The sequence below is a fragment of the Hyaena hyaena genome, unplaced genomic scaffold (assembly GCF_003009895.1).
Source record: "Hyaena hyaena isolate Hyena2069 unplaced genomic scaffold, ASM300989v1 scaffold_358, whole genome shotgun sequence".
In the NCBI taxonomy this organism is placed as follows: Eukaryota; Metazoa; Chordata; class Mammalia; order Carnivora; family Hyaenidae; genus Hyaena; species Hyaena hyaena.
The window spans coordinates 803,669-947,847 of NW_024080992.1; the positions used below are offsets into that span (position 1 = coordinate 803,669).

The window sequence follows — 144,179 nt, forward strand, 5'->3', positions numbered from 1 at the left end:
AGTTCTTAACTAACATATTCTTTCTTTGTTAGAGTATAATATAACTGATTAGGTAACAGCTTTCAACTCCTCTATCCTGCTTGCCCCTTGATAAAAATCTGGCTGTTCTTTAACGCTTTCAACTTTATATTCACTGATCATCATCTAAATTGGGTTAATTCTATCATCCACTCTATAGATTTGCTGCTTGCAGTTTAGTTCTCTGAGGGCCATCTTGTTTTCAGGTTACAGGGTCATCTACTGTCCCCATGCATTTAGTCTTAAAACTCTAAACACAATTTGAAATTAAAAATGGTTAAATAATTTAAAAATTGGGAAAATCCTGTAGAAAGTAGACATGTAAGAGGTTTCTCCCTTTATTAAAAGTTTTACTGGGGAAAGCTTCTGGAAGGTCTCAAATATAGAAGAGGCACCTACATTATACCATACAGACTGCAAAAGCAGCATATCCACAAATAAGCAGAAGGTACACTTTGCACTTTCTTTAGGTGAAACTTCAAGTGTTGTGGATTAATTCCAACAGACAACCACTGCTTTAGATACATGGTGCACATAGCAGTATACATAAAACAGTAACAGTAGAAGACCTCTTTCCAAAGAGCTTGAATCTAACTCAAGAGTTAAAACATACAAATGCAACGTGATTCTGCAGTTTTTTCAGATTATCAGTAATTGTAAAGAATTATTGGAGATAAGTCACAGAGGTGAAGCCTGAAAGAAATTAATAACAACAATGATGGCTGTCGTTTACTGAAGTCCTACTATGAGAGAGTACCACCGTAGGTAGTAGTCTTAATATCCACATTTTAGAGATGAAGAAATTGAGGTTCAGGAGGTCTGTCCAAGATCACACGGCCACTGAAAAGGAGAATTATCATTCAAATCATTACTCCACATGGGCTAGTCAAAGGTTTCAGGGAAAAGCAATCCAGAGAAAATGAGGTGAACAAAGGCACCCAAGGACTACCAGGCTGATTTAGTCAGAGGGCAGATCTAAACTGAAGGTAGGAGGCAGTACAAGGGAAAGGGATGGGATCAGCTGGAAGCTAAGAAGAGAAGGGAACTGAGAAGTTCTCAAACATTTAGCCCTTAGGAGCTGATGTGGTAAGCATGCAAGAATCAACCAAGGGGAGTGGTCCCTTTCTCATACATTTTGCAGACTTCGTATCTAAAGATCTGGTGACAAATGGAAGAGTCTTTGCAACCAGTAGTGCCACTAAAAAAGAATCCACACTGAAGAATATTTACCCATCATCTAGGAGACGCCTAAATAAACAGTAAACAAAGATATGAGCAAAACAGTAACAGTGTCGTGTAAATGCTATAAATACAACAAACCGAGTGACAACAGGGTAACTGGGGTAGGGGAACCAACTTTAGATAGGGAGATATTGGCCAGTGTACCTTCTAACCACCCCCTATTCGCACAAATAGCAAATATGAATGAATCTCAGTAACTCTGCAACCAGAATACATAAGAGTTGAAATATACATAAGAAATGTACCTTATATATATATTAGCTAAAGATACATATATTTAATTACATGAAACTATAAAGGTATCTCATATTTTTAGAAGAAGTGATCCCTATTGTAAAACTAGCTATTAGGAATGTGCCCTTGAAAACCATCAAAAAAGAATTCAAAGCCTATGATCTCATAGGGAAGTTTTCAATTAGAAGGAAATATTTGGAACACATTTTGAAAGACTTAGAGAATAGTGGCATTATAAGGCAATGTTTCCATTTCAAAACACAAACAGTTTGAAAACTGCTGGCCTCACTAGAACACTTTTTAAAAAATGTTTATTTACTGGAAGAGAGACAGTGTGAGGAGGGGAGCGGAGGGGCAGAGAGAATACCAAGCAGGGCGCGGGCTGTCAGCAATGAGCCTAAAGGTCAGGGGGTGGGGAGGGCTCCATCTCACAACTGTGAGCTCATGACCTGAGAGGAAATCAAGACCCAAATGCTCAGCTGACTGAGCCACCCAGGTGCCCCTTCACTAGAACATTTGTTAGTGAAAGTTGCACTGTTAAAGAATAATCCCAGGGGTATCTGAAATTCCTACAAACTCCAGGAAATGCAAGTGCCCTTGGAGCATGCAGCCTAAAAGAAGCTGGTTTCCTAAAAGCACAACAGCCTCAGATGTACCCCAAGTGTCCCATGCTCAGAGAGGACAACATGAAAGGTCACACATGCGAAAACTGCAAATGAATCAACAAGATTCACTCAAACTTGATAGCAGACACCCCAGACTCCAAGAAGGTGTCACCTGTACCAGTGAAAGAGAGGAAGCTCATAGATGTCAAACTAGGAGAGCTGCCAAGCTGGGTAATGTGGGGTTTCACCCCAAAGAATGCTGCTGGAGTGTTTCAAAGAGGTTACTACTGGTATTACATCAAGTATGTCAATGTGAAGAAAGAGGTATTGCTGGGATTTCTAGGGTGCTGGCAGCTTATGTGCTTTTCAACTACTGTCACTGCAACAAGGAATTCAAACAGGAGTGACTAGGCAAGTACCCAGTGTGATGACATATTCTGCATTCCTGACCATGATCTTTGCCTGGCACCCTTGAATCCTTTCATATTCTGATTTAGACTTAATATCCAGTAAAAGATGACTTTTATATGGGAAAAATCCATTCAATCTTTATGTCATTAAAATAATACTAACCCAATCACAGAAAAAAATTATGGAGCAGAGGTGGCTATACCATAGGTCTACAGCACTTTAAGCTTCAGGACCTCCCCCCACCCATATTTGTATGGCCCCCTTCCAAGATCCTATAAGGGTCTAGCAATGTATTTCTCAAGATCATTTGTTTTTGAAAATTTAGAGAAAATTTTTAATTCAATTTCTTTTTTTTTTTTGAATTTTGAATTTTTTAATTTTTTAAATGTTTATTTTTGAGAGAGAGAAAGTAGCGGAGGGACAGAGAGATGGAGACACAAAATGTGAAGCAGGATCCAGGCTCCAAGCTGTCAGCACGGAGCCCAACACAGGGCTCAAACTCATGAACCTGAACTGAAGTCAGACGCTCAACCAACTGAGCCACCCAGGCGCACCCTAAGTTTAAATTTTTAATGTACAGACTAATAACAACAACAAAAGAGCATCCCTTGAGCTTCTGTTCCCATTGTACAGTCCACAGCCAAGCAGGTGTCCCATTGCAATTATTTTTCTTGTTTCTGTTTTATACCAAGCTTCTCCCCAGGAAGGAGTATGCCTTGTTCATCTTTGTATCTCCAGCATTGAATGCAGTGTGTAGTACAAGGCAGGCATTAGGAGGATCCAGGGCGTAGAGCCTGAAGTTTATACAATATAGGGTAAGAAACAGAATTGAGGGGTGCTCAATGGGTTTGAGTCCTGCATCAGGCTCTGTGCTGACAGCTCAGAGCCTGGAGCCTGCTTCAGATTCTGTTCTCCTTCTTTCTCTGCCCCTCCCCTGCCCATGCTCTGTCTGTCTCTCTCTCTCTCTGAAATAAACATTAAAAAATTTTTCTTTTAACTTGGATATCTTTTTTTAAATGGTGACTGTCCATTAAATAAGTCCAATACAGAAATGTAGAAAGACATAGTAACTAATCTCTGTGGAAATCCTTATTACCTTCCAGGCCCAATGAAATGGCACTTGTGTCATGAAGCTGTTTACTCCAGGCTCTTTTAGATGTTTCTGACACTCATATGTCATATGATGCAGTGTTCATATGACACTTAAAGTAGCACAGGAACTTTATACAGGAAGTATTCTGGTAATCCATAAGGTTCGCACACAAGAACATACATAAGGAGGTACGAATGGAAAGGGAGGGGCAGGAGTGTGGGGCTTTGAGTTCCAGGTAAGGGGCTCTAGCTCCTGATCCAGATGGATTTTCAGCAGAATATTGGTATAAATAAGCAGTGCTTTCGAATGGCAGCCATGCACGGAGCTGAGCTAGTTGAAAGGAGATGTGAAGAGCTGGCAGAGCCTAGTTCAAGACGTCTGGTCCAGATCGTAGCAGTAGAATGAAAAGTAAGGGATGGGCTTAATAGACATGTGAGAAGAATCAGAACTTCAAAACTGATTTGGATATGATGGCAGGAGGCCTAAGAAGGAGCCTCACATTACTCTGAAGTTTGGTGGAAAACTAATAATGGTAAAAATTAATGAGAACTCAAGGGGAAGACTGTCTGATTTGGGGAGGAAGGTGGTAAGTTTGAGCTCAATTTCATTACTTCTGAGATACTGGAAGGACAACAAAGTGGAAATGTTTAGTTCTTTGCTACTCAAAGTGTGGTCTTTTGGGCAGCAGCACCAGGACCCCTTGTGAATTTATTAAATATGCAGTGCTTCAGCCACAGACCTGCTGAATTTACTCCAGATTGTAAATCTGACTTGGATTCCAGCTGCCAAGGAAATCACCAAATTTCCTCTGCTCTGGGGGTTAAAACTTCTAGGATTTAGGACCTGTTCTGTAGATGTGATTGGTACAAAGGAACTGTAGAAAAAAACAGATTTGTAAAGTTGTGTGGGACCCTTTAAAAACTCCTGCCTATGCAGTACACAAAAGCCAAACAAACACCTGTGAACCATGTGTACAGCCGTCACGGCCAGCTGACTCATCTACCCATCTGCCTGTTGCATCACACATTTTCCTCTGGATTTCAGGCCAGTGATAGTAACATCAAAGAGAAAGTAGCTTACAGGGATTTTAATGAACTTGTCAAATTGTAAGAATTTGGGTATAGACAATAAGTGAGAGTTTGAGTATAATGCCATAATTACAAAATCAGTATCTTACTCTTCAAAACTCTCCATGTTTATAATTACTGATGTTTCCTTGTTAATCACGTAAGTTAATTCCTCAAGTTCACCACAAGACAGACATCTGTGTGTAAGAAATCACCTCCTAATCTCACCAGAAAAAATAAACATAACTATGACATTTTCTAATATCCAGCTTTTACAAATGCATAAAAAAATCCTTTTCTTTTCAACTTCTGCTGTTTGAAGAGTATTCATACAATAGTGCAATACTATCTTTTAAACTTCGAATATGATTTGGCATGCTAGCTGATGTGTTGGGAATGGGTTTTTAAGGAAAGTTCACTCTAAGTAAAATAATGTGTATAACAGCATGTAGCCAGTAAAGACCATATCACAATATGTTACTATATTATGATTAGATATACTCAGACTAGTGACCTAATGACTCAATTATTCTGAGCACCTACCATGTACCAGGAATTTGGCTAGACATTTTACACATACTTTAATATCTCAATTGCACAGATTTCTTAGATGTTCATAATTGTCCGAAATCCTCAACAAAAGGGAAAACAATTAGAAGTGACTCTCATTTATAGAATGTGCAAAGGCAGTATCTTTACCAACAGTATTAGTTTTATTTTATTATTATTATTATTTTTTTTTTTTATAATTTTAGAGGGAGAGAGTGAGTGAGCAAGGAAGAGGGGCAGAAGGAGGGAGAGGAAGAATCTCAATCAGGCTCCATGCTCAGCTCAGAGCCCAATGTGGGGCTTGATCCCACAACCCTGGGGTCATGACCTAAGCTGAAATCAAGAGTCAGACGCTCAACTGAATCAGCCACCCAGGCACTCCATGCCAACTGTGTGAATTTTAAAAGAGGCCAGAAATGAAACCTCACTGTTTCATGGGCATAGACTGCTTCAGTCAGTATCAGAACTGTTAGGACAAATCATATGACTTTGCTACCCAATGTCAAACAAGCATTTAGCAACCAACTATTGGCTTAATATTGGAATTTCACATGGTTCAGCTTATACTGCGATTAGGTAATTTCTTTTGGGCCAACTCATGGTGTAAGTAGACAACAAAATCAAAAGTGAAGCACAGGGTGAACATCTAAGACTGTTTTCTTTTCTGTGGTTGATTTTCAAAGTAGAGCCATCTCTCTAGCGCTATTGCTACACAGACTCTTAATGTCAGCTCTAAAACCTGACTGCCAAGAGAGAACCTAAATTTCATGATGAGCCACTGGTTAGAGTGCCCTTGTCTGATAATTGCTCCAATCATCATAGAAAAGTTGACAGATGATGTGATAGTGTGGAAGACAACCCCACAGAAAAAAACATTTTTTGTTCCTTTAGCTGACTGAAAAGGAATTTCAGCTTTGTGTGATTTTTCAGCCTTTTTGAACTAAAGATCTTAAAATTTAGAAGGCAGGGGAGGCTGGGTGGCTCAGTCAGTTAAGTATCCCACTTCAGCTCTGGTCATGATCTCATGGTTCATGGGTTCGAGCCCCATATCGGGTTCTCTGCCATCAGCACAGAGCCCACTTTGGATCCTCTGTCTCCCTCTCTCTCTGCCTCTCTTCCATTCACACACACACACACACACACACACACTCTCTCTCTCTCTCTCTCTCTCTCTCTCTCTCAAAAATAAATACAAAAAAAATAATAACAGGGGCACCTGGGGGGCATTGGGCTTGCTGTTGTCAGCACAGAGCCAGCTTTGGATCCTCTGTCCCACTCCCTCTGTCCTCCCTTGCCTTACGCTCTCTCTCTCAAAAATGACTAAACATTAAAAATAATAATAATAAAAACCCTAAGATGCAAAGACCTAAGGGTAAATGGTTATCTCCTTGTTTAAAATCTGTTGCCAAAAAGCTGATCTGACACAACTAAGAAGCTAACTATGTTTACTTTCAATGGCTTATTTCATGTAATCAAAAATATTGAATACATGGCCAACTCACGCCTGAGTATAGGGCTAATTTTGTATCATGTTAGGATAATGGGATGAACACATTCTCTAACAGTTACAGGGGAAGATATGTTGTTACCTAGGAGGTCTTTTTTTTTTTTTTTTTTTTTAGGAGATACTATATATATATGTATATGTCACATTTTAAATAATTGTATTAACGCCTTAAATGGTCAGACAAGGGTCAGCAGAGTTAGGTAAAATTTATTTAACTTGCTAATTACAAAATCTTCCAAACATATTATTTCCAAGTTAAAAAAAAAACTGAAAGAAAAACAGGAAATCAAAACTGGATGACACTGGGGTGGGATGGAGGAATGGGTAAAAGGGAGTGAGAGATACTGGCTTCCAGTTATGGGACGAGTAAGTCATAAGTATAAAAGGCACAGCCTAGGCATATAGTCAGTGGTGCTGTAATCGTGTTGTATGGTGACAGATGGTAGCTACACTTATGGAGAGCAAAGCATAGTGTACAGACGTGTCGAATCACTATGTTGTACGCCTGAAACTAATGGAACATTGTGCGTCAACTACACTCAAATAAAAAAAAAAAGTGGCATAGATTAGTGGTTATATTAGCACAAGACATGAAAATCAGCATTGTACTAGACATAAAAAATAAACATTCAACCATTTTAACAAACTATTACTATTACCACTATCACTACAATTATTATTATTAAATGTGCAGAATTTTCTTTGAAATAATAGTGCATTTTATTCTATTTTTATATATGTTCATAAGGTGTTAGTTTGGCTTAAGATTTCATTAATCAGGTCCAGAGAGTAAAGATGCTTTCTTCTGCAAGAAATTATAAAATTAATTTTGCATGCAACACATTACTTATAACTTATGTGTTGCAATAGTCAATTTTCATAGCAGAATTTGTACAAAACTGGAATCTGAAAACCTGGATTTGAGTGTGGACTCTGTTAGTAGTGCTAACCAAGGAGAAGTTGCTTGAAGTTCAGGAGCTTTAATTTCCTTATCCACAAAACAAGGCCAGCCTGTAGCAGCAATAAGTGCTAACTTTGAAAGTGTGATGCTTCATTGCCAGGGACTTTTCTAAGAATTTTACATACATTAACTCAGTTACTAATATTTCATCTAACATCTAGCATTAACTTAGTAAAAAGGGGGACTGTGCTGGTCAGTCTCAATTTGCCCTCCACCACCTGCCTCTTGCCCTGTCCTGCCAGAAAGCTGACTCCTGCAAATCAGTCACTGGGGCTCCACTGCCACCAGACTTTCAGTTCAGACAGGGGAGGCACCAGGAAGTCCCCAGAAGCTTGGAGGAGAGAGACACTGGGGTATTTCTTCTCTACTTCCTTCTTGATTTAGCAACCCTATTCTAATTTGTGTATGTTGTGGGGGGTGGGAGGGGTGGGAGGGGAGGAGGGGAGGGTTTTCCCTAAAACTAAATCTCCTCTCTGACAGCCTCTCTTCCATGGCTCCCCTTCTCCCTCGGTTCAGTAAACATTTTCTTCTTCAGCCTCTTAGTCCCCTGGTGATGACTTTCTACTGTGGCCAGTCTTCTGGTACCCCAACATCCCTCTTTTATTTCCTTAACTCCCTTCCCACATCACCGTAAGGAGTTGTTTCAATAATATATATTGATTTGAACACGATAAGTAAATGTTCTTTCTCTCTGGGACCCAGAGTCTTACAGAATTTACTATTTCAGCATTTTAGTCAACTACATTACTTAGTATAAGGGTATGTTAAACAGAGCTTTGTTTTATTTCATTTTGTTTTTAATGAATTGGTATATTAGGAAATATGACCTTGCATTACAGTTGTTTTAAAAATTAAAAGATTTGTTTCTCGGGCACCCTCCTACACTGTTGGTGGGAATGTAAACTGGTACAGCCCCTCTGGAAAACACTGTGGAGATTCCTCAAAAAATTAACAATAGAACTCCCCTATGACCCAGCAATAGCACTGCTAGGAATTTACCCAAGGGATATAGAAATGCTGATGCATAGGGGCACATGTACCCCAATGTTCATAGCAGCACTCTCAACAATAGCCCAAACATGGAAAGAGCTTAAGTGCCCATCAACGGACGAATGGATCAAGAAGATGTGGTTTATCTATACCATGGAATACTACATAGCAATGAGAAACAATGAAATCTGGCCATGTGTAGCAACATGGATGGACCTGGAGGGTGTTATGCTGAGTGAAATAAGTCAGGCAGAGAAGGACAAATATCATATATTTGCACATATAGGAGGATTAGGAGGAACTTAACGGAGGACCATGGGGGAGAAGAAGGGGGGAAATGGTGGGGGAAAGGGAGGGAGGCAAACCATGAGAGACTCTTGAATGCTGAGAACAAACTGAGGACTGATGGATGTGGGGGGGGAGGGGGGAGATGGGCACAGAGGGGGGCACTTGTGGGGATGAGCACTGGGTGTTATATGGAAACCAACTTGACAATAAACTATTTGTAAAAAAACAAAAACAAAAACAAACAAAAAAGATTTGCTTCTAATCTAAGCTAGTTCACTTGTTTTTTTCTTTTAACAAACAATCTCTCTTTTGGTTCACACTTGAAGGAAAGGGTATTTGGGATTTAATTTAGTTCTGGAGTTCAACAAATTAGCCTGATATATCCCAGTTAATGATTCATGGTTTGATATGGTTCAAGTTCGAGCATAAAACCCTGAAATCCCTGGAAAAGGCAAGTTGAAGTAAATTGGTTTCTCTGAATGGGGCTAATGCATACTCTGTAAAGATGAGGCTACAGTCCTACAATGATAGGAATTCAAGGTAATCCTGGTAATAAAACAAAGTTAGTGATTTTCACTTAAATGAATGGTTCATCAGTCCCTGGGTTTCTAAGGATATATAGCTGAGCTTCCTAAACAAAATTATGACAAACTGTGTGCTCTTGTTTTCTAAGTGCTGTTATGTCTCTCCTGTTTTTTTCTAAATGAACTTCCCTCTCAAGTAAATCAGTATTTCCGAAGTATGGACCCCAGATATCACCTGGAATTTGCTAGAAATGCAAATATTTGATTCCCACCCCAGATCTATTATATTAGAAAATTAGTGGTGGGCCTAGCAGTCTGTGTCCTCACAAGCCCTCCAGGTGATTCTAGTGCCCAATGAAGCTTGAGAAATACTGAATTAGATCATATGTTTGTTTCTTGAAGTCAAATCCTTTCTAGTATTTTTCTATGTTAGATTTGGGCCCTACTCAAAGATCATGTTGATATTATCCGTTTCATTTGTGTGTGACAAGGTAATAGGGGCTTGGAGTGCCCCTGATGGAGTGCCCAAAGACGTAAGTGAGAGAGCCAGCATTTGAACTTGGGCAATCTAACTCCAGAGCTTAGTTTACTGACCACAACGATGCTAGAATCCCTCCCTAACGGCCACACAGGAGGTGAGACATGAAGCACTGGGACACAGAGCAAAATTTCAGGAACAATACTCATACACTTTTTAACCCTCAAATATCCTTTATATGAGAATGCGATAGATACATATTTATAATAACATATATTTGTTCCATTATTTTTATCCAGTAGAAAAAGTCAAGATGTAATTTTGTTAATATACATCTAAATTTTCAAGCACAAGTGCCTGGATATTCTGAAACCTAATGAGTTTTCACATTTTTGCTATTGAAAGCCAGTTTCTTTGCTTAATGAAAACCAGGTAGAGCTGAACACACAGAGTATAGCTACAGTCTGTGATAAAGCCATGGACACCTAGTCCTAAGCATTCCAAATGGGTTTAACTGTATCTTCTGGCTTTTGGAACACATTTCTTTCCTTAGGACAATACGTACGTTTTAATTACACATGGTTTTGTTTGTTTGTTTTTGTTGTTTGTTTGTTTTGTTTTTTGGGGTTTTTTTCACCTGGAGCCAGATCTCATAGCTTCCTGAGAAAAGCATAAAATGGACAGGAAAAGCATGGACGGGAGTAGGCGGGGTTGATTTCTAATCTAGGGATTCCCTTAGTTGAAACAAATGATGTTTCACTACGCAGGCACATCTTCAATCTCACAATGAATAATGTATAATGGTTTAGAGAAAGATATAATAAAAGATCCCTATGTTCCAAAGCCAGTAATTTGGGCATTATGCTAGTTCCTTCTTCTCTCGCCCCCAAACACAATCTGTCACAAAGCCCTACTGATTCTAGCTGCCAAACCATTCTCAAACCTGCCTTTTCTTTTTCAGTCTTATTACAACTGCCTTAATTCAGGACCTACACTCTTCCTCCTCGTAGATCTTCCTCTCTCCTGCTCACCTTTGCCTCATTGTCATGACGATTATACTTTTCTTAATGTCATGCTGTTTCTCTGTTGTCAATGTCACCAACAACCCCTCCCACATCCACTAGATTAAGCCATTAGCAGGCTACCTCCTATTTATCTCTTCTCTTTGCCTGACAGTATTCTGATAATGTGTTGTACAAACTCATCTGTTTCATACTTTCCAGGCTTTGCTTCCCAGCCTTTCCTCTACCTGGAATTCCCTTTCTCCTCCTAGGCCAAAAGAGCAATACACTGCATATCTTTCAAAAACTAGCTCAAAAGGAGCGTTCATCACCCCAGGAGCAGGAATTTCTCTGTCTCTTGCCATCACTATGTCTTGTACATGATCTCACAATTCATCGTTGATTATTTTAGTTATTTATTTGTATGCCTTGTTCAGTTTGGATTTCCAGACATTGCACACAATGCCTAACATGAAATAGGACACATAATTTAAGGAATGACCATATTTGTCAATACTGGATGATAGTCTTTAGCTATGTTTAATGATATTGGGCATGCACACAACTTTAAAAATCTTTAACTCTCATGCAAATACTTTTAAAAGTCAGATGCTTGGAGCTGAAATAGCTTTACTGCCTCGCTCATCAACAGCGTTTGCTCACTCTTTATCTTCTGTCATGAAGTAAGTGCAAAAAATGGTTTTATCTCCCACAAAAATATTCTTCCTATTGTTGGAGTTATAACACTATGGCATAAAGGAATCATAGAGGAAAGCTAGCTGACCAACGTATTTGCCTTATTCGGCTCTGATCATGTATTTTGGGTTTTAGTCCAGATATATCTAGATGTGTTCAAGAAATGAACACATCTTTGAAAATGAACTTGAAGTGACGAAATTATTTGGTGTAGCTATTAATCTCAGTAGTCATATTATAAAAACTTGAGATATAAACCAAAATGCAAATGTATTAATTAACAATAAAAGATATATATGTATTTAGAGACTTTACTATTCCTATCCACTCCTGCCTTAAACAGGAGGTAAAATTAGAAATCAGAGGGCCACTTGTTGAGCGTGGAGTCGGAGGAAAGAGAAACTGCTGGTCTGATGAGACATTTCTTCCAGACTAGAAAAAAAGCCAAATGAGCCATCCCTGACTTCGCTGTAACAAAATATACTTCTCTGGGACCTGGACGTACTGTGTCTGGTAGAATAATTGACTTTCTTTTGACCAACGTAGGAGAAACACTACCGACTCCCTGTTTGGGAGGATGGGTTTGGTCTTTCCTGTTGCTGAGATTCTTGCTTTTTGCTAACAATTTTGACTTGTTTTTGTTTTGTTTTGACAGGGCATAATAAAGTGACCTCAGAAGTCACCCCTCTCCCTCTTGACGTTCACTCCTTGGCCTTTTGTCCTGGCCTCGCCTTGTTATCCTAGTTCTGATTTTCACTTCCTTCAATCACATTACAGGTAGACCAGGGAATAAGGCAATCACTCTGATAAGATTCAGTTGCAGTTTTCTCAGGCATTTAATTATGATTTGTCTCATCTATAGAAGACAGGTCTTATCTACCATACTTTTATACTTTTGGATTTTTGTTCTCAGACAACAGCATTCTGGAAAAACCTAACAGTAGTTCCCTAGATCTGACTATACTTGACACATGATGGTCCTGACAGCCACAGTCCCAAGATAATGTTTTGAAAAGGAAGACATAAAGTTAAATAGGAAGAGCTGAATCTTTCTCATACTGACCCTTCAAAACATTTCTCTTTCTGCCTCTACTCAAAAGCAGAAGATGGTAGGTGACCTTCATAAAGTTATATTGGGTAGAAAAATTACTCACTGCCAGAGGCTAGAAAGAGAGGCTCTCTGTTCACATCATCTCCCCCGTGGGTTTCTGTGGTTGCAGAAGCTCAGAAGAGTGTGTGTACAGGTATTCTCTGACTGGCTCAGGAGTTGACTTCATTTTTTTTTTTTAATTCTACTCTTGGGATGCCTGACTTCCTTTCCAAGACTGGCCACAGTCATTCACTGCCTTGAAGGGCATAACTTGTGCATTATCTGCATTATGTTTCATATTTGTATAACAGAGATAAAAGATACCTGGGTTTGATCTACTATATAGATTTAAACCAGTGTCCGTTTCTAAGAAAAAAGAAATTATTCAATGTATTTTTTAAAGATTTTAATCCTAGTTGCTCTATTTTGGGCACTTTTCTGAAATGTGATTCCAATTATTTATATAATAGAAAAAAAAAGCTAAGCTTCTTTCAGTATGTGACTCACAACTCACTACCCACACACAACTTTTAAAATTATCTTTACACAATATTAGCATATTTTGGTGCTTAACTATACTATAGCTGGCCACTTAGATGTATTAAAACTCTCAGCTGTTTCTGTGAGGATCACTTGTTTTGTAGACCCTTTTCAATAGGTTTATTCACCCTACCCTGATCTAGATTCTTGATTCTTCTTTCTCATCATAAAATACTCAAAAAGATTGCTTATACATCTGCGTTAGGAGCTATAAAAAGAAAATGAAAGAAAATGGGCCTTAAAGAAGTTTATAATTTTACAGAGTACAATGACATGTAATACACAAACAGGAAAATAAGTAGAGTGAGTCACTATAAAACTAGTAAATTGGATTTAGAATGTATGTTTTGGGGATAAGTGTGTTTAGGGTTCATAAAAGGAGATGAGGCAGATAATACTGACTTACATGTGTAGAATGGGTGGCAAGGTAATCCAGTGGTGAAGAGAAAGGCACTGGAGCCAGACAGGCCTGGGCTATCAGTCCCGCTCTACCACTTACTTGCCCTGTGACTAGTGGTGTGACCATATCTTTTGGACCTTTGGCATTTAACTGATCTAGGTCTCCATTTCCTCCTCTGTAAAAATAGGGTTTCTAATACCTTCTTATTTGATTAAATGATATAAAGTATAGGAAAGTACTGAGCACAGTGCCTGGACATAGCGAGAGTTCAACAAATAGTTGTGTTTTACACATATGTGAAACTTGAGAAACTTAACAGAAGACCATGGGGAAAGGGGAGGGGAAAAAATAGTTTTAAACAGAGAGGGAAGCAAACCATAAGAGACTCTTAAATACAGAGAACAAACTGAGGGTTGATGGAGGGGGAGAGTGGGGTACAGGGGAAAATGGGTGATGGGCAATGAGGAGGGCACCTGTTGGGACGAGCACTGGTTGTTGTATGTGAGCAATGAATCACAGGAATCTACCCCCAAAACAAAGAGCACACTGTATACACTGTATGTTAGCCAGCTTGACAATAAATTATATTTTTTAAAAAAAGAGTTGTGTTTTAGAATCACAGTTTTCAAACACATCATCTCTTTTGATCTGGACATCAATTTGGTAGAGAAGATGAACAGTTATTATATACCCCTTACAATCTCTATACATACACAACAATCTTACAGTTAGATGAGGAAAGAGAGACACACAAAATGGAAATGACCTACTTAAGCTAGTGACAGAACCAGCACAAAAACTGGTCTAGAACTCTTTCTACTCTGTCTCACCAGATAGGAGGCATAGCCATAGGTGTTCTCAACTCCAGACAAAGTGACACCATATACACACTGTTCTCTGACCAGTCTAGGAAAACTTTGTAGAAAACATGAAAGATTTCAAGGACTATTTGAGCAGTGGGTACAAGGTGGCTTTTTAGATGAGATAAAGAATTGGTACTTAGCTCTGCTTGGGGGGAAAAGCTCACCAGGGATGTATTCTAAAGGGATGGATCCTTGATATATATCAAGAGAAAAACTGAGATACACTAATTTCTTCTGCAAATAGGACATTACTCACCCATAGAACTGTAATAAGCCAAGATTAACTTGGTTAAAATGCATGAAGGAATTTGTACATGGAGCTGTTACAGAAGCTGAGACTGGACATAAAGAAAGGAGGAAAAATTATGCAGCTCTCTTCTTTTTCCCTTTAGTATATGCTATCCCAGATTGTGTAAAATCCTTTTACTTGGTTAGATAGCCTAAATTTGTTAGGGACTCACTGAGGTTAATAGGCATCCCTTTCTAAGGTAGACATAGTTCTGAATTTTACTTACTGACCAGTCATTTATAAATGAATACATTGTTTAACCAGATTGCTTTCCTAATTTTTATTTATTTTTATTTATTTTTTTAACGTTCATTTATTTTGAGAGAGAGAGAGAGAGAGAGAGAGAGCATGAGTGCGGGAGGGGCAGAGGGAGAGGGACAGAAAGAATCCCAGGCAGGCTCCACGCTGTCAGCAGAGCCCAATATAGGGCTCGATCCCACAAATGAGATGTTGGACATTTAGCCAAGTGAGTGCCCTCCACTTTTCCTTTAAATGTTTATTTATTTTATTTTGAGAGAGAGAGAGACAGAGAGAGACAGAGAGAGAGAGAGAGAGAGAGAGAGATGCATTCCAAACTTTTAAATGACATTGAAGAAAAATAGAATAATTCTGGCAAGGAGAGGGGGCAGATAATTTTGAGGGTAAAGAGCAATTTGCATAGTATAGAATATTGGGTGCCCAAGTAGTATAAGTGTACAGGACTTAAAGGGCAGAGAGTTGCACAGAAGGAGATGGTAGAGTCTCAATATTATTATATGGCAAAATTTTCCAGAGTTGTGCCTATGACCAGAGAAAGCGTGGAAATATTTTTATTCTTCATATTCCTCTTACATAAGGGGGCCCTTATGCTTCCTGTAACCTTAACTTATGGTATTACTCACTAATATCTGACTATACAATAGTTAAATAGATGTTTTGGCCTGGCCTGGGAGGTTATATTATTTCTATGGGGAAATTATTCACAAGTTTTAAATAAGCAGCCTATAAATGACATTTTTTAAAACTAGGAAGTGTCTATGTTTATATTATACATATTGATTTAGCAAGCTAGTATCTTTAAATAAGAAACAGGCAATTATAACATCCTTTGTCTTTAGCTCTCTCCAAATTGAGTACATCTCTTGATTTTCTACTTACTGGCCAGTATATTTTTCTGTATTACTTTACAAATGTAACAAAACAGCAGTAGAAACTGACATGTATTATATTTTTTAATTAGTTTAGAGGAATTGTTCAAAGTAAGGAGATCATCCTCTGAAAATATTTACTATAACGCTTCACAAAATAAACTACTGAATAAACTCATATATTTAAAAGAATATAATTAGACAGCAGTAATTACTGTATTTCAATCCTTGCTAGCCATCAAACTATAGTAAAGATACATGATTTCTTTTTCTTTTTTTTTTTTTAAGATTGTAAGTTTACTTATTTATTTTGAGAGAGAGAAAGCATGAATGGAGGAGGGACAGATAAAGAGGAGAAAGCAAGAATCCCAAGCAGGCTCCACAGTGCCAGCACGGAGCCCAATGCAGGGCTCGAACTCCCAAACTGTGAGATTATGACCTGAGCCGGAGTTGGACAGTTAACTGAGTGAGCCACCCAGGTGCCCCTAATTTCTTTTTCCACATATACTATTTTTCTTTATTTGCAAACCTGAGTGAAAAGCCCCTAATATGAATGTCACAAAATTCAGTCCAGAAAATTTCAGAGCAAATGACATTTATTTGGCATTACTCTTATCCTAGATAACCTCCTTCATTTTTTATTGAATTTAAATCAAGGTTACAAAATTTATGAGTTAATCTGAGCCAGCTTCTAAAGTATCACATTAACACTGAAGACATTTAAATACAAGGATTTAGACCAATACATCACCATTCAACACGGTTCGGGTCTTTCCCTCTTCGCCTTAGTCCAAGTTAACCATTATCTCTCATGTGACATTTTACAACAGCCTCTGAAATTGGTTTCTTTGCTTTCACTCTGCCATCTGCATCAAGCCCCAACACTGTGGCCAAAGTGATATTTTTAAGTGAATTAGGTCATGTCACTTTCCAGCTTAAATTCCTTCAGGTGCTGTCCACTGCACTTAAAATAAAATTCAAACTTCCAATCCCAGCCTATCAGGATATTCATGACTTAGTTTACCTTTTTTCTTGTCCTTCCTTTACTTATTTCTATCTTCCAGCTCCACTGGCTTCTGTGGGTTTCTCAAGGAAGCCTAGTCTGTTCCCTACCCAGGTCTCTGGCACTGTAACTTCCATCAGGAATGTCCTGGTTCTTGGATTTCACAAATCTGGATTCTTTTCTTTCTTAGGTCTCAGCCATTCCCTGCTTGTCTGTCATGTTGCCCCAGACCACCCAGTGCCTCTTTAGAATATGATCCTGTCTTATTTTCTTCATAGTTTCTGCTACTGGCTACGATTATTTATTTATAGCTATCTTTGTTTGTCTTCTCTCCCACTATAGTTTAAGCTCTATGAGAACCAAGATCTTGCCTGATTCTTAGACACCATCACTGAGATCTGTTCCTAGTTCCTTAATAGTAGTTGAACGCATGGTTAAATTCTTATAAACTATATTTTACAACAGAAGGAGACCTTAAATAACTACAAAGGAGCATGTTTTCATGTTATGGGTAATAAAGCAGAGCACAGGGAGATTAAAAAACGTATTTGGTAAATTATGAGACCAGTACTAGAGTCCAGTCCTCCTAACTCCACAATGGCACATGGCCTCTCCACTGTAGCTAGTTATCCTCAATTTTCCTAGTTGCCTAATTCTTCAGCTAGCTTGATCATATTTATTTCTCTTCCATCCTTATACAATTTTTTTAAGTATTATTTTGTCTGTTCACCACTGCTAACATAATTCATTTATTTCTGAGGCTTACTAACTCCATGAAGTGCTTTGTGATGCTAGTTATGAGAAATATCTTATGAAAATAAACTGTAATGTGAAAAAAGCCACTGTCTACAGCAGTACTGTACATAGTTCGTATAACAAAGGCTCAGTTGTGTTGTTGCAGGGAAGAGTCAATAATTAGTAACACATTTCTAAAGGTCTCTCTTGCATAATTTTTGTGTCCAGATGTCTATGACATTTGGGTTCTAAAATAGAGTTCCAAATACCACACATTCATGCACATTTTCCAAGAATAATTGGATGATTTTTGAATCTTTCTATTTAATAAACATCAGGACTAAAGATGGACTACTTCACAATATCAAATTTATTCATTTTAAACATCCGTTTTGATGTGGAAAGTGTTTGGAATAAACACAATTAAGAGTGCCCAATTGTAAATCTTTTGAAGTTTTTGTTCATGATATGTCTCTTCCAACTGCTAGTAGTGTAAAAATGGAAAGTAATTTACATAAAATTTTTCAATTCACATGTTCTTGGAGATTAACTATTTTTCCCCCAGTCTTATTGAGAAATAATTGATATACATCACTATATAAATTTAAGGCATACAGTGTGATGGTTTACGTATATTGATTTACATATATTGTGAAATGATTACCACAGCAGGTTCGGATAACAACCATCCTCTCATACAGAAGCAGTAAAAAGAAAGAAAAAAAGACAAAGTCTTAACAACTTCCCTATCTGTCACACAGCAGTGTTTGCTGTAGTCATCATGTTGTACATTACATCCCCGGTACTTATTTATCTTATAACTGCAAGTTTGTACCTTTGACCACCTTCCTTCAATTTCCTCTCCCACCTCCTATCTTTCACCTCTGGTAACCACAAGTCTGATCTCTTTCTATGAGATTTGTTTTGTTTTTAGATTTTCAGTGTAAGTGAGCATACAGTATTTGTCTTTCTCTGTCTTATTTTACTTAGAATAGTGCCTTCAGAAAAGAAAAGAAAAAAAAGAATAGTGTCTTCAAGGTCCATCCATGTTGTCACAAGTGGTAAGATTTTCTCATTTTGTTTTGTTTTGTTTTATGGCGGAGTACCATTCCATTTTGTGTGTGTGTGTGTATTTGTGTGTGTGTGTATCAATATGTAAATATATACACATGACAATGTCTGTATCCATCTGACTATTGATAGACACTTGGGTTCTTTCTATGTCTTGGCTACCTTAAATAATGCTGCTGTGGGGCACCTGGGTGGCTCAGTCAGTTAAGCATCCAACTTCAACTCAGGTCATGATCTCAGTTTGTGAGTTCCAGCCCCACCTCAGCTCTGTGCTGACAGCTTGGAACCTGGAGCCTGCTTCGGATTCTGTGTCTCTCTTTCTCTCCGTCCCTACCCTGCTCATGTGCGCTCGCTCTCTCTCTCGCTCTGTCTCTCAAAATTAAAATAAACATTAAAAAAATTTTTAATAATGCTGCTATGAACATGGGGGTACAGATATCTTTTCAAGTTAGTGTTTTCACTTCCTTTGGATATATTCCCAGAGAGATTAACTATTAACAATTCCCATGAAACTCTCTGGTGGATCCCAATGGCCTAGAGTATAAAGTCCAAGTGCCCTAATAAGATACAAGCGTTCTCTTCTGCATTTGACCCTGACTACCTCTCGACTACTTTCCTCCAAATTTATGCTCCAGGAACACTGAACTGTCTGTAGTGCCTGGAGCACAGCGATGTGCTTCTTGTTTCAACGCTTCTTGTCTTTGTGCACACTGGGCCCTTTCTTTCCACTTCTCCCACCTTAGTTCCACACACCCTTTCAGTTTTAGTTCACGTGCCAATTCCTGTAGGAAATTGTCTCTGATGCCCTCAAGTTGGTTGAGGTAGTTCTTGAAAGCCTAACTCCCTCACTGGACCACACTGAATTATAACTAACTGTTAATGCAGGTTTTCTGCTGGGCCATGCACTACTAACAGGAGCGCATCTTTGTCTCTACAGCATCTAGTAGGAGTTAAAGGAAATTAAATTAGGCTTTCACATAAGAAAATTAAAGTACAAAAAAACAAAGGTTAGACTTCAGTGAGAAACCTTAATTAATTAGAACAAACTACTTGAATTTACTGGACTTTTTGAAGAGAAGATTTATGCTGTCTATGTTTTTAAAAGTCTCAGGAAGAAGATGTTTTTACCAAGGATCTCTTAAAAATGAATGAAAGAATGAAAAGACAATTTTGAGGGTATGTCATAACATAAAGCAAGACATAGCACAATCTTTTAAACCTTCTACATCTATTCCAGTGGCCATTAATTCTTGGAAAACTGGGACTCCTCAAAGGGATTTAAAATAATCTTTAATCCACAACTGTAGTTTGAATATCTATGTACGTATAACTCAATAGCGATGCTGTATGAATATTTATTTATTTATTTTAATGTTATTTGTTTTTGAGAGACAGAATGCTAGCACGGGAGAGGCAGAGAGAGGAAGACACAGAATCCGAAGCAGGCTGCAGGCTCTGAGCTATCAGTACAGAGCCTGACATGGGGCTCAAACTCCTGAGCTGTGAGTTCATGACCTGAGCCCAAGTTGGATGCTTAACTGACTGGGCCACCCAAGCACCCCAATATAAATATTTCTAAATGTATGTTGATATTAATAAAATACAAATCCATTTAAATGAGGCTTAATTCACAGAACCAACATCAAATATATTTTTCCAATTCACATATTCATACATTTATTGAATAAATACATACTGGGAGCTTAGTATGTGCCAGTCCAGGTACTGGGGACTCATTAATGAACAAGTTAGATGTGGTCCCTGCCCTCAAGGTGTTTATAGTCTAGTTGGAAGGGAGCAACAAACAAACAAAAAATAACAAATTGGGCAAGCTTTATGAAAGAAAGAGCTAGGAGTTATGTTAGAGAAAAATAGGAGAGAAAGAGACAGATATTCAAAGAAGGCTCTTTCAGGAAAGTGACTTTTAGACTAAGATCTAAGGTCTATGAAGCAGCTAGCCAGGAAAGTGGTGAGAGAACAGCATTCCAAACAGATCAGCATGAGCAAAGGGCCAGCCAAGTAAGAATCTTAAATTTTAGGGACATGAAATGAGGTCAGTGTGGATACAGCAATAAGTGAGGTAGAGTTGGAGAAGTAGGCAAGAACAGATCACTCAATATGGGTCATCATGAGATTTCCTTCTAATCACAGTAGGAAAAGAGTGGACGGGAAAGGCTACTCACTGTCTATCTAAGTTATTAGATACTAAGTTATCTAATCTAAGTTATTAGACAGTGAGTGCTAACTCACGCTACATGTAAATAAGCATTTAATTTTGTTTCCCAGATACTCAAGTAATATTTCTAAAACTACTTCCTTCAAAATAAAGAAAGAACACTGGCATACTGAAGTTTCCTAAAATATGGACAATTTCTTCTAACAGATCTAGTCAATCATATATTGACAGAAGCTTGGACCATCACAGCACCCTCCTCAAGCAACCTCAAACAAATATCCACAGAAAAAAAGGAATTATTGAAATTAGGAGCCAAGGGGCAATTTTTTCCCCCTCTTTACCTCTGGGCACACTGGTTCTAAATGGCAACATTCTATCCAGTTCACTATAGTCCAGCCATGAGATTTCAAAAGGGCTATGACCTGAGATAATAGCTCCTAGAGGAAGCAAATGGGTTTAGCCAGAGCTGGATGTTGCTGCTTTCATATTTGAATTCCAGAAGATCACTATTCTGTTTGCTCTAAGCTCATTCTCACTGTTTATTTTCACATAGTTGAATTTTTGTGCTTCCAAGGTATTCTCCCAAATGAGGGGGAGGCTATGCTTCTATGTCCTTTTGTGTTTGAAGGACAGTCTTAAATTTGAAATAAGAATATGGTGATCATAAACATATCTTAATGAATCTCTAGATAGTATTTTATGATTCTTTAATGTTTATTTATCTATTTATTATGTATTTATTTATTTTTGAGGGAGAGACAGAGCATGAGCAGGGGAGGAGCAGAGAGAGAGGGAGATACAGAATCTGAAGCAGGCTCCAGGCTCTGAGCTGTCAGCACAGAGCCCAATGCAAGGCTCGAACTCATGAACCATGAAATCATGACCTGAGCTGAAGTCAGATGCTCAACTGACTAGGCCACCCAGGTGCCCCAGTATTTTATGATTTTTCAGTGCCTTCACCACTTGTGAATGCATGGATCTTGTAACTAGAGGTATTTGTTCTCTGCAGCACTTTGAGAAGAGACTGAGAAATCAGCTGTCAGTGACTTCCCTGGGGTCTCCAAAGTTTTGGTGATGTAAGCACTTTTCTTCATTGAGTTAAATTTAGGAGGAAAGAAAAATCCGCTGAGTTTGTGTTTTTTGTGGCAATAAGCCAGTTTGCTTTTCCAAATGTTGTTTGCCCTAGGGCACTCATAAGGTACCTCGCATTCTTTTCCACTGCAGGAGAAGCCTTAGAGCATGGGGGAGAACATGAATGAGACAAGATGGTATGATTAGCTATTTACAATGATCTGCAAAAATATATATAAAAATTAGGACTGAAGACTGGGGATTAGGAATGTGCACAAAGTAAGGCTGGCATTCACATAAGCAAGCAGATTTTCTTGATTTGTTGTGCAAAATGGGTTGCTGGAAGGTCAAGGCCAGGAAAGCCTGAAGTGCAGGCCCTTACAGAGATCGCAATCCAGTGGGATTTCAGACAAAGAAGTAACCTACCATTTGATTAAGGGCTCTGAAGAGAGAAGTAGAGGGGTGTCTGGATGGCTCACTTGGTAGAGTATGCAATTCTTGATCTCAGATTGGGAGTTTGAGCTGCACATTAGGTGTATGGCATATTTAAAAAAATTTTTTCTAATTAAAAAATGAAGAGAAAAGTAGAAATTATTGTGATGGTATAGCACATAGGAAGGACTTGGGACCTGTGGGAAGGTAAGCCGGCTAGAGGAAGTCCTTTCTAAGCTGAGATTTAAGTAATAAAGATGGCATTTCAGGCACAGGAATGGGATGGGTGGGCTCGAATGGAGGAGGAAGTGTTTATGCAAAATATTGTTAAATGGAAGGTACATTCCAGGAACTGAGTGTAATTCAATATGCTGAAGTACAGTGTGGAGCGGGTAGGGAGTAATTAAGAGTGGAGGCCAGAAATATGTACCCAATTATGAAGAGCCTTATAGGACAAGGTAAAGATTGATATGGGGATAATGAGCACCCAATAAGGATTTTAAGAAGGAGAATGATCAATTGAGAAAGATCAGTTAGGCATTAGTGTGAAGAATGCATTGAAGTGAAGATACTGAGATTTGATCATTGGTTAGAAGAAGGAGGTGAAGGAAAAGGAAGCCTACCTTTCTTTAGTTTCCTGGTTTAAAGAGCTGGTGGACCATGTGTCAATTCTCTAGTACGGAACTAGAGTCAGTTGGGCCAGTGTTCTTGGCACTAAGTCATACTATCTCCCCTCTATCACAGATCATGCTATCTTGAGAGGGAAATTTGGGCAGCCAAAATGCAGCTATATATGGGGACCCATACTTGTGATTTTCCAAGTTAGTCCTGTTTTATGCCTATTGTCCAGATAGGTCATCTGGTTTAGCATTTTTCTGGAGAAGAGTGTCCTGGTCTGGATCTTACTAATGGGTGACTTCCCTTAGAAAGAAAAATAAGTTAGCTCTTTTCTTGAACACACATTTTACTAGGGTTGCAGTCATAATAAGCTAGTATGTAAAAGGAATGAGTTGGCTGGAATAATTTAGTAATGAATAATTCATTATTCATATCACTTATCTGAGTAAAATTACTGTAGGAGAAATTCTAAGTTATAACTATCCTGATTGAAAAAAGTTCAAGTACTTGTTGAACTTTGGAAATTATTTCACCCCAACCTAACATTTTAATTTTTAAATTGTAAGTGTGATTCTAAATACTCCAGAGAGGGTTAATAAACCACAGCCACAACTACAATACTACACGTGTTTTACAGAGCTTTTTTTCATACAGATATGATTTATTATAGATGAGATTATTCTTAGGATATTATTTACGGATGCCCCATTATAACCTTAAAGTAAATAACTGCTTCCAGGGCTATGAAAAAAAAGAGATCTTCAGGATCTCTGAATTTGGTGAAACCATTCTACAGCTCTGTCTTAAAAATTATCTACCTAAATGTTTTTTATCTATATACCTCATTTATATATTTCAACCCCATCTCCTTCCAAAAAATATGTAAGATAGCTACAAAAGGTTCAGCCACCATTAGAAAACATTTTTGCACAGAAGCTGATATGTTTCTAACTGCAAACTCTTTCAGAAGATAACTTATACAGGCTGCCTGGTTATTTCACTTTCAAACAGATTGCATTCCAAAAATGCATTTGAGGGTTGGCTCTTTGGAAGTTGGAATACATTTTTCTTTCAGAAACACTGTGATGGTTGAGTTCCTAGGCAAGTGCACAAAAACCTGGTTAATCTTATATATATATCACTTGCTTGAATGCTGGGTCCTAGAAGCATAACTGAGGACAGTGGAATAAAGAGAGCTTTCCCCCATTTTCTATATAATGAGAAAATTCTAGAAAATGTGAAGTCTGTTTTGTCGTCTCCACATTTTTCTCCCCATTTCTCTCTCTTGCTGGTGATTCTTCAAGGTCCCATTGATGTCCCAAGTCCTCACTACTTCCCTCCATTTGGGCCTATTCCAATTCCTTGAAAATGTCTTATTTCCTAATGATTGCTTTGTTCTTCCTTAATATAACTCCCTTACTCTCAGTGTAGTTGTCTTAACTTCCCATCAAAACATCTAATTGTGGGGGCACCTGGGTGGCTTCATCGGTTAAGCGTCTGACTTTCGCTTAGGTCATGATCTCGCGGTTCATGGGTTCAGGCCCCACGTCGGGCTCTGTGCTGACTGCCAGCTCAGAGCCTGGAGCCTGTTTCAGTCTGTGACTCCCTCTCTCCCTGACCCTCCCCTGCTCACGCTGTCTCTCTCTCTCTCCTAGAAATAAATAAATAAAACATTTAAAAAAAAACACATCTAATTGTGAATCACTGATTAACTCTGGCTATTTGCAGAGCTCTTTTAAAATATGACAGGGAATGTGTATTATTTCAAACATTTATGTTTTGGAAGGAAGACGTAATGCAATTTAACAGAAAGGGGGGAAATTCAGATGAGGACAAGACATTTTTGGAAGGGTCTCCAATGTTTGATTGATTTTTTTTAATTTTTAAAAAACTTTTCCAAAAACATTTTTTAACATTTATTTTTTTGGGTGGGAGGAGCAGAGAGGGAGTCAGAGGATCTGAAGAAGGCTCTGCACTCTGAGCGCAGAGCCTGATGCAGGGCTCCAGCCCATAGCCTGTGAGATCATGACTTGAGTTGAAATCAAGAGTCGGCTGCTTAACTGATTGAGCTACCCAGGCTCTCCAAAGTTTGATTCTTTAAATTCCTACTTTTATTTATTTTTGTAGAATGTTTGCCTTTACTTTTTAACATTTTTTGTTGCCTTTACTTTTTTTTTTTTTAATGTTTTATTTATTTCTAGGAGAGAGAGAGACACACAGCATGAGCAGGGGAGGGTCAGAGAGAGAGGGAGTCACAGACTGAAACAGGCTCCAGGCTCCGAGCTGGTAGTCAGCACAGAGCCCGACGCGGGCTCGAACCCACAAACTGTGAGATCACGACCTAAGTGAAAGTCAGACGCTTAACCGACTAAGCCACCCAGGCGCCCCTTGTTGCCTTTACTTTTAAATGAATGATAGCAACAATTAACATATCACTTTATAAAATACATTGCTATGATTTTGAACCTGTTAAGGTATTGTTCTTTTTTTTTTCCTTTTCAATGTTTATTTCTTTTTTAGAGAGACAAAGAAGACAGACCACAAGTGGGAGAGGGGCAGGGAGAGAGGGAGACACAGAATCTGAAGTGGGCTCCAGGCTCTGAGCTGTCAGCACAGACGCTTAAAGGACTGAGCCACCCAGGCACCCCAGAATTGTTCTGTTTTAACAGGAAGGGAAGCTGAGGCTCAGAGAAGCTAAGTGTCTTGCTTAGAATCTCCAGCTCAGACTGGAAACTGGAGACTCTCCTTCTGAGCCGGTTCTTCTGCATTCAAATGCCTCTCCAGTTTCCAAAGTTCCCAATATCTCCATGCTGACAATGAAAGTTCTAGCTCTACTTAGAAAGTCAGGGATTTAGTGTAGGGCTGTCATTGCTATAAAACCATTTTTTGTCAGAATGTAGATGTGCTTCTTCTTGTAAAAAATGGTCATGTTGCTTATAGCTGATGTACACCTGAGATCTGGTCAGAATAGATGGACAAAGGGAGACAGCAATAAATGGAAACTTTGCCATTCAGAATTTATATCCATATATATACATATATATATGCATATCAGAGAACATAGATTAAGATCTACTATAATTACTTTTCAATTTTCCATTATTGATGAGACAATGAAATTATGTAAGCTATAAATGTCGGTGTTTAGGAAACATTCAGAGATTGAGAACATACACTTGACCAAATTGTGAAGAAATGGAAAAAAAAAAAAAGGAGATACCAGCCAAGAGGCCATAATATTCATTGTTGTCATCAAAATTAAAATGAAGCCTGTCAAAATAAAATTTAGAAAGAGTCTATATCTTTGGAAGAAAGAAAGCCTTATTGACAAGGTCTGATCATGCACTGGAAACTCTCTTCATATTCCCCAATAACTTGTATAGACCTGTTAAGAGGACTTAGGTTACTTTCTCCTTTGGAGCCAATGCAGCTAATCAGCAATGAAAAAGATTACATAAAAAAACAGACTCTCAGAAGTCCTAGCCACAGCTTTTGGCATGAAGCAGCAAAGAGACCATTGGGACACCCCTTGAGGTGATAGAGGCATGAACTCTCGAAAATCTTGTTTTGGTCTGTCTAGTACTATAAGTGCTCTGAAAATGCTATTGGGAAAGTAAAGAAATAATTAAACTCTCTCCATATTAAAAAAAATTAAAGAGATAACTGAGCTTAAAAATAATATTAGACAAACATTTATCAAAGTTTTTCAACAAAGAAAAACTTTTGCAATTGTGATTAAAGGAAAGTATTAGACTATTGCCAGCATTAGGGGGAAGATCTTGTGGGGAAGAAAGGAGTTTTGGGAAGGCGGGGTGAAATGAGGAGAATGAGCTAAGGATGGAGCAGTGGTTTGTGTTTTTTTTAATTGCTGATAATCTATCAAACCTAGATTGGAGAAAATCCCAACAATGAAAATGTTAATCCATTTACTTTAAACAAAGGCTTACTAGCAGATAGGTTAGACTTTATCATTATTTGGGAGTGATTGGATCTATTTGAAATTCAAAACTCCTCAAAGAATGCCCAGGTTAAACTGGAGCAAAAGAAGCATTTTTCATTTAGTTTTGGGAAGTAGGGAAACTTGTTTGTATAGATGCATATTGGGGCTTACTAAGATATAGGAAAATTCACTAAGATTAACTTACTATACTACATTTTATTAGTAAAATAAAGATTCTTAAATCAAAGATCTGGGGTGCCTGGGTGGTTCAGTCATTTGAGCATTGGACTCTTGATTTTGGCTGAGGTCATGATCCCAGGTTCGTGGGATCTAGTCCATTGTTAGCACGAAGCCTGCTTAAGATTCTCTCTCTTCCTCTGCCCCTCTCCCCTTCTTGCACTTTCTAAAATTAAAAATTTTTTTAATAAAATAAAAAATAAAATCAAAGACTTATTTGTATGCAATGGTTATTTTTAAAAATCTTTGCTCAGTTAATTTGTCATTACTTAGACATAAAAATGCTGAGTCTCTGTAACCTTAAATTCTAGCGCAAAAAAAAATGATTCTGTTCTGATTCTCTATCAACATACTTTGCTTACGCTAGCATATAATTCTCATAGTTTGATAAGGGAGCTTCTTTTGTATTTAAAGTATTTCTTTGAATGAAAACAATATGTAATGTTTGAGATCAATTTACATTCAAATCCTTTACCTTTAGATTTATGCTAAGAGCTCAATAATTTTTGAATAAATGAGTTTAAGAACAAGGTAAATTTTTTAGAAGGGCAGATTTAGTTGACTAAGATAGGTGAGACAGTATAAAGAGTGCCCCACTGGCAGCAGAGTAAGTCAGTGGAGCCCTCTTAGTTCAATAAGGCCCAGAGGGGTGGTAATAAAACTCAAAGGTTTTACAGTATTTTGTGGTTTACTAAATTTGCCTAGTTCATTACTTTATAACGTCTTCATAATTTCTACCTCCAAAATATGTCTTAAGAACGTCTACTTCTTGGGGCGTCTGGGTGGCTCAGTCAGTTGGGCATCCACTTTGGCTCAGGTCATGATCTCACAGCTTGTGAGTTCAAGCTTGTGAGTTCAAGCCCCGCCAGTCTCTGTGCTGACACCTTGGAGCCTGGAGTCTGCTTCAGATTCTGTGTCTCCCTCTCTCTGCTTCTCCCCTGCTCATGCTCTCTCTCTCTCTCTCTCTCAAAAATAAACTTTAAAAATATATATATTTATCACAATTTTGTAATGACTTTGTTTACTTCTAACTTACTTTGTGTTTTTGTCTTTTCCCTCTAGATCCAGGACCACAGAGACTATGCCCATCTTGTTCTGATGAATGCCTAGTACCAAACATAGAGCCTGGTGAATTTATGAGAATTCATAAACGAAGAAATGAACAATACCCCTATAATATGTATAGGCTTTTCAAAGAAGCCAAAATCACTTACTAATAATCACCTACCAGTGAAGTAGTGACTGAAATAAAAGTTAAGCCTTTATGACAGTTTGGCCACTCATTGAACAGCCACTAGCTCTTTCTTCCTCTTGCCACACACTCTGTTGAGAAAATTACTTAATAGGAGAAAAGCTGAGAATAGTCATGGAGCATGAAGAGCACACCTGATAAATTTGTTATATTCTATACATGAGCAATGAGCAGACCAAATATATCTGTAAAGTATGCAAATATCAGACTGGAGAAGGCCTTAAACTTTAGGGTACAAAGTCTAAATTTTATTTTGGAAATAATGAGCAGCCTGTGAAGGGTTCAGAATAGAGAAAGAATACTTACAAAACAGAACTTTTGAATATGCAAAATGTGTGAAGTTAGTGTATCAAAGGTATATATGGAAGAATACCCTCTAAGGGACATGCTGCTATTTGATTACGTGTTTGGTCAAATCACATCCTTCCTGTACACAGTGTCAAGATGATGAAATGAAAAGAGTCCAGAACCAGAGGAGACTGATCCCTGCTCAAGTCCCATCCCTAACTACCTACCAAAGGTTGTCGTATATCTTCTCTGAGTCTTTCTAACCACTCAGATGAATGGCTTATTTTAAATAACCTCTAAGCTTCTAATTCTAGCACCGAGGGAAGTACCCAGTAAGCATTAAACACATACTTACCTGTTAAGTGAATTAATGAATAAATGGAATCTATAACTACATTTTTCACATTTCAATATTTATAGTTCCTTATAGAAACGTTGACAGTTTAGAAGAGTATGAAGCAGGAAACAGAAAGCACACATATATCTCTCTGCTCCTTTTCTGCTTTCTCTCAAAATAAACTAATAAAAAAATAAAAAATAATACACTATAAAATTAGGTGTGCCCCTGTATCATCCTTTTTAAAAACCATCTTAGTACAATAATTTTCTCATATTACTAAAAATTCTTCAGAAGCATGGTTTCTAATATCAGCAAAATAGACAGGGATATACTTTTTTTTAATGTTTTCTTATTTTTTAGAGAGAGAGAGCAGGCAAGCATGAGCAGGGGACGGGCAGAGAGAGGGAGAGACAGAATCTGAAGCAGGCTCCAGGCTCTCAGCTGTCAGCACAGAGCCCAACGTGGGCCCTGAACTCCCGTCTGTTGCTTAACTGACTGAGCCACCGAGGTGCCCCTGAATACTCTCTTTTTAAATGAACCTGTACCTGGGGCACCTGAGTGGCTCTGTTGGTTCAGTGTCTGACTCTTGGTTTTGGCTGAGGTCATGCTCTCACAGTTGGTGGGATCAAGCCCCACATCTACCTCTGTGCTAACAGCGTGGAGCCTGCTTGGGATTCTCTCTCTCCCTCTCTCTGTGTCCCTCTTGGCTGGTTCGTTCTCTCTCTTTCTCTTTCTCTCTCTCTCAAAATAAATAATTTTTTTTTTTTTTTAAAAAAAGAAGAATCAGTACCTGGCCTCATGCCCATCAGTCATCTGCAGTGACCTGTTGAGCATACACTGTGTGTTGTACATGAATACTACTATCAAACTCAGGGCTTTCCCCCAGTTTTATTTTCCTAGAGTTTAGTACTCATCTTTTCACCCTGGGAAGACATCCTGGACTTTTACAATGTCAGCAGAATTATGTATTTCCTCCTCTGTATTCCCATTTCACTGTGTTTATCATTCTGTTACTGTAACTTTTATATCAGAATTAGTTATCTATTTCCTTCTGTTAATTATGGGCTCCCAGAGGGCAGAGACTATTGTTCACCCTTGTGTCCTTAGGGCCTAGCAAAGGTCCTGGAACTAAAGTGGGTTTGGTTTGCTTTAAATCTCAATTTCAACGAATCCTGTAGTATAAGTAGCCATCTGTCAGAAATGTTCACCTTTTAGGATTTACCATCATTTCAGCTCACCATATCTAAAACTATTAAAACTCATATCTTCTCCTACAAGAAAACAAAGTAAAACAAAAATGCCCCTACTCCTTCTGTAAGACTATTTCTCCTTGTTATTGGTACCTTATTACCTTGGTCAAGCTTTAAACCTTAAAATTATTTTGACTACATTTGGTCACTTCTTGTTTTCAGTAACAACTTATTCTTTCGACAAATATATGCAGAGTGCTGCTTTATGCCATGCCTTGTTCTGGGTGCTGGGTCTATAACAGCAAACAGGACACACATGATTTCTTACCTTTTGGAGCTTACATTCTAATGGAAGGAGACAGTTAATAAAGAAGCCAAGGAGAAAAATATCAGATAATGGTAAGTGCCTCATGGAAAATTAGAACAAAATCGTAAGTAGAGAGTAACTACTTTAGGTTGATCATCAGGAAAGGCCTCCCTATAGCGTATTTCTCCTGTCTCTCCCCTTTCTTTCTAGTCCTAGCAGCAGGTCCTCCTCACTTCATGCCTACATCAGCATAGTAGCTTCATGGATAGGCTGCCTGGCTCCAGAATTAACTCTATACCTGACCACTAAATGGATCTTCTATTTGATTGTTGTGGGAAAGACAGGATAAGATTCATGGAAAATTGTAATTTTCTCCTTTTTTAAGCACACAGATAACAACCTAAATTACAGAACTCAGATCCAATTTTTCCTCACCAAACAATAAACTTAATTACTCATTAAGTTAATAAGGGATTATAATTGGAGAGACCTCTTTGGATTTCGCTCAGAGATCTATCTGATTAGTATTTAGGAAGAAGGGATTCAGAATTATACCCTGGAGGGAGCAAGGATTAAGTCCTTTTTCTTTAACTTATTGAGGCCAGACAGAAAAGGACATTCACAGAGCTCCAACTAGGTGCTATGAACTGTACTGTTTTATTATCCTTCTATTACTTAAACCTCAAGATAACTCTCCAAAATAAATATAATTAGTTAACTTGCTTCAAATCTCCACAATTTGTAAGTGGTAGATAGTACAGTGACTAGCACTCAAGTTTGGGTAGAAACCTTAACTTTACAAATTGTTTGGTTATAAATGATATCCTGAGAGACATAAATAAGAGCCACAAATCAACTGAAAGAGAGTGGTACCTAGAACAATTATTTATAGAATAAATTAGTAAAGAGATGAGAATAAGCAGAAAATTTATACCCAAAGTAGTCACTTAGGGAAATAGGCAGGGTATGGAATTAACCACAGTTAAATATACATATCTATTCATTAATTTAACAAATAGTCAGATGCTGTGTTCAGCACTAGGGACATTGTTCCTGTTTCCTCAAACCTTATGAGCCAGTGGGGCAGTAGATATTAACATATACATGCTTTAAAAGAAAAGCACAGGCTACATTGAGAGTTGAAGACCGGAACTATTCTGAAGAGTCCTTAGCAATTGACATTTAGGTTGGAATCTGAAAGGTAAATAGGAGTTTGTGAGTCAAGTAAGTAGGTACCGAGGTTGAAGACGGAGTGAGCATTACATTTGATATTACACCATTACATCTTAAGGCAGAAAGCAGCATAGTATTTGAAAACTGGAAGGGAATCACTTTGGGTGGAACATGGAAAAGAGAGCGGAGGTAGTAAGGGAGAACTTTATCCTAAGAAAAATGAGTAGACATTAAAGGCTTTTAAACCAGAGAAGGAAACACCAGATTTGTATTTTAAAGAGATCACTATGTCTGCTTGGTGAAATATAGGAGGGAAATCAGTTTGAATGCAGAAAGACTACTAGGCGTGGGGTGGGGGAGGTTGTGGGTGGGTCAGTGGTTGTGTCATTAAAATAGCACAGGTGAGACTTGGTAATATATCTCATTGGTTAGAGAGAACTGGGATGGATTCAAGAAGTATTTAGGAGATAGAATAGATAGGACTTGGTGACAGATTGTATTAGCATGAGATAGGAAGGCTTCTGGAATGACTGGCCATATTTTCAAAATAAGTAAGAAGGTGGTGTTAATTAGTGGCACTGGGACCCCAGATGGAAGAAGAGTGTGGGGAGTGAACACCATCAAGAACTAAGCAGCTGAAGAATGAGGTTTGGGATGGGCTGTATAAGCCCATTGTGATAAAGAAAGTTTTGAAACTCATTGGCTGAGAATAGTAATCTCTAATTTCTTTTTCAGAGAGGGGGCCCTGGTGCTCTGGGATATGGGACCCTGCCCTCCCAGGGAGACTGGGGTAGGAGCCAGATTACGCCTAGTTACAGGTCCTTGGTCTAAACGTTTTTTGATTTTTCATGCCTATTAGTAAAAATAAATTTTTAGTAAGTAGTCCCATAAATTATAAATCATCAAATATTGGTAAGCTCTACATTGATTTATTGTATAGATAAATAAGTAGAAATAAAAATGGCATCAATTTCTTCATATACCCCAATAAATCATGATACTGTGGAAATTATGATGCATGAAACTTGCTCTAGAGTATTTTGAAAAACAAGGTATTATTATTTCACACATACAACTACTGGAAGAACAACGCCACCCTAAATCTTTTAATTTAAATACAATTATAGGGGTGCCTGGGTGGCCCAGTCAGTTAAGCGTCCAACTCTTCATTTTGGCTCAGGTCATGATCTCACCCTCTGTGAGTTCAAGCCTCGCTTCAGGCTCTTGCTCTGACAGTGTGGAGCCTGCTTGGGATCTCCCTCCCTTTTCTCTCTGCCCCTCCTCTGATCACACACACACACACACACACACACACACACACGCACACACTCTAAATAAATAAATAAACTTAAAAAAATTAACAAACTAGATAGATAACAAAAGGAGGACCTATCAAATACTGGGGTGCCTTGATAGCCTACAACTCTTGATTTCAGCTCAGGTGAGGCTCTTCACTGATTGTGAAAGCTGCTTAAGATGCTCTTTCTTTCCCTCTGCCTCTCTTCCCTGCTTACACTCAGTCTCTGAGAACAAACAGAGAGGGGCACATGGGTGGCTCAGTCGGATGGGTGTCTGACTTCGGCTCGGGTCATGATCTCATGTCTTGTGAATTCAAGCCCCGCGTCTGGCTCTGTGCTGACAGTTTGGAGCCTGGAGCCTGCTTGGGATTCTGTGTTTCCGTCTCTCTCTGACCCTCCCCCACTCACACCCTGTTTTTCTCTCTCAGAAATAAACATTAAAAAATATTTAAAAAAAAAAAAAACAGAGAAACAAACAAAAAACCACCAAAAAACTCCATCAAATACCCTACCCAAACTGAGAGGCTACCATCCGGGAGCCCAAGTAGCAACTCCAGAAAAGTAACCAATCAGACAGGCTGCTCCCAGCAGACACACAACAAACCTCAAATTCATAGACTATTAAAGTATATGTTTCTCTATCAGCTGGCACTGTTTTAGCTGCAAGAAGCAGAGATACAAATTTTAACCTGTTTGAGAAAAAAGGAGAATTGATTAGGAAGATTCTGGAGTGTTTTATGGGACCTAAAGAGAGTAATATGGTGAATCAAACCCAGGAACTTGAATCACATCAGTCCCTACAGTCTCAAGTCTCTATTCCTTTACACTTCTACTTCCTTCCTTTTATATTAATTACTTTAATTTTCATAACCTACGAAGTAGATATAACTAATATTTTCATTTTATGGATGAGGATGATGACCGTGAGTAAGATGTTCAAGGTCATGAATTTAAGGGCACAGCCAGGATTCAAATCCTACCCATCGATTGCCAGGGCCCATTAACTTTTTATTATGGAATATTCTAAAGATACACAAAAGTGGAAAAACTAGTACAATTAATCCCACACATGGACTAATCCAGCTATGACAATCTAGGAACACACACACACACACACACACACACACACACTGGCTATAACAGTCATCAACTTATACTCACTTTGGTTTCATGTATACCCCTATCAATTACTTCCCATTGCCACTGGATTATTTTGAAGGAAATCCCTTAATTTCATTTCATCCATAACTATTTCAGTGCATATATCTGAAGGAGAAATTTTAACATAAATGGCAACACTAATATTAGATATAACAATTAACAACACTTTCTTGATATCATCAAATATTCAGTCCTTGTTAAAATTTCTAGTTGTTTCATAACTTTTTTTCTACAGGTGGTTAATTTGTTTTGGGATCCAAATGGTATCCAAACATTACACATGATTGCCATATCTCTTAAGCCTCTTTCTCTCTTTATAAGGGCCTATACTTTTTTAGGTTAGATAAGATCTAGATAATTATATCTGAAGTAGAAATTGACAGATGGCATAAGACATAGAGAATTAAAGTAAAATGAGAATTCAGAAATAACTTTTGGTGACAGTGACCAAGAATAATATTCTCATTCTAAAAAAAAAAAAAAAAATACAAGGGTACCTAGGTGGCTCAGTTGGTTGAGCAACCAATTCTCGATTTCAGCTCAGGTCATTATTTTGAGGGTTTGTGAGACTGAGCCCTGTGTTGGGCTCCAAACTGAGTGGGGAGTCTGCTTAAGATTCTCTCTCTCTCCCTCTCTCTCTCTCATCCTCTGCCTCTCTCCCCGACCCCGCTCATGCTCTCTCTCTCTCATAAAAAATAAAATACAGAGGAATAGTACACGACATGACACCTATTAACATCCCTTGCAAAAGACAAAGAATTCTTATACTTTAGTTTTCTTTATGAGAAAGAAAGCATGAGTGTGAGGGGCAGAGAGAGAGAGAAAATCTTAAGCAGGCTGATATGTTGGTAGTCAGCAATGATAACTGTCCACAGCAGCACTGCCCAAGATAAACATAATATGAGCCACAAATGTAATTTTAAATGTTATAGTTCCCCTATTTTTTAAAAAAGTGAAAACAATTTTAATAATATATTTTATTTAACTCAATATGTCCAAAATACTATCATTTTGACACTTACTAAAAATATAATGACATTTTATATTCTTATTTTCATACTAATTTTTTCAAAGTCTGGTGTAATTTCTTCCACTCATAGTTGGTCGCTGTTACACTCGGCTTGCCCTGGCCAATGAGAGCTGACTGTGAGCATCTCATCCCAACTCTACATTCAGGACATTCCACTGGTAGCTCCAAATTGGCTATGGTGGTAGTATTTACACCACAGAAAACATCACAACGCAGGGTATTTTCCACCTCAGAGAACCAGTTATTAAACATATACCAGTATACCACTGGTTATAACACATCCCATTTTGGACCAGCCCCATTTCAAGTGCTCAATGACTGAGTATGGCTAGTAGATATTGTATCACATGGCTCATTATGGCGCATGCAGTTGAGTGTAATCTATTCTATCATTCCTTCTCTGCTGATTAGCTTGAATAGTCCTACAGAGAAAAATTTTCTTTATTAACTATTTAGCTATCCTAATGTGTAGTAAATTCAAGGAAGGCAACATACAGCCTCAATTATTCTCCTTTTTTAACTAGTATTCAAAATAATGAGTTGACTCCATGGCAAAAGGTAACCAATTAGTAATTTTTGGTGGCATTATGAGCTCACAGATTCTAATGTATTTGATTGTTTCAATCCATTGCATTTACTATTTTTATTGATGCTCATATTGTCCCATCTTTGGCCATTGGATGTTTCTTTAAGTTCAGAGCCCACATTTAGACTGCTAAGCTACCACTAACACCTGCCAGACTTTATGTCTTGTAATTTCCACCATTAGAAAGTAATTGACCTTATTTTCTAGAACAAAAGTTCCAAAAGCTTGGGATTCATTGGCCTAGCTTGTTTCAAGGGTCCACCACTATGTCCAGCAATGTCATGGGAACTTGCCTCCCCCACACCTCCTTAGGAATCAAGGGTGGGGCTATCCTAGAACAATCGCTTGGTAGACAAAACAATAGATGTCCACTATTACATATTTAAAAGATTACTCAGAAAATTTTAAAGCACATCATCCTCTATATGTCACTGATTGGTTGCTTTGTTAATTCATTCAACACATATCTATTAAGAATCTTTGAGAGTCATGGAACTATTATTCTGACTGTAAAAGTTAGTTTAAAAAAAAACCTATGTGAAATTATTATTTTGTTTTATTTTTATAGTTTTTTCTTTTCATCTGTTGTTGTTATATATTTTTTAAATTTTCCCTATGTGAAATTCTTGAATCCATAAAGAATTTTGACTCCAAACTGAAAGAGAATGAGGGTTAAAAACACTGATATCCTTTAGAAAGCAGGCACAGGCTCTTTAGAAAGTGGCACCAAAGGCATAATTGTACATATTTAAGAAGACAGAGAGCATCTTTTTGTCTCAAGAAAGTTCAAGAAAGAGCCACATTTTACTAAGATTGTCCCTGAGATATGAAAACTAAATTTTACATGAAATGATCTCATTTTAAATTTATCTATGGTAAAAATTAAATGGAACAACAAAGAGTTCTAACAGAGCAAGTGCGGCTCCTGCAACTTCTTAGTATGACCTCACTGAAATCTCTGAGAGCAGTAACATTCACCCGACATCACCCATGATATTTTAGTCATGGTCATATGCTTGCATTTTCAGTGAGCAAAATATGAAGAACGTATTTTCTAGGAAAAATAGAATGCGCAATAACCAAAACATTCAAAGAAGGAATTGTTAAAATTCAAAAGGTACTCCAAATTCAGCAAAGAAGTATTTTCAGGATTTTCTTTTTAAAAACAAAAATATGAGTAAACATTTCAAAACTGAAATCTAACTGACCTTAAAACTGTAGTTGTCTTAAAAAAAAAAAAAAGAAAAATTGTAGTTGTCTTGTAATATTTAAGGGTTTTCAATAAACTTGTTGTACAAGTATATTTGTAGACAATTTAACAAACACACACAACCATAAAACATGCTAGCAGGGAAAATAATTAACCTGAGAGAATAAATGGAGAAAGTTACGAATCAAAAGAAGGCCTAGATTCTGAGATCTCTCCAAGTAGTAAATTGTTATCCTGTTCATTTTATTTAGAATCCTACAATTCTAGGGTGGTGGCTGGGGGCCAGGAGGTGTAGGAGATAATTTAGGTAAAATAAAAATATTATGGATTATAGTTAAATTTTTTCATTCAAAATGGAAATAACATTGAGAGAAAAAATATATACTTTTAGAACTCAAATGATGTATTTTATTGAAAACCGGCAATAAAGGAAAGAATAAGGTATAACTAGCCATTCTTTTTATTTCTGTAATATTGATGACTCTAATTGTCCTGTGCTTTGAGTAACAGCCATGCATTTTTGCAGATTTTCCTTCTAAGAGGTGAATGTTCTTCCCCAGGAAAATTTTTTTTTTGGTCTAATATATAGACTTTCATTTAGAAGTGTGTTATTTAACAATTCTGACTAGTTAGCAACATTTAAATATACTACTTAGTCATTTATGATAATTTAGCACTAAAGATAATCATTCATATTTGCTATATTCATTTGAATTACAGACTTCAGTGATTTTTAGGGGACTTAAAAGTATAAAGGAGAGTTACTGTCCTTGCTTAGTCACTCTATTTTATGTTAACTGTATCAATATAATCCATTGCAAATTCAAGTTGATGATATTGCTTCTAATTGTATTCTATTGCATACACTATTAATAACACACTCATTTTTTCAATCATCATCTACAGAAAAACTAAGACTATGTTAGTGTGTCATGGATACAAAAGTAAATATGACACAATATTCCTTTAGACAGTTCATGGTGGTGGTGCAGACAAATCCACGCCTAGGCATATTAATATAATGTGGTAAGGGCAATGATAGGAGGGATCCTGGGTATTACAAAGGCATAAAGAGGTGCGTGTGTGTGTGTGTGTGTGTGTGTGTGTAGGTCAGTAGGTAGACAGAAAAGACTTTCTAGTAAGAGATGATAATTGAGGTAGGTTTTATTAAAGAATAATTAGTAATTAATTAAATGATGAGAAAGAGGGTAGAAAGAAGAATGGTGTTCCAGATAGAAATAGCACCACTGCTAGAGACCAAAGTGTGAAAGATAAGAAGTGGAGGGAAATGATAAGAGATTAAAATAGAAAGCCAGATGGAGGCCAGATCATAGAATTACTGAATTCCATATTAAGGAGCTTGAACTTTATCTCACAAACAATGATGATTTACTGAAATGTTTACATAGGAAAACAAAATAGTAAGATATAGACAGGGCCAGACCAGAGACTAGAAGTCTAGTTAAGAGGATGTCATAGTATTCAGAAGGAGAGATGATGAGAGCCTTCACTAGGACAGTGATAGCAGCATTGGGGGTAGGAAAAGGATTCAAGAACTATTTAGGAGGTGGGGCGCCTGGGTGGCTTAGTCGGTTAAGCGTCTGACTTTCGCTTAGGTCATGATCTCGCGGTTCATGGGTTCGAGCCCCGCGTCGGGCTCTGTGCTGACTGCCAGCTCAGAGCCTGGAGCCTGTTTCAGTCTGTGACTGCCTCTCTCTCTGACCCTCCCCTGCTCATGCTGTCTCTCTCTCTCTCCTAGAAATAAATAAAACATTAAAAAAAAATTTAAAAAAAAGAACTATTTAGGAGGTAAATTGCATAAGAGTTGGTAATTGATTGAATGTGGGACATACAGAAAATGGAAGAGTTAAAGACAATGGTGAAGCATAGTGCCATACCAAATACAACAGAGAATACAGGAGAATGAGTAGGCTTCACAGGAAGTAACGACTTCAGTAACCTTAGATTTGAGTTTGAGGTGTAAGGGAAACATACACGTAGCAGCCAAAGCGCTCTGCAGAATGTTTTGACATATAGCTATAGACTTGATGTCATTACCAAATGGCAGTTAAAACCATGTCAATGGATCAAGCAACTCAGAATGTAGCGAGAATTTTCCCCTCTCGACTCACTGTGAAATTATACTTTTAGAGTGCTTATCTCCACTTTTAACTGTGGACTTTAGATCCAGTACCTACCATGAGTAGATCAATGTGTTTGATTCATCATTAATTTATGTATCTTTGAGGCTGTCTTCAGAGTCTAGACATGGACACTTATGTTAAACGAAGAAGTGCAGAACAACAACAAAGATAAGCAAAGTATCTAAAATGAAATGTATTGACAATTCTTCAGGAATATTTCTTACATTCCAGTGGCTCAACAATAACCCCCAACATATTGATTTCTTATGGAACTTTTAAAATAGCATCTGAATACTTTGATTAGTTAAAAGCAACTCTATTATTTTTGTGGAATGTTAAGTGAAATCAAAACTATTTTCAGAGCAGGCTTCAAGAAAAGAACATAAATAAAACTCTTACAATGACATTTCAGAATCATGTGTGGCAACCATGCAGATTAGCACTGACACACTTTCCAAGAGCTACTAAAGACAGGCCTTATGCAATTGGGCAAAATGAGTGGGTGAATAGTTTTGTCTGTCTTTTTTTAAGTAGAGCCATGACCTCTGAGATTTTCTGTTGTTTTCACTATGATCTATAAACCGAACAAAGTGCTATTTTCTTTCTCACAGAAGCAGTCCGTTACTTGTCTGGGACCAAGGCACTGTTTAGCAATGAAGCCATAGCTCCTGTTGCTTTTAATGGCAAATATAGGCTACCTGTGCCTCCTCTCTTATGTCCCATGTCCAAGGTAAACAATTTGATAGAGCAGTTCACAGGTCTAAGTTTCGACAATTCAAGCCCAGCTATTAATTTTACCATTATTATTCTAAAATCTTGTTCAGTTATGCTGCTGATATCTGTTTTGAGCAGTTCATTAGCTGTCATTTCTTCTTGGAGTTTCTTTGGAGGAGAGCTCTTTCGTTTCGTCATTTTAGTTAGCTTTCCGGCTCTTGTTGGTTTTAAAGACCTGTTATGCTCTCTGTTTCTATGAGCGCTGCTATATCCAAGAAGACTCTGACTTTCCAGGGCCTATCCTTTCAGAGAGTGTTTTTTGAATGGTATCCCTTGGTCTCTCTTGTTGGGACCTTGGTTATTTTATTTTCCTATTCGTAGTGATATTTGGGACTCTCCACCTTATGTACTCTAGCTTGTTTCTTGAGGTAGCCCTCTCAGGCAGGGATGGGCGTGGCGTGATCCACTGCCTCAGGCGGGAGCTCTGCCTTGGCGGTGGTGGGGAGGAGAGTGACGGTGCTCCAGTCCCTTCTTGAACCAAGCGCTGCTCCTCGCTTTTTTGGGCGTGTCAACTCCCCGTACCGGGGGCGCAGCCGAAGTTGGTCGCACTCTTCAACCCAGGCCAGTTCCAATCTCCAAATCCCAGTCCTAAGTTTCGACAATTCTAATTTGACACAACTTTGTTGATGATCTAGGACCCTGCTTCAGAATCCTTCTAATCACGTTGCTCAGCAATAATTAAATTACTACCAATCATTTGGAGTTGACGAGCAAGATGGAAAGTGAGTACCACTGCTGGTCAGGACCGTCCTTTTCCACACTTGATTTAAGGCAGGCATCAAATGTGATTTTCCTTGAGATAAAAAAGCGAACTGAGAATATAAAGATAACCAGAACTGTGTTCCTTCTTCAAGGAGCTCACAGTGGAGTAGGGGAAATAGACATGTGAGGATCCTTTGCATTGACCGTTTAATCTGACTCTACAGTTTAACCAAGAAAGGGGAGATGAAAAAGAACATATGCTTCATCTATGTCACCCTATGCAAGTACATGGAGTACAGAGCTTTTACTTCCTACCCAAACTGAGACTAGGGCAGATAAACTGATTTCATTCAATCACCTAAAGGTGCTGAGAATAATCTCTTTGAAATGTCACAATCAACAGGGATTTAATATTAATAAATACAAAAATTTAGCTGGTTAGACATAAATAGCCAAAATAGCTGATTTACTAGAAATCCTGTATTTGATATGGAACAAATCCAAGCATAGCACTAGGATACATAAAGTGACCATATAAAAAATTTAAGAGAATTCTTCCTTAATCCTCAAAGTGAATCTCAAAAGCACACCTAGTAATGGGCTCCACAGTTAAAGAAGGATGTGGAGAAAGTGGAAGGGATTGGAGAGTCACAGAGATGATTAAAGGGTTGGGAAAATGGGAGCTAGAAATTATTTAGCCTAAGTTAGAGAAGACTACCAGGTTTCTTAATAACAGTATTCAAGCACAGGAAGGGCTGTTATACACAAGATGATGAACAGCTGCTTTCTATCTCAACTGGAGAGTGGACACAAGAAACAGACTTTGATTACAGCATGATATATCTATCTAAGTAGACCTAAGAAAGAACTTTTAAGAATAAAAAATCATTGGATAGGAGACCTCAGGATCCTCTTATTAATCTATTTATTCATTTTGAGAGAGAGAGAGAGAGAGAGAGAGAGAACACACATGTGCGAGCAGGGGAGGGGCAGAAAGAGAATTCCAAGCAGTCTCAATGCTGTCAGTACAGAGCCCTACAGGGGGATTGATCTCACTAAGTGTGAGATCATAACCTGAGCCAAAATCAAGAGTTGGACGCTTAACCAAATAAGACACCCAGGCACCCCAGGATCCTCTTATTTTACCTATTCCTTAAATGATGTTGTTTCACAGGGTGCTTTTCAAATTCTTCATCTCTTTTCCCTTTATATCTTGTCCTTAATTTATTTCATTTACTATGATTTAAATGACCTAGTATAAACTGATAATCACCAAACATGTATCTATATATCTAATCCTCTGTATCTCTAATCCAGACTACTTTCCAAATGGCCTCCTGGACATCAGGTTTCTATCTTTTACTTGTTCTACTATCATAACTGATAGCCCTGTGTCTCCAGTCTTCAATTCCATTCTCTGGTCTATATGATGGTCTGAACCTTGGTTTCGGCTCAGGTCATCATCTCACAGGTTTGTGGGATTAGCCCTATGTCAGGCTCTGTCAGCACAGGGCTTGCTTGGGATATTCTCTCTCCCTCTCTCTCTCTCTCTCTTTCTCTGCCCTTCTCCTACTCGTGTGCACAGGTGTTCTCTCTCTCAAAATAAATAAGTAAACAAAAGATTTAAGTATATAAATACATAAATTTTAAAAAGCAAGTCCAATCATTTCTCTGTTTACAATTTTCTGACAGATCCCATCATTTACTTGCTTTCCATCATTCGGTCCCTTAACCTCTCCAGTATCATCCCCTTTCATTCCACTCTGCTTTACAGATCTGTGCTTTTTTAAGTCTCTGTATTCTTCACTCCTCCTGGAACACACTTATTCCCTTCTTTCTGTAGTTCAACTTCAGTTCCAGGAATTTTTCATTGACCTTACCACATTGGACTAGTAACCATGAGTAAATGCTCATGAATTTCCATGAAAACTTGCCTTGAATAATGTTGTAGTTAATATTAATAAGAGCCTTTCCAGACCTCAGATTCAGTAATTTTTCATTTAGAAAACACCTAAGTAGCTTGCCAACAGAATCTAGTGATCAACCTTCAAAAGTGGTATAAACACTATTGTGTTTATCACACTGGCTTCAGGCTGCAGCTCCTCTGACACTTCTTGCAGCATTTCCTCGGGCATTTCCATCCCGCTCTCCCATCATCATACCAGCCATTTCCATCCCGCTTTCCCATTACTGTACCAGTGCCTTTTCCTCGGATCTCTTAGCCCCTCAGAATTATTGATATACAAGTAGGCACTTTATGTACAGCCTCTTGAACTCATTTCTCACAACATTCCTATGAGGCAGGTAGTGTGCTCATTTTATAGGTGAAAAAGTCACCACCTACTCGGCAGATGACATATATGTATGTGCGTGTGTGTGGATGTAAATACACGAATACATACATATCCTATGAGCTCTGGCCTACTTAACATCTCCTCTTAAATATCTCAAAAGAACCTCAAAATAAAATTTCCAAAGCATGAATTCATAACTTTACTCCCAAATTTTGCTCTTCTGAGGTTACCTGTTTCAGTGAATGGTGAACACTTAAGAGTCATCCTCCACACTTTGCTCTTTTTTAATTCCCATATCTAAGCCATCACCAATTTATATAAGCTTTCCCTCCTAAATATTTCTTAAATTTGTCCAGTTCTCTCCAACTTTACCATTATTAGCTGAGTCCACGTTTTCATCATCTCTTATAATATTCTCTATATCCTTTGGTCCCCTTCTTATCCATTTTCTATAGCCAAAATGATCTCAAAATCCAAATCTGATCACGGTATTCATGCAGTCCCTTCCTCCTACCTCATTCAAAAGCCCGTTAGCCATTTCCCATTGTTCTTATCAAGACGACACACTTAAAGCTGCTATTCAATGCATCACATCCATTCATCTCAAATCCACCTTCTCTCACATCCTGCTTCCCTTCCTCAACTGCTTCAGGCACTCAGGATTGCTTTCTGTCCTTCACACCTGTGAGGACACATTGTTCTGCAGGCCTCCGCGCAGACTGGAAAGCCATCTCTCCACTTTACCACGTTAACAAGCATCTTTCAGATGCCGCTTTCCCAGAGAAATCTTCTCTGATCACCCTCAAAATCCAAGTCTAATCTTTCTATTTCTAAAAGCCCATTCTCCTTCTCTTTCTTCTTTCCATTTGTTTTTGTGATTGATTGTCAACTTCCTCCATTAGATTGTAAGCTTCATGAGAGCAAGACTATTTATTCTCACTCACCATTTTATCTCTAGTACTTATCTCTACTACCTGGCATTCAGTGTTTGCAAAACTGAATAAATTAATCTGTTGGTTTATATTTGCTAGGCACTGATCTAAGTGCCTTACATATATACTTTCATTAAATTTTCACAACAGACTAGAAAGGTTACTACCTTTCTATTATTAATTCCATTTTAGAAATGAGAAAACCAGGGACTAAAGATATTAGGTAATCTTCCCAAGACTCACAAGAAATACTCTACAGTAAAATTATATGCCTATCATTTTGTGGATATCTTTGTAGACATTAATGTATTAACTAATGTAACACTGAGCATGTGAGCAGGAAGAAGTCTCTGAATCATGAATTGATCATTTGTGTCTCTTGAGCAAACTGAAAATCATGAAATATTTAAGAGTCAACAACAGAATCCCACGGTTGTTAGGTCAGGTTACTTAAACAGAAGAAAAAAGTAGGCTGGACCTGAATTGTACTTGTTCAGTGAGCCTAATTGTTCCACTGCCCAGTGAGGCATAATAACTTTGCACAGTACAACACTGCCTGTGACTGGCCTAGGGGAATATATCTCAGAGCAGTCAAAAAACTTATCAAGCCGAAATTAATGAACTGATTCTCATTTCACCAAAAGGAAAACAACTTACCTCACTCCTGCTGACTGTCTTTGTTCATACAGAAGACTCTGCTGAGCCACTGTAAGTAGTGCGACTACTTTGAGCAGTTTCTCCAAAGGTGCTTCTGTTTTTCCTTCTCCACCCACACTGTCTGGCCCACTCCTTTTGAGAACAGAGGTAGAGGGACACAGTCATTCTTTATGGCTCTTGTTTGCAAGAGTAATGTATCAAAGTTCGAAGCAAATTTTTACTGGTTGACCGCAAATGTTTGGAAGAGCTTCGTCTTCATTCCTGGAAGTTGTGTTAAAGATTTTTAAATTATCATTAACATCTTTTATGAAGTCATTTCCATCACTACTACTGAATTCTCAGTATACCTGGGAGGATGATAGAGACACAATTTTTAGGTGACAATAGAGAAAGTCTTCAGAATTCCCACTAGGTTTTTAAGCAGGACTTAAGAAGTAGAAATAATTTGTTGATCAATAGTGTCTTAGATCTGCAACTCAGGTTTGGGCATCCCCAAACTGGGCTTGTTCACTATATTTAAAATATGTTAGATTTTGGATGCTATCTCAAATCAATTCAGAATAGATTGCCAATTCATTATTTCTCAGTAGGACATTTATCTGGAAGGAGAACTTACCTTGCTTACTAATAGAGTTTCTTCCTGGTGGATAAATCTACATAGGAGGCCAAATTAAATATCAGGTGATTGGATGAGCCTCTAATTAGGAATTAGATATTATTACAAAGTATCTGATTTAGTCATTTCCTTGCTTAAAAAAATCTTTCAGTCTTCCCATTGCTTTCAGGAGAAAAAACAAATTTTGTATTGATCTCTCCCCCTTCTTTCTTTTCAGATCTCACCTCAAGCATTTCTAGAGTCCGAAAACACTCGAACTACTTAAAATGTTCTTACTTCTAGGATAAATTTCCTTATATTTTGGTAAAATTCCTGTTTTCCTCTATATTCTCTAGCAATTCAATTTCTTTTTAATTTTTTTTAATGTCTATTTATTATGGAGACAGAAACAGAGCATGAGTCGGGGAGGGGCAGAGAGAGAGGTTCTGCTCCAGAATCTGAAGCAGGCTCCAGGCTCTGACCTGTCAGCACAGAGCCCGATGTAGGGCTCGAACCCACAAACTGTGAGTGAGATCATGACCTGAGCTGAAGTCGGACACTTAACCGACTGAGCCACCCAGGTGCCCCTGCAATTCATTTTTAAAACCAGCAATAATCATTCTATCCTCCATGTTCCCACATCAATTTGTACTTAACTCTATCAACACTTAACAAATATAACTGTTAATTTTACATGTTCTTCTCCCTCACTGAAATAGGAGGTGCTTGGGGGTTGGGACAATCATGTATCTACTAAATCCTGGTGTTCGGTACATAGTAGAAACTCAAAAAATGTCTTTAAAATGCTTGTTGGTTATGTCCACTAAACAAGGCAGCAAACTGAATACCTCCATTCCTCAATAATTCCAAAATATTCTGTTTTATAAAATAAACATTCCTATTTATATTCTACTAGACCAGTGGTTCTCTCAGGGTTTTGAATTATTGAGTCAGTAAAAATAACTTTTTAAAAACATTTTAGAAAGCAATGAAGCAAAAACCATTAAAAATAAAGCTACCATCCATTAACATCATAATTTTAAAATATATCTTAACTCTAAACCATGAGAATGGATATAATTTAAAATAATAGTCTTTTAAATTGAACAAATTTAACTTTATGAAAAATTTTCTAGATTTTTTTTTCATTTCATTTCCAACTGGTAAAAAAATAGCATTTGGGAAACACCGAACTAGATCAATGTCCTCCTCAAAATAATTGTGAAATACTAGGTACCCTTTCATACATTTCTAAGGTAGCATTTGAGATATTTTCATTGTAAAATCAAATTATTATAATGAATGTCATTTCTGGCATGTTATAGACATTGACATTACAAAATAAAATATCTTCTTAGAATAATCCATTCAGGGGTACCTGAATGGCTCAGTAGGTTAAGCATTTGACTCTTCATCTCAGCTCAGGTCTTGATATCAGAATCCTCAGATCAAGCTCCTCATTGGGCTCTGAGCTGGGTGTGAAGCTTACTTAAAAAAAGGAAGGGAGGAAGGAAATTCATTTGATGGAATCTATATAATTATTTGATATTCACCATCATTCATTTAAAAATATATGAACTGTTGGAAAATTTACATTATTCCTTTGCTTCCATTTCACTTCCACACAGTTTTATAATATGACATTTATGCTCAGAAGTTTGTTATCAATTGAAATTCAATTTCAAAAATTTCTATAACTGGAGTGCCTGGGTGGCTCAGTCGGTTGAGCGTCCAACTTCGACTCAGGTCATGATCTCACCGTCTGTGGGTTGGAGCCCTGTGTCAGGCTCTGTGCTGACAGTTCAGAGCCTGGAACCTACTTCGGATTCTGTGTCTCATTCACTCTCTGCCCCTCCACCACTCTCTGTCTTTCAAAAAAAAAAAAAAAAATTCTATAACCCTAAATGTACAACTATCCTGAAACGGGTTGCCGTTATAATTACTAGTGCACACTTCGTTAAAGCAACATAAATATACTGATATTAAACATGACATAAACATTACTGAAAATATATTTCTTAATTAGCTGAGTTTCTCCAACTAAGTCATCTGGTAAGAATTTTGTTTGCTAGGGTAAAAAATAGTTTGTCATACATTTTATTCCCTTTCTTTTTTTTTTGAGACGTGCTGAGAATATTTGTTCACAAAAAATTATGGATGAGGGGAACCGAAGGGGTTTTGTTTTAACTACGTCACAAATCCTTTAAACTCCAAGTTACATGCAAAAAAACCCTTAGTGATCAATTCTTGAAACCTAGTGATTAGCTGACACTGTAGTTAGGTCCTTCTTCATTTTTGTTGAAAAGAAAAGTTGAAACCCATGTGTACAACTATAGCTACCAAGTAATTAGGGACATTTTACTTTGTGTCTCTGGTGCCCCTTTCCATCCTGCAGCAATGTGACACAGTTAAGATTAGGGGTGGGTAAAATGTGGTTTTTGTTTGGGTTTTTTGTTTTGTTTTGTTTTTTTGGTGAAGGGGGAGAAGGGTTTTTGCAAGGGGAAGGTAGGAAAAGAAAACCAGTGTGGGGGCGGGTTCTTCAGCAGCTCAGTTTGAGAAAAATAGTGCATATGGAAGTTGAGAGCCTGACAATTAATTCTCTTTTAAAAAAAACTATGTGTTGGTCACATAGTTCTTAGAAACTCCTTGTAAACTTCCAGAGCTGAGCATACTCCAGTATGAAGAGCACTGGACTAGACCTGAAAGTATATAAGTTTTATTAGCTTTAGTTTCAAAGTGTGGTATTTTCTGACCTTGACATTACCTCCAAATTCTGGGGATAGAACCTAACATATTTGGAATTTAAGACCTCTGTGAAATTATTATGTGAAGTTGTGTAGAAAGTCCTGCTTTAGGGGAGCCTGGATGGCTCACTTAGTTAAGTGTCAGACTTTAGTTCAGGTCATGATCTGGATTCGTGAGTTTGAGCCCTGTGTCAGGATCTGTGCTGACAGCTTAGAGACTGGAGACTGCTTTGGATTCTGTGTCTCCCTCTCTCTCTGCACCTCCCCCCCTGCCCTGCTCACTGGCTTCCAATCATATGTGCATGCATTCTCTCTCAAAAATAAAAATAAATATTAAAGAAAGAGAGAGAGAGAGAGAGAGAGAGAGAGAGAAAGAAAGAAAGAAAGAAAGAAAGAAAGAAAGAAAGAAAGAAAGAAAGAAAGAAAGAAAAAGAGAGAGAGAGGGAGGGAGGGAGGGAGGGAGAGAGAGAGAGAGAGAGAGAGAAAGAAAGAAAGAAAGAAAGAAAGAAAGAAAGAAAGAAAGAAAGAAAGAAAGTCCTGCTTCTAGGACATTTCTTCATAGCACTGAACCTCTTTTTTTTTTTTTTTTAATGTTTATTTATTTATTTTGAGAGAAAGAGAGAGAGCTCACTGGAGCAGGGGTGAGGGAGAGGGGCAGACAGAGAGGGATGGAGAGAATCCCAAGCTCTGAGTTGTCAGCACAGAGCCTGACATGGGTCTCAATTTCATGAACCATGAGATCCTGACTTGAACTGAAATCAAGAGCTGGACAAAACTGACTGAACCACGAAGGCACCCTGGCACTGTACCTTTATGGTCTTGGCACCTTGGCATCTTTCTCTCTTCCATGTTTTTCACCTGGTCCTTCTGAGGGAAACCAGTTGTATTTGTAAACTTATGAAAGAGGTGGATTAGTGTGAAATTTGTGGCTACTGATCAGAGCCTAATTCATCAACCTATCAAGGAAATGAATTTGTGAACCAAGCAGTATCTGTACACTAAATATTTGGGCTCGATCTCCTACAAAAATTGATAATGTATATGTGGTTTTACTAATTCAGTTTTCAATAAAAATAACTATTAAGCCTGTACTCCTACTTTATTGTTCTCATTCTTTACAGTCAATATAAAAATTCATATTGTAAAAATGATCTATTTTTGTACAAGTCATACATAGAAGGCATTTTACTTTTTACTTCATCTCTCTCAAAAGACAGTGAACTCACTCTGCTTTTTGATCAATTAAAAGACAAAGAAACTGAAATCACAAAATGGTTAGCTATCATTAAATTCTGAATTTCAAATATTTTTTTTAATAATACCCACCTAGGGGCACTCGGGTGGCTCAGTTGGTTGAGCATCCCACTCTTGGCTTTGGCTTGGGTCATGATCTCATGGTTCATGGGTTCAAACCCTGTGTCACGCTCTGTGCTGGCAGCACAAAGCCTGCTTGGAATTCTCTCTCTCTTTGTTTCTTCACTTCTCACACACTCTCTCAAAATAAATAAATACTTTTTAAAAAATTTTTAAAAAATGATCCTCACTTAATTTTTTAAATGAATAAATAATTTTTAAGTATGCTCCATGCCCAACATGGGACTTGAACTCACAACCCTGAGATCAAGAGTTGCCTGTTCTACCAAATAAGCCAGCCAGGTACCCCTGAATTTTCAAATATTTTTAATTAAAAGCATAACTTCAAAGATAAAGCAACATTTCATTTGTTTATATTTTTAACGACCTAGTTTTGTGATTGGAATTATTTTTATTTACTAGCTTTAGTTCTTAAAAACTTCAAAACAATCTTACAACTATACACTTTATAGAAATGCCATACACTGTATAGCATGCACATATTAATCAACACTTAAAGCCTCCTGTATTTCTGTTCTAGCAGTTTATCCTGATCAATGTTTAGTCTTTTGTTGAAAGTTCAAGGTTGTGCATACTTAGTGTTTGCAAATTTGTATATTCATATTTTGATTCATTCAGCAAATCCTAACTAATTATCTGCGACGTCACAGTCACTGTTTCTAGATGATGGATATACAGTATTGAGCAAAGTCAGAAATGGTCTTGGCCTCATGGAGTTTTCAGTTTATTGGGGGAACATGCAATAATCAAATAATTACAAATGTTTAAAAACTACAATTATGACAAGTGCTGTGAAGGAGAGTTAAAAAATACTAGGAGAATCTGCAATAGCATATATAAATGTTGGGGTGGTGGTGGTTAGGGAAAGTTGTCCTGAAGAAGTGATAGAAAGATGAATGTGAGTTAATTAGGAGAAAGGAGGGAAAAGCATTACTGACAGACAACAGCTTCTACCAAGGCCAGACAGGTATCAAAGCAAACATGAAGGACAGAAAAAGGCTACCTTCTAGAGGAGAGTGTTAGACAGGAGGGGGAACTAGGCATGAGATGATGCTAGAGTATGAAAGGCAGTTAGATCTTGCTGGACTTTACAGGCATTTACAAACTGTTTTTATATGTAGACAAGCAAAAAATAATTGAAACCTTTGTAGGGTTTTAAGCATGAGTGTGGGTGGGGTGATAGGATCAGATTTGCATTTTGAAAAGATTACTGGCTTCACAGTAGGAATGGATTAGAGGGCAGGGCAAGAATGTATGGTTTACTGAGATAGACTCTTCTCTGAACATTTGGATGTAAATTTCAGACTGAAAAATCAGGTTTTAAAGGGAATGGGACTTTCTAAGAAAAGAAACACTGTTTTTCAGCTTTTAAATATTTTGTGTTTATGTTTTAGGGGCAAAACAAAATGGGTTCGCAGTAAGTGTAGAAAAAGAGAAATGAACAGTACTCCTTCCCAGAAGTTCTGCAAAAAAGTCTGTCATTGATTTCTGACGTTAATTTTTTCTCCCAAAATGAAAATAGCTTTATTGATTTTTTTGGATTATACACCCAATATAAATTATATTCTCAATATAAAGCAGTACAGAAAATGTGTTAGCAAAGTTTTTTAGAAACTGAAGTTCAACTACTGACTGAGATCATTATTGTCCCATGTTAGTATCTCTCCATGCTAGTATTCACGTATGAACTTAATGCATACATTCTAGAGACCATGGCTACCAATAAATATTAATAAGATGAATTAACTATTCCCATTATATATGTTAATATATTGCTTTTTTCACTCAATAAGACTTGGACTTATAAAAATGCCATATTAACCTTTTTAATGGCTGGTCAATAATTCTTTACAAGTGTGGGCCATAATGTATGTAAATAACCCCACATGATGGAAGCTCAAGTTTTTTATTTAGGCTTATAAACAGTGCTAAAGTGAATATCCTTGCACAGATATCTTAATAAACCTGTCTAGGATAAATTTCTAGAAAGAAAATTGCTGGGTAAAAAGAAATATTTTTTTTTTCTGTTTTGATACATATAGCCAGCCTAACATTAAGTTGTTCCTATGTACATTTGCAATTATATTTACTTTGCTATACTTGTGATGGATTAAAAAATTACTTATTCACTCCTGTTTTTTATGCACACTCCTGTGATTACACTCCTGTGACTGGTCAAGTCTGCACATCTTCGCATATGTTTATTAGTCACTTGCATATCTTCTTATATAGTTTTTTAAAAAAATTTTTAATGCTTATTTATTTTTGAGAGAGACAAACAGAATGCAAGTGGGGGGGGGGAGAGAGAGAGAGAGAGAGAGAGAGAGAGAGAGAGAGAATCCTAAGCAGGCTCCAGGCTCTGAGCTGTAGCACAGATCCTGACACAGGACTCAAACTCACAAACCCAGATCATGACAGAGGAGCCTTAATGGAATCAGCCACCCAGGCGCCCCTATCAGTCTTTTTCTTTAAAAGACTTGATTTTGTGTTCTACTTAGAACTAGCTCTTCCACTGCCCAATATTATAAAAATACTTCCCTATTTGTATTTTCTTTTGGTACTTTTTATAGTTTTATGAGCATTTCTGGAAGACAAATCACACTAATGACTTTTATTTAAAAAAATTTTTTTTACATTTATTTATTTTTGAGAGACACAACACAAGTAGGGGAGGAACAGAGAGAATGAGACACAGAATCCAAAGCAGGCTCCAGGCTCTGAGCTGTCAGCACAGAGCCTGATATGGGGCTCTAACTCACAAACCACGAGATCATGACCTAAGCCAAAATCAGAGCCTTAACCAACTGAGCCACCCAGGCTCCCCGATACTAATGACTTTATTGAAATGTTTTTTTCCTTTTGTAAGAAATTCCCCTTTTAGAATTTATCCTAAAGACATAACAGACACAAAGGTTTAGTTTCAAGGATATTCACTTAAGAATTGTTTATAATGACCAAAAAACTGTAAACAATGATAAACTCAATAACAGAAGACTGGTTACATCAATTATGGTATATCCATTAAAATGACACTAAAAATATTTAATCATATTAAAACATACTAATAACTAAAAGCACAAATATGCTAAGATCTGATTCATAAACACCAAAAAACAATTTTAGCTAGACACAGAAAAGTAAGACTGTATTTACGCAACAGTGATTAGTTTTGATTACTGAAAATAACGAGTGATCTTTTCTCTTATTTTTTTCTCCTATGAGCAAGTTTAAAGCATGAAAAAAGTTTAAAATTTAGTGCAGCTATGATTACACAGATATAGTATACCATGTGTATGTTAGTCGCTAAGGGTGCCTTAGACTAGAGGTTGTCTTCAACCTTACAAATGTGACGTTTGCCTCATCCAATAACCTTGAGCAAGCTGGTTAACCCTTTTGTACTTGAGTTTCCTCACCTGTTAAATGAGGATAATAATACTTGATTTAATTCAAAAGGAAGTTGTATAAACTCTTCATAATTCACTACATGCTACATTGAAAATGGTGTTAATAATATAATATTGTTTATATTCAACTACATAAACATCATTGCTTTTTCAGCCTAAACCCCTTTTTTGGGGTGTGACTGACGTACAAAAACCTGTACATATATTTGCTAAAGCTCTTATTATTTTTTTAAGTTTGTGTATTTTTTTTTAGTCATCTCTACACCCAACATGAGGCTTGAACTCATGAGCCTGAGATCAAGAGTCCCGTGCTTTTCTGACTGAGCCAGCCAGGCCACCCACTGCACTACTGAACGTATATAAATTGGAGATAAATATATACCTGTGAGACCATTACCACAATCTATACCATAAACATATCCATCACCTTCAAAACTTTTCTACTGCCCACTTTATTTTTACTTTTTTGTGATAAAGACACTTAAGATCTACCTTCTTAGCAAAATTCTAAGTATACAGTATAGTATTGCTAAATATAGGCGCTATACTATAAAGTAGATCTCTAAGACTATTCACCTTATATAACTGAAACGTTGTACCTTTTGACTAATACCTCTCATTTCCCTCTCCCCCCAATCTCTGGCAACCATTACTCCACTTTCTGCTTCTATTAGTTGACTAAATACTTCAGAGAAGTGGTATCATGCAATATTTTCCCTTACGTGTCTGGCTTATTTCACGTACCTTAATGTCCTCCAGTTTCATTCATGTTGTTGCAAATGACAAGATTTCCCTCTTTTTTAGGACAGAATAATATTCCACTGTATATATCTATGATCATTGTTTTGAACGTAAATTCAACGGAAACATTATTTCAATGCCTTTAAAAATCATGCTTTTTACTTAGCTAAGGAAAGAAAAAAGAAGAAACGGGAGAAAAAGTTGTCTACCAAATTAAACTACAAAGGAAGATACATTTTTCCACAAAGATATACTAATTCCCTACTATGTGCCAAGCGGGGATGGGGTAGGGGATCATAAGAGTGAATAACACATAGTCTCCATTCTCAGGTACTTCATTCTGCTAGATGGCACATGTCAATCCCACAGACAGAATCATAGGCCATTGTCCCTAGAACTAAAGAGGCAAAGTGCTTCCACCAAAGCAGTAACTGACTGTCAAGTTTATCCAAGATCAGATGAACCAGGTATAGGATGTCAGCCTCACAGCAGTTAAAATGAGGCGGTACCAAGGTAACCTACAGCCTTTTACAGAGCCTAAACTGAAATTAGGGGATAAATTGGTTGGGGAATGCCCCATTCTTGAGGGGTTCCCCTGGTAAGCATAAGGGGGAATTCCCTTAAATATGGTAGAACCCCCAACAGTAAATGTAGGGGCTAAGGGGGGAACAGATCCCTACTTGCTAGCAGGAGACTGGAAGGGGTGGGGGAATTCTTAAAAACTCCATTTACAGAACAGGAGATCCCCTTGTGCTACTCAAAGTTCCCTCATACAGCTGTTTTGAGACATTTGTGATTACTATCCTCTTGAACTTTGATTCTGATTCCATCTCCCTTAAGGTTTAGAGGAAGACCTTAATATACCTGTATCTATATCTATAAATACATATATATATACACATATACATATATCAGGAAGACCTGTATATATTTATGTAGGAAAACAATAAAAATATAAATACATACACACACATACATACACTACACACTCACACTATTTGGCCATTAGGGGTTCAGTAGTCCTATAATTTAAGTCATTTATTTGTACCATTTGAATCTAGAGTTCATTCCTAATTAATCCATGTTTAAATATAATTCCAGACAGAAGACAGGTAGATTTTACAAAATATAAAGTAAGATACATGTCTGAGAAAAATACAGTCCTGACACAACTCACACCAGTAGGGATTCAAACATTTTTGGTGGTACTAGTGCTACCAGAAAGCAAAATTAATAATACTAGCATAAACTCCTACTATGTCCTCAACATATAAGATGAAAAGAAGCAAAAGGTTTAATTTAACAGTTTTGGAATGAAAACAATGTGTAAAGTTGAAATAAAAATTCTTAAACCCACTTTCACTTACCATGATTTTAATCCTAAATAAGCTATTAACTTCAGTGATTCTTTCTTTCTATGGGAGAGGCACCGGTGGTTAAAATACAGTAAATAATGCATTTATTTGCAAAGTGCCTAGAATTGAAAAAAACGTATTAAGGACAAAGTATAGTATTATTATAGCATTCTTCCATATATTACACAGAAGCACATAGTATAGGCACCCAAGCGGGCAGAATTCTCTTTTCTCCAAGGTACAAATTAGGTCAATGTCATGATTCTACTGTCGCAGACTTTCCGATAACTAAAACAAAGTAGGATGAAATGAAGAAACAAAACCTCCAACAACAACATTGATCTGAGGATCTATAACAGAATTTGAAGCTGTTGATCACTCCTGGGAAGGTCACAATACGGGTAGGTGATAATACGATCATTACTAGAAAAATACTTCAAAGCCAACATCTTTTTGTGGAAGCTTAATAGCATCATTCTTTACATTAAAATTACACTTCATCTAAAAGACAAAACTAATTTTTTTTGTTTTATATACAACACTGTTCCTTTATACTGATACTAAAATTATAGAGAATTAAGTGGAAGTTGCTTTGAATAAATCTATACAATCAATAGTATATATGAGTCTGGATGTACATGTATATATTTACCCATCGAAAAATATTAATAATAATGGTATTCTATAATATGTCTGGGGAAATGTTTTATAAAGCTAATCTTGAGAAACATCCCATATTCCAAATTCCACATTATATATTCCAAGCTTTCAATAATTTTCTTATTTGAAAAATAGAAATTTCAAAAGAACATTATCATAAAACTTGAGGGCCTAAAAATTGTAACACATGCTCTTTATTAAACATAAAAATTTCCCATTAATATTTAATGCAGATTAAGGCCTCTAACCATAGATAATTTCTAAGTGCAGTTTGTGTTTCCAAATTATCTCTATGCACATCCTAACATATACGAATGTAAAAAGTGCACCCTGTCATATAAATGTATTTTTTCCCTTTTTCCAAGAGTAACTGACCTTTAACCTGAAATAGGTTTGAAAAAAATAATTTAAAACTTCACATTTTAAAATAATAAAAGGAGCCTATACAGTTTAGGATTTGCTAAATTTAGCATATTAAAATTTCAAAAATAGGAGTTCTCTACATTGGAAAACGTCTCTCTGAAAAACTCGCCCGAGATCATGAGGTTCGTTTCTAGCTCAATCTGTTCTTCCAGTCATTCTAAATTCCATATCCAATGTAAACAATTAAAAAATAAGCCTGAAAAATGATTTCTTGTCTTAAGACTCACAGTCCTTGGAGTCGCACACAACGTCCGTACGAGCAGACTCCTCCCCGCTCCTGGGGAAAACCCTGCCTAATATTTATAACGTTATGACATACTGTAATACTCACAAGGTGGTTGTAGAAGTATAAACACGACTGGAGTTATCTGATTGGCTGGTGGTGATGTAACACCCCTGTCAATACTTCCCAGTGAACGCACGTGTTCGACCTTTTATTTAAATTTCCATTTCATCACAGCAATAAGACACTCGGGGCGGTGCATTTTCTGTGAAATGATTATTGCCTTGGGCCTGAGGTGCTGCCTCGCACACACAATGCTGCAGACGAGGAGGTGTCGGTGGTTGTAACCTCCTCGCGTGAAAGGCACCGCCTGGTCCAGTCTTTGTGAGGGAACAAAATAAGTTCACTTCCTTGGGCACCGCCACCCACCCCTAGCAAATGACAAGGCTGGAGCGCAGCTCCCACCGCACAGTTATTTCCAAAGTCCCAGGTGAACTCGTGGCGAGAGAAGGAAAATGTGCGTCCCGGGCGCGGGTAGGTGCGTGTGGGCAGCGGGGAGGCGGCCAGCCCCTGACACTCGCCAGCTGTTTGTCCTCCGCGTAGCCCGGCCCCGGCCGCACACGCCCGCCCCCTCCCCGAGACCCCCAGCCAGCCGCTCGGCCCTTTGTCCCCCGCCCCTCCGCCGACTTCCTTCCCCCCCGGGCGCACCCCCGCCCCCAGGCCGGAGGCGCGGCCCAGCCCCTTTCCCGGTCCCCTGGCGCCCCCACCCCACCCCAGCCCAGCCCCAAGCCCAGCCCCCCTCCCCCAGCCCGGCCCCCACCCTTTCCCCCTCCAGCGGTTACTGCTACCCCGGTGCATTGTGGGCGCACGGTCCGTTGTTCATTTGCCATTCGACCTCCGCCAGGGCCTGGTCGGACGGAAACGCTCCGCCGGCTTTATTGTCGGTTCGTTATGTGGCGGAGCCAAGCAGTTTAACGTGCCTCTCGCCCTCAGCGCCTGGGAAGCCGGCGGCGGCGTCGGGACTCCTCGGCGCACTGGAGGAAGGATATCTGTTTGGAGGGTCGGTGTGTGCGCGCGGCTTTAAAGAGGGGGCAGCGGAGGGTCTCCCCGCACTCCGCCTCTCAACTTCGCAGGCCCCACGCGCCCCCGGCTCGCTGCTCACCTCTCCGCCGCCCGCCCCCTTCTCCGCGCGGGACGCTGCCCGGAGCACAGCGGGGCGGGGGTGGAGGACGAGGAGGCGGCCGGAGGCGGCGGCCCGGCGGGCGGCGGCGGACGCGTGAGGCAGCCCCGGGAGCGAGCGCGAGCCGGGCGGCCGGGCGGGAGGGCGAGGCCGAGCCCCGCGAGACCGGAACGCCGGGGGTGGGGGCGGGGGCGAAGCCGAGGGGGAGCCGCGGGGAACGCGCGGGACGCGGCCCGAGGCCGGGCGCGAGCCGGGGCACCGGGCGGCGGCGGCGGCGGCGGCGCGCGCCATGTCGTTCAGTGAAATGAACCGCAGGACGCTGGCGTTCCGAGGAGGCGGGTTGGTCAGCGGCGGCGGCGGCAGTTCCACGAACAATAACGCTGGCGGGGAGGCCTCGGCTTGGCCTCCGCAGCCCCAGCCAAGACAGCCCCAGCCGCTAGCGCCTCAGCAGCTCAATGGGCGGGGGGCCGACGAGGAAGTGGAATTGGAGGGCCTGGAGCCCCAAGACCTGGAGGCCTCTGCTGGGGCGGCCGTCGCCGCCGAGGAAACCAAGGAGTTGCTGCTCCCCCAAGACGCGGGCGGCCCCACCTCGCTAGGCGGCGGTGGCGCGGGGGGCCCCCTGCTAGCGGAAAGGAACCGTCGGACTCTGGCCTTCCGAGGAGGCGGCGGCGGCGGGGGTCTCGGCAACAATGGCAGTAGCCGCGGCCGCCCCGAGACCTCGGCGTGGCCCCTGAGGCATTTCAATGGGCGAGGGCCAGCGGCTGTGGATCTGGAGCTGGACGCGCTGGAGGGGAAGGAGTTGATGCAGGACGGCGCGTCCCTGAGCGACAGCACCGAGGACGAGGAGGAGGGGGCGAGCCTGGGCGACGGCAGCGGGGCGGAAGGCGGCAGCTGCAGCAGCAGCAGGCGGTCGGGCGGAGATGGCGGGGACGAAGTGGAGGGCAGCGGTGTGGGAGCTGGCGAAGGAGAGACTGTCCAGCACTTCCCGCTCGCGCGGCCCAAGTCCCTAATGCAGAAGCTACAGTGCTCCTTCCAGACCTCCTGGCTCAAAGATTTTCCCTGGCTGCGGTATTCCAAGGATACTGGCCTTATGTCTTGCGGCTGGTGCCAAAAGACCGCTGAGGACGGGGGAAGCGGGGACCTTCCGCAAGTGGGGCACGATGAGCTTTCGCGAGGGACCCGAAACTACAAGAAAACCCTCCTCCTGAGGCACCACGTCTCTACCGAACACAAACTCCACGAAGCCAACGCCCAGGTACAGTATATCCTCCTAATTTTTAAGATCTTTTAGGGGAAGGTGGATCAGCGAAAAAAACCCCCACTTTCCCGGGTGAAGGCATCATTCCGGTTGTGGAATTGCAGGGAGCTCCTGCGTGGGGGTTTAGAAAGCCTGGGAACAAGTTTTCAAAAGTTATCTGTGTTGGAGGGTGGGGGGAAGGAATGACAGTGTTCTGGCCCTGAACTTGATGACTCCTTTTGTCCATCAGATTGACTTTTTTAAAAGTTTAATAAAGGGGGGATTGAAGGGTTTAACCCCAAAAAGTTTAACTTTGCGGTCAAAAATTGTATTAGTTGTGACTTTAGCAAAGCTGCCTTATGTTTCAGTCTTTGAGCATGCCGGTGAAGTCAAATCCGGCAACTCTTTGAAGAATGAATTAAACAGTTCCCTTAACCTTTGATGCTAACTCTTTCAGGAAAACCTTCAACTGAGAAAATTCTTTATATCAGCTCAGGATAATGTGAAATATGAGAGCAGTATGTAAACGTAGAGGAAGCTATTTGGATAACACTCCTCATGAATAATTTTACTAAATTCATCTCTGTTGAACTTTCTTACCAAAGGCACGCTTATTTCCTTCTATCCAGATTTTTGCACTGAGATTTTCTATAATCCTCCCTTTTAAAAACCTTGTAAATGCAGTCCACTTTACACTTAGCATATTAGGGTTGTTTCACGATATGCTGAAGTTATTTCTATCAGGTAGTAGGCTGGTAGAGACTGTATTTACTAAACTCCTTGAAAACATAAGTCCTTAGTTACAAAACAGATAAGCTGTACCTTAGTTGTTATTTCTTGTTTTAATATTTCCAGTCTAAAGATAGTAGTCTTAACATTTTGGTAATCCCTTTTCAAGCCGAATAAATGTTGATCAGTTCTTGTTTAAGAATTTTTCGACAACCTGTGTGGTGGACGGAATTCATTTTTTTGTATTGGCAGCCATTCATTGATTATAGAAAGTCAGCTCTTAGATATTAGTCCCTGTGTGTGTATTGGAGTGGTCTTTCTATTCAGAACACTTATCCTGGAGTTAATTAGGTGCTATCCAATAACCCCATAGCACAGTAGTTTCTCAGAAGTTACCTTTAAAGCATAGGGTTATTTTTCCCAGTGGAGAATGGCAATAGTCTTTGCACGAATTTTAGTTGCCTAAGCCCTAGAAGGAAGGTCACTTGAAGATATATGGCCCCAGAAGGTTAAGTAAATTGTCCAAAGTCTTAGAGTCCTCAATGACAACTGAGACTAGAGCCTATAAGGAATGTTGTAATGGAAAAAGAATGGGTTTTAGAGTAAATCTGGGTTCAGATCTCAGCTTTCTACAATTACTAGCTTTGTGAGCTTGGACGGTGGAGCGAAACATAACTGACATTTCCTTGTGTAATGTATGCTGAACACACATCACCTTACCCTGCAAAGTAATATATTTTTTTTTTTTATGTAAGAGGAAGTAGTCAGGTTTTAAAGAGTTAAGTAATTTATTAAGTTATTTTGTAAGACGATGGAGGGGGACTTGTGAAAATGAAAGCATGTATTTCTAAATAATCATAGGTTGGTTATACAGAAAACTCTAAAAAAAGATAATGAGAAGGAAGATTCTTAACGTACAGGTGGACCAGTTAACTCTCCTTATCAGCATAGTCTGTCCCTCTAGGCAAATCTGAATGGGAATGCAAAATATAATTAGCTGCTTAGTGAACCTGAAATCAGAGGAAGGGGAATTAGAATTAGTTGGATAACCTTATGATAGTCTTAGTGTGGTGAAACCTCCCCTAGGCATTATCTAGATCAGGGGATTCATTGCCTAGGTAAAATCTTTTCTAAACTTGATCTCTGATTTCTCTCTCCTTTTCCCTTTGCCCCTTCAGAAGTCTCTTTTTATAGATACAAGCTACACACCATCTTTAGGACACTCTTTCATTAGGCTGAGGATAATACAATCTAGTAAGTCCTGTGTCTAAGAGTATATATATTGGTTCCCTTGATTGAGTTTTAGATGTTTCCACTCTGAATTGATCCTGATTTTTTGGTTTTCAATCTAATGTTAGTTTGTGGGTGTTAACCTTGCTGTTTACCCCAGGTACCACCTACATATCTCTTTGTCTTGTTAATATGATTGATCTATTCAAGAATTGAGTTATTCCTATGGACAGAGTTCAGGAGGTGTTTTTGTTTTTGTTTTTATCCTGTAGCCTTTGATTACCTGTAGGAGGCAGTATAACACAATCTGTAAGAGCGTTCTTGGGCTTAAGGTTAGGGGCACCTGAATCCTTATTCTCTTTCTTGCCAGGCAAAGGAGTTAACTTCTAGTTTCCTTGTATATGCAAAGTATATATTCCAGCACATAATCACTTAGTAAATGCTAGTCATTATTTTCATCATTATGTGTATTTATCACAGATAATCATAACAAGGTTCTTTTTGTGGCCTGGTACTCATGTGTCTCAGTGTTACCAATTTTGGCAGTTTGGAAACCACTTTTATCTTGTGGAGTCAGATTTGATTCTAGAGAATAAAGCAGTTGTCGTTTGCATACCTTCAGACGCTTTGGCTATACAGTTCTTTGAATGAACATTCTGAGATTTTTCTCAGGTATGCAAATCTTTTCACAGCTTCATAACAGTATCTTGCATTAGCTTTCTCCTGTCTTAAAAATAATGAAATGAGAGTTCTGGAGTTCGTCAAGCAAGAATTGAGTTTGAGGCTAAGGGTAATTCACTCCCTTTATTCCCCTCAACTCCTCTCTTATTTTTTTTATTTTAAAGAGGGATGTTTTTTGAGAGGAGGTTGGCCAGATGATACAATATCAGTGTTACCTTTCTTTCTTAACACTTTCTGAAAGTATGATTCGTTAATTCCATAGTGAGCAAAGAATTATAGTACATTCCTAAAAAGTTTGCTATACTGTTAATTGGGTGTTGGTTAAGACTGCTTAGGGTAGAGTCAGAATATGCCCTCAGAATCCATTCTGAACCTTCTATATTGGAGAGATCCCTATATTTATAAGAATGTAAGGGGCAGCATACAGTTGTGTGTTTCTTGGTTGGTTTTTTTTTTGTTGTTTTTTTTTTTAGTAATAGTCTTCATTGAGGCAAGTTCAATGATTAGCTCATACAGAATTTGACCATTTTGCCCAGAGGACTTTAAAATTGCTTTAATTGGGGCGCCTGGGTGGCTTAGTCGGTTAAGCGTCCGACTTTCGCTTAGGTCATGATCTCGCGGTTCGTGGGTTCAAGCCCCGCGTCGGGCTCTGTGCTGACTGCCAGCTCAGAGCCTGGAGCCTGTTTAGAGTCTGTATCTCCCTCTCTCTCTGACCCTCCCCTGCTCCCGCTATCTCTCTCTCTCCTAGAAATAAATAAAATATTTAAAAATAAATAAATAAATAAATAAAATTGCTTTAATCACAGTGAATACCACCATGTCTTGTTTCAGACCACTTTCTACCCAATTGTGAAATTTTCATAGAATCTCACGTTCTGTCAACTCTGTTTACTAAGTCTGAAACATGCACTTAAATGTATTGTTATAAATTTAGGTAACCTATCTAGAAAGTAAATACTGAATTTAGATCAGTGATCTGATTGAAATTATTAATTAGAATATGTTGAGGTCAGCAACTAAAGCAAAATAGACAAAACGACAGTCTACCAGCTTTCTTTGCATTTGGCAAAAGTAAGGCTTAAAGGTGTGTTTTTAACAACTGAAGAAGAAAGTCTGAAAGTTCACTAAGAAATCTTAAAAATGAACCTATGGCCCATTAAATAAGCATTTTGTAAAACATTATATAGGTTCTAACATTCATTGTATTTGGTTTGTTGAGCTGGTTCATTTCCCTTGTGTTTGACCTTTTAGTAGTGTCTTTGCCTACCTTATAATGTATCTAGGATTGACTTCTTTGTCCCTCTTAAATTTTCTTATTAGGTCCATCCAAGGCACTGGAGATAAACCTGTAAATCATTTTCTCTGCCCTCAGGGTCTTGTAGTCTAGTAAGAAGAGAGACACGACGATAAAATGGTAGATACCATGTTAGAAGTATGTTCAGGTTACAGTGGAAACAGTAAAGGAAGGGAGTCAAATTCTACGTGTGAAGGTTGGGAGAAGCTTGTATAATTGTCTCTTGAACTTCACTTGAGTTAAATGAATAGCTGTTGAATAGGGAGGGGAGGGCATTGCAGGCACTGCAACTGGAAGCAGTATTAACAAAATGAAATTGATGTGTCTAAGAAGTGGATAATTTGGTTGCTGAGCGGAATGAAAAATCAGGTTTGAATAGGTAATAGACGATGGAGGGTATTTTGTCATGCTAAAATGATTGTATTCTGCTAACAAATGGACAACAATTTAGCAGTTAAAATTGCTAAACGGGAGGATCATGAAGAAATATGTTGCTGTTCAGAGACACCTGGGTAGTGTGTGTGTTTTTAGAAGAGAGCTGGTAATAAAGCATATCTTTAGTATCTAAAATTGGCTGGAGGTTAAAATCACCTGAAGATTTCCGCTGCTAACCTACAGAATTAGAATTTTAATTTTTTCCTAAAATTTGGATTTGGAAGTGGAAATTAATGTTTTTAATCTTTCAGTGTAGTGTTCCAGTGGGTTGCTGCAACAAAAGCAGTAAAGATTTTTGTTTTTAATTCTTTATACTTTGTTTTGCATTGGAAATGCCTTTTTTCTGCTAATCCACTTACTGAAAGGACCAGTACAGGGTAGGGAAAGTAAATTATTTGTTGATTTTTAGCTAAATGTTTTATGATTTGTGAATTAGCTACAGATGAACTCACTGTTTGCAAATGAAGGTATCCCCAACTCTTCTTCTCATAAGGGTGTAGAGATGGGTGGTGGTTTTGGATCCTTTGTAAGTTGGTGGCATTATTTAGTTCCCCAGGTTAGAGTACTGAAGACTGACCCTATGATCCCCACCTCTTCAACCAAAATCGAGTTGATTATTCAAGTTCTGCTGATTTTTATCTTCCAGGTGTTTTTCCAATCTCTGACTCATCACCCCTCACGCCATTAACATTATCCACCTTAGGTTAGTTAAAGTCCTGGTTTCTTGCAAATATGTTGCACTGTTAAACAGTAGCTTCCCTTGGTCACAGTATCTCTAGATTTTAGTTCCCAGATATTAATCCCCTACTTTGCTGTCATAGCCATCTCTTATATCTTCTAATTCAATCAGATCACTGCTTCTAAAGCTCTGTAAGTTACCCATCACAGAGGTTCTTAACCTGGGGGAGTGGGGCATACAGATTCGAATACCTTGGTAACTGATGGAGGCTGTAGACACTTACCTCAGAAATTCATACGTGCATATTTGCATTTCTTGGGCTTTTTTGGGATCACCTTGAAGTTCTTTTCGTAAATCTGGTATTGTACAGATCCTTGTAGACTGTCTTGTTTCTTTTAATGCTGTTTAATTTGCTTAGAATGTTCATCCTCCCATCCCACTCTTTCATCCTGTAAGGTTCTGCTCAAGGTCTTTCTTCTAAAAAGCATTCCCACCCCACCACCAAAAAAACCCCCAAAAAACACTGAACTAGATACACCTCTTCTGCTCTCATAACACCTTTGTTACAATCTTTAGTACTTTAAGAGTCTTGCCCACCAATGATAATCTTCAAATTGGGAACTATACTTACTCATTTTGGGTCCCCAGTGTAGAACTTGTCTAAAGTAGGCATTCATTTACTGCTTATTAAATAATTGAGTAAAGTCAGAAATTTTCAAGCTTTTAGCAGCTTTTTCCTCTTGAGTTAAAATATTTACTGTAAGCTTCTTTGGAAGTAGTTTTGAAGATACATGTTATGAGGATTTTAAATGGACACCTTTTTGTATTTTCTTAACTATAGAAGAGTTAGTTCTCAGGTCTCCTCTAGATGTAAAAATAGTTTTACTTTGGGCATCTTCACAAGTAAACTTGAAGACTTTTCATAGTCATCAAAGTAACAAATTGTCTAATTTTTGAAGTCTGCATGTCCATTTCCTTAAAATATTGTTCAGCCAGTTTTGACTGATGTCTTGGCTAAGTTGTGTTTTCCATTTAGGGAAAGGGAACAGAAAAATTTCCCAAAATTTGAAAAGACTGCTTCAGTGAATACTTAAATCTCTTCATCAGTTTATTTTACATATTAGTGAACTTATGTTCTCCTATACTAGGACTTGGGCATTTAGAATGTTAAAGAAGGAACCGGAATACAGAGATGATGTATGTGAGTTCCTAGGGAACTACTTTAAAGACTTTTATGGTTTGTACTAAAATTTCCTTAATTTATTTAGGTCAGCAAATAATACCAGCAATGTATTTTAATGCTATGTGCTTATTTGAGCTCTGTTTTACCCAATTGCTGAAATGAGAGTACACATATTCTTGACTTGTAAACCCTTCATTGTGAAGAGCATATTTAAGAGGTGCTACAGAAACAAGACCTAGTGCTCTAGTCGGTAGTGGAAAAGAAATTGCTGGTGTTGCTTATAAGAGCAAGGAACATTATTATTCTTGTATAACAGTAATGAGAAAAAAATAGTGGGTGAATAGTTGTGTTTGATTTGTGTTAAAATAGAATGGGTAAATATTTTGGTGGATAGGTTTTTGTCTGAGTTATTTTTAACAATTAGGACATTTGGTCTGATAACAGCAGAGAACTTCTGAAATTGGGACTGGCCCAGAAAATGCAGAACAGAGTGACCAAAGCCTAAATATGACATAGTTAGATATAGCTACCTCCTCCTTAAAGGTTTTGAACTGCCAGATATATAACCTCTAGGTGGGTTCTTGATTTGTAAACGCTAATTCACTGCTTCCACAAATACTTCATGATGTGCCACCAAATTTTGATCAGTGCTTAAAATTTTTCCTTCTTTCAAGTATTTATACTGTTATTGTAACATGAGAGGTTTGAACCAGATGAGCTTTGCTGGGCAGGTATGGCGTGCATAACAAAGCTTAGTTTCAGGCCTGCATCAAAGGAAGATGTTTTCAAGTTTGGAAATTTCTGTAGTATGTAGAAAGCATAAGAAAATTAGTAAAAAGTCTTAATCAAATAGTCTCATAAAAGTAAACACTATGATGCTTTTATAGAAAATTATACCATAGCATTAATTGTAGGTATTTTTAGCATTGGTTTAGTTCTCTGTATATTTATACGTTTTCATTTCCCTCTGCTATAACTTTAATGATGCTGAACATACAGGTTTATGTACAGGCTCTAAAGGTTGAAACAATGTATTTTACCTCACTTCCTTCCCTGCACACCTTCAAAAGCAAAACTTTTGGACTTGTGAATTATGTTTTGATTACTTACCTCAAACCCTGGCTGTTACCAGTTTTTGCTGAAGATTGGGTGTTTGGTAGGAGGTGAAAATCGCTAATTCAGAGCATGAGACTGGTATGATAGATTGAGAATGTGAGGGACAAGGGTGTTAACAGTACAAGGGCATTATGTATGTGAGACACACATAGTGATCATATATCTCAGATTTGCAAGGTTATTTTGCAAATGCTGAAGGGGCTCGGAATTCTAATATTTTGGTTCTTTTGGTTGACTTCTTACACTTGAAAGCACACAAATTCTTAAATGGACCATGTGACCTGGTTTCGTTTCAAGAGATTTGGAATTGTATGTATGGCTTCCTGTGTTCAGTGCTTAAACTAAACTTCAACCTAATATTTTTGTAAGTTAGCCATACCCATGTGGGGTGGGGTTAAGGGAGTTGTGGGATTGTTTAGGAATCTTACCACCAGTTAGAATATTGTTTCCATGAGAATTCTTTGGTAGTCTTAACTGTGTTCCCAACACCCTTCAATTTTTTTTCCCCTGATATTTCCTTCCTCTCTTCTCTCCAAGTGTATCTGTCCTCCCAGCATGTTTACAATCTACGATGTATCTTTCCATGTTTTTCCCATGCTCATATATTCGTAGATGTGTATGTGTCATTATTGTACAGAAATGGACTGTAAACACTTAAGGTCACAGTTTTCAGCCATCTTTTCTACTAGAAGAGTCTCAGCACTTTTTTGATTGGCAAAAGTGATTACCTCAGTTATCTAGTGAAGTTATTAAAGAGTGTGCTGTGGTTTTATAGGAAATTATCATAACTTTAGTGATGCTAAACAGAACTCTAATGAATACTTGTCAGGTTGAAAGAAAGAAAATTATAAACTTTTAAGGATTTTGAGTTCAGGAATTTAACCTTACATTTACTATTTAATGCTCCTAAAAAGATATTTTGAAAGTTGACTAGGAAATTATATAGCTGGATATTCCTGTAGTTGAAACACATTTTCCTATTAGGATCTTAACTTTATCTTGAGTTAGATTTAATTAACTTCACTGACCTAAACTATTTGGATATTGGCCAAGACTTACAATTTACCCTTTTAGTAGTGTTAAATAGGATGAGATGCCCAAAATACTGTAACTTGAACATTCCAAGTTCAGTCAGGAAGGCTGCTGCATTCCCATCACTTAGATTTAAGGCAAACTAATTAGATTTCTATATAGGAAAGTTTCATAAGAAAGTAATTGCTAGAATAATTTTAAATAATTCTTAATCCATATCCTTGGCTTATATATGAAAAGAATAACATGACTCATGCTATTCCTCAGATGAAATCCTGATCCTTATCGAGATGTGTTTGACTTTTCTTATGATAGCAGTGACTTGCACCAAGCTCTTCACATCTTTACTCTCAATATTTGGAATTGTTGTGAACACTATAGTCTCAAAATACATCACGGTTACTAACTGTATTTGATTAGCACTTTTTAAATAGTTATATTGATAATACTTATTCTTTTGGGGTTTATAAAAAGTGGATAAAATTTAATATTAATGTTTTCCATCCGATTATAGGAGTCAGAAATACCATCAGAGGAGGGGTACTGTGACTTTAATAGTAGGCCAAATGAGAACTCTTATTGCTATCAACTTCTTCGACAACTAAATGAACAAAGAAAGAAAGGTATTCTTTGCGACGTCAGCATCGTGGTGAGCGGAAAAATCTTTAAAGCTCATAAGAACATCCTGGTTGCAGGCAGCCGTTTCTTTAAGACTTTATATTGCTTTTCAAACAAAGAAAGCCCTAACCAAAACAATACTACCCATTTAGATATTGCTGCAGTTCAAGGTTTTTCAGTCATCTTGGACTTCTTGTATTCTGGTAACCTGGTGCTCACAAGCCAAAATGCCATTGAAGTGATGACAGTGGCCAGCTATCTTCAAATGAGTGAAGTTGTTCAAACCTGCCGAAATTTCATTAAAGATGCCTTAAACATAAGCATTAAATCAGAAGCTCCAGAGTCTGTAGTCGTGGACTATAATAATAGAAAACCAGTTAATAGAGATGGTCTATCTTCATCACGGGATCAAAAAATCGCCAGTTTTTGGGCAACACGGAATCTTACCAATTTGGCAAGTAATGTAAAAATTGAAAATGATGGTTGTAACGTCGATGAGGGCCAAATAGAAAACTACCAAATGAATGACAGTAGTTGGGTCCAGGATGGTTCACCTGAATTGGCTGAAAATGAATCTCAAGGTCAAACAAAAGTGTTTATTTGGAATAATATGGGCTCCCAGGGAATTCAAGAAACTGGCAAAACAAGGAGGAAAAACCAAACTACAAAGAGATTTATTTATAATATACCACCTAATGAAACAAATTTAGAAGATTGCTCAGTGATGCAGCCACCTGTTGCCTATCCAGAAGAAGATTTATCATTCATCAAGGAAGAACCAGGTAAATATTTTATATACAAAGGTACCTTGTTTTTCATTCTAATTAATACTGATTGGATATAATTGTGAAGTATATTTTTAAAGTATTTTTTAAATTATTAAAGCAATACTAAATTTGAGTGTTTATAGTAGAAGGGAGAAAATTACTCAAGCACATAATTCTGGTATATCTTTTTGTTCTGAACATGTGTGAGCTTCTCAAAGTTTGTGTTAATAATCAGGTATTTGCTTATTATGTGTAATGTGGACTCGGCTTCATTTATAGTTCTTAGATGTTTCTGATCTTTATGCTATGATCACTTTTTTTGCACTCATTGCTGAAAAGGATAAAATCTTTGTCGTAATCTTATTTAAAATCTTAGTTGTAATATATAATCAGTTTGTCATTTCAGAACATTTTTGAGACCTTCTTAATGTTTTTTTATTCCCAATTTGGGGGAGGGGATTAAACATTTGTTTAATAGAATTTTGCAAATGACAGTGGGATTATTCTAATTTGTTTGGAGCCACTATTCTGTTCTCACCGTAAATCTTAAAGAAGCTAAATGTTTTAAATTTGTCCCATTGTCCCTTCACTTTGATTCTCATTTGCCTTTGTTACTAAGAGGACTCTGAGACCTTTCTCATTATTTAAGGAAAAATATATACACACATACACACCCAGTCTTACCATATCATATTTGTGCTGTGGATTTTTTTTTTTTTAGTTGAGTGGGAGACCATTGTTATTGTGTATGTAAATAGAAAGATTTGAAACTTATTTATCTTTAATTGCCTGTACCTAACTTAAATATATTTGAAGCAGCTCAATGGATTTGAGGTTTTCCCACACAGACCCTAGATTTGAGGTATATATCTACCACTGTTACCATATGATTTAATGTTTGTTTTGTTGCTTTCAAAGCTGTAAAGATTCAGTGTCTGATTTACCTCATGGTGATTATCTATACTTTCTGTTAAAGAGAATCATTGTTTTTAGATCTCAAAGGTCCAGATGCCATAATAATCTTACGAAATGGTTTCTCTGGCTTTTTGGGTTTGGGTTTATCTTTCATTGGTTTTCAGACTTTTATGAAAATTAGAGTACCTGTATAATGATTCACTGATCTTTTCCCTTCTGCTTGTCGACTGTTTAGTAAAATCCCAGAGGCAGTTTATTTTTTTTTATGTTTTATTTATTTCTGAGAGAGAGAACAGGGGAGGGTCAGAGAGAGAGGGAGACCCAGAATCTGAAACAGACTCCAGGCTCTGAGCTAGCTGTCAGCACAAAGCCCGATGTGGGGCTCAAACCCATGAACTATGAGATCATGACCTGAGCTGAAGTCGGCCGCTTAACCGACTGAGCCACCCACGCCCCAGAGGCAGTTTCTTTAAAGAATTAAGGGAAGATAGACTTTCTTAGCATCACTTTATTATGGCTTAATTAAAAATTTTGTTTAGTATTTATTTTTGAGAGATAGAGCACGAGGGGAGGAGGGGCAGAGAAAAAGGGAGATAACAGAATCCAAAGCAGTCTTCAGGCTCTGAGCTGTCAGCACAGAGCCCAAAGTTGGGCTCAGACTCATGAGTCGCAAGGTCATGACCTGAGACAAAATGGGATGTTCAAGCGACTGGGCCATCCTGGTACCCCCTGATTTAATTTTTAATATAGAAGCTCTTGAAGCAGTTCTCAAATATTAGAACTATTTTGTCTTTCTGCATCAGGGATTAATCATTTAATAGTATGGTGGGAACCCTGTGGTACTTTTTAAATAAAATACATATATACAATATTTAAGGAGTAAGCAGGTTTTTGGGGTAGTAATTGGCAAACCCCATTCTTAGTCCCACATATAATTGGAACGATTCAAAAAAAAAAGCACTAATACTGTACCACCATGCATTCTTTAAAAAATAACATCACTGGCTATTGTCTTGACAAGCACCTCCCTGCCAGCTGAGTTTCTATCAATGGAGTAGGCATATCATAAATTAGTCTTTGGTAGTCTAATAATACATTTTCAGTTTCTATTACATCTTAGAAAGATAGTTTTATTATTACATTATGGGTATCACTTTGGTTCTGGACCTTGTTTAACTGACAAAGTTGGTTTTATTAGTGATTTGCTATATTCCAGCTATTAAACTTTTTGCAGCTTTTCAGTGCCTCTAAATCCAACCTCACTGAATGGCAGGAAATGGGTTCTTATGAGAATATTATGGTTAGGACATAGTATAACGAGCCAGGGGTTGTCAAATTTTTACTGTAAAGGACCAAAGAGTAAATAGTTTTGGCTTTGCTGGTTATAAGTTCAGTTACTTAACTCTGCCTTTATAACATGAAAGCAGCCATTGACAGTAAACACAAGTAAACATGGATACACTTCACTAAAGCCTTATTATTGCCAACCATTGGTATAGAATAGTGGCTCTTAATTTTGGCTTCATATTAACATTACTTGGGAACTTTACAGACCATGATGCTTGGTTCTTTACAGTAGGGATTGACTTAATTGGTTCTGAGATGTGGCCTGGTTGTTAAAATTTTTATAAGCTCTGTAGGTGATTACACTGTGAGCAAAGGTTGAAATCCACTGACAAAGAGGAAAGAGCTCAAATGGAGTCATGATTTGAAAATGAGCTCTGTACTTAACCACAATGTGACCATGATCAAATTAAATTAAATTCTTGCCTTCGGTTTCCTTATCTTTAAATTATGGTACTTATTTTCTATGATTATTACGAAAACTAAATGACAAAAGCACAACTATCCTGAGTATCCTAGGTCCCCCTTAAAGTTGAGACTATTGAGATTATTTAAAGTCAGTTTTCCACTGCAGTGTACTTTCTACTAAATTCTAGAAGAGATGGTCTTATTGGCCTCAGCTTGACCTTTTGAATATTTAGAATACTTTTAAGCAGCCCATTCTAGTATATGATGACTGTGATTGTTAGGATGTTATTTTATAATGAGCCACAGTTTGCTTCTTATAAATGTCCTGATTCTGCCATTTGAGTAGTATAATCTGAGCCTAACCTCTAATCCCTCCAAATTTACCTGATAACCCTTCAGATATTATAAATAATTTCAAATATTCCCCTGAAGTCCCTTTTTCTTTTGGACTAAGTGCTATACCATCTACCTTTTGAATTCCAAACCCTTTTACCATCTTTCTTACAGTCATTGACCTAGTTTTTTTAACCCAGAAATTTTAGTGTACAGAATTAGCTACAACTCACCAGGCAAATTCTGACCAACACAGTGGGTCTGTGTTTATCAAGGTTAAGGCCTGTCTCAAGGTCATTCAGCTAGTAAAAATAGAGGCAGGTTTCATGTTAGGGACTGTTTCACAGTAAACCTTGCAATTAATGAACTAGTAGACTGAGTCTTTTAAAAAATTTGTCCCTTTTAAAATCTCAAACAATTGTATGGACTGTACCATCATAGGCCATAGTTTGACTTCCATTTATTGAGAATGGTGAAAATGTTCAGTGAAATAAATGGTTTTAAATGAATTTAAAGTTCTGTACATAAATATTTGAAAAGTCCTAGTAAATGATATAGTCTACAAGCAATGCGTGACATATTTGGATTTGTGAATCCCTTATAGGAACTATGACTTCCCCCAGATTCTTAAGTCTACAGTTTATAAACCACAGCTCTAAATATCTTCTTCCCACATAATGTTGAAGCTGGTGTTCAGATGTCTCATACAGAAATATTGTAAGATATCGATAAGATGTACCCGCAAATATCAAGGATTGTATTTACGTGGGTTTTTTTTTTTTAATCTTAAACTAGCATGTTTGTTATTTGACTCACTAATGCAGTTTGCTTCAAATTATTTTTGATATATATATATGAAGATAGTTGAAAGTAGAACTCAGGAGCAGCATCAGGGTTGCTCAGTCATTTAAGCTATCTGACTGCAGCTCAGGTCATAATCTCGCAGTTCTTCATGAGTTCAACCCCTCCAGCAGCTCTCTGCTGACAACTCTGAGCCTGCTTCAGATTCTTTGTCTCCCTCTGTCTCTCTGCGCCTTACCCACGTGTGTTCTTTCTCTCTCAAAAATAAACAAACATTTAAAGAAAATTAAAAATAACAAAGAAAGTAGCACTCAGGAAAGCTTAGAAAGTTGTCATTTTTATTAGGTAAGGTTTGTGGGGATAATTAAAACTATCAGGAAAACCTAAATTGTAGGTAATATGAAAAAAAAAGGTTGTCATTAGTGAGTTAGTTGCTCTGCTGATAGAAAAATTTCAAATCCTTATCAAAATCCTTATCTTGCTGATACACAGCCAGAAAACCATTGCAGTCAAATAAAGTAGATAAAAATCTAAGATTTTGTAGAGTAAAAATTTTAAAAACTAAATTGTTTAACAGTGTGTTCACAGAGCAAGTCAAATGTTAATCTTATTTTTGATCTTTTGATGCATTGGGACTATAAGGAACATGGTTTTCTGAATCTAGATTCTTCTGTTACTTCAGTCATACTAGCAGGTTGCACCCATTGTAAATTCTGCTCTGCCTGTATACACATTTAATTTATTCATGCATATATACCTCATTTTGAACAAACATTTTTTTGAAATGATTGACAAGAAAATCAAAACAAATTAAATTTAGCAATAAAGAAATTAAGTGTGCTAGTCAAGGGTGTTAATATGGTTGCCCTAATTAAGCTTTTAATTGGCTCTCAGATTCTAAGCCTCTCTCAAAAGGAGGAAACATGCCAGTTCTGGAGGATGACAAACTTTTTTGGTACTGAACTCTGAAAGGAATTTCTCCATTGTGGTTTTATATAGTTGACACAATGTAGCAGAATAACCATTTCCTCTTAAAGCAGAAGATTATATAGCTGATATAATTCTGTATAGATGGTGGAATTTTTAATATTTTGTTTTTTGAGAGCGTACCAGCAGGGAAGGGATAGAGGGAGAGGGACAGGATCTGTGAGCTCTACACAGACAGTAGCGAGCCACCTGAGCCAAAATCTGATGCTCAACTGACTGAGAAACCTAGGTTCCCCTGGAATTTTTCTTAATGTAGACAGGATGCAAGGTGATTTAACTCAGCAGAGAATTTAACAGTTCTTTTATTACCGGGTGGGTGGCTCAGTCGGTTAAGTGGCCAACTTCAGCTCAGGTCATGATCTCACAGTTCATGGGTTTGAGCCCCACGTCGGGCTCTGTGCCGACAGCTAGCTCAGAGCCTGGAGCCTGTTTCAGATTCTGGGTCTCCCTCTCTCTCTGACCCTCCCCTGTTCTCTCTCTCAGAAATAAATAAAACATTAAAAAAATAAACTGCCTCTGGGATTTTACTAAACAGTCGACAAGTAGGAGGGAAAAGATCAGTGAATCATTATACAGGTACTCTAATTTTCATAAAAGTCTGAAAACCAATGAAAAATAAACCCAAACCCAAAAAGCCAGAGAAACCATTTCATAAGATTATTATGGCATTTGCCCTTTGATTTAAAAATTAATTAAATTTAAAAAATAATCTAAATTCCTTTCTCTCATCTCTACTTCTCTGTGCAAACAGCTTTTACAACATTTGTAAATTTCTATTAATCCTTATGAATAGAGTTTTAGTTTTAAGTTTTCAATTTGTATATTTGCCTTTTGGATAAAAAGCACATAATTTTTGAGTAGGAAACAATTTAGTCAACAGAATGATCAAGCTAAATACCTTTAAGATATTCTAATGAGTCATGTTTGAACTAATGAATTATTCTATTTATAGTGAATTCTTTGGAGTTTTCTACTAACCACCACCTCTGCTTTTTTATATTTTGGATGATAATTGGTATATGGCATTATCTTCAGTCAGATACTGCAGAAACTTAAAACAATTTTTTTAATGTTTATTTTTATGAGAGAGAGAGAGCACAAGCCAGAGCAGGGAAAAGACAGGGCGGGAGACGCAGAATCTGAAACAGGCTCCAGGCTCTGAGTTGTCAGCACAGAGGCAGACACAGGGCTCGAACTCTGGAACAGCAAGATAATGACCTGAGCTGAAGTTGGACGCTTAACCAACTGAGCCACCCAGGCGCCCTCAGAATCTTTAATGTTTATTTTTGAGAGAGAGATTGAGAGTGTACATGTGCCTGCGGGTGCATGTAAGTGAGAGGCAGAGAGAGGACAGGATCTAAAGGAAGTTCTCTGTTGACAGCAGAGACCCTGATGCTGGGTTCATTCAAACTCCCCAACTGTAATATCATGACCTTAGGTTGAGCCACCCAAGTGCCCCAGATGTTGCAGAATCTTAAACTGCTTTTTAAATTATTTAAAACTGCTTTTTACAATTTTGAAAATTGGCCATCAGATGCGAGTCCTATTTTGACCATTCCATATAAATTTACTATATAAACTATTAAATATGGTTAAAAAACCAGGAAACTTGTCTTTATTTAAGAAGACATGGGCTTTGGACAAGGCTTTTTTTTTTTTTTGGCCACTTAACTGTAACTGGTCCTGAGTGTCATCCCACATAAGGTCTTTAATGGGAAGAGAAAAGGAAAATTGCATAATTTTGAAATCTATAAAAACTACCCAAAGCTTTTTCTTAATAATTTTGGCAACAAAGCTTGATTTCATCAGTTGGCAGCAAAACTAGCTATTGATATCTTTTACTCATTTCTTTAATTGTGAAGATTCATGTTTCGTTGCAGAAATACTGTTCTGATTATAGGATGCTACCCTTTGACCCCACTGGGAGTATTATAGTTATTACTTTTATAAAATCTGAAAATTGTTGCCTTCTACATCTTAACTGTAAACATTTCAGATAGATTTATGGATCTACATTAGTTTTCCTTGTCTTATAGCAGAACATTTGGGACCCTCTATCTTTGAGGCATCCTTTTGGTTGAATGTGTTATGAAGGATGGTCTACAAGTGATAATATTCAGTCACTTTTCTTCAGAAACTGTTACAGTTGGGTGTTAAATGATAGATGACTGAATGGTAGTAGGAATATTCAGCCAAATTTGTCCCAAGAGATGGCTGTACTTAGGATTATTACCAATAAGTTAGAAACCTTAAAGAAATAGAATCTGTGTGGCCAGACTAGGCACTAAAGAAGCCTTGTAGATCAGTTATAGAAGCATTTTTGGGAGTTCTGCCCACTGAGAGTGTCAAATTGTCTAAGTGTCAACCCCTGAGAGTTCTATAAGACTAAAACATTGATTTCTGACATAGTTTTAATATTATGGGGCGACCAGATTGTCTTAAATCTTCAAGGTTTTACTCTCCAGAAAAGTTATATTATAACCAAATATTATTCTTCTGGGATACTAGAATAGTATCCACATCATAATAGGAAATCTGATAGTAATTTTTAAAAAGTGTTTATTTTCAGAGGGAGAGTGAGCAGGGGATGGGCAGAGAGAAAACCCCAAGCAGGATCCCCTCAGAGCCCAATGTGGTACTTCATCTTGTGAGATCAGGACCTGAGCTGAATCAAGAGTCACGCTGCTTAACTAACTGAGCCACTGAGGTGCCCCTGATAATATTTTTATTTAAGTCTCAAAAAAAGTAAGCATCTTGTCAGATGATGTTGATGTCAACATTGAGGAGTACCTTACCTGGAACGTGTTCGTAGTAGGATTGCTGTAGGGTTGAAACATATACCCAGTGCATTGGAACAAGTGTTTAAAATAAGTAGGACAAGGGGAGGCAATGGGAGGTTCCTAACTGCTCAACTCAGAAGAGTTGGAGAAGGCTTCATAGAGAAGGCAGTAGTAAGAAATGGGTCTGTGTAGGAGTTTGCCAGGAGAGGGAGAAGGGCATTCAGTTACTACAAGGTGGCAAGAAATCAGGGTCAGTAAAAGAATAGAAGAGTGTAGTGGAAGATGAGGTTGGGTAGATAGGTTAGAGCCGGATTATAAGTCTCTGTTTTACATGGTAAATTTGTGGATTTGGTTTTAAAAATAGACTGAGGCAGTGAGAGGTTTTTAACTATAGAATAGGTCTGTTTATATTAGCCTTCGGGGAAAAAACATTTGGAGTGTGTTGTCATGTATTGGAGTGGGGAGTGATCTGGGTAGACCATTTAAGGACTAGTGAGGGCAGAAATAACAGCCATAGTTGAGTAGTGCAAAGAGCAGAGCTTAATCTAAAGATGGAGCAGTCACCCGAGTCAATGAGGTGAAAGGAAACTACTGTATGTTGAGTTTCTACCCTACTACAGGAACTGTCAAGGGTGCTTTATATGATATGTTTGTAACTGATTTTATTCTCCACTGAAAAGCAGGAAAAAACATGATCACAATACAGAGAATAAAGAGAAAAAATTATACCTGTTTGAGAAAAAAGTTTTGAAACTTCAAAGAAGTCTTCAGAGAAGAGAAGCTTGATGTTGATATATATTTATATGAAAGTGGAATAGATCCTACTGAGTCTCTTAAGGGATTTTTTTGTATAATGGAGTTAGTGATTTCCAAAACCTTGATTTCTGGGGCACATGGGTGGCTCAGTCAATTAGGCATCCAGCTTTGGCTCGGGTCACGATCTCACAGTTTGTGAGTTAAAGCCTTGTTGCATTGGGCTCTATGCTCACAGATCAGAGCCTGGAGCCTGCTTCATTCAGAATCTGTGTCTTCTCCCTCTCTCGGCCACTCTCCCCTTCTCACTCTGTCTCTCAAAAATAAATATTTAAAATTTTTTTTTTTTAATATATTATTTATTTCTAGGAGAGAGAGAGAGACAGCGTGAGCAGGGGAGGGTCAGAGAGAGAGGGAGTCACAGACTCCGAAACAGGCTCCAGGCTCCGAGCTAGCAGTCAGCACAGAGCCTGACACGGGGCTCGAACCCACGAACCGCGAGATCATGACCTAAGCGAAAGTCGGACGCTCAACCGACTGAGCCACCCAGGCGCCCCAAAAACAAAAAAATCTTGATTTCTGATGCTATCATTTCATTTTTTTTTTTTTTAAGATTATCTGTCTTTTAAAACAATCTTAGTTTGTTCCTGCCTCATGTTTGGAATTTTGAGAACCGAAAGAAAATTGTTGGGGAAACCTTCTTCCCAACTTAGTTATGTTTAGCATTTAGAGGCAAGTGCTGTACCACTCCCTTACCAGATGAATTAACATTTCTAGCCTGCCATGGTCCAAGAGAAACCTATAACCATAGGCCCCAAGATTAATCTCACTTAATGACACCTGGATTTATATTGTACTTTACAGTTCACTCAGTATTTTCATTTACTAGTGTCACTTTTCATAGCAACTTTGTGAAGTGGGCAAACGTCGCTACTTTTTTATGTGAGAAAAATGAATTTGGGATTGTTATAAATTTGAGGGAGTAGAGACCAAGATTTACTTTATTTTTATTTTTTTTTAATATTTATCTTGAGAGAATGCTTGCAGGAGCATGTGGGAGAGGGGCAGAGAGAGAGAGAGAGGAAGAGGGAATCCCAAGCAAGCTCCTCACTGTCTGGACAGAGCCCCACCCATGGGGCTCAGTCTTAATCTCACAACTGCAAGTACATGACATAAGCTGAAATTAAAGTAGTATACTTGAATTAATTGAATCACCCAGGCACCACACCATTTTTTTTTAATCTCATTCTCTTTTCTTTGCTTGTTAATCTGATTTTTAAAAAATCCATGAATAAGGTGTCATTTTTTAAAACATGCAAAGCATGGTTAATCAGTTACTTAAATGAACATAAGGAGAAGATTTCTTTCAAAGATAGACAAAAATATATCACTTATAAAGAACAACATATACTTAAGATTTTGGAAATGGTTTTATAAAATAAAGTTAGTAAAGTGAATGTCAAAATAGTAGGGGGCCAGTAGGAAAGTAAGTTAAAGATGGGTGTACTTCTTCACTCTCATAGCATTGCAGATTGTCTTTTTTTTTTTTTTTTTTTTTGATTGCCTGGTGTGTAGCAAGTCCATAGGTTTGGTGCTCATTATATATCCTCAGGAGGCAATGAAATATAGGTAATAATGTAGCACTCTGCCACTAGCTTACCTTAGTTTCCTCATAAGGCTGATAAAAATATTCTTGCTATTACATAAATTTGTAGTGAAATTTAAATAAGATACAAAGGGACTTCAGAGACTTGAATGAATAAAATCTGGGTTTTGTTTATGATTTGTGGGGAGAGGAGGAGGGGGAGAGGTCTGTAGTTACCTGTGCACTGGAGAAAAAGTGACTTATGGCCGTTTGAGTTCAGTCATGTTGAATTCATTCAGTCATTTGAATGATAATACATAGCATACATACACCTGCTGTCATTCAGAAAGATGGCTATTTATCTTGTAAAACTAATGTTTTAATAGCTCTTTAAAAAGGTCTTTTGTTTGCAGAGAGATCTTAGCCCTTTTTACCAAGTTTAAATGCAGTGAAAGATTCCAGTTATAGTAGTTTATTCTCTCTTTAATCTTACAATTTTGGAGAAAAATGATGACCAAGAATTACTGCTTTTGCTTGCTAGTGAAACAAAGTATATTTGTTTCAGGTGAATGGTTGGTTGCTTCACTTCTGTCCCATTCACATCAACTGATTAAAAATGAGTTGCTAGGCAGTTTGGCTGGTTTTGAATAAGGTACCGGTAAAATGTATTGATTCCTGAGTTAAACATGCTCATTGTCAACTTGGAAGAACTCACCTATTCTAAGAATTTGTTTCGTTTCATTTTTGATGTTTATTTTTGAAAGAATGTGATGGTGGGGGAGAGGGAGAGACACAGAACCCCTGAGTCATCCAGGTGCCCCTGAGAATTTTTGATAACAAGAACCAAGTAGTACCTTTTAAAAGAGATTTGATATTTGTTAGCATGGTTACGATTTTGTTTTTGAGAAGAAATATTGTCCACAGAAAGAATATAGTTGCCATCTGTTAATCTTTAAGTTTGAGGTGTTCTGTGCTTAGTCTAAGGATCACAAATTAAATTCTAATACTTAAGAGGTAGAGTAGGAGACAGGAAATGTCTATTTTAAGAACTAGCTAAGGAAGCCTTCAACAAATCACTATAGAATGTTGCATAAATAGAAACACCCTGCCTGTATTTACAAACCCACTTTGTAGTGCCCTCTGAACAGACTACACTTCAGAACAATGACTTTTTTCAAAAAATGTATTGGGAAACCTAGTATAGTTGTTTGAATAATGATTTAAATTTATTATTGAAATGCATTCAGCTTTTCAGAGGAAAACAAAGCCACTAAGTTTCAGTTAATTATTTTCAGTAAATGGTTATGTTTTAATGTTACAACACTTGTTGAAAAGCTTTTTGTCACACATGATGAATGCTGGGAAAAGAAAACCAAACCAGTGGTATCCCATCTGTCAAGGAACAGGTAAAGAAGTCTGTCACTTTCCTGTTCCTGCTCTACACACGAAGCACTTGCTCATTCTCCTGACATCCAGTGCATTTACTCTAGGCAATAACCTCACATTTTACTATTCCACCTTACAGAGAATATAAAAGCCAATAATAGATGAATGTCCTAAAGTACTTGTCTTCAAATTTCTTGCTATATGTTATCTTTTTTCTCTAAATACCCAGACATTTGCTTCTGGAATCCATACTCGTTCTCTTTGCAGTATTTCTTCAATATTTTTAACTTGTCCCTTTCGTAGTGACCTCTTCATTTCAGCATTTAAAGATGTTTACTACTTTCACCTTAAAAAAAATAAACTCTTACTGTATTTCTCACTATTCCCTTTTGCATCCAGATCTCTCAGATTGTATTGTATATCATAATTCATCATTTTCCATTCACAACACAGGCCACTCACAACACAGGCCACTCCTGCTCTTCTTTCTCCTTGCCCCACTGATAGACCAGTGTTACTCTCACTGAGATCCCTAGTGACCTCCTAGGTGCTCAATATTTATTGAATGAAGGTAATGCACATTTCAGTCCTTAATCTTGAAGTTTTAGAAGCATCTCAGCATTGTCATCGTGGAGTATTTCTTGAAACACTCTTTTCCTAGGGGCGCCAGGGTGGCTTACTCCGTTAAGAGTCTGACTTTGGCTCAGGTCAAGATCTCACGGTTCCTGAGTTCAAGTCCTGCATCAGGCTCTGTGCGGACAGCTCCAACCCTGGAGCCTGCTTCAGATTCTGTGTCTCCCTCGCTTTCTGCTCCTTCCTGCTGGTACTCTGTCTCTGTCTCTCTCTCTCTCTCTCTCAAAAATAAATATTTAAAAAGAAATTTTTTTTAAAGAATACTCTTTTCATAAAAGTCCCTTTATATCCTTTCCAAGTTTATTGAATGCTAGGATTCCTCAGGATATTATTGGTCATAGTTTTTTCCTCATGGTCTCCTGTTTACTTCCATGGTCTTATTTACCACATGTATTCTGACAACTCATTTTTATCACCAGCTTAAGCATCATGTACAGCCTTCGGTACTAAACTTCTTCACTTGGGAACTTAAATTTAAAAAAAAAAAATAGTTAAAATTTTGAGTATTTGCTGTATACCAGGCAAAGAGCTAAGCACTTTTCATTTATTTCATTTGGTCCTTTGAGATAATAAATGAAAAGTGCTTAGCTCTTTGCCTGATAATTTCTCCATTTTTATAATAGAACAGTTCTCAGTCTCTAGTAAGCATCAGAATTACCTAGAAGGCTTTTTAAAATGCAGATTTCTGGGTCCTACCTCCACAGTATCCTGATTAGGGCCTGAAAATCACATTTCTAGTAAGTTCCCAGATAATGCTGCTGGTGCTGATTTAGAAGCTATACTTTGAGAACTACTACATTAGAAAGACAAAATAAGCTGCTTCACAACTGTCACAGAGCTGGGAAGTGGCAGAGAGGAGATTTGGTCCCAGGCTGTATCTAGAGTTTACCCATTTAACCCAAACTTCACTTCAAACATACTAAACTACCTCTTTCTTAGGTATGTCAGACTCAGTATCTTCATAACTACCGAAGCCTCTGAAACTGGTCCTCTTCCAGGGTTTCCTGACTGCTGTTAGTATAGGCTGGAAACTTCCCTCATTACCTTCAAACCTGCCTTTTCCATATTCAGTCTGTCACCAAGCTCTGTTGGTTCTTCATCCACAAATTTTCTCATACTTACCTACTTCCATTTGCTGCTCTCTTCAACCAAGTCAAGGCCAGCATCCGTTCTTACCTGAATTTCTAAAATAGCTTCCTAATGAGTCCTCTTTTTGCCTTCATTTAATACATATAATATCAGGACCCTTTTTAAAGGTAAATGAAATTAATACCTTGTTTAAAATCCTTCCACTGCTTTTAGATGAAAAGCCAAAATCCTTACCATGGTCTGCAGGTCATGTAAGACCTATCTGTGCCTGCGTGAAAGGACCAATATATGCTCCTTTCTCGTCTTCATTATGCAGTTCTGTAATTCTACTGGCCTCTTGGAACATTAGTGCCAGATCTATTCAGTGATTTCAGGCTTTATAACTATGCACTAGAACCATTACTGGGTGGAATTCCATTGTATAAATGTACCACAGCTTTATTTGCTCACCATGGATTTTTTTTTAATTAAGCATCTGCTTATGTAAAGAGGAAGGATTTCTTTTTTTGTTATTTAAAAAATTTTTTTTATCTTGAGTGTTGGGAAGCCAGATCTAAGTACAGAGTAGTAATATCAAAAATGAATCATAAGTGGCCAGTAGAGAACAGATTGTCCATAAAAAGTGGCATTTATGTTTATTCTTGAGAGAGAGCATGAGTGGGGGAAGGGCAGAGAGAGAGGGAGACACAGAATCTGAAGCAGGCTCCAGGTTCTGAGCTGTTAGCACAGAGCCTGATGCCGGGTTCTAACTCGTGGACTGTAAGATCATGACCTGAATGACCTAGGCCAAAAAGTTGGATGCTTAATCAACTAAGCCACCCATGTACCCCCAGGTTTTTTGTTTATTGACAGAGACAGAGGCAGCATGAGCAGGAGAGGGACAGAGAGAGAGGGAAAAAGAGAGAATCAATCCTAAGCAGGTTCTACCTCAACATGGGGCTCAAACCCACAAAACTGTGAGATCATACATGACCTGAGCTGAAACCAAGAGTTGCATGCTTAGCTGACTGAGACTGAGCCACCCGGAAGGTATTATTAATGTGGCGGGTGGGGGGGGGTGGGGGGGGGTGCCCGGGTGGCTCATTCAATTGAGCATCTGACTTTGGCTCAGGTCATGATTCTGCCACTTGTGAGTTCGTAGACCCGTATCTGGCTCTGAGCTGACCGCTCCAGAGCCTGGAGCCTGCTTTAGATACCCGGTTTCCCTTTCTCTCTGCCCCTCCCCTGCTTGCATTCTGTCTCTCTCTGTGTCAAAATTAATAAGCATTAAAAGTTTTTTTTAATTATTATTTTTGAGAGCGAGCGTATACACCCCAGCATGAGTGGGGTGGAGCTGGGAGGGAGACAGGGGATCTGAGGAAGGCTCTGCACTAACACTGCTGAGCTAAAGTTGGACACTTAACCAGCTGAACTAACAAGGCACCCTATAGAAGTACCAACAGGATGCCTGGGTGGCCCATTCGGTTAATTGACTAACTCTTGGTTTCGACTCCAGTCAAGATCTCATGGTTTGTGAGTTCGAGCCCTGAGTCAGGCTCTATGCTGAGGATGTGGAGCCTGCTTGGGATTCTCTCTCCCTCAAAATAACTTTAAAAAAGATAATGAATACAAGTATGAGCATTGTATTGTGAAGCAAGGAGACCTAAGAAACTGTTTCAGTAATCCAATGGCTAATCCAAGAGAATGATGATGCCTGAATTAAGGGAGTGGTAGAGAAAAACAGAAGGGATGAAACAGATTTAAAAGAAATTTACAGATTGGAACCAGAAGTATTAATATCATTAGTAAGTCTTTTACACTGCCTTTCACATCCTTTCCATGTATCAAGATTAACCCTAAGGAATTACCTCTTCTCTGAAGTCTTCCTTTACTATTCTAACTTTAATTGGTCGTTTCCATTTCGGAATCAATACAGAAACAATAATGTTTTACACATCTCGTACTTAGTACTAGCAGTAGCTGCTGTCACTGGATGCCAGACGCCATAACTGTAACACTTGACTTGCATTATTACCTAATTTAGTTTCTATATCAAATCTGTGATCTAGTTGGAAGCATTTGAGGAAACTGAGACACTTGCTTACATAGCCACTAGCCTAATTCACTCTGACTCTAAAGCTCATTCATATTGAGCACATTGTACTTACTGTTGAGTGTGTACTTGTTCTTGTGGTTGAAAACCATGTCTTAGATTTTCTTCCTTAATTATATTAAACATATAGTAAACATTTAATACTTACAGTATTTTTCTATTTAGTTTGCATAGGAAACAATACCAAGGAGGGAGTGGTGTTTTGATGATGGCTATGGTATGGTTATAAATAACAGATTTTTCTACATCTCCTTTCAGACCTGGATGGCGCTCTACTCTCAGGGCCAGACTGTGATAGGAATGTGAATACAAATTTATTGGCTGAAGCCAGCTCCAGTCAGGATGGAGGTGATGCTGGTAGGTGCAGTAGGATTTTATTAGTAAGAGTATGTTTAGGATTTAAAGATTTGGAAGTGTCTGTGTTCATGTTTAAGGACCTACTGCAGTTTGTTTCCGGTCTGTCTTTCTAATCTGTTTATTTTCAAGGAGGCTCCACTCCCAGCCAGGTGCCTCTCAGTTTCTTTTCCTTAAAGAAGAGTAGCTATGCTTGTGATAATGCTTTGGAAGCCCGGTAAACACGAATGGATGGGTGTTCCTTATTCTTTTTGTGGGACGCATTTATTTAGAGATTCTAGAATTCTTAAATATCAAAATAAGTAAATAGAGATGGTGGCTTGCTGCTAGTATATACATGGAACAAAAATGATAATTTCCAGTGGTGATTAATGTATTTTAATTAGCTTTGATGTGAAATAATAGTATGGTTAGTGATAGCAATAAAAAATGTTAATTCTGAATAGTAATATTTCTATCATTTGAACTTTGGGAGAAGTAAAGGCAAAGAAGCCATGGATATTCTAGAGAATGATGTCAGTCTACATAAATTAGGAGAGGAAAAGCTTTCTTAACAGAAGAATGCCAAGCTAATAAATACAGAATGATAGAATTGAAAAAATACCCCACAGGAAATCATTCAGGATCATCCATGGATGTTTAGCCCCTATCAATGTGCTTACCCCACAATGACTGGGCAGAAGATTGTTGTAAGAGCATATTCACATGGTCTCTGTATCATGCCAGAGATTATTCCAGTTACAAAGAAGAAAAGCTTTCTTTACAATAAAAGAAACAACCTGCCTCTTGACATAATGCAGTAGCAGGTGTACAACATCAACTATGTACTACTTTTGCCAAAATGTTTAACCCAGATCTATTCATGGGGAGATATCAGACAAGTCTACACAAATCTAGCCACTCTGGATTTTTTTAAATGTTAATGCCATGAAAGACCAGCAGAGGAACCACTAGACTCCAGGAAACTAACCAAACGCATTGCCAGTCCTGATTACATCAGGGTTCTAAAATGAGTAAAGGGGCATTCGGGGAACAGTTGGAAATTTGAATGTGTAGTATGGGTTAAATGGGCAATTTTAAATTTCTTGGATGTGATAAAGGTACTATGGTTATGTCTGAAAAAGTTCTAGAAGATTCATCCCATATTGAGTGGTGAAGTGATGAATGGGCAAATTTTCAAATAATAACCTAAAAGGTATGTATGTATATACGTAGAAACAACATGCGGCATGACTAACTTTTGTCAAAGGTACATAAGGGGATATAGATGTTCATTGATTCAACTTCTCATAGCTTTGGAAGTCTTTAAAAAATTGATGGGGGTGGGAACAGTTAAGGGTACTCTTCACATAAAGCTTTCAGAGGTTTCTGAGTGCAGTATGCACTGACCAAAATTAAGCCATAATTCCGAAGGAAAGAAATTGCCTTAAGGTGATTTCTCCCTGCTGTCGAAAAGACTTTACAAAAAGTTTGGAAATGAGTAGTTTACAGATCAGATGAGTTGAATTCTGAAGACTTTTTCCTTGTACGGGACATCACGAAATCTGGTTGAGGAATGATTTAGAATGGGGTATGTGAATTCCTATATGAAATTTTAATTTCTGCACATAAAACATTTTCAGTGGGTGACGGTGCATATAATTCATCTCCTTTTCAAAAAAGTAAACCCTGGATTTAAAGTCATTTCTCAGACTGAGATCAGCCTTTGTCTTACAATTTGACTTAAGAAAAACACTGCTTTCTTCTTAGTTTGCCATTAGGGAAAAATGTACCCTGAAGGATACTATTGAACAGTGAGCACAATTTTAAAGTAGATCTTTAATGACCTTAATGATCTTCCAGTGTATTGAATTATAAAGGCAGTACTTTGTTCAGCTGCTCATATACTTTCTATAAGTAGTAATTTCTACTGTTAAAAGAATTTGGACAGATAAAAGAAATTTGGGATGAGGTTTTCTTAATTTGAATTTTGTATTCTAGATATGGTGTCTCTTGTCTGTTATCCTGGATGCTTTTTATCAGATCTTTAGATTATTTAGAGAAATCCACAATCTCAAGTATTAAAAACTTTTTAAAAAACTTAGTTTATTTTGAGGGAGAAAGCAAGTAGGGTAGGGGCAGAGAAAAGAGGGAGAATCCTAAGCACACTCCACAGTGTCAGCACAGAGCCTGAGCTGAAATTGAGTTGGATGCTTAACCCACTGTCTCACACAGGCACCCCTCAAGTATTAAAAACTTTTAGGGCTATTCTGTTTATTCTTGTGTTTGTTTCTTTGAGAGAGAGAGCATGAGGGGCGGGAGGGACAGAGAGAGAGGGAGACAGAGAATCTGAAGCAGGCTCCAGGCTCTGAACTGTCAGCACAGAGCACCATGTGGGGCTTGAACCACCACCTGCGAGATCATGACCTGGGCTGAAGTCAGATGCTTAACCAACTGAGCTACCTAGGCACCTCTATTCTTATACATAGTGAAATGATACTAAGTTGAGGATATCAGCATATCTCACATGATTTCTGATATTTTCCAAGTATTTTGAGCAAGTAAAAAATAGTATATGTGTTAGCATTCACTAGATAACATTTATTCAATAAATAGTTGAAGGGCATATGTTTTGTACATTAGGTGAGTAAAACAGTTCTTGTTCTCAGCTTTTTCATACTGATTTCAACAAGAACTGTGAGTCAAAGCTCAGACTTCATGTAGAAGTGTAAAACTGAAACTGATAGGTTTGTGTTCACAGGCTACCACCCCCATCCCAATCTCCACCCTCCACACACACACTCGCATGCACACACACATATGGTGTCTCACTTTAGGGTTCTGAAAACTTTGCCTCAGACAGAAGTACATTATAGTTTAATTATATAATTATCAATTCAGAGTCTTTCCTAACATTGAAAAGCAGTAAAGACATTCCAGGTATAAAACAATTTACATTAATAGCAGTGAATTTTTAAGTTTATTTATTTTGAGAGGGAGCAGGGGTAGTGGCAGAGAATCCCAAGCAGGCTTATGCTGTCGGTGCAGAGCCTGATACAGGGCCTACACCCGTGAACGGCGAAACCATGACCTGAGCTGAATTCAAGAGTTGGATGCTCAACCGACTCAGCCACCCAGGTCCCCTAATTATAGTGAAATTTTAAACACTTTGGAGATCTTTTGCCTTGTTAGTTAGTGATACTTTCACCAGAGATGAAATATTAGGTTATTTTAATTTTTTTTTTTTTCTTAGGAGAGAGAGAGACAGCATGAGCAGGAGAGGGTCAGAGAGAGAGGGAGTCACAGACTGAAACAGGCTCCAGGCCCTGAGCTGGCAGTCAGCACAGAGCCCGACGCGGGGCTCGAACCCACGAACCGCGAGATCATGACCTAAGCGAAAGTCGGACGCTTAACCGACTAAGCCACCCAGGCACCCCTAGGTTATTTTAATTTTTAAGAGTAGTAGTGTATCTGGCAGATACAGAAAAATGAATTTTTAGGAAGTCCTTTTTGACAAACATTGTTTTCTAAAATTCATGGTTTTTGTGGGAGGAAAATTAATAAATTACTGCACAAGTGAGCTAGCATATAGCCTAGAAAGGAGTGTTCAGGCAGAGGAAAGTAGAGTTAAGTGCAAAGGTCTCGTAGAGGGTCCCATTTTCCCATGGAGGAACAGTACAAAGGCCAGTATGGCTGAAACAGAGTGACCAGGGGTAGTGGTTAGAAGCAAGGGCTAGAGTACATAAGGCTGTGTAAGGTATTGAAAGTCTTAGGATTTTACTTCGAATGAGATATGGGTAGTCCTTGCAGGCTTTTGGGCAGAGCAGTGCCAGGCTCAGAATTAAAAAGTTCTGAAAGAATCGCTAATTGCTATGTTGAGAGCAAACTGTAAGAGGGCAATATTGTGAGCCCGGAGACAAACTGATGGCTATTGAAAATCATCCAGAGGCAAGAGTAGATGATTGATTAGATCAGGGTGGCAATAGCTATGGAGAATTCTGGATATGTTTACATTGCCACAGGATTCCTGGATTCAGGAAAATACGTACAATATTCAAGAAGGAATATTATCCAGGGGTGACTGGCTGGCTCAGTCCGTGGAGCATGCAACTCTTGATCGCAGGGTGGTTAGTTCAAGCAGTCACACTGGGTTTAAAGATTACTTAAAAATAATCTTAAGAAGTAAAAAGGAAACATATCCAAAGGAGGTAATTTTTATCTTAGCTAGTCTAAAGATCCTCCAGCACAAATTCCTTAAGGGACATTGACTATACTAATTCTACTCTCTGGACTTAAGGATGGAGTTAGAGAGTTCTGATGAATCCCCCAAGAGGGCATTCAGCTACCTTTCCTCAGTGTATCTGAAACAACAAATGGGTATAATAATGCAAGAACCTTGAATTTGTAATTTTCTTGTATTTACTCTTCGTTCTTAGTCCATTTTTCAATGCTGATTAGTCTTAAAAAACAAGATTATGTGATTATTTTGGGGACAATAAGGACACTTCCATTTCACAGCTGGGCTTCAGGGTGATAGTCTCAGATGATATAATAATGCGGAATAACGAGATAGCACTGATTTCAATATGTTTGAAATACACTATAAAAGTACTTTCTTGTGGCCTCTATGTACTATTTGGATTTTACTAAATTTTCCTCTCCCAATGGTTGAATTATATTTTAAATTTTAGTTTTTCTATTTAAGATGCCTGCCAATCAGGGTATTATGATTAGAATAATAAAATATGGGGGGGAGCATAATAGAGTATGAAGACACGTCAGTTTCAGACTAAAATGTAGAGATTTTTATTTAGCTTTTTATATTAAGCTGCTCTATCATAGTGCTCATAAAATATAAATAAATTTATTCTGTTTTTCTTTTAATTCTAATAAGAGACAGGTCTTTATTACCATCATTACATCAGAATGACTTTTCAATTGTATTAGGTACTTCACATGATTTCAAGTATGGCCTGATGCCTGGCCCTTCAGGTGATTTCAAGTATGGATTGCTACCAGGTACTTCAAATGATTTCAAGTATGGATTGCTACCAGGTGCTTCAAACGATTTCAAGTATGGATTATTGCCTGAATCTTGGCCAAAACAAGAAAGTTGGGAAAATGGCAAGTATTAGTTATTTAAACATCTACAGAATTTTAAGATTATTATTGACAATTAAAAGCTTCCATATTCTGAGTTTTTAAAAAATCGGATAGTATCGTAGCCCTATAATCCCCGTTTTCAAGGATAGACAAGGTTTTGATAGCAAGTTTTCTGCTTAATGTATAATTGCTTTTGTGTGTGTGTGTGTTTTGTTTTTATTCTCAAAGGTGAATCATCTCTAATCATGAACAAGTTAAAATGCCCTCATTGTAGCTATGTAGCCAAATACAGACGAACACTAAAAAGGCATTTGCTCATTCATACGGGAGTCAGATCATTTAGCTGTGACATTTGTGGAAAACTGTTTACTCGCAGAGAACATGTGAAAAGACATTCCCTGGTAAGTAACTTTAAATATAACTGATTTTTCAGATAAACTGTCTTTCAGTGAAGTTTAAGGTATTTTAACACTATTAACTGAAATTTAGGGAAGGTTTATTATTAATAAATTGCCTTAAGCAGAAATGTGATTTATGAACTGAACTTCATACAGAAAAACAAGGGTATACAGTCACTCATTGTTACATGGGGAGTTTAATTTGAGTGGTTCAAATGCATTATTGTCCATACTATCCTTATATTGGATTTTTCCCCCCTTCAATTAGGTGCATAAAAAGGATAAAAAATACAAATGTATGGTGTGTAAGAAGATCTTCATGTTAGCAGCCAGTGTTGGAATAAGACATGGATCTCGACGCTATGGTGTTTGTGTAGACTGTGCAGATAAATCACAACCAGGAGGGCAAGAAGGTGTAGATCAGGGACAGGATACAGATTTCCCTCGGGATGAAGAATATGAGGAAAATGAAGTAGGAGAAGCTGATGAAGAGCTGGTTGATGATGGAGAAGATCAGAATGATCCATCTCGATGGGATGAATCAGGAGATGTTTGTATGTCTCTAGATGATTAACTGACCTATACTCCTCAAGGATGCTGCATTTGGACATAATATGAATCGACAATTTGAATTGTTGAACTTGAAGGCTTGCAAAATATGGTACATGCTGGATGGTAGTTATGTTGCTGTGAAAACTGTAGGGTCAAAAAGCCTTATAGCAAAAAAAAATTTTTTTTTATATTTGCACAGGACTGTACAGCAGACAACCTTGTGGTTGGATTACATGGAATCCCCACATCTTCAGTCAGTTATCAAAGTAAAATATTTTTTATTTATAGGATATACAGTAATTATTTGGGTCCTACAAATATATAGTACCTGTCCTTAAAGAGCTTACATTCATGTGCCACTTAAACATGAATGAAGAAAATCCATTTATGAGACTACAGTGACAGCAGACAGACCCAATTACTCTGTCCATCAAACCACTCAGGCTAGTTTGTACTAGTAGAGTTTTGTTTCTATTTTTATTTTTATTAATTTTATTTTTTTTAATACAGATTTTCAGTGAGGGGCCTTTTCAACCCCATTGGTTCTACTTTTCTGTATTTTTCCATTTTAGTTTGCTTCATAACTTAAACCAAGTCTCTTCTAGTCTTAGGTATTATTTCTCAATTTTGTGCTGATGGGCATGTTTATAAGAACTGGAGAGGTAATTTATTGGAATGAACTAACTGACTTCCTCCATTCCCCCTTTCCTTTTTGACATGAATTTTAGTACTTCACACATGAAGAAATGATGTTGCAAAGTTAATGTGGCGAAGTTGACAAATATACCACTAAAATGATTATGATTTAGAAGTAACTTTCTCCTGCTGCTCTAATCTGATAAATGGTTACCATATGACGTTTTCTGACATGGTGTTCAGTTTTGGGTATCTGTTACTTTGGCACTATTCTGGTTTGCCTTTTTAATTTTGCCAGTGTACTATACCTCAGTCCTATTTGAAAAGACAGAAATCTAATCGAAAGAAAAGTCATAGAAACAATAAGTAAAATGATTTGTTTTTCCTAATTTGACCTCCATGTCCAGTTTGGTTAGCTTGTTATGCAATATAAGTGAAATATCAGGTTTTTACTCCTGTGCCCTTTTTATCATTAAAAATAACACAAAAAGTGCATTCTCTTTTATTTGATACTCACTGGGATATTGAGTGTTTTGAAATTATGATAGATCATTATATTTCAATTCCTCAAAGTTACTACATCTTCATATGTAATCTTGTAGTCACCATGATTCAGCAATCTGCAAAAATCTTACAAATAAGATACTGAGAGGCTTTACAATTATTCTGTTAACTAAATTCTTCAGGGTACAGGGGGTGATGTATTAAGTTGAAATTGTCAGATTTATTTAGCCTGATGACAGATGAATTAGCTGATTGTTAAACTCACAGCAGCATTTCACATAATATTAACATGCATGACATTTATCAGGAACATATTGTATATTATATAAGATTGAGGGATATCATATTTTCAGCTTTCTTTTAAATAGAAATTGAGTATATTTTCCTATTTTATATCAGGTCACTAAATTATGCTATTTGCGTGGAAAAAATTGCAAAGTATACTTTGACAGACATAATCCTTTCGGTGCTCCATCTGATCAAAGTTGAAAAGTTGATACTTTTTTTAAGAGACAAGCTTTCTCATTGTCTCCGTTTTCAGTAGTATAATGGTTTAATGTTAGACATTGATGTTTCTGCTTGGATAAATCAAAGATATAAAATACAGTTACATGGTTAGATACATCTTTTGTCATCTAAACTTTATTGTAGTTTCTACATAATTGTAAAACTGACATGAATAGTTTGGTTTGATTTTTGTTTAAGACTGAAGAGTACATCTTATTCTCAGTGTTCTAGACAAATGAGTATAATGTAATTCTGGTGGGGTCCAAAGTAGACGTTAGTTGGGCAAAGATACTATGAATGAAAAAGTATTTTAAACGTAAAATGTTCTGCTTTGTGAATATGTAAGTATAGTATAAAGATTTCTTTCATCCCATTATTCCCCTCCTTTAAAATAAACCATAGTTTACAATTGGTAGATCTGTCTATATATAAATATATATTAAAGAGAAAAGATATATATCTGAAAATCACCTAAATCTGCTTTATTAGACTACAGTTCACTTATTGCATAGAAACTGGACTTGGCTTTACATTCTTAATGTACTTTTACTTTTCCTCAAGATATGAACTTAACTCTCTTTAAACTGAATTTTCTTTTACTACTTAAATCATTTATGTATATCTGGTAAATTATGACCAAATTTTTGTTAGATTGCATACAGTAAATTGAAATACACACTTGGTACACTACGGGATTGTTGTGCTTTTGTTTTGGTTTTAGTTGGAAACAAGGTTTGATGTAGATGGCTTGTTACTGTTAATTTAAAATATTCTATAATTGTCCATTACTTTTTATGTTGTGTTGTGACAGATTTGGCTATATTTTTAGTCAACTGAAATATGATACTTTAAAAGTTTGTTTTTAGAAAGGTAATCCAAAGGAATAATGTTTATACTCTTGAATATATTAGCCTCAGCCTATATAAAAAGTTCTTCTTTAAAGTAAACATTTTACCAGAAACAGAACTGACAGATTTTTCTACTTGCTGACTGCCTAACTTATTTTATTTCATGATCTCGAGGGACTGCCTTTTCCCTTCTAGGTCTTTTTTAAAAAATAGTTTTAGTACTAAGGTATACTACTGGACTTTTTTTTTTTTTTTTTTTAAGTATATTCTTTTTCTGACTTACAGTACAATTTCAGGAAGTTGATAGATACTAAGAACTTATGATTGGTCTCAGAGGTGACAATGGAATACTCATAATTTTGTCTGCGGAGCCCTGGCAGAATTATGTGTTAATACATTTGCTGAATTTTTCTCTTGTAACTTCTTTTTTAAATGAGAAACATATTTTAGAGCTTGTAATTTTAATGAAGAGGAAGAATATAAACTGTTTCTTTCCTATTCGCTTGAGTAACAGACCCTCTCATATAAATCAAGATCATGTATTATTTCTTAGGATTCTCAGAGACAGTTACTTCCATATGGTCCCTGCATTATTGGCCCTCATTATTCATATTCCCTAGATGTTTTGCTAAATTTTAGCACCCTAGCAATTAAGAGCTTAAAAAACCTGTAGGAAGGGGAAGCTGAACACTAATGAATAGCTTTGAAATTTGACAGGGTGGGGAACACTAGCTGGTTTTGGTAGAGCTGTCCTGCTGGAGAAGAGTGAAAATGAATGAGTTAATTCCTGTAAAGCGCTTAGAACATTGTCTGGTACATAATGGGAGCCTAATGCATCTTAGTTCAGTAATAGATGTGAACCACAAGGAAAGGGGGAAATAAGGAAAGGGGGAGAAAATAGAAAATGAAAGGATCAGGGTTGGGAAATTTATATTCATACAGTACAGTGTAAAAAGCCTGAAGATGACTGGAAAAGTATAATACAGGGCAAAGTGTGATGGAAGAGGAGTTTAAAAAAATAAATTTTAAAACTTCGGTAAACTTTATATATATTTTAAGGATTCTGTCAACATAGAAGAGTTTATTTTTCTGAATGATTCAAAAAGCTACCATTTTTTTTAGTGCCTACATGTGCCATTGCGCTTTACATTATTTTATATAATTCCCTATAAGGTGGGTGCTATTGTCTCCATTTTATGGAAAAGAAAGGCTCCAAGAAATTTGCGTAATATAACTTGCCCAATGTAACACAGCTACTAAGTGGTCGAGCTGGGTTTTGACCAGATCTGATTCTGAAGCCCATGCTCTTTTTAGGGGGCTCTATTAACTGCCTCATTCAACTTTTTGTAGAATTTCAGTGCTTTAAAGCAGTTTGTTTATGGAGACCTGTTTTCCCCATAAAACATCAAGTTAGGAATTTGAGTGTCTAATCTTCCCTCTCCCTCAAATATCCTTATCACTCTTTTCCTCCTAATACAGCAGTTTTGTCACCTGACTATAAGACACCTGACCTCAGTGTAGCACATGCTATTAACTGGCTGTGGCGTTTTATTTTTAAAAGGATGGTTTTAAAGTGAAGAACTAGATGTGAACCCCAGTTTTTGTGCCGTTCAGTCACCCAGATCCTTAAACTTAACTATGGTACATAATATATGTGCTTAGAACTAACAGGTGTTTTTTCTTAGTCACTTTAGGATTTAAAATGGAAAGTTTTTTTCCTGCTGTATCCCTGCTTTCACGTGAGGTTGAACAGTTCTAGGTAGTTTAAAATGTGTTAGGGATAAGCACACTTTAAAAGATGTTTTCTAGCCCTGAATTTTATGACATTGGGTACTTAATTTGGAGTACACTGGCTATTGAGAATAAAATTTTGAGTTGAGGAGAGGGATGGTTGAGGCCATTATGAAATGGGAGAATCAGCATTTTAAACACTGTAAACATAAAAGAACGCTTTCTTCTGCCTGCTGTTTGTAAAAGCTCTTTGGGAAGATCTTTTACGAAGACCAATTTTTTAAATGTAATTTACCTACCTAGTATAAGTGTCCTAAGACATGTATGTAAACTTCCAAAACTGTTTTGTCTGTGTATTTAGAAAATACACAAGAATCTTTATCAAACCTAAAAATATAAACTTGTGAGCACTAAACTTGCTTCTGGCTTTGTGAATTTTGTTGACTCTGACATTTAATTCAGATTTCTTTTCATTGAAAGTATTAATTTAGACTAATTGGGGTAGTCGAACACCTTTGTAAATTTTGACTTATGTATAATTCAGATGTCTTTGTACTAAGGTTTACAAGTTTGAATTACAGAATGTTAGGGTTTTTTGGTTTGTATGTTTTTATATGAAGTACATAAATGACTCAAACTACCTCCTAGTAACACTTGGAGAGCTGCTTTAATTAATAGATAGCAGTGATCTGTAATCAGTATTTCATCTAAATCTTTTACTTTTGGGATTCTCTAGGTTTTAGAAAACATTAAAATATTTCCCCTCTAATTTACACGTGTGCATAATTTTGGAAGTGGATTGAAAAGCAAAGGCAAACTACTTCACCCTATATTGACTGCATTTTAGGACACTAATGAATTACAAGTAAATATGTTTCAGGTCTTTGAAACTTTAATAATATAGAGAAAACATACTTCCCTATTTTATTTTTTTTATAGGGATTTGTGGTTGTGGTGTACATAATAGAACAAAGGAGATCACAGAATGACCAGATACAGACTCCACTAAAGAAAGGAAAGTTTTGTTTGGAGAAGGGTGCCGTGTAACATGTAAACGCCTAGTGTCTTAAAACTGTAAAAAGCCATCATATGGCAGAATAATTACATATGTTCTGTATGGTTCCAACAGGCTAAGATTGGGACCATTTGACTCCAGATTGAAAAGCAGCTTTTAATAATTATCCAAAGATGAAATGTAATTGCTTCAGAAAGAAACCAGATGTCCTATTGCTGGAGATGTTCTAGAGAAAGTGAAAGATTACCTGATAAGCCTTTTGGCTAAGGTGATATTGACCAAACAGTTCTATCCAAAGATGTTTTTTTGTTTTGCTTTGTTTTTTGCTTAAACATTTTTGGGCCATTGTAGTTAACTAGTTTTTTGATTAGCAAGAACACTGATAAAATTATGCATAAGTATCTCATGACACCAAAAAGGACGCAGTGGAAATTAAGAACAATTGGTTCAGCTTTATGGAAAAAACTGTTGTTTGAGCTTTTTTTCTTTTTCACTTTGTACATCATCACAGACCAATGTTTGGAAGGTAGTGTAGGAAATTAAATTACTGGGTCTTTGGTTAGATGAGAAAATTAAAGGTCCTTCAGATCTTAGTCTGTGTTGTTACTTTTTCTCAATTTTGAACTAAAGGAGGTAATAAAAGATGGACCACAAGAAATCTATTCAGTTAAAGTGAATTAGACAATAGGCTGTATTACTACATGGTGCCTTTACATGCTATTGATACTTTCTGAGTGCCAGCCAGATATTTTTTTTCCAACACAACCAAAGTTTGACAGTAATTACTAATCTTCCAGGCATAACTAGGTATGTTTTAGAATATTACTCAACATATGCAGAAGACAATCTTCCTTCTTAGCACATGTCTGAACAGTCACTCAGAAAAAGAAAATGACACAAAGTATTTCAGGATACTTGTAGAATTTTTTTTTAAGTTTATTTAAGACAGAAACCCCGTGAGCTGGAAAGAGGCAGAGGGAGAGAGAGAATCCCAAGCAGGCTTTGCGTGGTCAGTGTGCAAAGCCCAACACGAGGCTCAAACCCACAAACTGTGAGATCATGAACTGCAATCAAGAGTCGGACAGGACATTTAACCTACTGAGCCACCCAGGTACCCCAATTCTAGAATTTTTTAGGTTGAAAGAAATTTTAATGTTTATTTTTGAGAGAGAGCATAGGGACTGGGGAGGGGCAAAGAGGGAGACAGAGGATCTGAAGCAGGTTCTGTGCTTGCAGCAGCAGTTCGAACTCAGAACTGGGAGATGATAACCTGAGCCAAAGTTGGGCACTCAGCTGACTGGGCCACCCAGGCAACCCTAGGCTGAAAGAAATTTTGAGAAAGTAATAATTGATTCCCAGGGAAGTTACTACAATGACTTTGCAGTCAATTTTGGGATCCAGGATTTCTGAACTTCCATTTCAGTATTTTACTAAGATTTAGGAAAACTGAAATTAGAGACTACAAAGTGTATTTAAATGCAATCCCTGCCATGTAGTCTGAGCTCAAAATCATTTACGAAGTGATTATTAAAAGACTGTCAGCAACTTTTTTAGGAATTTGCTTGCTACTATATAATGGCATATAGTTAACGAGCTAATTTTGTTTACAAGTAGTTTGGGTTGCCAAGCACGGGGATCCCTTGGTTGGGACTCTTTCCCACAATACCTCCATAGGTGACCAGTATCTGAAGACATAACCAAACCCAACCTCTAGCAAATATCATGATAGAAATCTCAGTGCAAGTAGCCTTTTTTTTCTTAACCTACACCATCCATATAACTTGAAGTACTTAGTGACAAGAATAAAAGCCATTTGCTGTAAAATGATTGTTTTAAAGTGACTGGCCTAGTCCCCACTAACATCGTGAAGTGTCTAATATTCTGTGTATATAAGGAAGATGTGAAAACCTCCAGTAACCCCTATTGGAGTTGATGCTTTCATGTAGAGTGCAACAATGCATCAATAAAGATCATTTAGATCTGATGCTTTTGTTGATGATGATTTCTATATTTGTAAAGAGGCATGTTGTGTAGGCATTTATGTTTTACCATATAAAAGACAAATTGTGTTCATATGGAAGATGATTAGTACTTTTGTCACCCTCACCCTCTCCCCTGTTCTTGAGTCATCCACTTGGATTTTGGTAAGATCTAGATTCCTAAACTGGGATGTTGGCATTTTAATAGACACATGGGTAATTCTCCGAAGTAGACTTTACCACACTGATTTTTCAAGTAACTGCCACCTAAAGCATTAAATCAATTAACTCATTACAAAGAATCACAATTCTAGGAACAGAATCCATGTCCAAGAGTGCTAGCCCAGGGAACTGTCCTCACCGTGGCAAGGGAGATTTGAACAACAGCTTTATATGTGTTGGTGTGGATTTTCTCTTACTGGTAGTCTTAAATTTGCCTCCTTTTAGGATTTTGTCATTTTGTAGGTCTAAACGTGTTTATTAGAATCCTACATTAGGTTTCAGGCAGGTAGTTTCATTCTTTCTAAACTTTTGCCTTTACTTGGGCCTTCTGAAGGTAGCTGACTTACTGGCATCCCAGTCTGTTTTCTGGCCCTTTTTTAATACTGGTGACTTACACCATACTCAAAAATGTGAGCTCCCATTTTAGCCTATGGATTCTTTTCTTTGGTTATATAGATATATATTGAATACCCATTTGGGTGAAAATGGTTACCTGTGATGGATAAGATCACACTATATTCAGTTCTCAACTGTACTACAAGCCATTTGCAATGGGAAAAGATTCATTAAGCAAGGAGGGTACAAAAAAAAAACCCATCCCTTCATATCAGTGGCTTTAAAAAATAGGAATGATTGGGAGTTGTGGATGGGTAGGATAACTAAAAATTTTAAGATTAAGGTAAGAAAATGCATACATGGTACTTTGTATTGTCTCCTTTCAATATAAGGAGGAAGAAAACTTTTACCTTGAAAATGTATCTTAAAAGTTACTGAGGAGAAAAGATGTTTCCATATAATTTTTGAATGGACTTTAATATTTTTGTCTTCATGGGCAAACAAAAATGTTTTTATCAGCTATTTAGATTTTTCGGGGAAAGGAATGATTAGTCTCTAGGTATCTCCTAGTTATGTAGGACAAGAATTTTACTGGACAAGTCTGTAGGATCAGAGAAGCTCTTATTCAGAAGGTCATTTATGTACTCAGGGAAACTGAGACCTTAACAGAGTCTACCTCCTATTTGGGGAAAGGAGGGGATGATGAAGTGACTTTGACCCAGAGGAGTTCTCCCTTCCAGTAAAGCAGTTCAGTACAGTTGCACACACTTAAGGTTAATGTTCAGTCCACTTAGTTTTGGCGTAGGGAAAGATGACCACCTTTTCTCAAAGGATAAAATTGCAAGCTTCCGTAGTTCCCTCCACTCCAAGTTATTCTTAAGGAATGTATCCTTATTCAATTTTTATGCTCCTTGTTTTTAGCATAGTATATATAAGCCTCACTAAAATGAATCTCAATATCAAATATCGAAATTCCAGTCTTATGTCGCATATGTGTGCCTATGTGTATTTTACACTGTTTTTTTTTGGTCAGGATTCTAAATTGTACGAGTCAGCAAGCTTTTCCTGTATATAGCCAGACAGTAAGTATTGTTGGCCTTGTGGGCCATAAGGTATTCGTTCCAAGTAGTCAACTTTGCTCTTGTATCATGAAAGCAGCCATAGACCACATGTAAATGAATTGTGTGGCTGTGTTCTGATAAAGCTTTACTTAACAAAATTGGGCTGCAGTTTGCTGACCTCTGATCTATAAATTCTCCACATCTATCTTCCCTCTCTTTGTCCTTGCAATACACACACTGAAGAATGATGTGCCTTCCTAATAGCAATGAATTATTTTCTCTCCAGAACTGCAGACCTTGAGTAGCAAAAAGATTTAACGCTCTGGTGGCACCATTTTAGCTGAGGATGAAAACCTTACCATCTTAGCTCTGATTAGACAGTAAGACCTTAATAGGAACTTAAATACTCTATCCCATTACACAGATGTCTTCCCCCAACCCCATTCCCTAGTTCCTAAATAAGAAAAACTACATTCAACTCAGAAGTACATTCAGAGCTTTAAGAGAGGAGACTTCACTGGCTGATAAAAATCTATACTTTTAAATCTAGGCCCTTTCATTGCCATTTTATCCCATGTTAAGAGGTTATTTTTACATCAAGCCTCAACCTTATTAATCAAGTACTATGACATTGATTTTCCACAGCCTTTAGAATGTAAACTAATTTGGGAGTCTTTCATTAACACCTGCATTCATAAAAGATGTCAGTAAATTAGACTTGTCAGTCATCTTGGATATAGGTTGAAAATGCTAAGCTTGTGAGTAAATAAGCCAAAGTATCTGACCTGAAAAATACTTTCCATCAAGCCCCTGAGGAAATATTCCCAAGACTAAAGACTCACACTGAATCAGAAGACTAAGGACTATCAAACTGAGCCGGAAATCTGTCATTTCAAACCTAATTCCCCACTGGAAGCCCTACGGAGGCCCCTGTGGTCTTGTGTTTTTTTTTTCAGTTTCTTGCAATAGTAGGCTCTTAACTAAATGCATGTCAAATGAACCAAGTACTGAATACAATTCTTCATAGTCAAAATTTCTAATTAAAACGCAGTTTCAACATTGATCTAATTAGTTCCAAGAGTTTTTTCTTATTAAGGCTAAAATTAATCAGAACAGAGGTCTGATTCTAATGCATTTAGGAGAAGTTCTGTTCCTCTTCTAATAAGATACTGCTGCTTCAGGGGGCGCCTGGGTGGCTCAGTCTGTTGAGCGTCTGACTTCAGCTCTGGTCATGATCTCATGGTTTGTGGGCTTGAGCCCCGCGTGGGGCTCTGCTGACAGCTCACAGCCTGGAGCCTGCTTAGGATTCTGTTCCCCTCTCTCTCTGCCCCTCCCCCACTCGTGTTCTGTCTCTTAAAATAAACATTAAAAAAAAAAATACTGTCCCTTTAGGAGAATGAAATATGTTCAGAAAGGACACACGAAGGAACTCTGAGAAGAACACAGCCACTTAAGAATTCAGCAGGGGTTGCACTATTCCACCGACTGCAATCTGGATTGCAACTTGAATATTTGAACAAAACTATTTGCATAAAGGCCACTAATGACTAGTTGCCAAATCTTCACCTCTGCAGCAATTGCTTCTGTTAATGCCTAATTTCCTTCATACAGCTCTCCTCTAACTTGACCCCATTAAGTTTTGGTATTCCCTTAATTCAATGCCGGGCACTGTCCCTGTGTTCTTTCCCTTGGGGTTCTTATTCAGTCCCAGATGACCACAATGACAAGCCTTAGTGACTCTCCTCACTTACCTCTCTTTTCAGTTTACAAATAATTTGTTTAAATGACACCAATCATCATTGTTGGAAACAGGATTTTCAATCACGATCCTAATTTGGGTCTCAGTTCTTTCATTTCTCTTGGATGACATCAAGAGTCTTTAGACTGACATTTTACTATATGGGGTCTCACCATGAGCTGATACTACACAGCAAAGTCACCTTTAGAAAAACTATAATCTTGGTCTCTCCAGAGACATTTAATGCATCCAACCACGTGAACACTGTTTGATGAGGTGGTGTCTAGGTGACTCATGTCAACATGTATAAACCTCTGTTAACTAGACAGGTCAACAGAACCTGAACTGAAGGAACCTTGTTTACACAGCAACCTTGTTTACCCAGCCTCTGCCTGATTTCATTCCATAAATGTTCATCTCCAACTCATCACCTCATATTGCAGTTCCTATTAGCTTGAGATGCTTTTCCATTCTCAGAACTGAGTCAGATTGAAATCCACTTATTCTATCTCTTAATGCCACACAAACGCTCATCCTTCCATGTAACAGTCTATGTAACAGTGGAAACTGGGGAGGGGGAGGAGGGGGGCAGGGAGTATACTATATTTGAAGTCTGCTTAGGAACTTAAGATTTTTCCATTGCTAGAAAACCATACTGTATGGTTTCATTCCTGTATAACATCAGAAACCCATGTTCACCCTTTTCCCCTTCAACGTCTTACCTCTTAAGGCTAAGAATTAAGTATTTTATATAAAAAACCGATGCCCAAAAAGATTTTGAAGAAAAGCATCCAGAAATATTTCTTAGAGAGTAGAACATTAATTTCCTGGCATTGGTGTAAAACACTTAACATAAGATTAAACTTAACTTCTCCCAAGGTAAGATGAAGTTTGCAGCTTGATATAAAAATTTAAATGTTGCTTAATCCTAGGCACTCAAGATTTTCACAATTAACTGATTTTAGTGCAGTATAATTTTAACATGTATAAATTTAATGATTCAACTCCCTTAGGAAAAATTTATTACAAGGAAGATGAGAGTTATTTCCTTTAACTGCATTTTAAATCATATTCTTAAGTGAGAAATATTTCATTTTTATTAAATTCTTATAAAACTTCGGGTCCCGCAGGCCCAAACTATTCCTCTCTAAACTATGGCTGCTTTTACTATTATACTTATTTTGAAACAGATAGAATATAGTCCTAGTGCATTTATGTCACTAAGATGGAAAAATGGAAATACTGTCCTTATTAGGTAGCCATTAAGTCTTAAAAATTACCAAATGATCCTTAGTGTAACATATTTTCTCAATGTTTGAACTTTAAAAATATGAATCAGGAAATTCCATTTAAATAGTTACCAAAAACACATTTTTGTCAATTTTATCATATGCTGTTTGAGAGTTTTCAAGGACAGTTAGCATCCTGTCCTTCATCTTTGTCTAAAACCCAAGAATAGAAGATATCTGAGAATCCTAGGGCATTTTGCCTGTGTAGGTGATGAACATCACTGCCATTTTTCAGCCATTTATGGATATGAGAGAAAAAGGGGATGTTTTTACTCTTCTAAGCATATATCACTCACTGACATGCCAATTTGTTAAAACTTTTGTTTAATGCAAGCAGTTTCTCTATAGTATTGTGTCTAGACAATAATACTGAGGTCTCTAGACCTCAGAATGGCCATTTTTGGGAAATTAGGCATAAACGATGCAGATGTAATGTTTTCTGCAAGCAGAAAATAAATTTGCACTAGCTTGTTTGCCACTGTAAAAGTGTTTTCAGCATATAAAGGAATTGACTTGAAAACTCTGATTTGAGGATTTTCCCAATATATCATACTGTCAATTAATATCCTGCTTTTTAATAAAATCTTTTTTCTTATATTCTCACTATTATTAACATTCATTGTTGGGGATGATTAACGAGACAACTGCATTTTGTATATCCTTTTTTTTTTTTTTTTAATGTTTGTTTTTGAGAGAGAGAGAGGGAGAGAGACAGGATCCGAAGCAGATTCTGCATTGACAGCACAGAGCCTGATGTAGGGCTCAGACTTCCAAACCATGAGATCATGACCTGAGCTGAAGTCGGACGCTTAACCAACTGTGTCACCCCTAAATATTGTATATCTTAAAAAATAGACTTAGTTTTATTTTTTAGCCACAGGTACACACAGAAGCCAAACTTAAGCATGACAGTCAAGTAAAGTCTTCAGCAATTGAAACTGAAGATCAATGTACTGTATAATTGAGTTCCATTGTAATAATTTAAGTATGTTTAGAGTATTTTCATTGTGAGATTAGTAATCAGAATATGGTATATATTTAAGCTCTTTAATGTTTTAGTTTCAGAGTTGCAAGCTTTCCACGAGTTATAAAAAGTAAAGCTATAACTCATTTACGTGGCTCTCTCATTCATTGACATTGGAGAAGATTTCCATAAGCCTCACGAGGTACCCTATATTGGAAAGAGGATTCCTCAACAAAAAGTTTTCATGATTTGTACATGTGATTTAGAAAGTTTTCAGAATAAACTATGGAGTGTCGTATGAATTTTACATGTTTGAACAGGTAAATTTGATGAGTAATTAAAGAATGTTTTCCTTTAATGTGTTCATTTCGTATATGGGATCATTAGTATTATTCAGATCATATATATTTCTTTAGCTCTATTAGAGATCCTTTTTTTTCTTAGTAAACTGATCAAAATTACTATATATGCCGTTGTATTCTGTAATGACTAATTAGCAGAAACCCTTCAAACATGCCAAGGCATTTCTATTTTAAAATCCATCCTTAAAGAGAAAATATACTTTATAGGATAGTTGCTAGTAACAATATTCATTTTTGAATAAATAATCCAGTAAAATTTATAATGGGAATTTTTAAAGTGAATGCATTGTTAAACATTTTATTTTCCCTTTTTGCATTCATGCTTGACAGGCATCCATACATATTTACCTTCATCTCTTTGAGTTCCCTACTTTAGCTCCTTGTTTACTTTCATCTGCTCTTTGGCTAATTCTTTCAATGATATCCAGCTTTGTTTTAGATATAAATACAAAGCTAAGGATCCACCTCATCCCCTAGCTAACCTGAAGGGATTTTTAATCCTGTTTTACTTGTCAAAAATAATGTCAATTAAAACTTTTTTATTGTGATGGTAACCATCTAAATTTATTGCCTGATTCCCAGTACCTAACTTCCAGGAACAGTTTCTTCATAGTGCATTTCTCTGTACCATAAATTTGACCATTTTGCCCTGACTATGACCTTTCTTATTTAAGCCTAACTCGCTAACAAATGCAGAGCAAACCTCAAAAGAGGAGCATTGTTTTCACTGCTAAATAACCTTCTTCAGGGATTTTTCAAACTGTGCTCTTGGATTGTAGGGGTTCTTTGAAGATGCCTTTCTGGGTGTGGGGTTAGCTGGTGCAGAGTAGGTGGGGCCCTAGGCCTTCAGCCAAACCTCTACAACAGCTTCACTTTTGTCTTATTCCTTATGCTTTCATGGCCTAGTGTTTTTAAAAAAATTTTTTAACTGCCAACTTAATTTTAAAGTATTCATGAGTGATCACAGTAATAGTAGCTTTTATTTATAGAGGGCTTATATGCCAGACCCCACTTTAAATATTTTCTAACTTTAATCCATTGATCCTTTAAAAATTTGTAGGATTAAGCATTTTTATTATCACTATTTTAAAATGAGGAAACTGAGGCTTAAGGAAATTAGCTAGCCCAAGGGGTCATGGCTACTAGGTGACAGACTTTGGACTCAAATCGTGGTGTGCTGATTAATGCCTCAGTTTAAGTCAGGAACAGTAAATATAAGGTCAGTGTACTGCCACCCCACTCTCCCACATTTGAGGGAGACACAGCCAATGGCTAAAAACTATGTCTCATGGATCACCATCGCAGCCTTGGAGTCCTCCATGAGGCAGTATGGGCAGTCACTCCTGACCCTTTGGTGTTGGCGTATTCAAGATAAGGCCTATTACCCCACTTTAAGGTGAGATCTCTGTGACCTCACACTTGTGATTAGGAAGTCTCCCCCAAGTCTAAAAGTGTTGCCAATTGCAGTTTGAATACTGGTAGTCGAAAAACACCAAATTATCTTTGATCCAGATGTAATTTTTCATGATGAGGCTATTCTATGAACAAATCCCTACCTATATCATCCTCATTCTCACCAGCTTCTAAAAGAGGATTTTTGTTTCCGTATTTATGTATTTGTAATTTGTGTAAATGTATAAGCTGATACTTATAAACACTATACAAGCCTCATAATTAGAACAGTTGGGATTTTTAAGCTTCCTTTTGAGTGCCTACTAGAACAAAGACTTAACGTAATTAATATTCTGAGACTTAATGTTTTAGATGTGAGCTAGAGGTGGAGGGAGAGGGTGGAGAATTTATGCTTGGGGTAGGTCTGCCAGTTTCCATATTGTAGAGAATTTAGTGGTTTGAATGACCTTCACTATTTCCACTACCAGCAAGCCCTGCCCAGGAATGTCATAGCCACAGGACTAGGTGAATGCCCAAACATTTAAAAAAGGAGTACACACACACACACACACACACACACACACACACACACACACACCCTAGCTGATTTTTCACTTGCTCTAGCCAGGAGGTAACCAGTAGTTCCTGTGCTGTGCCCATTATTACCAAGGAAAGCTGGGAGCAATTAAAGTTGTTCCTGTTACGTGCAAGACTTTTTAAATGACTCATAGTAGTTGCCGTGTTCAAGACAGGGTCAAAAATGCCCAAGTCTATATTTAGGAACTTTCTGAAATTCCCTGTCAGCCTCAACCAATTTTTTCAATACAGTATGTATGAAGAGTTAGTAGCAAATAATTGATTACTTTCAATACATGAAGAAATCTTAAGTCACTTTTTTCTTGTTGTAAACAGGTATTGAAATCCAGATGTTCTTAAATGGATGGAAATTCCTTTTGTGAAATTATGTAACATTCATTCAGCAAACACTAACGTATATTGGAATGGTCTTCATATGACCATTATCATGGAACCCATTAAACCCTTGTTCATAAAAATGTTTGAATATATGTCTTAAATGTTCTCTATATGAATAAAAAGTTTCTTTCTAAGAGCTATTTCTTATTTCTTATCTCTTTCCAATTGTTTGTAAAATTAGAAATTGCTGACCAGTGCTAAGGGGAATGACTCATACTGACTGGGTCCAATGTCACTTAGTGCTATCTAGTGAATTTCTTTGAAGAGGGTTGAAAGAACCACCTTCTACTGGTGAAGGTGTTGCAAAGTTCTATGGTTGCAGTGTATGGTGAACTGCACATGCCTCTTTCCTTCAGGTTTTTGCTTCTGTCAAATGAGAAATTAGAATAGCCAGTTATAAGGTGTCCTATTAGTAGCTGATCAGGATCTCCTGAAAAAGTCAGGCAAAGCCAGTGATTCGATGACATAAAGGAACGCTAATTAGGATTGGTAGCACTCATGAAGTAGAGATAGAAATGCCAACTAAAGAACTACGTGATGCTAACATAAGAGTCTAGGAATGTAAAAAGAAAGAGTATAAATTAAGATGAGATAATATCAAGATTATATTAAATGGTGTTTGGTAGCACTTAAGGTTTGGTGAGAAAGGTTTGGTTATGTGTGTTTCAAAAGCTTGCTCCCCTTGATAGTTCTAAGTCACTCCGTTAAATCATCTAAGCCTAAACATTAAAAGTTTTGGTATTTATGTTTTAAGTAAATAACCAAGCCACTGCAGCTTTCTGATGCTACCACATAGTAAGTGCATGAAAAATACTCCACACAAATAAAAAAGTCCTTTGACTGTTAATTTACAAACATGCATATCAATGGCAAATATCATGCTATAAATTGAATATAGTTCTTTTTTTCCCTTAATGATTCAGTAGAATGATTATGATCTAGGTTTAATATAAATGCTAAAAGTTCTTTATTACTTTAACAACTGAAATTAAAATACTGTAAGATCAGAGTAGTCCCATGTGGTGGACTAAGAGAAGACCATCACTTTTTTGGAAAGAAAAATCTACAGAAATAAGAGTTACAGATAAAGTTCTTCCTTAAAAACCTATAGTTAGAAATTTTTTTTTTTTTTTACAAATAGTTTATTGTCAAGTTAGTTTCCACATAACACCCAGTGCTCATCCCCACAAGTGCCCTCCTCCATGCCCATCCCCCCTCCCCCCCACATCCATCAGTCCTCAGTTTTTGTCAGCATTCAAGAGTCTCTCATGGTTTGCCTCTCTCCCTTTCCCCCACCATTTCCCCCCTTCTTCTCCCCCTTGTTCCTCCATCAAGTTCCTCCTAATCCTCCTATACGTGCAAACATATGGTATTTGTCCTTCTCTGCCTGACTTATTAGTTAGAAAATTTTTTAAAGCTTTCAATAAAATGTCAGGTCCATGATTTATTGTAAAACTGTCATCAGGATAGTGCTACGATAATGGCACTTGCCATCAAAATACCATTTACATGGCAAATAAACGTACAAAAATAATTCAACTAGTTTTCAAATATAAACTAAAACATTCTGGAAAATGGGGGCCGTTATTTTTAAACTGTGATGATCTAAATTATATGAGGTTAATTCAAATTATCGGGACTCCTAGCTAGAAGAGGTTCTCTGGAAAGCAATCTGGTAATAATTTTGGTTTCAAGAGTTACTAAAAAATGTTTATGCCCCCCAAATGCACTTCTAGAAAACTGTCCCACAGTAGAGATGATTTTTATACAAGGATGTTTTTCAAAGTGTTATTTATAAGAAAGAAAATAGGGGTGCCTGGTTGGCTCAGTCAGTAGCGCATGCAATTCTTGATCTTGATCCCAATACTGGGTTTAGAAATTACTGGGAAATAAAATCTTAAAAAAAGAAAAGAATATTTCTAGTGATGTGGGAATAAATAAACTATGGTAGGTTCTCATTATATTAGATAGCCATTAATAATATTTTCAAAGAACGTTTGATAATTTAGTGCATTATCTTGTCTAAATATTAAGATAAAAATACAAAACCTAAACACATACACAAAAATGTTAACTTTTAGGATAATTTATTATTTTTTATCCCTTACTGTATTTTCCAAATTTTCTTCAATGAACATTTATTTTAATCAGAACATTAAATGAGGGGAGCCTGGGTGGCTCAGTCAGTTAAGCATCCAACTCTTGGTTTGGGCTCAGGTCATGATCTCACAGTTTGTGGGATGGAGCCCTGTGTGGGGCTCTACCTTGACAGCAGGAAGTCTGCTTGGGATTCTCTCCCTCTCTCTCTGACCCTCTCCACCCTCAAAAATAAATAAACATTTAAAAAGAAAGAAAGAAAATTACATGATATATATAAATTAAAGCATTTCTTATTATATTAGGAAACCTCACTTCCATTTCACAGTTTATGGAAATTGTGCTATTTGCTAAGTTGGTTGCTTTACTGCATTTTCCAAACAGACATAGTGTTTTTTCCCCTAATTATAAGGATAATGGTGCTGCTTGTTAGTTTAAAACAAACATGAAAATACAGAAAAGCATGAATAAATTTTAAAAAGATATGAAAAATTACCTGTAATTTCACCACCCAGAAACAGCCATTGTTAGCATTTATGGTATATTCCCCCAAATACTGTTTATGCATATATGTCTATTTCCAGGGCTGGTTTTCAGGGAAGTACAGTGATAAATAAGACTATCAGTTATTTACAGCTGTTCTGGTGGTTTGGTGTCCATGCCAACTGGTGGCAAAATACTTTGATTATCACCCTTTCACAATCTATCAATTGGTCGATCAAACAACTGATCTACTTTTATATTTTAAACAATGTGATCATATTATATGCTCTGTTCTAAGCTGTGCTTTTCTTTCATTTAACCACGTGGTAACATCTTTTTATGTTAATTAATAACATGGGTCTACTTCATCATTTCAAAAACTGCACTATATTTGATTGTGTATTAGAAAGACCTTCTCCAGTTCAAAATTATTAAAATAGCCATCTGTATTTCTATCCAGCTAAGCTTATCTCAAGCCCAGTAGTCAGCAAACATTTTCTATAAGAGGGTCAGGCAGTAAATATTTTTGGCTTTGTGGGCCATATGGTCTCTATCAGAACTGGTCAATTCTGCCACTGCTCTGGGAATACAGACACAGACACTACTTAAGCAAATGGGTGTGGCTGTGTTCCTTTAAGATTTTACTTAGGCACACCAAAATTTGATTTCATGTAATTTTCACTTGGCATGAAAAAATTTTTTCAATCATTTAAAAATGTAAAACCATTTTCCCTCTTCTTAGCTTGCCAGTCATTCAAAAAAAGGAGGCAGGTCAGATTTGGGCTGGAGCTCGCTGACTCCTTCTCTACCTGAATGCTTCCCTTCAAACGTTTCATCTTCTGCCACAAAAGTAGATCAGTGTCACATGTAAGTTTCCTTCCTTTAGGAAGAACCTTACTGAAAATGTTCTTTTAATGATACAGAGAATCCCTAAAGAATGTCACACATTTCCAATCCAAATCCTAAAACCGTAAAATTCAGAGGTAGGGTGAACATCTTCATTTCTAGTCTAGAATCACAATGAGTTCACTTTTCCAGAAACTGAACAGGTTCATGGAATGCACTAGTAGATTTTATAAATTCCATCTTTCTTTACTTGTAAATTTTCCCCATTGCTTTTATACTTTTACTGAGACAAAATTGACTTGATATTGAAGACAAAGACCTTACCTTAGTGTTGTCCTGTGGAAACCACCTTCTCAAGCTTCATGATACATGCTTCTTTTTTATAATTTGTCCTCCTTAAGTGCTGCTGTTTTTTTCTTAAATGACTGCCACAAAGAAATATTGAGCATTATGGTGATGACCACGTATTCAGAAATGTTTTGCTTGCCAAGTACTCTCTCAAAGGCCTAATATACATTATGTCATTTAATCATCATTTAAACCTTGTAGGTATTTAGGTCCATTTCACAGACTGAAAACCTGTGGGTCATAAAGGTAATAAACTGCCAGCTAGCAAGTGTAGGGTTGTTATTTAAACCTAGATTTGGGAGCCTCTCAGAGGCTGTGGGTGCTCTTGAGCAGTACTAGCCTGCATCCTTGTAATTTACTCGCCACCCCAATTAAGTATAATTCTTGGTATTCAATAAAAACTTTGTTAGAAGTTATTTTGATGCAATTACAAAGGCCTGTTTCTGCAAGATCCATATCCCACCCAAAACAGATTACAAATTGGCCAGCACAGTCAGAGGCATACAATGAATTAAGCCCAACAAATTAATTACACTTTTTTAAAAACCCCACGGGGTGCCGGGGTGGCTCACTCAGTTTGGCTCAGTTCATGATCTCACAGTTCAGTTTGAACCCCACGTTGGGCTCTGTGCTGACAGCTCAGAGCATGGAGCCTGCTTTGGGTTTTGTCTCCCTCTCTCTCTGCCCCTCCCCTGCCTGTACTCTGTCTCTCTCTTTCTCAAAAATAAACATTAAAAAAAAATTTTAAAAAACCCACAGTAGATAGAGGTATGTTGCTGTGATACAATGCATACAGTAAAAAAACCTTTTTGGGGCACCTGGCTGGCTCAGTTAAGTGTCCGACTTCAGCTGAGGTCATGATCTCACAATTTGTGGCTTCAAGCCCTACATGGGGTTCTGCACTGACAGCTCAGAGCCTGGAGCCTGCTTCAGATTCTGTGTCTCCCTCTCTTTATATCCCCTTCCCCTGCTTGAGCTCTATCTCTCTCCTCTCTCCCTCAATAAATAAACATTTTTAAAAAAACCTTTTTAACAATGATTTATCTATTATCTTACCTTTTTGCTATATAGATTTTTAATGTAAATGTATAGGCCAGCTTTTTTACATGTTTACATTTTTATTCTCTTTATGGCTTCTGCCTTTGGTGTCTTGTACAAAAAGCCCTTCCCCAATTTAAAATGATTAAAATAGCCATGTATTTTGCTTTCAATATCTCTCTTAAAAATAAGTAAATCCCCAAACTGTTAGGAAGACTGCTTGGTGATTTATTTAGACAAATTCCATGTCAGAGGATCCAAGTATAGTATACTTTCGTCTTGGTTTCAGTCCAACAAGCTAAATAACGATTTTACTATCACATTCTCTTCTCCATTACAAGGCTTGATATCTGAATTTATCATGTCCAAATTTAACTTTCCTTTTCAACAGATTCAGTTACCTTTGAAACTGCTTCATGTTTATGAATTGCAGCAGAACCCAGAAACTGTGGAAAAGACAGTTCCTAGAGACTAATCTCATATTACTCTAAGTAATTATTGCACATCTTAAATGATTTCTTAGTCTCTTATTAATTTCCCATGAGAGATAAAATGTAATTCAGAAAGTGCCTGTTGTATAGCTTATGTGTGTACTTGTGACACTTTGTGAAGAAGCTAGCTAAAATGTCAATCTCCCTAAAGCCCCAGTAAGTTCTTTATCTGTGTTTATAATTGAGATTTCCAGTCCCCCAAATGAGATCTATGGGTTTGCAGGTAGGAGGTGGCCATAATAAATTTTTTTTTGTTTTATTTTGTTTTGTTTTGTTTTCTGATTCCACAGACATGCTCTCGTTCCATAGTCCTCCTCCTCTTCTGCTCAAGGTGAAACCAAAAGTTTTCTGTATTTATGATTTAGAAGACTGAATTAATGCTTTGAATACAAGCACTGTGATTAAAGCTCCGAATATAATCCAAATTACCATTTGGAGGAAATGTATTTATTGAGTGAGCATATATAGAAAACTGCCCTGAAAGGATCTCAAATGAAGCCAGTCAAGACCTAAGAAAACTTTTAAAATTTCAAATGTTATGTTTCATATCTTGATCTTAGTGATAGTTATATGGGTGTTTTCACTTTGTAAACATTCCTCAAGCTCTACACCTAAAATATGTGTACTCTTCTGTATGCATTACACTTCAATTAAAAAAACATTACTTGAAACAAAAGTCTCACCACAGCTCTGCTTCTTTCTGCAACGCATCATGGTGACTCCGGTATTTGGTTCCCCAAAATATTCCTTCTTATTCCTCCCACTCAGGACTTGGCCCATCAGTGTCCTTCCTTGGTCCCCTCTCTGCGTGTTATGAGGGAGAGAGGAGAGCAGAAATCTATGGAGGTGTTAGTGTGTTAACCCCTGTATATAACTTAGAAATATAGTCCATGTGAGTATAATCAGAACATCTGGTCTGTTTGCGCTCATGGGCTTCATCCTGCCTCTAACTCAGAACAAAGCTAGATTGTTTTTAAAGTTTGGTGATAGGGTTTATGTATTACGGTATTTCTCTAGATTTTTTTTGGCAATTTATAAATTTGACAATCTAAAGAACCAGGAATTTATTCCTCATTATCTCAATCCCTCCTCTTATCAGCTCTCATGATGACAAGGAAAGCTGAATTCTTTTATATCCTAAGTTATCATGCTTCTTTTCTTGGTAAAACGTCAGGATCTTTAACCTGAGAATAAATATTTTTTAAACCTGAATTTTTACTGCTCCACTATCAAGCACTCAAGTAACTAAATACTACTAGCTATATGTCATCTGTGTTTGTAGAATCACTTGGCAAAGGCAGAATGAAATTACATAACTAGTCTGAGCCAATTCATAGCTTCTCCAACCCAGCCTTTAACTTGCTCCTGAAGCTTTCCTTCCTAACCTTTTAACCCTATTCTTAATGTATTGATAGTCAGCCTGGGAATGATTTGTGAAAGGAGCCCACTGGTCAGAACCGTTTGACTGTGTTGCTACCTGTAGGCCTGGAAATGGGTTCTATGGTGTTCTTTTGTGCTTTTCAATCCTCTTAAAGGTCTCGTACCACATTTTGCCCAATCTCAAACAACACATTATTTGATATTCAGTTCTGATTGCTTTAGCCAGAGGGAAGAAAAAAGAGAGTAAGGAAAAGAATAGACAGTACTATATGTTTCTAATTTTATCTCAGTTACACTTAATATTCTTTTTTATAAACATCTTGTCTGATCTTAGAACAACTGTTCATAAATTTCTTAAGCCTCACTCATATTTACCTTGTTGTGAAACCTTGAAGAAACACAAGAATGGAATATTTCATTAGTGTATTGTGTATTTGCTACTTCCTAGGAAAAATACATTTCATCATCTCTATTAATAAATGTTGTTTAAATGTTTATACATTGAAATACCTGTACAAGTATGTAAAAATGTATTCAAAATTTGAAGTTACTCAAAATGTTAAGAATTATATTGATTCATATATATGTCTCTAAATTAAACATTTGTTTCTATAACTAAGTGTATAAGAATGACTTCATTCCTTTCTGGCTTTTCTATTTATATATCTTTCTAATACCTGCACATCTAACTCTCCATGGATCGGGTCCAAAGTAATTCTATGTACCTATAAATGCATTTTCCCCCAAATCATTAAGAATGCATCCCATAAAGGGGCTCTTGGGTGGCTTAGTCAGTTGAGCATCCGACTTCAGCTTAAGTCATGATCTCACGATTTGTGGGTTCAAGCCCCACTTCAGGGTTGCTACTGTCAGCCCAGAGCCCACTCTGGAACCTCTGTTCCCCCCTCCACCCTTCTCCCTCTCATGCTCTCTCAAAAATAAATAACAAAAAAAAATTAAAAAAATAAAAAAGAATGCATGCCATAAATAATTTCAAAAAGCATCAGAAATTATTCAGTACACATAAACCTTAAAACTTTTAAACATGAAAAGGCGATCATAAAAAAATCAAAAGACCAAAGAATTGCAAATTTATGGCAGATAACATTTACTGGCTGCATGACTGGTTCAGTTGGGAGGGCATGTGACTCTTGATCTTGAGGTTGTGAGTTCAAGCCCTAAACTGGGTGTAGAAATCACTTAAGAACAAAATACTTTTAAAAATTGCTGAACTTTTAGAAAATAGGAAAATACAAATACACTAACTGAAAAATGGGTATGGGTCCTAAAGTAGCAATTCACAAAAGAAGACATAGAAATGGCCAATAAATGTGTACAAATATCACACTTCATTAGTAATTACAGCATTGCCACAGAACACAACAATGGGATGCATATGGTTACATAAAATCAACAAAAATCAAAAGTTTGGAATTAACTATCCCCTGATATCTAGGATGCTGGGAAATGAGCACTTTCATTTGCTATCAATGTGAATAAAATGCTGGAAACTGTGAAGAAGGCAATTTGATCGTACGCTTGAATTCATACTTTTAACCAAGGGATGCAATTTCTAGGAATCTCTTCTAACTAATAATAAATCAATTCAAGGATGTATATACAGATACTGATCTCAGTATTGTACACAATTGTGAAAAACAAAAAATAAATTCACCTCAGTGTCCATCAATCACAAATAAGGAAAACTGAGACTAAGTATTTAAGAAATTTCCCAAATCAGCAAGTAAAATGCAAGGCTGAATTCGAACCCAGCTTTGGTTTGCCTTTGTGTGCCTTGAGTACCCCTCCTTAAGCTCCTTTATTTAAAATTTTTTTTTTAATGTTTTATTTATTTCTAGGAGAGAGAGAGACAGCGTGAGCAGGGGAGGGTCAGAGAGAGAGGGAGACACACAAACCGAAACAGGCTCCAAGCTCTGAGCTGGCAGTCAGCACAGAGCCCGACGCGGGGCCCGAACCCACGAACCGCGAGATCATGACCTAAGCGAAAGTCGGACGCTTAACCGACTAAGCCACCCAGGCGCCCCTCCTTAAGCTCCTTTATAAAGCTGGTGTTTTTTCTGGAAATTTCTTGAGGTGCCTCTCAGATTCTGAGTTTGTTTCTCTTTTGTTTTGTTTTGTTTTGTTTTGTTTTCTGAGCTCAGTATTTTTCTAAGCTCAGTGTTTTTCAACCCCTCCTGTGGCCAAGCCTCAGCATTCTGGGGTCCAAATAAGATTTGGGGGGTTGGTGGGAGAAGTAATGCTGCTACATAACAAACCTTTGACACCCTCCATCCAGCTGGATTTCATTCTACACTGTGCCAGCATGAGCCAAAGAGACAGCCTCCGCCTCCATGGACCATTCAGAGGCCGAGACCAGGGTTGGGTGATTGGCACAAAAAAAAACCTTAACTCAATACTCCATTATCATGCTAGCGTATCTCATAAACACTATCTGCATTTAGATACAGATTATCACCTCCAGGAAACTATGCCCCTTGCCTGGCCCTCTTTTCTGTTTTATTAACAACAAAACAGTATTTTCTCCCTAAAAAATGGTACTTGTAAAATCTTCTCCTCTATGTCTTTGCCAAACATTCTAACATGGAAGAATAATGGTGGAGGCATTTCTCTCACAGCAGATTTATAAAGCACAGGCAGAAACTGTGATCTCTAAATTGGATTTCGGGGTTCCCTGACAATGGGCATCAGAGGCTACAGCTAAACCAACCCAACCTCTCCCACGCCCTGGTTCAAATGCCAACAAAATTTCATTACCCTAAACTAGTGATTTTCAAAGAATGCATCATCCCTGAAATTTGTTAGATATGTGAATTTAGGGGCCCCGCCCGGAATCCTCTGGGTCCTCTGGGAGACACAGGGTGTGGGAAGGTGCAGGAGGAGGGGGGGGCGCCTCAAAGTCAGGGTTGTAACAGAATCTGAGGGATTCTGATGAGCTCGAGTCAGAACCGCTGCACGAAGTTGGCAGTATATATTCTTTCATATCGCCACTCACACATAGTATCTGCCCCATAAGTTGACCTGTTGAGAAAGTTTCTTTTTGAAGTTCTATTCTACTGAGCCCCAACCAAGAGTCGTGCAGAATCCCAGGTGGTAGGAGGACGTGCAAGAAGGCAAGTGAGATTGTTAACCTACTGTTACCCTTAGGTGGTGGCAAGAGTAACAGTACGGAATTTAGTTAGTAATTAAAGTACTGCAAGACTGCACTTCATGCATGATTAATTACCAAGAGAATGATGTGGAGGAAGAGGAAGAGAAATTCTGTGGGTAAACAGGATTGTGGAATCCTTTACCCCAGTCTCAGGCTTGCTGGGATCCGTTCTCGAAAATTAAAGAAGTTTATTCAGTGTTTATGCACCACTTCGTTTCCGGCTCGTCATGGTATTGACACGTAGCTGATATCTGCAGACTTTGGTAACTTCTCAGTGCATATTGACTATATTTCTACAGAGTATGTATATTTGTGGACAGACTGCTTGCAATACTGGAGCCAAAAACCATGAAGGAGGCACCCTGATATGGTTTTCCATGTGATTGAGAAAAGTGAGAATCATAATCTATACTTTGCAAACCCCCCCTCCCGCCCCTCGCAGTGCTGCTCTTCCTGGACTCAGATGCCTCTGGTTTTTAGACCTGAATCTCTGTAGATGCACTGAGTAAGGAGGGGCATTCTGGTTCTGAATAAAACCATGGCTCTGGAGAAAGAAAGGGAAGTAGGTAGAGGGAATCTGGTCCTAGAGGAAGGGAGGTGATGAGGCTCCAGGCAAAAGGATGGGTATTTGGCCTGGCAACTAACTTCCCAGCTTGCTTCTCCTCTTATTTTCTACCAGGCCCTCTTCCTGTTTACCTTGGTGTTTCCAGTGATGTGTATGTGTGTGTATATGCACACACAGACCAATGAACTATTAAATACTGTAATATACAAGTGTCTGCTATAGTGCCTGGTGCATGAAAGGCCCTTATTATTATTATTATTATTATTATTGTTAGTCACTTATTATTAAAGCATTTTTTCTTTCCTCTTTCCTCTCTTCTTTTCTGCTACTTAGTATCTGCCTGGCAAACTCTCATTTCAAAGTCCTGGGTGGGGCACCTGGGTGGCTCAGTTGGTTGAGTGTCCGACTTTGGCTCAGGTCATGATCTCACGGTTTGTGAATCTGAGAGGCCTGTGTCTGGCTCTGTGCTGACAGCTCGGAGCCTGGAGCCTGTTTCAGATTCTGGGTCTCCCTCTCTCTCCGTCCCTTCCCCACTTGCCCTCTGTCTCTCTGTCAAAAATAAATAAACATCAAAAAAATTAAAAAAAAAAAAAAGAAATAGTACTGCTTTTCTCTGGGAAGCCTTTTCTACCCTTCCATCCCTCACACTAACTAGACAACATCAATCACACCCTTCTTCCATGTGGACATGTACATTATATTACATTATGTTGTGCTCTGTTATGTTATTACATTACGATATTTAGTGTGTCTGCACTCCCCTCTCATTGTGAGCTCTTTACATGACAGGGCCTAGGTTTTATACACGCTCGTATCTTCAGAGGAAGCACAAAACGTGGAACTTACTGGATGTGTGTTAAATGAATATTGAATAAATTGAGTCACTAAGAAAAAAGGGAAAGTCTAAAAGCTACATGCATTAGTGTGAGAATACTATCCATCAACATAATGTCTCACCACCTGTTTTCATGTTCCCAGGTTTCCAAAAGCTGCTTCTTTTCTTAATTATCTTTCATAGGTTTCTCTCTTTCTTACTTCATCGGATGTTTAGCCGGTTTCCCGCTCCACCACATCCTGAGCTGCAGTTTTTCCAGTGTTGTTGGCCTGGTCACATCTCCCATGGAGACCACTTTTTCTTTGGTTGGAGATCTAAGACATTGTTAGTTAACATTTACTGAAGCCTTATTTTCTTTTTTTTACTTTTTCTCTAAAAGTTACTTTTTAAAAAATTTTTAAACATATCTCATAGTTTATTTACAGAGAGGGAGGGTGAGAGAATCCCAAGCAGGCACCACACTGTCAGCATGGAACCCCATGGGGAGCTCGAACTCACAAATCGTGAGATCATGACCCAAGCCAAAATCTACAGTTGGATGCTCAACCGACTGAGCCACCCAGTGTTTTAAATGAAGTATAGCTGACATATAATATTATATTTTAGGTTTCAGGTGTACAACAAAGTGATCTGACAATTACATGTAATACAAAGTGCTCACCATAAAAACTGTTGTTACCATTTGTCACCATACAACGTTACTGCAGTATTACTGACTATATTCCCCATGTTTTACTTTTCATCCCGGTGGCTTTTATTTTATAAGTTTGTACCTCTTAATCCTCTTCTATTTCATCCATCTCCAACCCCTTCTCTCCTCTGGCAACCACCAGTCTGTTTCTTTTCAACTGGGTTTTTGTTTTGTTTTGTTTTGTTTTGTTTTTTGGGGTTTTTTTAGATTCCACATGTAAGTGAAATAATATGGTATCTGTTTTTCTCTAACTTATTTCATTTAGCATAATACTCTCTAGATCCATCATGTTGTTATGAATGGTAAGATTTCATTCTTTTTTTTACATTTTTAAATGTTTATTCATATTTGAGAGACAGAGAGAGCCAGAGTACAAGCAGGGGAGGGGAAGAGAGAGAGAGGGAGACACAGAACCCGAGGCAGGCTCCAGGCTCTGAGCTGTCAGCACAGAATCTGACCCTGGCTCAAACCCACGAACCATGAAATCATGACCTGAGCTGAAGTTGGACACTTAACTGACTGTACCGCCCAGGCACCTCTAGATTTCACTGTGTGTTATGGCTGAGTAGTGTTTCATTGTGCATCTACACCACATCCTTATCCTTCATCTACTGATGGACACTTGGGCTGCTTCCATGTCTTGGCTACTGCAAATAATGCTGCAGTGCACGTAGGGGTGCATATATCTTTTCAAGTTAGTGTTTTCACTTTCTTTGAATAAATATCCAGAAATGGAAGAGCTGGATCATATGGTGGTTCTATTTTTAATTTTCTGAGGAACTTCCAGACTATTTTCCATAGTGGCTGCACTCATTTACATTCCCATTATTCATTTATTTAACAAATATGTATTGAGTACCTATAATATGCCAAACACTGTTCTGGATAGTTACAAAATAGAAGAGTCAAAAATTTGTGCTATGTGTCTGGCTCTAGACTGGATGTTTTCTGCATATATCAACTTACCAAGTCACATGTTGTAACACTTTCCAAGTGTCATGGTGCACTTTAACCTAGAGAACTGGGAAAAGTTTCTAATTTATATTAACCTCTTTTAATCTATTCTGAGTGGCCCAAGAGACCATGAAATTATCACTAACTGTGCCTCATCCCTGTACATACTATGGAATTTACCAAGTTCCTTTTCTGGCTCATAGCTCTTCATTATTTACCATTGAGTAGGCACTCATGAAAAGTATATCTTATGGCCAACAGACACATGAAACAATGCTCAGCATCCCTCCTCATCAGGGAAATACAAATCAAAACCACACTGAGATACCACCTCACGCCAGTCAGAGTGGCTAAAATGAGCAAATCAGAGAACTCTAGATGCTGGCGAGGATGTGGAGAAACGGGCACCCTCCTACACTGTTGGTGGGAATGTAAACTGGTACAGCCCCTCTGGAAAACAGTGTGGAGGTTCCTCAGGAAACTAACAATAGAACTCCCCTATGACCCAGCAATAGCACTGCTAGGAATTTACCCAAGGGATACAGAAATGCTGAGGCATAGGAGAACATGTACCCCAATGTTCATAGCAGCACTCTCAACAATAGCTAAAACATGGAAAGAGCCTAAGTGTCCATCAACGGACGAATGGATCAAGAAGATGTGGTTTATCTATACGATGGAATACTACATGGCAATGAGAAAGAATGAAATCTGGCCATGTGTAGCAACCTGGATGGACCTTGAGGGTGTTATGCTGAGTGAAATAAGTCAGGCAGAGAAGGACAAATATCATATGTTTGCACGTATAGGAGGATTAGGAAGAACTTGACGGCGGAACAAGGGGGAGAAGAAGGGGGGAAATGGTGGGGGAAAGGGAGAGAGGCAAACCATGAGAGACTCTTGAATGCTGACAAAAACTGAGGACTGATGGATGTAGGGGGGAGGAGGGATTGGCATGGAGGAGGACACTTGTGGGGATGAGCACTGGGTGTTATGTGGAAACTAATTTGACAATAAACTATTTGTAAAAAAAAAAAAAAAAGAAGAAGAAGAGTACTTTCAACAGGAAAAAAAAAAAAAAAGATAAGTATATCTTAGCCCATGGGCCACATCCAGCTTTGAGTGTTTACTAGGTAAGGTGACTAATATTATTTTGCACCCAGGCAGCAGCTTGTATAAGACCATGAAAGCTCCTGTGTGCCCAGGTTCTTATAACTACTATAACTTATAACTTATACTACTACTATTTTTTGGATGGCAACTACATGGCATATAACTTTGAAATACCTGACTTGATTTGTAATCCCTTGTTGAATCTAAGGACTACTGCAGAGTAATGAAGACATTAATTTATCTAATTTTCCTACTTAAATAGTATTTTAAGCAACACACATAATGAGGGGCACTTGTGTGGTTCAGTTGGTTAAGCATCTGACTCCTGATTTCAGCTCAGGTCATGATCCCAGAGTCATGAGATAGAACCCCATGTCGGGCTCCGTGCTGGATGTGGAGCCTGCTGAAGACTCTCCCTCTCCCTCTACTGCTCAAGCTCTCTCTCTCTCTCTCTCTCACAAAAAGGAAAGGAAAGGAAAGGAAAGGAAAGGAAAGGAAAGGAAAGGAAAGGAAAGGAAAGGGGAAAGGGAAAGGGAAAGGGAAAGGGAAAGGGAAAGAAAAAGAAAAAGAAAAAAAAAGGAAAGGAAAAGAGAGGAGAGGAGAGGAGGAGAGGAGAGACAACACAACATAACACACATGATGAAACATTGGTTTACTATGGTGGAAAAGGCAACATAAAATTTACCATTTTAATCATTCTTAAGCATTTAGTTCAGTAGTGTTAAATATACTCATATTGTTGTGAAACAGATCTCCAGAACTTTCTCATCTTACAAATCTGAAATTTTGTGCCTCTTAAACAACTCCCCTTTCCCCCCTCCCTCAAGTATATATATAGGGCTTTCACATACAAAGTTTATAGCATTCGATCTCTTTCTTGTATAGGTCTCTAAAAGCACAAATAGAAAACAGTAAAGGCAAAAAAAAAAAAAACAAAAAATGAAAAACAAACCTGCCCTTTCCCTGTCATTTCATCCATCTGTAAAAACCAGTGGCTGTTAGAGAGCTCCGAATGGCTTCAGGCCTTTACAGATAACTCAGGGCCTGGTGGTGCCAGGGAGTTGGAACACCTTTTGCTTGTTTGTGTGATTTGGGAGAACTTCTAGATACAGGTTTGAGGAGATAAAATGGCCTCAGAGCTGTGGGTTCCCAGTGCTGGCATTCTTTCCCCTCACATCTCAGACAATAATCACATGGTCTATATCAAATAATTCCAATGAAGCAATCTCCCCACACCTGAAGTCAATGTCCCTTCGTTGTCTTCCCTTTACGATTACAATAGGTTTTGAGAAAACAGCAAAAAGCTGCTCTCTTATGTACCTGAAAGGAAAGCGTTTGGTCTGGTCTGGTTCCGTGTCTGACTGCTTCAGGGTTTCTTTCTTTCCTCCTAAATGCAATCTGGATGTAGGAGATCTTAAAAGAAAATGTTTTTAATAAACAGAACATGTGACAACTGTGCCTTCCACCTCAGCACAGTTTGCTCATTCATGCGTTCGACACTCAGCAGCCTAGAGAACAGCTTGATGTGCCACGGAGCCTGGAAGCTGAGAAGCCTCCGAGGGGGACGCATTTGTTTGTTTTGCTCCGTCTCTTGTCTTCTCAAGATCTCTGATGTCACCCTTCTTCCTATTCTTTGTCATGTGATGCAGGTAGAGCTAACCCAGCCCTGTCTCTGTGGGCAAGCGTGCCATCCCGACCTGCTTTCCCAACATCGCATTCCATGTGATGATGGAAGCCTGCGCATGACCCCTTATCTCTGTCTTGGGCTCTAAGAATTGCCTCCTGTCAGACACCGGTGTCCAGGGCAACTACGGAGTAACATGGTCAGAGAGAGTCCAAGTTAACAGGCCATGCTGAAGGTCACCAGCTCAATCTGATTGCAAGGATAGCAAAGAAATAAGATATATTAAATGAAAGGAAAATGAGATTTCATTAAGAAACTGCTAATGAATTAAAATGTAAAGGCAGACCTGATCCTGAGAACATTTTTAGAGAATTGAGAATCAAGTAAAAATATTCCTAAGCTATATTAAATGGCATATAAGTATATGAAAGACATTGAAACTATTTTTTTGACAAAGAAAAAAGTAGTCCATCCAATCTTCACTCTGAGCCCTGTAGAGTCTGTTTTTTGTGACACTGGTACATTAATATATTCTATACAGATAGTCAATTTATCTGTCTCCTATTTCAAGAAGTTTTTCTGGACATTTTGAAGTGAACTGTGCCTTTGAGTTGAAGATTAACTTGTTTAGAAGACTTTGTGCTGCCAAAAATACCGAAAGATAAAAAAAAATAATAAAGAAATAAGCAGCTCAAACTTTGCTGATCTTTATGATAACCTAATTTCTCTCATGGCTGTCCACCTTTTGAAATTCCATTAACTCTATCTTGCACAGACTACTAAGGCAGTAGCTTTCCGTTCTTTTGATCCTTAAACTCATAAAAAATATTTTAAATTGAAATCTACAACAGGCATTACATGCATATATACAACTGAGAAAAGGTATTGTGAAATATTTCTTTCCTTCGCCACCTGCAATTCACTGATATTTTATTTACTATTCCATTCCATCTTACTCTGTTCTTCTATTAGTTCTATCTATTATTTCCTCTATTTGTTCTATGCTATTCTATTTAATTTTAAAATGTCAACTGTGACTCACAAAATTGATTTCACAACTTACTAATTGATCTTAACAAGTAGTTTGAAAGATATTGCTCTGGTTTAGAGTACAGCAAAGAATGAGAACTAGAAATGTCTTATCAATGTACCAGCTCCAAAAATGTTGCCGATCCACTTGAGATTCACTTTCCGCACTTCTTTTTCATTCGTTCACTTACTCCTTCATTTCATTTATTAGTGGAAGACCTATGAAGCCTCTGCCATGAGTTAGGCACTTGGCCATTTATCGTGAACATGGTGGTGGGCAGGGTAGACCCCACAGCTTACAGGAGTAACCAATTCTAAGAGAGCTTGAGTCAGAAGAGATCTAGACCCCAAAGGAGGGGCAATGGTGGAGTGAGGAAGGAGGTGGAATGTGTTCTTACATCATGGCACTAAGGGGGTCATTTATTCAAGAGTTTCCTGGTAGTAACAATGAATGCAGTTTTCAGAAAGGACGATATTGTACTTGGTTCTGCTAATATGGTGATGAACAAGTATGGATGGTCTCTTCACTGCTGTTAGTCTGATAGTGTAGGGGTGGGCAATACGTAAATCACTATAATATAATATAATAATGCAATAGACCAACGTAACAATTTTTAGTTGCATGGAATTAACAGATAGTTAAGAACAGAGAAAATGAAGACTGCAAGCCTGGGAGGAAATGACAAGGGGTGAGAGCAAACAATGGAAAAGAAGCCTGGTTGCTGGGAGATCTTTTCCAGGATAGGAAGAGACTTGAATATTTTTATAGGCTGAAGGAAAGGCACTTGCGCAAAGGCCAAGATTGGGCATGATTAATTGATGTAGTTAAGGTGTCGGTGGATTTGGGGGCTGGCGTATCAAGTACAGAGGTGGAGGGATTCACCTGGGAAAGATTATCTAGCACAGTGACCACTTTAGGGATAAGATAAACAAGTGATAGCCAAGGCCTGCAATACTGTTAAATTTTCTATGAAGAGCAAAAATATTATTTGATATGGTGGAAATTTTGTCACTGGCTACCTTTTCTTATTATCTTGAATGATATAAAGATAACATTTTGTCCTGAAACTACTCAAATTATAAGATCTGTTGCCTCATCCTTTTATTTCATTGATTTCATCATCTTTCACTCCATGGCCCTTTATTTTTTTAACTTGGACTTAAAGAATAACATAATATAGAAAAGTGAAGGCAACAATGGTATGGAGCTTGATGAGTTTTCACAAAGTGAGCACATCTATGTGAAACTTGCACCCCTTTTAAGAAACAACATTTCCAGCACCCTAGGAGCCTGTCATCCCCAGGGACCCCTAACAATTATTCTCCTTCCATCCCAGGGTAATCACTGTCCTAAGTTCTAACAAGGAGAACACTTTGAAACAAGAAAACAATCAAGCTCTCCAACAGAGAAATCTAGATGCAAGAAGGTATTTCTTTAAAAGTTGTCCATGTAACAGGTGGCTGGGTGGCTCAATTGGCTGGCCGTCAAACTTCTGCTCAGGTCATGATCTCATGGTTCATGAGTTCAAGCCCTGTGTCAAGCTCTGTGCTGACAGCTCAGAGTCTGGAGCCTGCTTCGAATTCTGTCTCCCTCTCTCTCTGCCCCTCCCCCGTTTGTGCTCTGTCTCTCTCAAAAATAAACATTAAAATTTTTTTTTAAAGTTGTCCAAATAAGGATTCTATTTCCAACCTGTTCTCAATTGTTTACCCAAAATGTTTCCCTCACTCCTATACTGTTTGCCTAGCTGGAGTAAAAGTAGGGTGAATAAAAGACCAATCAGAAGGCGTTTTTCTGGAAGACTCCCCTTAGAAACAAACATTTTGAAATGAAATGGGGAGCAGAATTAAAACCAAGCATGAACAACCTACTTACATAATAAGTAACTTCTGCCTATCTTATTCATCTGATGCATTGGTATCTTTTTAAAAACCAAATTATGTTTTTCATGTCACTTACAAATGAAATTTTAGAAAATACAGCAAAGTGAAAACAATCCACAGTCCATCACCCAGAGACACCACGGTTTGTAGTGAAACACTAGAAACATTTTAATGTCCATAAGTAGGGAATGGTTAGATATGGCATATACATACTAAAACATCCTATTAGGTAGGTTAAATAGAATGAAGTATAACTATATGAACTGACATGGGAAATACCCACCATCAACTTATAAGTAAAAATGTCTCAGGCTTATATGCACAAAATGACCTCATTTATGCTAAAAGGCACAGATGAAAAATGATTTGGATTATTTTTTATACAAAAACACCTTCTTTGATCTCACACAGACATGACTTCAGTTTGTTTTAAGAGTAATTAAGGAACATGTGGGGCGCCTGGATGCCTCAGGTGATTAAGCGTCCAACTTCAGCTCAGGTCAAGATCTCACAACTCGTGGGTTTGAGCCCCACGTTGGGCTCTGTGCTGACAGCTTGGGCCTGCAGCCTGCTTCGATTCTGTGTCTCCTTCTCCCTCTCTCCCTCTCCCCTACTCACACTCTGTCTCTCTCTCACTCTCTCTCTCAAAAAAATAAACACTTAAAAAAGGAACATATTATACTTGAGAGACAGTGTTATCTGAGAACAATGACAAATGGCTATTTATTCATTGACTCAATGCATATTTATTGGTAAATAATGGTTTGGAAACCAATACCCTAGTGTCTTGTGGAAATAATCAGATATTTAGAGTTATTACATTTATAACATTTCTTATTTTGTACTAATTCCTGATTTTTAGTGTGTCATTCTCTTTTGTGAAATATTAAAGTGTCACTAAGTAAATTATCTATTCAGATATATTACATGAGAAATTAAACTTAAGGTGCAACCGGAATAACTGGAATACAAGATCATTTACCTTCAACAGCCTGAAAATTGGTGTCCTCGTTAGAAATATAGCTTATGAGGTATAAGCTATATACCTGTTCCCACTAGTATAAATAACCCCTTCCCCTCCTTTTTTATTACCACACTTTTTAGGAGCCAGCATAAAAGGGTCCTCCTCTGTGAAGGCATCTATGTTTCACTAAGAATTAGAGGCAGTTTTCCTTTCATATACATATTAATATATATGTTGTTGCATTCATTACATATAATTACAAATATTTACTTTAATAGATTATCCAGTCCTTAAAGGCAAAGATAATGCCTTATTCCATAGCCCCTAGCACAGTGCCTAACATATACCAATACTCTCCATGAGATAGTGCCAATGTTTAGACAATTGTACTTAGATATCAATGGTAATACCTAAATATTTTCAAAAACAGGTCTTTTTTAAAAAATGAGTATTTCCATCTAAATGATTCATTTAGTAACTATGGAAGATTTTATTTTCCAAAGATGGCCACCACAATACACCCTATCCCACATGCTTGTGCAGTGAGACCTGACACTCCTCCCATCAAATAGGGTGGCCTGGGTCTCCTCCTCTTGAACCTGGATGGACCTCTGTGATTGCTTTGATCAATATGATATAGTTGTAAGTGATTCCATATGACTTCCAAAAGTAGGTCATAAAAATGCCATGGACTTTTCTTTATCCTTTCAGGACACGTGCTCTTAGAACTTAATCACTATGTGAAGAAGCCAAGCAGGCTTATGGAGAGGCCACATACAGGTGTTCCAGCCAGCAGCCCAGCTAAAGTCCCAGTTTCTAGCCAGCATCAATCGCTAGACATGTGAGTGGGTCTTTGATGATGGTCCCAGCCCACGGCTATTGTCACCAGCTGATGCTGTGTGAAGAAAAAAATGCGGTTCTGCTGAATCCCGTCAAAATTGTAGATTCATGAGCAAAATAAATGATGATTGTTGTTTTAAGGCACTAAGCACAGGTAACTTGTCATGCAGCAATAGATGACCAGAACCAGTTACCTCCAGTTCACATGACAACAGAAATGGAGGGAAGGCTGGGGCTCCAAAGCTCTCTCTTCTATTTCTGTTCTTAATCCAGGTACAGTGAGAAGCAACATGGTCAAATGCAAGTAGGATTAGAACCAAGAGGATGACCCAAACTAGGACAAACAGTCCCTAGGAAATTAATTAGAGCCATTAAAGCTCAAACAGACATACTAAAAATGCATTTATGATGTCTGGATTTTTTTTTTTTGAGGAGATAGAAAATATCTTAAGCAATTATAAACAACTCTACAATTACATTCCTGAATTAAGAATTATGTTATAGGTGTGGGGAAATTTAATTATCTAATGTTGGTATTTTGTGGTGTTGGGATGAAGGGCCTGTTACTTGCTGCAGGATGCTTCAGGATTTGCCTACAGTTACTGAATAATCAGTTTGAGCAAAATGTGGTTACTGACCTCATCAATGCTTTTGTCACAGTAAAGCATATTGTGATGAAAAAATTACACAGGACTTAAATGCTTGATGCAAGTCCAGATGAGTTAACTGGCTGGTTCATAGACATAGGCTGCTTTCTTTCCTGGAAAATTACGTGTGACAGTTAAATTAACCTGAAGGGACTCGGAGGTTGGCAAAGATTTGCATACCTTTTTCCCATTCTTTATTTATGAACTGCCAAGTTCTTTTGAGAATATAACAGTGCACTTTTATATTAACAATGAAATACATTATTTGGGAGGAAGCAATGAAGAATGAGACTGAAGAAACCAACTTGGAGCTTATCAGCCGTTTTAATCTACGAAAATACTTCAGCATGCAACCTTGAGTAGCACTGCCTTGGTTCTTTAATACAAATAAAATATAAACTATTTTTTAAGGATTTATTTATTTATTTATTTATTTATTTATTTATAAGTAACCTCTGCACCCAATATGGGGCTCAAACCCATGATCCCAAGATCAAGAGTCACATGCCCTGCAGGATAAGCCATCCAGGCACCCATGTAAACTACTTGTTATTAAGAACAAAAGGTTATTAGATTCTAATTTTCCTTTTGTTCCCATTTAAGTCAAAGTACCTATCTTTGGCCCTGGAAATGGCAGATGTCAAGTCTATAGGCATCTGATATTAGCTAACAAGGGTGAATTTCTTTGGTAACTGATCGAACAAATGTGAGCATTTCTACTTGCTCTCTGGCAATAGAATACCCTCCCTAATAAAGTTGGAAGAAACGAATTTCAAGGCCCTCTGCTCCTTCTTTTGGTGTTTTTTTCCCATCTTTTCTTTTTTGTATATAATTCTAAGTGGTTGATGACTTAATTTACAAGTCTGATTCCTTTAAATCTGTTTCTGTTTTAGAAAGAGAGAGAGAATGCACAAGTAGGGGAGAGAGAAAGAGAGAGAAAATCTCAAGTAGGCTCCACATTCAGTGTGGAGCCCAACACAGGGCTCTATCCCACAACCCCTCAGGGATGATGACCTGAACTGAAATCAAGAGTTGGATGCTCCACCAACTGAGCCCCCCAGGTGCCCCAAATCTGATTCTTATTCCATTTTTTAAAATTTTAAATCAGTGCAAATTTCTAGAAGAAAGTTGGCACCCATTGTCTCTGTGGACTCCATCCCGGAATGCCACTCTGCTATACTGCTTGAGTTCTTACAATTCATTAAAGGTAATTATTAAACCCAAAATATTGATAAAGTATATGCAGAAAAATACTCATCAGAGTATTGTTTATGATTTTTTAAATGTCAAAAAATTAAAGATTGTCAAGTATTTGTATTATGCAGAGCTTACACATTATGATCATGAAGAACATTTAGTAGCCAGAATCTTATTATATAGAACAGAACCACAAAGTATAAGTAGGTAGTGATTACAACTCTGCAAAAAAGAGCTGATAGAAAAAGGAAGGAAACATACTAAAATGCTAACAAAGGTTGCACTAGGGTAATAGAACAAAGGGTGATTTTTTTTCCCCTCGTTTTCCTATACATTCTGTGAAGGCGATTACGTAATTGTTACTAAAATTATATAAAACAATTGTTAGGTACTTAACAATGTTTGGATCCAGTAGATGAGAATAAAAATCACTTTAAGCTAATGAAGTGACACATAAATATTGCAGAGTCTTGACAGGGGTCCTGCTTTTCTCATATTCCCCAGATTCAAGAGGCACACAGAGGTGACTTCTATCAGTGGGCAGAGTCCTCTTACAAATAAGCTCTACTCCCATCCTTCAAAGGAAAGAGTGCTTGCCTGACTTCTCCAACTAGCTCTATCACATCCTCAACTCTTCATATAACCTGGAGTTAACCTAAGGCATTCTGTTTATAAGTAGGTGTGAAAAATATTTTACTCTTTAATATAGAAAACAGCAAATGCACATCAGAAATTGCAAAGCTGGGGCTCCTGGGTGGCTTGGTCAGTTAAGCGTCCGACTTTCTCTTGGGTCATGATCTCGCGGTTCGTGGGTTCGAGCCCCGCGTCGGGCTCTGTGCTGACTGCCAGCTCAGAGCCTGGAGCCTGTTTCAGAGTCTGTGACTCCCTCTCTCTCTGACCCTCCCCTGCTCACGCTGTCTCTCTCTCTCTCTCTCCTAGAAATAAACATTAACAAAACAAAATTTAAAAAAAAATTGCAAAGCTGTTTTTGAGAAAACAAGATGCAGTCAACAAAAAGAGATAGCAAGAATATATGATGATGTGATACCATCAGAGATAAGACTGGTTTTGAGGGGAAAACCTTAAAACTAGCATTAAAAAATAGACAAGTGTTGGTATAAACAAAAATTGAATTATGGACAAAAATCAGATTGACTTGGATGGCGGTGGATGGGAAACAGGGGGCGTTTTAGCTTTCCAAAGTAGACTGGCATTCCTACCTGCCGGCTTTTTGGCTTGTTCTTCTGTCATAAGCATGTTATTTAGCTGTAGTTTACATGTGTGCTTGGAACACAAATGTAGATTCCAGAGATTATCAAAATGTTTGCTTTCTCCCCTTGTTTTAACAAGAGTTTTCTCCTCTTGCTTAAACAAGTTTAATCTTGGATGATTTTGGTTTTCCAGTTCAATACAAACTTTTGTTTTAGAGAGTATTGTAGTTACAAGTAACCATGCACAGATTAATGCAAATTTTATATAAAATGGTGTTTAAAAATGTTTTGGCCTTCTAACCCACATATCCCTAAAATAATTCTGTCAAAAGTTTATATTCACTTCCCAAAAGTTAAAACCAACACTTCTGAAATTCCAGCTGGTATCTGTTGTGCGCATCAATATTATCTGCATATATTTGGAACAAAGACAAAGGACAAATAAAATTCCCTGTTCCATTTCATAGTCCAATCATGTTCCATATAGATATATGGTTGTAGTAGTTCCTTGTTAATATGGTTATAAGAAATTCTTCACAAAGTCACCAATTGGGTATAATAAATCCTTTATCCATGTCTCATTCCCACAATCATTTCTCTTTTTGACAAGAAGTACAAAATACTTGTTTGCAGAATATATCTTGTCAACGCTTTATAAAAAAATTCCTCTTCTCCTTCCTTATGTAAATAATTCTAATCAAATTTTCTCATACCTTAGGTGCAACAATCATTCTACCCCCATAAAATCAACAGACACACAGATTAGGGGCTTCCAGTTTTTTCCAACAGTTGGTCCCATCATCAGTACTCTAGATGTGGTCTATATCAATTATTTAACTAATGACTCTGAGGAATCCAGCAAGTACAGGTTTGTCATTCAACTGCTATACATGATTCAAATATGAGCCAAGTCCTTTGGACATGATTCACACATGGATCAGGTGCGTTATTCACACCTGCTTTTAACAGTAATCCTTCTTAATGTTCTAATTTTATGATGTAATTTTAGTAATGAAATTAACTTGGAACAACTAAAAATTATGTAATTAATTACATTCAGCTTCATTTTAAATTACTGTTTAAACTCAGCCTCTCAGCCTGACGCCCCAGCAGAAATCTGGTTACACAGTGGCAGTCAGGGGTGGGCGGAGAAGCCTTCCCAGCTTGATGATTCGTATGGACTCACTAAATATATAAATTGTATTTATTTTTGCTAAAATGTCTCAGAATTAGTCAACTATATGCCATTTCCTTAGACTTGAGGGCTTGGAGAAGTTAGAGAGCTTGGGATAGAGAGTGGAGGGAACACCCTTCACCAATGCCTAATTATGTTTCCCTTAACACTCATTTTGAACTGGTTTAATTGGTGTAATTTTTTTAAAGTTCCTGTGGTTTCATAAATTTGGTTTATGTTGGATTAAAAAATTAAACAGGTTTCTTTACCATAGAGTTTCTTGGTCTTCAATATGTTAATATATGTTATGAATCTGCAAGAGATGGGATATAAAATGTGTCCCAAACTGTTGTGAACAAAGAACAGCCTCTCCTTTAAACAGCAACAAGAGCTTCACTGAGGTTTACATACCATGAAATTCACTTGTTTTAAGGGTACAATTAGCTGATTTTTAGTGAATTTACAGTGTTGTACAACCACTACTAAAAATCCAAGTTTAGAACATTTTCAACACCTCAAAAGCAGCCCTTGTTCTCATTTGCTGTTACTTTGAATTCCCACCTCCAGCCTCAGGCAACCCCTAATCTATTTTCTGTCTTTATAGATTTGCTTTTTCTGGAAATTCTACATAAATGGACTCATACAATATTTGTTTTTTGTGTCTAGCTTCTTTCACTAAGCATAATGTTTTTAAGGCTCATCCATTTTGTAGCATATACTAGAACTTCATTACTTTTTATTGACAAGTAGTATTCCATATGGATACATCTCACTGTTTTTATCCATTCATGATTTTCTGGGCATTTGGATTGTTTTCCCTATGAATTGTGGCTACTATGAATAATGTTACTGAACATTCATGTCGAAGACATATGTTTTTATATGTTTACTTATTGGGTGTACACTTAGGGTTGTATACTTAGGGTTGAAGTTGTGAATGATATGCTAAGTTTAACTTTTTAAGAACCCCCCCAAACTTTTTGCAAAGTGCCTGTACTATTTTTGCATTCCCACCTGCAATGTACAAGTTCCAACTTCCCTACATCTTCATCAGCTAGTCATCGTAGTGGTACATGGTGGTATCTCAGTTGTAGTTTTGGTTTGATTTCCTGATGGTGAATAATACTGAGTAGCTTTTCATGTGCTTATTGGCCATTCATATATCTCCTTTGCTTAAGTGTTTATTGAAATGTTTTGCCCATTTTCAAAATGGGTTATTTTCTCTTCTTATTGTGTTGCAAAGATTCCTTATAGTCTAGACACAAGACTTTAATCAAATATGGTTTCCAAATATCTTCTCCCTTTGTGGCATATCTTTTTACTTTCTTCATGGTGTCTTTGTAAGCATAAATATTTTTAATTAAAAATTTTTTAATGTTTATTTTGGAGAGAGAAAGACAGAGAGGGACAAGAGTGTGAGTAGGGGAGGAACAGAGAAAGAGGGAGACACAGAATCCACAGCAGGCACCAGTCTCTGAGCTATTAGCACAGAGCCTGACATGGGGCTCAAACTCATGAACTGCAAGATCATGACCTGAGTTGAAGTCAGACGCTCAACCAACTGAGCCACCCAGGTGCCCCAAATATTCTTAATTTTGATAAGGTTCAATTTGTCAATTTGTCAATTTTTTTCTGTTATTGCTGTGCTTTTTGTCATATTTATTAAAGTCATGATGATTTTTTCCTATTTTTCTTCTAAGAGTTTTATAATTTTAACTCTTACATTTGGATGAATGATTCATTTGGGATTAAATTTTGACTGTGATGGGAAGTAGGGGTTTAAATATATCTGTCTCCATATGGATATCCAATTGTCCCAGCACCATTTGTTGAAATGACTATCCTTTCCCTATTGAATTGCCTTGGCACCTTTGTTGAAAATCAATTGAGCATAAATGTAAGAGTCTTTAATATGTTAATGTATGTTGTGAATCTCCAACAGGGAGGATATAAAATGTTTCCCAAATGTTTTTAACAAGGAATCCTACCTCCTCCCCCTACTCTTTGAAAAAGGCTTCACAAAGGTTCTCACTGCTGTCCACAGAACAAACTTTAAGGAATGCTTCTCTAAGGTGCTCAGGGCTCTAACTTTTACTTGCTATTTTATTGCTCATTTTTAGAGTCTGAGAGGCCGAGGGTTGTATTTGAAGCTGCAAAACCAAAGACATAATATCTAGTAATATGCATAATTTCTAGTTACAGTCAGTACAGTAAGACATCTCATTATGCAGAAATGTGTGTAAAGGCTGCAGAAAATACTTGTTACTGAATTAGGTCCATATTTTACACATATACAGTAATAAAGAGGAGTTTTCTTACAGGCTAATGGATAGAAGTATCAGAATTTTGCAACTGTGTGTTGAAATTTTTAGTGCAATGCATCTTGCTTGAGCATGACATCAGGATAGGAATAAACATCAGTATTAAGGTGTTAAAGACCGATTTGTATACACTTTAGCGCATATATACACATACACACATATATATGCACATGCATACACACACACATATGTTGGAGGTATATCTTTATACAACCAGTTGGTTTTGTCTTAATGTTCTGCTTTAACCAAAAATAATGCACAATGTTGTCTAATTGCTTAAGTAACCTTCTTAAAATGACAATACAATCATTTTGGCATTGTGTTACTACAACAAACAATAAAACCTTAGTACAAGGATAAAAGGTGACATTAAAATTGGTATCTTTTAACCACTTTGTATTTATCTGCAGAACAATAAAAATACAGGTAAAGGTCAATCAACGATGAGTGAAAAAAATGTACAAACACTTTGATGGGGCAGAATGTGTCATCAAATCTAGAAAAGCACACCAAAAAAGCTTCCTCAGTGCTCTGTTCACAGAGCTTGGTGAATGTTACACACCTACTAATGGGCAGATGATCCCAGTGAATGCCTGAAGTTCTGGAATCCTCAGAAAATGACAGGATAAACCAAGCATACAGGTGTTCTACCAATGCACACTGAAGTGCATTCAATTACCTTAAACTGACATGTTGACTTTCTTTTTTTTTTTTTAATATTTTTATTTATTTCTAGGAGAGAGAGAGACAGCATGAGCAGGGGAAGGTCAGAGAGAGAGGGAGACACAGACTCAGAAACAGGCTCCAGGCTCTGAGCTGGCAGTCAGCACAGAGCCCGACGCGGGGCTCGAACCCACAAACCGCGAGATAATGACCTAAGCGAAAGTCAGACGCTTAACCGACTAAGCCACCCAGGCGCCCCCTGACGTGTTGACTTTCTAATCATGCCTCCTTCTGCTAGTGCTTTATCTGTTCTTCTTTTTTTTTTTAATGTTTATTATTTCTGAGAGAGAGAGAGAGAGAGAGAGACAGAGAATGTGAGCAGGGGAGGGGCAGAGAGAGACACACACACAGAATCCGAAGCAGGTTCCAGGCTCTGAGCTGTTAGCACAGAGCCATATGCCGGGCTTGAACTCTTAAACCCAAGATCATGACCTGAACTGAAGTTGGACGATTAACCAACTGAGCAACCCAGGCACCCCATCAGTTCTTTATAAAAGCATAATGCTGTTTCTGAATATTTAAGATGGTTTTATCTTGCCATATTATACCTTAAGAAGTGTTTGTATCTAGAAGGTTCCAAATATGTAACAACAGTATGTTGGGTTTTTTTTTTTTATATTCTATTATGCCAAACAAAATTTATATAAAATATATTTTCTTAGAAAACTTTACCCATATTTAGGGCAGAATTTAGAATGTAAAGCACCTTCTCCTTTCTTCTTCCCTCCTTTAGTGTTTGCGACTATCTACTTGGTTTTTTTTTTTTTAATTTTTCTTAACTTTTGTTCATTTTTGAGAGACAGAGACAGCATGAGTGGGGGGCAGAGAGAGGGAGAGACACAGAATCTGAAGCAGGCTCCAGGCTCTGAGCTGTCAGCACAGAGCTTGATGCCGGGCTCAAACTGACCAACTGGGAGATCATCACCTGATCCAAAGTCAGAGGGTTAACCAACTGAGCCACCCAGGCGCCCGCGACCATCTAGTTTTGAGGTTTAATAGCCGTACTCCGCTGTTATTTTCACTTTATTTTTTAAGTAACTTGAGTGCTTATTTTAGCTTAAATCTCAATTTTTTTTCGCAAATGGATTTTAGTAATTTAGCAAATAATTTAGGAAAATTTACTAGTATTGTATTCTTTTATTTGTCACCGAAACCACGCTGGATGTTTGCTCGGTATTTTAAGATTTTTTTTTCCCCATGATATTTGGAAACTTTCCAGGCTACTTCTCACTAAGGAGGCCATTTACAAATTTTGTGTTTTAGCTGTTTTCTCTGTGGCCTGTGTGTGTCAGTTTCTTCTCCTGGGTTTTTATGCTTACCTGTGAAGCCTGTCGTCGAAGGAGAAGTGCTGTGCGAGGAGACAACTGTACCAAGTTAAACACTTACAGCTCTGCCCCCTGTGACCTTGTCAGCCTCCCGCGCGCGGTGGGCGGATGTTGATGACGTCACGGCCCATATGCTCTTGCCTGTCTGGTGGTTAAATCTTCACCTCCAGGCTCTGCTGCTGTGGGTGGGTCGTGGATGGAGAAAGTATAGGTTTCACACAAATATCCAGCATCCTCGTTCTGCTCATGGAGGAAATCTCTTTTCAACCCGGCCCCCAATTGTGCTACAGGAGAAAACTAAAACTTCCCTCTCATCTGTGCAGCTGGACAGTTTCAGAACGAGTGGGGGCAGAAGGCCGATTAGAGCTTGGTACAAACAGGAAGCCATTCCCCTGGAGCTAGACATGAGGAGCAGGAATTCACATCTTTCCCATGAGTATCAAAGTCTTAGAGATTTTCCTCCCCCAAAATAAGCTTCCCTAAATTGAATTCCGAAAGCGGCCTCCCAAGAATTACCCTGGAGCAGGCTCCCCTGTAGGGGACAGGGGAATTTGGATAATGTGGGAAGAAGAATCCACCCAGTAATGGGGATTATTCTGTTGTATAATTGGATAAGATTTTTATAAGAGTGAAGTAATTTTATTGAAAATTAATATATTTCTAGTCACATATAAGCCAGGTTTTGTAAAATGCATGTAGTTCTTATTCTGCCCCGTCAGTTCAATCATTACCACATCAGTTATCTTCATAAAGCTCTGATGTAAAGAGCTCCTACTGTGTTGTTATAGATAAGTGTCTGAGCTGGCAAAACTCCCACATCCCTGTAAGTAACCAACAGGCTGTTTTCCATCTGTTTATTTCAGTACGACATTTTGCACATGCAATAACAAATACATTCGATGAATGATGACATGGGAAGAAAATGATCAAGTCTGTAAAGTAAATTCCAGTAAATTGACAATATATTCTCACTAAATTACTTGCACTCTTCACATCTCCATTCCTTCTATTTGCTTTTCAAAGAGAAAAGCCCTTTGAACCCAAACAGTTATCAAGCCCAGTCCTAGTCAAGTCACAGAAGAGGCCAAAGGGAAAGCAACTCTCTCAGCATCTACTTCTATCATAAGTAGAATTGCAGGAAATAACCACCCAGGAGGCAGTTAAGCAAATTGGCAGTTTTCCCCATACAGCTAGAAGATTTGTCTCAAAAAACATCTTGATACGGCCATTCAAAATATAAGTACAGTCTACTTACCAAATTGAAGGTGAGCAATTTTTAAATTGCTCATACAACTGCTCCCCTCTTGTAGATTCTCTTTAATTACCTTAAATAAATGTGAACATTTTGATTAAATAAAAAGGAGAAAACAAGAGGTAGATTGTGAAATGAACAGAAATAAAGGCACCTATTCTGAAGATGTCTTAATACTCTGGGAAAATGTTTCAGAAGGAGAGGAGATTAAAGCAGGAAAGTTTCCCGTGGTAGGTTAATTTAAACTCTGTTCTTTATTTGCTTAGATACATTTGGGATGGGAAAAAATCTCATTTATAACCAATTTATTGATATTTCTTATAAATTATAGTCTGGGTTTTTTTTTTATTTTTAATGCCTTATTTATCTTTGAGTGAGAGAGAGGGAAAAACACAGAGAGAGAACAAGTGAGAGAGGGCCAGAGAGAGAGCAGACGTAGAAACTGAAGCAGGCTCCAGGCTCCTAGCTGTCAGCACAGAGTCCAACAAGGGGCTTGAACTCACAAACCATGAGATTATAGCCTGAGCCAAAGTCAGACACTTAATCAACTGAGCCACCCAGGCACCCAGTGATTGTTTTTTAACGTAAAAGTGTGACCAGAAATGTCTTTACTGACCAGAAAATGAATTTTAATATCTAGGAAAGTAGAGAATGTGAGCACATCTACAGAATGAGGTTCATGGTTGTAAAACTTGATTTCAGAGTGTTGTTTGAAAGGCAAGTAGTGTATTATATATGTGTGTATATCACTTTATAATCACTTACCATCTGTCTGAACCAGCTCTTAACCTCAATGTTTCCCTGCTTTGGAGAAATATCCTACTTTCTATACCCAGGTAATTAAAGTTTATTTCAAAGGATAGTGAATAGGTTTTGAAACCTCAAAGTACTTGCTCCTCATAGAAACTAAAAGGAACTCTTTTGTTTGAGAAATTGTTGTGAATTAAAGATTCCTGCAGATTCTTTTTCACCATCTCTGCCACCTCAGAAGTGGAATTTATTTTCCTTCCCTTTGATTACAGGCTGGCTCTGGGACTACTTAGTTAACAGAAGATGGCACAGGGATGGTAGGCCGACTCTTGGATTAAGCCTTAAAAAGTTCTGGAGGTTTCCATTTTCTGTCTCTTTTAGTAGCCCCAAACCCCCATACATGTGCCCTGCATGGAGTGGAAGGGTGCTCAGCCTGCTGGCCTCCTGGTGGGGGAGGGGGGGCAGATTCATATGCTTCTGGCTCCAGCCATCCTTTGAAAGATACCAAGGGAGACCAACAGAACTGCTCCTTGAGCTGTCAACCCACAGACCCTAAAAAACAAACAAGGTGGTTGTCATTTTAAGCCACTAAGTTTGGGATAATTTGTTCTGTAGCAGAAAATAACTGAAATAAAAAGCAAGCCCTTCACTGTCGCCTTAACTCTTGGTTAGCAGGGAGTGGCATTGCTTCATGGGACAGACAGCTAGACTTGCTACCCTTGATTGGGTGTGGGTAATTACTGTGGGTTTCAGAGGGTTCAGGTAAGGGTTCCTGTAGTTAGGGAGGACAGGGAGATGGGCTCAGAAAAGACAATGCAGAGTTGAGTGGGGAAAAGAAGGCAAAGGATGACCTTCTGAGCCTGGGACACGGATGACATACATGAAGAGCCAAATCAATTTTTTTTCTGTTTTTCTTTAATTTTTAAAAAAAGTATTTATTTTTGAGAAAAGAGTGCAGGTGGGGGAGGGGCAGAGAGTGAGGAAGACACAGAATCCGAAGAGGCTCCAAGCTTCCAGCTGTCAGCACAGAGCCTGATGTGGGGCTCAAACCTTCAAACCGCGAGATCATGACTTGAGCCAAAGTCAGCTGCTCAACCGACTAGGAGCCAAATAAACTCTGTGGGTAAAACCAATGATCCCAAGAAGAATGTTTTGGGGGCGGGGCTGTAAAAAATGCAGAATTTAATCACATAAAAATGTTTATCCGTATGCATTATGAAATTATCTACCATACTACACTTTTGGAAATGCTGCCTGAAAAAACACACTTTTTATGTCTCATGGCTCCTTCCGAAGAAATCTTTCAAGAGGAAGTAAGTACCTAGGGATATTCCCATTTTTAAAAAACTGATCTATGTTTTCTTACATAAGAAACCCAAATCTTTCTTCGTTGCTTGCTATGGCAGTTACACTTAGCCCCACCAGGACAATTAGACAGATGCACTCACAGAGAAACACAACACACACAGAAGCACACATTCTTAAACAGGAGTTGTTTAAATTGGCAAATTTGAAGAGAATTTTTCAACTTTTAAAATTAGGTGAGTCTCTGGGGCACCTGGGTGGCTCAGTCGGTTAAGCATCCACCTTCAGCTCAGGTCATGATCTCACAGTTTGTGGGTTTGAATTCCATGGCAGGCTCTGTGCTGACAGCTCAGAGCCTGGAGCCTGCTTTGGATTCTGTGTCTCCCTCTCTCTCTGTCACCTTCTTTGCTCACACTCTGTCTTTCAAAAATAAATAAATGTTAAAAAAATTTTTTTAAATAAAAAATAAAATTAGGTGAGTCTGTTTGATATCAATTTTGGTGGGAAATTAATTTATTCATATTTTTAAATATGTATGCATAAAGCTGCAAAATTTGATAATTGTATAACTATATTATTTTTGATTTGCAAAATTGTTTTAGCATTTAAAAGTTTTAAAAAAATGTTTAAGTAATCTCTACATTCAATGTGGGGCTCAAACTCACAACCCCAAGATCAAGAATCACATGTTATGCCAACTTAGCCAGACTCAAGCCCCTTTTAAAAAAAAAAAAAAAAAAAAAAGTTTTTTATTTTTAAGCAATCTCCACACCCAGTATGGGGCTTGAACTTACAATGCAGAGATCCACTGACTGAGCCAGCCAAGTACCCCTGTGTTATCATTTATTAAATGGAGATTTCATCATTAGCCTTTTTAAAAAGAATGAAAATGAGGGTATGGTAATTGGACAAAATAAGCTTCTCTTGATTTCAGAAAATTCCATTTCTGTCCACCTATTAAAGCCTTGGGTTATGGTCTCATGAGCATGTTATTTTTTTTAAATCCAAGTTAGTTAACATATAGTGTAATATTGGTTTCAGGATAGAATTCAATGATTCATCACTTGCATATGACACCCAGTGCTCATCCCAGCAAGAGCCCTCCTTAATGCCCATCATCCATTTAGCCACACCCCAACAGCAGCCTTGTTTGTTCTCTGTATTTAAGAGTCTCTTAGGGTTTGCTCCCTCTTTGTTTTTTTCTTATTTTTCCTTCCCTTCCCCTATGCTCATTTGTTTGTTTCTTAAATTCCACATGAGTGAAATCATATGATATTTGTCTTTCTGTGGCTGACTTATTTTGCTTAGCATAATACATTCTAGTTCCATCTATGTTGTTGCAAATGGCAAAATTTCATTCTTTTTGATCACCAAGTAATATTCCATTGTATATACACCACATCTTTATCCTTTCATCAGTCGATGGACATTTGGGTAAGCATGTTATTTCACCTGAGACCCATTCCTTTGAATCCCAATGTCTTCATTTATAAAATGGTTATTAATAGTTTATCGTTTCCATGAGGTAATCCATGTTTAAGAGCTTCATAAGCTGCAGAGAAGAATAGCTTGCCTGTGTTTTAAAGATTTATTTTTTTTTAAAGATTTAAAGTGTAGAATTTTATTTCATAATTTTAAAACCGATATATCATTCAGACTGTTTCTTCCCTCCCACAGTGATTCCAAAAGCATTTCCTCAAACTTCTTAAACAGTTAATTATTTGGGCTGTTTTTTAAAATACTCACATTTTTTAAAAGATTGCATTTAGTCTGAGGACCTTCTATCTATCCCTTTTGTGTTTTGATGTGTGATGAATTTCTCCTGTGCTTTTTATATATTTATCCTGGAATTGTGAGAGTTTAGAGCATCAAGCAGTCATGGAAGTCACTTAGTTCTTATCTAACCATTTAATTTGGTCATGGTGGCCCAGAGAGAGTTATTTGTGCATGTGATTTCTCTAGAAGAACCCATTTCTGTGATGGAGCAGCTCTTTCAGCCTCAGAGGGTTCCTTGTGCCCTAAAGATGGGCAGCATCCCAAACAGGAACACTGGCCTTTTTTGTGACTAAAACCCCTCAAGAATGCAGAAAAACTTTGACTTAAGACTATGGCTAAGACCTGGTCATCCCGAATTCTACCTCTCAAAACATCTGGACGATGGCATGGCCTGCATGTGCCCGAGGGAGCCCATCAGTAAAGGTTGCCCACTCTGAACTAAGACATAGGCTGGTGAGGTTCTTGCTGTTTCTTTTCTTATTCCGTGCCTTGGACCCTGACACACTAGGTTGAGGGGCAGGGCCTCACAACCAAAAATTCCCTGTACAGAGAGCTCAGTGATAAAAGAGGCAAGGAACTTAACATCTTTAATGGTCAGGATCAGCTGACCTCTAAAATAAAAGAAACAAACAGATGTTTAATCTAATCCTAAAAAGGAAATTAATTTTTTTCACTCCTGTTTTTAAAAGAATATACTGTACTTGATTATATTGCAATAATTCAACTTTCCTTCCTGCCCCTTAATCCAGAGGCAGGAAGACTGGAATGGGGGCTCATGGAAGAGCAAAGTTCTCTTTGTGTTGTGTCTCTTTGAGTTGTGAAGTTGGGCTGGGGAAAGCAGAGGACATATTCATTAATATTTTTAAAGTAATGGAAGTAAGTAGCAGTTAACACGAAAAAATGGGAAAAGTATATTTTAGAGAATTTAGAAGTCATGAAATGAGAAGTTCAAACATGATGTGGAAAGCCACAGGAAGCCTCTAGGAGACAGCCTGCCTAGCTCGCATCAAACCCCCTTCTCAGAGAGAGAACTCTCTTCCTCTTCAAAATCAACATTCTCAGTTCCAGTGATTGGCTCAAAGGCAAACACTTGACTGAATCAGGCACTCACATTTTTGCCCTCCTGTTTGGAAATGAGATTCAGTGAATAATGTCCCTGGAACTGAGGTGATGGAAACCGAGCTGTTTTGTGACCTCATTGACCACATGTTCATAGGAGCAGTAAAGCAGGTCTACAGAGGTGAAAAGTTAAGAGGCTTAATGAAGAGAAATAGAGACAAAAGGCAGAAATGGTGAGAGTGTTCTGCATTACTCCTGATGACTGTCAAGTTTGGGACCAAGTCCCTGCCCGGGTGCACTTGTCCTTGGGCACCATGAAGTATGCTTATGTCCCTGAATTCCTACAACACATTCCTAAGGGTAGATATTGCTAAGACAATAGATAAAAAGGGGCGGGAACACCCTTGTCTAGTTTAGGCTAATGGGGAAAATCAGTACAGATAAAACATGCCCTTGGTCTGGAAGTTTGGTTCTTTTTTTTTTTTTTTTAATTTTTTTTCTTATTTATTTCTAGGAGAGAGAGAGAGACAGCGTGAGCAGGGGAGGGTCAGAGAGAGAGGCAGACACAGACTCTGAAATAGGCTCCAGGCTCTGAGCTGGCAGTCAGCACAGAGCCCGACGTGGGGCTCGAACCCACGAACCGCGAGATCATGACCTAAGCGAAAGTCGGACGCTTAACCGACTAAGCCACCCAGGCACCCCTGGAAGTTTGGTTCTTAGACAAAAGATGAAAGGGTGAATCTCAGCAAAAGTGAATCTGTCAGCTTTACAGAGTCTTTGCACAGCTGTCCTCCAACCTCCACCCCAAACTCTCCTCATCCTCCTCAGTGCTCCCCAAGGTTGGGTCCTTCTTACCCATCAAGCTGCTGAAAAGTCACCACCTGGGGGAAGTCTCTTCTCCCCAATCCCAGTCTCTCTATTCCTGACTTTCCCCCAGACCATAAAGAAATAGACTAATGAGTTACAGATTAGCAGATTCCACAAAACAAGGTTTCTTCAATTAGCTTTAACAGGAAAACTATTAACATTGTCCTCCATCTTTGTTTCAAGTTTCAGCTACTGAATTCACTAAGAATCTTTCTCTCCCATTCTGTTAGTTCTCCTGCTAAGCAACGTACCTCCCCTCAGTTCTATTAGGCTAAAACTTTTAATTCAAAACTGAAAACTGTAGTTAGTCCTCTGGAGATTTCTAAGCATGCCGAGATGCTAAGAGATAGCCTCTACTTTCCAGCCGATTCTAGGTAAAAAGATGACATTACCTAAATTATGCACACACACACACACAAAATGTCAGATGTTCTTTTTATTTAGGCAGAAAGCCCAGATGGAAACTTCAGGCCGTTACTCTTGTCCTCATTCAGACTTCTCTGCTAGCACAGCTCTCCACCCAATTCTTCTTTATTATCCCCGAATATTATTTCAGCTTCTGCTAAATAAAGTGTCCTGCCCAATAATGTTTTCTAATGTGTCAATGCCTGGAGTTGCACTATATCAGGCCTTTTTTCTTTTCTTCATGCTAATGAGGTCCAGATACAGCGTTGTTGCTTTTATTTTTCTAAGAAAATATATTGCTTCCTTTCTATGTGAATAGCACATATGCTTAGAATTATTTGGTGATCAATACTAATTAGGTATTTTGTTCAGTGGATTCTTAATGTTTTCATTGCAGACTTTCAACTAGTCACTTTGAATTGGTTGGCCCAAACTCTATATTATTTAAATTGTCTTCTTTTTGTTTGACCTCCTTAGTGAGGAAAAAAAAAAACACATTCACTTGTATTCCTTTAAATTTTTTATGCTTTTATTTATTTTAGAGAGAAAAAAAGAGAGAGGGAGTGAGAGAGAGAGAGAGCAGGGGAGGAGCAGAGAGAGGGAGAGGGAGAGTCACAAGCAGGCTCCATTCTGTCTACACAGAGTCTGACATGCGGCTTGAATTCACAAATGGCAAGATCATGACCTGAGCTGAAACCAAGAGTTGGATGCTTAACCAACTGACCCACCCAGCCAGGCACTGCTAAATTTATAAAAAATATTTATTTACGTGTGTGTGTGTGTGTGTGTGTGTGTGTGAGAGAGAGAGAGAGAGAGAGAGAATCCAAAGCAGACTCCAGGCACTGAGCTATCAGAACAGAGCCCAATGCAGGGCTTGAACTCATGAACTGGGAGATCATTACCTGAGCCAAAGTCAGATGTTTAACGGACTGACCCACCCAGGCTCCCCTCAGTTGTATTCCTTTAAATTTCAAACCTAAACATCAGTCTGTGGATATAAAAAGAAAAAAATGAGGCATGCAATAACAGTATGAAAAAATGCTGCTCATGAATTCAATTAAAATGTAATGGTATTTTTAAAAATTCAAATTCTTTTTTTATTGAAACAAAAACTAGAATCCTGTGAAAAATTCTTATAGTCTCTCTCTCTCTCTCTCCTTCTATGCTTTCTTCATTCTTATATTTTAATAAACCTTATTCAGGTTTGAGACCCTACTGGGAAATTTCACTTTTAGTTTTGGGAAATGTCAGTGACCAGTGGTGGGAATATCAGAATATCTCAGCAAGAAAAAATATCTCTTCCCTCTCACATGTGTTAAAAATAGTCACAGGGTATTCCCCCCTCCCCCCCATCGTGTAAAAGAGAAAAAAAATCACCTTTGGACTAAAGTTAATGAGGGAGTATTTTCCTAAGGGGAAACTTTTTCTTTAATGAAAATTAAAAGAAAAAGATTTGAAATTGCAATCAGTCAAGAAAGGACAGGGTTGGCCAGGGGCATCTGCTCAGGCAGAACACATGCCCACCCCGCCACCCCCACCTCCCACCCCGCCTTCTTCCCTTGCTCTCCAGGCCTTTGGACAGGCACAGGGGCCATCAGGGAAAATGGCTCTGGCCATGAGAACCGCCCTTTTTTTCTCCTTCAGCTTTTCAGTGGGGAGAAGAGGGAAGAGTAAATCCATCCTCTGAAACTTCCTGGAGGCCTGGCCTCTTAGGCAAGGGTCTCAATCTATCCCCAGTGAGTCAGCTGAAATTCAAACTTGACCCCTAAGCCAAGCCTGCAAAGAAGCACTTCCTTCTAGTTCTCAGCCTAAAAAAAATGGTCCTGAACCACTTTCCTGGTCCTCACTCCAGTTCTCCATTTCTCCCCCATCCTGAGCCCGGCCCACTTTCAGCTCCCAGCATTGCTGACCCTGCACAGGGAAAAGTTAGTTCTTTGCTTGCTTTTGTCCCAAATGTTCCACTTTTTTTTCTTTCTAACTCCTTTCCTCCACTGCCCACTGCTGTGTTCTTCCCCTAGCTAAGTCAGGTGAAGGACTGGCTGTAGGACTGATTCAGACAGAAGACAAAAGATGCAAAGGCAAAAGATTTTAACAACGGGTGTATTCCTGTTACCCATTTATAGAGGCTGAATTCAGCAGAGAACTTTCAAGCCCCATGACTTTGAATGCACAAACATGAAGTAGTGCTTAGTGTATTCCTCCTAATTTGTAGGTGCCTAAGGATTTAAGATTGTAGCCAGACATTACATAGAAAATAAGGAGGTCAAAGGATAAGCAAAAGGACAACCCCAAACCTGGGAAACTTACATCCAGGCTCTGTACAAAGAAAAGGACCCAGGGCGAGGGTAACTAAGATAAAAACCACTCGTGCGGTTGTACTTAACTTGTACTGGCTTCCATGGTTGTCACCTTTCTAGTCCTGACCCATAGACTGCGATGGAAATTACTAGGAAGCATTCATGATTCCAAATTTA

General features: G+C 37.8%; 1 protein-coding gene and 1 long non-coding RNA gene across 3 annotated transcripts; one reads left to right on the forward strand and one right to left on the reverse strand.

Annotated features, from left to right (window-relative positions):
- Positions 1–25,763: 25,763 nt before the first annotated feature.
- On the reverse strand, positions 25,764–56,378 carry LOC120243860. Its single transcript, XR_005531409.1, has 6 exons — positions 56,222–56,378; positions 54,820–54,926; positions 53,456–53,618; positions 44,595–44,726; positions 28,293–28,362; positions 25,764–26,037 (listed from the first exon to the last, which is right to left on the reverse strand). It is a non-coding gene; the product is annotated as an uncharacterized LOC120243860 (long non-coding RNA).
- Positions 56,379–56,537: 159 nt separating this feature from the next.
- On the forward strand, positions 56,538–94,431 carry ZBTB10 (zinc finger and BTB domain containing 10). Of its 2 annotated transcripts, none has more exons than XM_039250096.1 (6): positions 56,538–56,647; positions 67,424–68,309; positions 83,659–83,757; positions 88,681–88,857; positions 89,065–89,237; positions 89,503–94,431. In XM_039250096.1, the coding sequence occupies exons 1-6, from the start codon at positions 56,552–56,554 to the stop codon at positions 89,806–89,808; spliced, it is 1,737 nt and encodes a 578-aa protein (XP_039106027.1). In that variant the 5' UTR covers positions 56,538–56,551; the 3' UTR covers positions 89,809–94,431. The 2 variants fall into 2 exon arrangements, with proteins under 2 accessions (XP_039106027.1, XP_039106026.1); XM_039250095.1 differs by lacking the exon at positions 56,538–56,647 and adding an exon at positions 57,104–58,548.
- The last annotated feature ends 49,748 nt before the right edge of the window (positions 94,432–144,179 follow it).

Coding starts and splice junctions, on each gene's coding strand:
- ZBTB10 (XM_039250095.1), top strand. CDS start 57,583: ATGTCGTTCAGTGAAATGAACCGCAGGACGCTGGCGTTCCGAGGAGGC. Junction 58,549..67,423: donor TCCACGAAGCCAACGCCCAG/GTACAGTATATC, acceptor ATCCGATTATAG/GAGTCAGAAATACCATCAGA. Junction 89,238..89,502: donor ATGTGAAAAGACATTCCCTG/GTAAGTAACTTT, acceptor CCCTTCAATTAG/GTGCATAAAAAGGATAAAAA.